General features: G+C 43.4%; 1 protein-coding gene and 1 pseudogene across 8 annotated transcripts; one reads left to right on the forward strand and one right to left on the reverse strand.

The window, feature by feature from the left end:
* Positions 1 to 22,373: 22,373 nt before the first annotated feature.
* On the forward strand, positions 22,374 to 22,906 carry LOC119065173 (cofilin-1-like; annotated as a pseudogene).
* Positions 22,907 to 30,623: 7,717 nt separating this feature from the next.
* Positions 30,624 to 90,961, reverse strand: TSC22D3 (TSC22 domain family member 3). Of its 8 annotated transcripts, none has more exons than XM_037167130.2 (4): positions 90,858 to 90,961; positions 89,743 to 90,171; positions 33,325 to 33,376; positions 30,624 to 32,169 (listed from the first exon to the last, which is right to left on the reverse strand). In XM_037167130.2, the coding sequence occupies exons 1-4, from the start codon at positions 90,869 to 90,871 to the stop codon at positions 31,939 to 31,941; spliced, it is 726 nt and encodes a 241-aa protein (XP_037023025.2). In that variant the 5' UTR covers positions 90,872 to 90,961; the 3' UTR covers positions 30,624 to 31,938. The 8 variants fall into 8 exon arrangements, with proteins under 8 accessions (XP_037023025.2, XP_037023027.2, XP_037023026.2 ...); XM_037167132.2 differs by having other exon boundaries at positions 90,843 to 90,942; XM_037167131.2 differs by having other exon boundaries at positions 90,811 to 90,905.
* Between the last annotated feature and the right edge of the window lie 18,620 nt (positions 90,962 to 109,581).

Genomic DNA, 109,581 nt, shown 5'->3' on the forward strand with positions numbered 1-109,581 from the left:
ATTGGCTTCTCTTGGACACACCACTTCTGTGGAATGCCAATCACAAGAGCCACAGCATCCTTGCTCCACTGCCTAATTCTGCACTTGTCCTTGTGAAAACCACAGAACTTCCCACCACAAAGTGAGCTGGGGAGAGAAGTTCTTTCCTTACCCAGCCCCACACCCAGCCCAAAAAGCCTTTGGGAGTGACGCCTGGCTCACAACCCAAGGAGGATGAATGTTCTGCTTCTTAAAGTGAAACACTTGCTCTTTGGGAGTAGCTTAGTTGACAACCAATTAAAGAGAAGTGATACCAAGTGGGTGGTCAACCAAGGCTCTGCTGAAATAGCCTTGGGTGTAGATTATCATGAAAATAATCCTAGACAGGAAAATTCTCACAGGCTTAATTTGGTAGCTGGCATTGCTGCCTATTTACACTGTACTCACCAAAGTGGCACTTGTTATCTCCCCAATCTAGGTTAAGGCAGATTGGGCCTCACCTCACTCTCTACACATCTGCTTTGGGAGTGTCATTCTTTGGGCAAGAGTGGCACCATAGTGGACTGAAAAGTTTTAGGGAAAGTTTTGTAATCCTGGTTCTTTCATTAACAGGTTGCAAAACCTTCCTCTGTGTCCATTTCCTTATCTATAAAATGAGGGGTCCCAGTAAATGCTCTCCAAGGTCATTTCTAGTTGTGACATGCTAGGAGCCTCATAGCTGCTATGAACCAGAGGCCAGAGTAAGTGTTTTTACATTCTTTATCTCATTTAATTCCCACAGTAACTCCTGTGAGGAAGATACTATTATGTTCCTCTCCCTCCACTTTAAAGATGAGGGGAATGAAGCTCAGAGATGTTGTTGCCTACCCCAGATCATACAGGAAAGGGCTGGAAAAAGCAGAGACAGGATTTGAATTCAGGTCTGTCTGATTCCATACCTCAACACTGATAATTGCTTTTCTAAGCAAAGACTTTATAGGCTCTACCAGGGCTGTCAAACTTCTTTTTACTGGGGTTCACATCAGCCTGGGGGTTGCCTTCAAAGGGCCGAAATAATTTAAGACTGTGTAAATGTAACTACTTCTTAACTGTTAAGGAGTTGAAATTACGTTTGGCCTTTGAAGGCAACTGTGAGGCTGATGTGGCCCCTGGTGAAAATGAGTTAGACACCCCTGCTTTACACTATTCAAATTTCACTTGAAGCCCTGACAAGCTTGGAATGCCCAAGAGAGCAAATGACCATGCCTCTCCATTTTGTACTTGGAGGGACAGCCTGATGTGTGAGTAGAAGCAGGAGGGCACTATGCTGTTGTGAGCTAAGGGGTCAAGAGAAGGCCTTTTTCAATTAGCTTGTGATAATGGTGTCATGGTGAGGTGAGGGGGTCCTGGGCACCCAGGGAGAAGCCGAAGGGTATGCACAGAAGGGTCTCATGAGGGCATTATCTGCTTTATAGCCTCAGATTCCCCCTCTGTGTTCTGGGATGTCTGACAAATACTGGACAGGTTCTGAGCTCTACTCTAATGATGTTAATGAGGGCAGGGGAGCCCAGTGAAAATTTAACAGACAAGTATAAAACATTTCACAGACTGTCTGCAGAAGTTCTTTTGAAGGTCTGCACAAAGCTGCAAGGGCTTCTTGGAACTCTCTGTCCAAGAAAATGATTAACCTTCCTTGTTTCTGGAGAACAATGCAATCTGTTTATTAAATGCCTAAATTAAAGGGAGAGGATACAGTGCAGTTGGGGGTTTTCCACCATAATTCATCTGAGGCTCTTGCTCAGGGAAATTTGAGCCTGGGGCAGACTTGGCTTCCTGACCACTTCCTGTTCCCAGTCTTCCTCCAACCCTGTGCCTGTAATAAATTCAGGTTTTTCAGAGTTCAGCTCTCATTAACCCTTTGAAGTCTGGGTGGATAAATCAGAGTTAAAGTCCATGAACTACTTAATGTACATTAAAAATTGGCCAAGGAAGCAACTGATCCAGGATGGATGCTTCTATTGTAAGGATCAAATAAGTCAGTGTCTGTGTGTGAAAGCACTTTGTGATCCTTGAAGCACAGTAAATTACTTTTTATCATTATTTTTCTCAATAGGATGGTTTATTTATTTACAAAATAGATGCCTGTCCTCATTATGGGCCTTTGAACAAACCAAATTGGTACTTGGTGACCCTGGAAAAGTATTAAACTTTTCTTGTACTTTCTCCTGTGTTCCTCAAGCTAATTGACCCTTGATTAAGAACCTTCTGATAGGCCTGTCGCTTGTACACTTGGAGCCAGTATAATTTGCTTATTGTTTTTTCTCAACAACAAAAAGAAATCTGAAAGGTGCAAGATGCTGGGGCTTTGCCAGCAATGTAGGACTTTGTTTTGTCTGTGTTTCTTCTGGAATGGGGATTCAGATGGGATTGTTTGCTGAGTGGCTGAGGGGCCTTTGTGCACAATGGGATGGATCAGTCACGGACAAAGACAGGTCAGCCAGGAAATGTTGCTAGTTAATGTCCTGAGAAAACTCTCTTTCAAAAATGCCTGAGGTGACTCTCATACATTACTGGTGGAAAAGGAAATTGATACAACCCTTTTTAGGGGCATTTGACAATATCTCACAAAATTATATATGTATTTACCTTTTGACTCACCAATCCTATTTCTAGAGATTTACCCTGGTGATGTGTCTCCAATAATATGGAAATGCATATGTACAAGGTTATTCATATACCATTGTTTATAATTGCAAAATATTTGAAACTACCTAAATGTTCATACATAGGGGAGTGATTGAATAGAATTTGTTGCAGCCACAAAATGAAGCACTATGCTGCAGTAAAAAAGAATGAAGGTGATCCCTATGAACTTAGAGGGAATAATTTCCTGGATATGTTAATAAGTAAAAAAAAGTATAAAAAGTATCTTTACTATGCTACTTTTTGTGTAAGAAGGAAGGGTAGTGATGAAATATAAATGCATCCACTCATTTGTACAAAAAGAAACACAAAAGAATAAACCACAAACCAATGGAATTGGTTACTGACAAGAGTGAGTGGTAACAATGCACAATAGGTATTTCCTAGCAATGACTTACAGATACTATAGATGACCATAAAGGGAGTGGTAGAGTCAGCTTGGGAATATCAATACGTTTCTATTACTGTCTTGAAAGATGAGTATGTGATCACCAGGTTGGCTGGTCATAACAGGGAGATTATTCTAGCAAAGGGAATAGTAACCAGCAAAGATCCAGAAACCAGAATGTGGACTTCTTTTTCTGCAGTGGTAGGGAGTTTGAATTTTATTCTAAGTGAGGTGAGAAGCCATTTTGAGCAGAGGATGATATGGGCCTTTTTATATTACAGCAGTCCCTCTGGTTTTAATGTGGGGTGTGGACTGAAGGGGAACTAAATGGAAGCAGGGAGATGAGTTAGGAGGCTGTTAAAGCCATCCAGGTGAGAAGATGGTGGCTTGGACCAGGAAAGTAGTAGTAGAGGTGATAAAAAGTGGTCATGTTTTGGATATATTTTGAAGGTACAGCTAGTGGAACAAATTGATGGACTGGATATGGAGGAGGGTGATGGAGAAAGAGGAATCTGGTATAATTTCCATAGTTCTGGTTTAATTGATTAGGTGTCTGAGAGAGCCTTTCTGCAAGATGGGGAACACAGTAGAAAGAGAAAAATTTACAGGGAAAGTTGATGAATTATCTTGGATGTGTCAAGTGTGAGATGACAGTGAGTCACCAGCAGTTGGATATATAGGTCTAGGTCTCAGAGGAGAGGTCTGGGCTGAGGCCACATATGTGGGACTATAGAGATGGAGGTTGGCAAGTTGAGGCCAGAATATGAAAGTGTTTTATAATCCTGAGAAGAGAAGAGATCTGGGGATGGAGTCCTGAGGAACTCTAACATGAAAGAGGGGCAGAATATGAAGACTGTCAAGGTAGATAAAAGACAATTATAGTAGAAGTAGGAAGAGGACAAGGAGAGAAGTCATGGAGGCCCAGGGGGGAAGAGTTCCAAGGGAAGCAAACTTAGCAGTGCCAGGGCTGCAGAGAAGTCCCCAAGCTAGACACTGCAAAGTGTCCATTGGGTCTGGCTTTACTTTTGATCTTTGAGAAAATGATTTGGGGGAGGAAAGATGAAGGCAAAATGCAAGTATGACTGAGTGTGCAAGAAGTGAGCAAGTACAGACATTGAGGGGGCCTCTTCTTTAGAGACCTTTGACTGTGAAGGGAAGGAGTGAGATGGGATCGAAGCTGGGAGAGGGGAGGGTGTAGGGTTGGAGAGTCACTATTATAAGGATGAGACAAATAGTCCCATTTTAGCCATAGAGAACATCAGTAGACATGCAAGTTTAAAAAACCAGAAACGAAGGTATTAATCAGCAAAGTCACATGGAGATGGAAGTGGGGGCCTAGAGGCATGGAAGGTCAGGGAGAAGGGGTAGCACTGAATAGGAAAAGGTAGACCTCTTTCTGAAAGGTTACTTCTCATGAAATTATTTTCAATGCAAAGGGAATAGTAAAGATCAAATTATCCACGCATGCACTGGGGCTCTTTGCAAACTTGGAGAGTGTGGGTATAATCGTGTGTTAATTCAAATAGAACCTTGGGCCTGGGTCACAGGCATCTGGAGAGGACAGTGCTGACAGAGGAGCTGGTTCCTCACTGCCAGATGCAAACAATGCACACTTCAGATGTATTTGTACAGACCAAAACACAGTTTAATGGGCATATGGGAGCCTATGGTATAAATCAAGGATTTTTTTAAAAAGTCTCCTTTAAAACAAATTATGAGACTTTACAATGAATAAATAGTAACTAAACAATGGGTTTGCCCGTTGTTCTTTCCTGTTCTGAAATTTGGCTAGGAGCTGGAGGGCTGAGAACAGGGCAGGGCAAAATTCCCCAGGCTCCTTACTTGGTTCTCACCTTTGAGTCTACACCTAGCTCTGAAGGTTCAGCAGAACTTGGGACAGAAGTGAGGCCTGGGTTTGACAGCAGGCTAATCTTTTAAGAATCAGGGAGGCCTGCTGGTCATGGAGTTTGTGTTTCAAGGGCAAAAGGACTTAGGGTTGAGACATTCTGTCCCTTTGCAGACAATGTAGCTTGTAAACTGTTTCAGAAGAGCTCATGCAAGTCATTGACTGAAATGTGCTAATCCTTGCTACATGGCATGATATATATTGGAAAGAGGAGACGGAAAACATTTGGTTTGGGCCCAGACTTGGCTAAAGGCTTGCTGTGTGACTTTAGTCAAGTACCTTCTCCTCTCTGGGCCTCAGCTGTTCCATCTGCCAAATAAGTAGACTGCACCCATGATCTCTAAGTACCTGCCCAACCCCACCATTTTATGTCTTTTTTAGTTAGTAGAATGTATTTTTAGACCAGTTTCAGGTTCACAGCAAATCTGAACAGAAAGTACAGAGCATTCCCATGTGCTCCTGTACCTCCATATACACAACCTTCTCCAGTGTGGACATCCTGCACCAGAATGGTACATTTGTTATAATCGATGAACCTGCATTGACACATTATCACCCAATGTCTGTAATGATGTTGTAGTTTTGTGGGTTTGGACAAATGCATAATGACATGTATCCATCATTAAAGCATCATACAAAATAGTTTTATTGCCCTAAAAATCCTCTGCCCTCCTCTGATTCATCCTTCTCTCCCCTCTATTCCTAGAAACTTTTTACTGTCTTCATAGTTTTGCCTTTTCCAGAGTATGATATTATAATTGGATTCATTCAGAGTGTAGGCTTTTCAGATTGACTTCTTTCAATTAGTAACATGCATTTAAGGTTCCTCCATGTCTTTTCATAGCTCAATAGTTCATTTCTTTTTAGTGCTGAAAAACATTGCATTGTCTGGAGTAAAGCAGTTTATTTATCCATTCACCTACTAAAGGACATCTTAGTTGCTTCCAAGTTTTGGCAATTATGAACAAAGCTGCTATAAACATCCATATGCAGATTTTTGTGTTGAACATAAGTTTTTAACACATTTGGGCAAATAGGAGCATGACTGCTCGCTTGTATGGTATGGTTAAGTATAGATTTAGTTATATAAGAAACCACTAAACTGTCTTTCAAAGTGGCTGAAAGACCATTTTGCATTCCTCTCCATCCTCAAGCAATGAATGAGAGTTCCTGTTCCTCCATATCTTCTCCAGCAGTTGGTGGTGTTAGTTTGGGATTTTGGCTATTGTAATAAGTGTGTAGTGGTATCTCATTATTTTAATATGCATTCCCATAATCATGTATGACATTGAACATTTTTTATATCCTTATTTGCCATCTGTGTGGTGTTTATTCAGGTGAAATTTCTCTTCGGATCTTTCGGCTAATTTTTAAAGTGAGTCATTTATTTTCTTATTGTTAAATTTTAAGAGTTCTTTGTATATTTTGGATAAGTCCTTTATCAGATGTGTCTTTTGCAAATGTTTTCTCCCAGTTTGCAGTTTGTCTTCTCATTCCCTTGACAATGTCTTTTGCAGAACAGAAGTTTTTAATTGAATGAAGTCTAACTTATTGATTATTTTTCATGGATTGTGCCTTTCATATTGTATCTAAAAGTCATTGCTATACCCCAGGTCATCTAGGTTTTCTCCTACCTTCTAGAACTCAATATTATCATAGTTTTACATTTTCTATTTAGGTATATGATCCATTTTGAGTCGATTTTTGCAAAGAGTGTGTGTTCTATGTCTAGATTCATTTTCTTTTGTAAATGGGTGCCTAATTCTACCATCACCATATGTCAAAATAAACTCTGTGTTTGACTGTATAGCCTTTGTTTCTTTGTCAAAGATCCATAAGTATATTTATTTGGATCTATTTATAGGCTGTCTGTTTTGCTCCATTGATTTCTTTGTGTATTCTTTAACAAATATCATACTGTCTTGATTGCCGTAGCTTTGTAGTAAGTCTTGTAGTCAATTAGTATCAGTGCTCTGACTTTGTTCCCTTTCAATACGGACTATTTTGGGTCATTTGCCTTCCCATATAAATTTTATTTTATTTTTATTAAATATTTTACTTATTTGTTTTTTAGAGAGAGGGGAAGGAAGGGAGAAAGAAAGGGAGAGAAACATCAATGTGTGTTTGCCTCTCATGTGGCCCCCACTGGGGACCTGGCTGGCAACTCAGGCATGTGCCCTGACTGGGAATTGAACTGGCAACCCTTTGGTTCACAGCCCATGCTCAATCCACTAAGCTACAGCAGCCAGAGCTGTTTTATTTTTTAAATATATTTTATTGAGTATGCTATTACAGTCATCTCATATTCCCCCCTTTATTCCCCTCCATCCTGCATACCCGCTCCCATATGCATCCCCCACCCTTAGTTCTTGTCCATGGGTCATATATATACGTTCTTTGGCATCTACATTTCCTATATTATTCTTAAGCTCCCCTATTTTCTACCTATCATTTATGCTTCTTATTCCCTGTACCTTTTTCTCCATTCCCCACCTCCTCTTCCCCACTGATAACCCTCCATGTGATCTCCATTTCTATGATTCTATTCCTTTTCTAGGTGTTTTCTAGTTTGTTTTTGAATTTGTTTATGTTTTTAGGTTCAGTTGTTGATGGTTGTGAGTTTGTTGTCATTTTACTGTTCATATTTTATTTACTTATTTAAAAATATTTTATTGATTATGCTATTGCAGTTTTCCCAATATTTTCTTTCTTTATCCCATCTCCAGCCTGCCCCCCCAACCCTCCAGCATTGCCCCTCCTTAGTTCATGTCCATGGGTTGTACATATAAGCTCTTTGAGTCCTCTGTTTCCTATACCATTTTTATCTCTCCCCGTCTATTTTATACCTACTAATTATGCTTCTTCCTCCCTGTACATTTATCCAGCTATTCCTCCCTTCCCACTCTCTACTGAAATCCATCTACGTGATGTCCATTTCTCTGATTCCATCCCTGTTTTAGTTGTTTGCTTAGTTTTTGCTTTTGTTGTTTTTCTTTTCTTCTAGTTTCATTTGTCGATAGCTCTGAATTTGTTGTTATTTTATTGTTCATATTTTTTATTTTCTTTTTCTTAGATAAGTCCCTTTAATATTTCATATAATAAGGGTTTGGTGATGATGAACTCCTTTAACTTGAGCCTATCTAGGGAGCACTTTATCTGCTCTTCCATTCTAAATGAAAGCTTTGCTGGATAGAGTAATCTTGGATGTAGGTCCTTGCCTTTCATTACTTTGAATACTTCTTTCCAGGCCCTTTTTGCCTGTAAGGTTTCTTTTGAGAAATCAGCTGATAGCCTAATGGACACTATTTTGTAGTAACTCTCTCCTTTCTTCTAGCTTCTTTTAGGATTTTCTCTTTATCTTTAATCTGGGTAATTTAAGGATGATGTGCTTGGTGTGTTCCTCTTTGGGTCCAACTTCTTTGGGACTCTCTGGGCTTCCGGGACTTAGAAGTCTATTTCCTTTGCCAGATTGGAGAAGTTCTCCTTCAGTATTCTTTTCAAATAAGTTTTCAATTTCTTTCTTTTTCTCTTCTCCTTCTGACACACCTATGATTTGGATGTTGAAATATTTGAAGCTGTCCTGGAGGGTCCTAAGCCTTTTCTCATTTTTTTTGAATTCTTGTTTCTTCATTCTGTTCTGGTTGAATGTTTCTTTCTTACCTCTGTTCCAAACCATTGATCTTAGTCCCCATTTCCTTCCTGTCACTGTTTGTTCCCTGTACATTTTCCTTTATTTCACTTTTCATGGGCTTCACTTTTTTCTCTATTTTGTTACCATAGTCAACCATTTCTGTGAACATCTTGATTATAAGTGTTTTGAACTATGCATCTGATAGGTTGGCTATCTCTTCATCACTTAGTTGTATTTTTTCTGGAGCTTTGATCTGTTCTCTCATTTGGGCCATATTTTTTGTTTTGGCCCACGTGTTATGTAGTAAGGGGCAGAGCCTTAGGTATTTGATAGGCTAGGGCAACCCACATCACTGAGTTGTGGCACTGTTTGTTGGGGAGGAGTACAAGAGGGAACAACGCTGCTTGTTCAGTTTTCTGCTGGCTTTCAGTCACTTCCCTCATTACCCACAAGCACATTTGGTTCTTCTGGTGCTGATTCCTGGGTGGGTGGTCTTGTGTATGCTCTAGGAACCTGTGGGTCTCTCTGATGAACTCTCCTGTGAGGCTTGGCATTTCTCCCACCACCTCAACCCCCACAGGTTTTCGCAGTCAGGTTTTGAGGTTTTATTTCCCTGCACTGGAACCTTCGGTTGCTCAATCTGTCTCACTCCCCAGTTGTTCCTTCTGGTTCATCTGGACATAAATGTGGCGCTGCGCATGCTGCCATCTGCCACCTCACCCTGTCCACCAGCCTCTGCCTTGCCTGACCTGGTCCTCCAGCTACTGCCTTGCTGTGAGCCCTTTGTGCCCAGCTGCCCATCTCTGCACCTGCTACCAGTCTAGATGAATGTTTTCTCTTTAGCTCCTTGGCTGTCAGACTTCCATACAGTTTGATTTTCCATCACTTCTTGATGTTTTATGTTTTTAAATTTGTTGTTGTCCTTCTTTTAGTTGTGTAAGGAGGCACAGTATATCTACCTATGCCTCTGTCTTGACCAGAAGTCCCTATATAAACTTTAGAATCAGTTTGTTAATATCCACAAAATAACTTGTTGGGATTTTGTTTGAAACTGTTGCATCTATAGATCAATTTGGGAAGAACTGATATATTGACAATATTGAGTCTTCCTAACCATGAACATGGGATATTTCACACTTTTAGTTCTTCTTTGATTACCTTTAACAGAGTTTCATAGTTTTCCTCCTACAGATCTTGAACATATTTTGTTAGATATATACCTAAGTATTTCATATTTATTGATGCTAATGTAAATGATAGTATGTTTTAAATTTCAAATATCACTTGTTCATTGCTGGTATATTGGAAATCAATTGATTTTTATATATTAACTGTGTATCCTGCAATCTTGCTATAATTGCTTATTAGTTTCAAGAATTTCTGTCAATTATTTTTAATTTTCTACATAGACTATTATGTCATCTGTGAATAAAGACAGCTTTATTTTTTCTCTTCTAATCTGTATACCTTTTCCTGTCTTGTCTTATTACATTAGCCAGGATCTTCAGTATGAGGGGTTTTTTGTTTGTGTTTTCTTTATTTTTATTGATGTTCAATTACAGTTGTCCCCATTTTCCCACTAGTACTTTCCCTTGCCTCCACCTCCCACATTTGATTGTTGGAGGTGGGTAGGACCCATCTCTACCTCCCACATTTAATTGTTCCATCATTGTCTTTGTTCATGGGTACTTTATACATGTTCCTTGAAGACCCGTCTCCTCCTTTCCCCCATCATCTCTCTCCCCCTACCCCTCTGGTTACTGTCAGTTTGTTCTTTATTTCCATGTCTCTGAGAAATATCAATGTGTGGTTGCCTCTCAAGCACCCCCAACTGGGAACCTGGCCCACCACCCAGGCATGTGCCCTGACTGAGAATCAAACCAGCCGCCCTTTGATTCGCAGGCCAGTACTCAATCCATTGAGCCACACTAGCCAGGGTTGGCCTTGGTAATTTAATGGCAGGGATTTCTGTAAACTTTCCCGTTCTCATAACCTGATGGGGTGCCTATTTAAGCTAGTTTTATGTACTCCTAAGAGAGCTTAATACCTCTATAGGAGAGAAATGCAAATAGGTCATATGGATCAGAAGTGTATAGAAAAACAACTTGCCAAACTTTGGAATTCATCAGCTTCTTTTTAGTCAACCAGAACACAGGCTGTGGTCCAAGTTTGTTAGACAGTTGGATGCTTTACATTGAGCCCTTCAAAACCACATAGGTCTAGGTCATGTGACACAATTCCTTGGTTTTGCCAAGAAGGGCGTGTACAATTGGGAGAGAATTCAGTTATTTACCAGCTTCTTGCTAAGGGCAAAAAAATAGAATATTCAGCATTTGTGGAAGAGGCAGGAGTTCTTTTCTGCCTGAGGAATTTTTGCCTACTGGATGGGCAAGGTCAGGTGACAAACTTTCAGAGGCAGGGAACTGGGTGTTATTGGGTAATTGCCCCCTGCAAAATCTTTTAACTCTGTAAAAGGTACATTCCCATAGAAAATAATCCCCTCAGATTAATATCTCAATGCAATCTGTCTGTGTTTAGTGTGAGGCTGAAGATGCTAGTGATTGGTGGGATTAGACTGGACTGGATGACTTGCAAGACCTCTTGCAAACCCAAGATTTGAAACTTGCGTGTTGATGTTTCTTTTACAGCCACCAAAAACTAAGAGGGAATTTTAGCTTTGGAAATTGGAGCCCCAGATTTTGACCTAGGGCTGTCTATTTTAGGGATTAATTTCCCTTTTGCTTCCATAAAAACATTTAAAAGGATAGTCTTGGCTCCCAGTTTCTGTAATATTACTGATTAAAGGCCTCTTGGGTTACCTCCTAAGGCCCCCTTGGCTGGGCAATTCTTGGAAAGCAGTTCTGCAGCAGAGACACCCCTTCCCTACAAGAGTCTACACTGACCACTCTGTCTCCCAAGCATACTGCCATACCTGCTAGCCAGCTTTGGCCCACTGGAATAGGCAGTGATCATAGACCCTTTCTGGTGGACTTTTCCATGGTCTCTTCTTCTTTTCTTCTCCATCATTTTCATCTTTCAATATATCCAAACACACAGAGAAGAAACTGCTTGTTGCTGACTCTAACACCCATTCTTTTCTTCCTTAAAAAGAGAAACTTGAGTTTGTTTGGGGATGGCAATATACCCAGTTAAAGAAAGACTCCCTTAGGAGGAGTGGCTAGACTAAGTTCTCGCCAATGAGATGTAAGCAGAAGTGTTGTGCAGTATTTCTGGGAAGCTTTCTCAGAAGCAAGGAGTTATTTTTCTTTCCCTTCCTCATTTCTGCTGTGTGGATTTTAGATACAATGGCTGGAGCTTAAACAACCATAATGGCATTGAGGCAACATGCTAAATATGGTGCTGCATCAACTTAGAAGAGGTTTGGGGGTCTAGTGACTTTATAAACTCAACCTGTCAAACCTGTATGGCCTACATTCTTACTTCTCTTATGGAAGAGATAAATAAAACTTTTATCTTTTTAAATTAATCTTTTGTTATTTCCACCAGAGCTAATCCTAATTAATTCCTAAAATGAGACTGTAGGTTGACAAGTAACTCCAGATAATGAAGTGAAGTTTTATGGATTAAAATACGGATATAGAGGAAAATGGTCATTTTGAATATTTTAAGGGATAATACTGGGGATTTCCCTAGGCAAGATGCATGGTAACACCACTAGGCTATCTGCTGTTTCCCTTCAAAGTAAACTCCATAAGAACCCATATCACATGTTTCAGGTTTGCCACAGAATTCTCAATGCCTAGCCCAGTGCTTGACACAGAGGCTCAATTAAAAATTGCTGAAAAAACAGTTTGTTGCTTTCTTTTTTTTAAAGATTTTATTTATCTATCTTTTAGAGGGGAAGGGAAGGAGAGAGGGAGAGAAATATCAATGTATGGTTGCCTCTCATGCGTCCCCTGCTGGGAACTGGCCTGCAACCCAGGCATGTGCCCTGACTGGGAATTGAACTGCGATACTCTGTTTCACAGGCCCGCGCTCAATCCACTGAGCTACGCCAGCCAGGGATGCTTTCATTACTGATATATAGGGAAGTTTATTTAGGATAGCTGAGAGACAGTAAACAAAAATATGTGAACAAGTCATTAAAATGTGGGATAGGTGCAAACAGAGAAATACTAATTGGGGAAATTTCTTTAGACAGAGGTATGGGTAAAAACCTCTCAGAGGAAGGGAGTGAGCTGAAGGATAGGAACAAACAGTGATGCAGATAGTGGGGTGGCGTTCCTGGTGGGAGCATTCTGGACCGAGAGAACCACATGAACTTTGAGGTGTGTTTAAGGAAAGAAAGGAGCTCAGTGAGGCTAGAGCTGGGAAAGACCAGGGGAATGACATACTAAAAGCCTGGGGAGGTCATCAGAGGCCAGATCATGTAGGCATCTATAGGCTATGGGAAGGAGTTTGGACTTTACTCTAAGTGCAGTGATAAGCCTCAGATAAGCTTAAAATACAGGAACACCAGAATCTAGTTTTGCCTTAAGAAAGTCACTCTGGCTGCTGTGTGAAATTGGATACGATCCAGTGTGCAAGCTGGGAGACCAAGATGAGGGGCTTTGATTCCTTTGGAGAGAGGAAAGTGTCTTAGACCAGGTAGTGGCAACAGGGCTGAAAGAAATAGAGAAACTTGCAGTGTGTTTTGAAGGTCAAGTGGACCAACCTGAGCAATACAGTAGCTATGGGAGCTCAGGGGGAGGGGGATATCAAAGGTCACTGGGGCAGGATGCATTCATGGAGGTGTGAGTCAAGACTGCTTTTGATCACACAGATGTTGATGTACTTGTAAAACATACAAATGGAACAATTGAGGAGACCATTAAATATTTGAGTTTAGAATTCAGGGGAATGCTTAGGACTTGAAATATAAATTTGGGAGTTGTTAGTATGGTGATATTACTTAAGATATTAAGAACAGATGAAACTGGAGGTCCAAGAGGGCTACACTAACCTTCACCCAGGACTAATCTGGAATTACAACTAAATTGAAGAGAAATTGTCCTGAATAATCAATTGAACACCAGCTGGAGAGAAGCCTTATAACCATGGACAGACAGAAGAAACCACTTCACCATGATGAAACTGGTAGGGAGTGTGGAGGAGGTGAAAGAGGCCTGGCTAGGCTCCCACATGCAGCAGCTGAAGTTCCAGAGGGATATTTCAGTGGCCAAGGAGTTCTTGAAAAAGTGTGGGGTCTAAAACCTAGGCTGGACTCCCCAGCTACAGCACCAGAGCTGGGGAAGGAATACTTATAACATTCAGCTGTGAAAAGCAGCAGTGTTTCTATCTGCCAGGAGATGCAGAAAGCCTCTTAAAGGGCCAATGCAAAAAAATTCATTTGTGGCCACTTACCCTGGGCTCTGGTAGAGGGTGGGGAGAGTAGACCAGAGATGCTTGAGAAGAGTCTTTGGTTGGTGGCTTTGGGGAGAAAAATGAAGAAACAACCACCAGGATACCTGTGCTAAGTCATTCGCTATCCTGGAGAAGCCATCTTTCCCAGGCAGAACAGTCCTACCCAAGTGGATTCAACCTGAGAGGAAACAATAGCCCTGCCACAGGAATTACTCTGCCCTACCACATGGAGCTTAAGTGGGCTGATGATTACAGATTGAGGCTATATCACTGATTATTTTAACCAGTAAGGCAGATCTCTGGAGCTCTATGAGACTTCAACTGATCCTCTCCAGGGTCTTGTGCTGATAAAAGCCAGCCTTCATGCACAGCCTACTTCTTTCTGCACACAAACAGACCCAGCAGATGGAAACGTACACTGTGGATCATAGATAGCTTCAAGCAGGTTGAGCAGGAACAATCACAAGTAGCATTTGACAAAGGCCTACACCAGAGTCTTTGCAGATCTACCTAATACATATAAACACAAAGAAGCACCCAAAATGGGAAGACAAAGAAACAGACCCCGAATGAAAGAACAGGAGAATTCTCCAGAATAAGAAATAGATGAAATGGAGGCAAGAATTTATCGGATAGAGACTTTAGAATAATGATTATAAGAATACTCAACAGCATGAAAAAAAGACATAGAACTATAAAAAAGATGAGTTAGCAGTAAAAAATGCAGTATCTGGAATAAATAATACACTGGTTAAATGTATTAAAACAGTAGGTTACATGAAGCAGAGTATCAAATCAGTGATCTGGAAGACAAAATGGAAAAAAAACACTCAGGCAGAGCAATAAAAACAAAAAAGAATTTAAAAAAATGAGGAGAGCTTAAGAAACATTTTGTTCTTTTTTTGTTTTTTTGTTTTTTTTAATTTTATTTAGTTACTTTTCAAGTACATTTTTTTTTCTCTTCCCCCCCCCCCGCCTGGTCTCCCCCCTCCCTCCCATTCCTCCCCCCCCCCAGTCCTCATCTCTGTGTCTTTCATACTTGTTCCTCAAAATCCCTCCCTCTTTTTCCCCTTAAGTTCCCTTCCCTCTCCCCTCTGGTCGCTGCCCACTTGTTTTCTATTTCAGCGTCTTTGTTTTTATTCTGTTTGCTTGTTTGTTTTATTCTTTAGCTTCCTGTCAAAGATGAGATCATATGGTATTTGTCCTTCAATGCCTGGCCTATTTCACTCAGCATAATGCTTTCCAGTTCCATCCATGTTGTTGCAAAAGGTTAAAGGAAAGAATAAACAAATGGGATCTCATCAAAATAAAAAGCTTCTGCATGGCTAAAGAAAACAGTATTAAATTAAAAAGACAACCAACTGTATGGGAAAACATATTTGCCAATGATACCTCAGACAAAGGTTTAATCTCCAAAATATACAAAGAACTTACATGACTCCACTCTAGGAAGACATCGAACCCAATTAAAAAATGGGAAAAGGACTTGAACAGACACTTCTCTAAAGAGGACATACAGAATATCCAGAGACACATGAAGAGATGCTCAATATCGTTAGCTATCAGAGAGATGCAAATTAAAACCACAATGAGATACCACTTTACACCAGTCAGGATGGCTATAATAGACAAAGCAACAAACAACAAATGTTGGAGAGGGTGTGGGGAAAAGGGGACCTTAGTTCACTGTTGGTGGGATTGTAGACTGGTACAACCATTATGGAAAACAGTATGGAATTTTCTCAGAAAAATAAAAATCGACCTGCCTTTTGACCCAGCAATTGCACTGCTAGGATTATACCCCAAGAATCCTAAAACATCAATTTCAAAGAACCTATGCACCACAATGTTCATAGCAGCACAATTTACAATAGCCAAGAGTTGGAAGCAACCTAGGTGCCCATCAGTAAATGAATGGATCCAAAAATTGTGGTACATATACACCATGGAATTTTATGCAGCAGAGAGAAAGAAGGAACCACATCATGGGAATACCAGAAGAAGAGAGTGAGCAAGAAATCAAGAACCTATTTGAAGAAATAATGACAGAAAACTTCCCTAATCTGGAGCAGGAAAAATATAAAAAAATCCAGGAAGAACAGAGAGTCCCAAACAAGTTGGACCCAAACAGGTCTACAATGAGACACATAATAATTAAAATGACAAGGCTTAATGACAAGGAGAGAATCCTAAAAGATGCAAGAGAAAAGCAGGTAGTTACATACAAGGGAGCACCAATTAGACTGTCATCTGATTTCTCAACAGAAACATTTCAGGCTAGAAGAGAGTGGTGTAAAATGTTTAAGGTGATGAACAGCAAAGAACTACAACCAAGGCTACTTTACCCAGCAAGGCTAACATTTAAAATCAAAGGAGAAATAAGAAGCTTCCCAGACAAGAAAGAAGTTTGTTAATACCAAGCCAGTGCTGCAACAAATGTTAAAGGGCTTGCGTTAAAAGGAAGAAGAGAGGACTTCCACCAAGATAGAGGCATAGGTGGAGACGCCGTGCTTTCTCACACAACCAAGTTTATAGACAACAAAATATTAGCAACAGAAAACATAGTCAGAACACAGAAAATTGAACTTTTCGGAAGTCCGATAACAACGAATTCTTCAGCCTGACCAGTAAGAGGGTCGAAACCAGCAGCTGGCGGAGAGGGGTTGCACAGGAAAACTCGGTCAGACGGACTCAGGCGCGCAGATCCCAGGCGTGGGTTTGCAAAGGGCTGACCCAGTGAGGAACCTAGTGAGCACAACTCAGTGAGCGACTGGCAGATCCGGCGAGGGTGAAGGGCAGTGGGTTGACTGTGCTGGCGCATTCCTGAGCAGATAGACGGCGAGGCCCCACATACAGCATCACAACCCAGCAACCTGAGCGACCCTGCCCTGGTGAACACCTAAGGCTTCACTCCTCACCCAGAAGCAGGAAGCAGGAGAGAGGGACGCCATTTCCCCACTCTGGCCCCGCCACCACATACAGCATCACAACCCAGCGACCCTGCCCTGGAGGCCCCGCCCCGCCCCTAAGGCTCTGTTCCTCATACTTAATGGGCGCAGACAGACCAAAAATTGTTCAAGAAGATCTCAAAGCCCCAGACCCCATAAATCTAAGTGATGAAGAAATAGCCAAACTTTCAGATGCACAGTTCAAAACACTGGTGATCAGGATGCTCACAGAACTGGTTGATTTTAGCCACAAATTAGAGGAACAAATAAAGGCTAAACTAATTGCAATGAATGGCAATGCACAGGAAACCAATAGTAATGGAAAGGAAACTGGGACTCAAATCAAAGGAGTGGACCAGAAGGAGGATAAAAATGACCAACCAGAAAAGAATGAAGAAACAAGAATTCAAAAAAATGAGGATAGACTTAGGAACCTCCAGGACATCTTTAAACATTCCAACATCCAAATTATAGGGGTACCAGAAGGGGGAAAGGCACAGCCACCAGTGGAAAACTTATTTGAATAAATAATAAAGGAGAATTTCCCCAATCTGGCAAAGGAATTAGACTTCCAGGAAATCCAGGAAGCTCAGAGAGTCCCAAAGAAGTTAGCCCAAAGAAGAAACACACCAAGGCACATCATAATTACATTAGCCAAGATTAAAATGAAGGAGAGAATCCTAGAAGCAGCAAGAGCTAAGGGGACAGTCACCTACAAAGGAGTGCCCATCAGACTGTCAGCTGATTTCTCAAAAGAGACCTTCCAGGCAAGAAGGGGCTAGAAAGAGGTATTCCAAGTCATGAAATCCAAAGACCTACAACCAAGATTGCTCTATCCAGCAAAACTTTCATTTAGAATGGAAGGGCAGATAAAGTGCTTCTCAAATAAGGTCAAGTTCAAGGAGTTCATCATCACCAAGCTCTTATTATATGAAATGTTAAAGGGACTTATCTAAGAAAAAGAATATAAAAGAGATGAACGGTGAAAGCACAGCAAACTCACAGTTATTAACAACCACATCTAAAACAAAAGCAAGCTAAAAGGACAGCTAGATCAGGAGCAGAACCATAGAAATGAAGATCTCATGGAGGATTAGCAACAAGGGAGTGGGAGAAGAAGGGGAGAGAAGGTACAGAAAATAAGTAGCATAGATGGTAGGTAGAAAATAGATAGGGGGAGGGCAACAATAGTATGGAAAATATAGAATCCAAAGAAGTTGAGACACATGGTCATAAACTAAAGGGGGGGAATGGTAGGGATGGGGGGTGCAGGGTGGAATGAAGGGGGGAATAGAACAATTGTAATGGCACAATCAATAAAAAAACCAAAAAAAGAAGAAAAAGAGCAAGAACAACAACTATTATATAATAACAACAATAACAACAAAACAGAGGAAAACAGTCTATCAATAAAATGTCACTACATACATATCAATAATCAGCTTAATTGTAAGTAGCTTCAGTGCTCTGACCAAAAGACATAAAGTAGCTGGATGGATAAGCAAATAAGACCCATATATATGCTGCCTCCAATAAATCCATCTCAGATCAAAAGATACATACAGACTAAAAGCAAAGGAATGGAAAAAGATATTTCATGCAAATGAAAAAGAAAAAAGAACTGGGGTAGTATTACTCATATCTGACAAATTAGACTTTAAAACGAAGACTATAATGAGAGATGAAGAAAGACATCACATGGTGATAAAGGGAACAATCCAACAAGAGTATGTAACCCTAGTAAAATTCTTTGTATGTATGTATGTATTTATTTATTTATAATTATATTTTATTGATTATGCTATATAATTTTCCTGATTTTCTTCTCTTTGCTCCTCCTCCACCCACCACCCTTCAATCCCTCAGCAATCCCCCCACCATTGTTCATGTCCAGGTGTCATGTGTATAAGTTCTTTGGTTACTCCATTTATACTGTACTTCACATCCCAATGGCTATTCTCTAATGACCTATTTGTACTTCTTAATCCTCTCATCTCTTCACGTATTCCTGTACTCCCCTTTCCCATCTGGCAACCATCAAAATGCTGTCTCTATTCTTGTTTGCTTATTTTGTTTTTTAGATTCAATTATTGGTAGATTTGTATTTATGAGCATTTTATTGTTCGTAGTTATTATCTTCTTTTTCTTAAATAAGTCCCTTTAATATTTCAAATAATAATAGTTTGGTTATGACAAACTGCTTTAGTTTTTTCTTGCCTGGGAATCTCTTCATCTGCTCTTTGAGTCTAAATGATAGCTTTGTTGGGTAGAGCAATCTTGGTTGTAGGCCCCTGATTTCTTGACTTTGAATATTTCTTTCTAATCCCTTCTAGATTATAGAGTTTCTTTTGAGAAATCACCTGACAGTATTATGGGAACTCCCCTGAAGTTAACTAACTTCTTTTCTCTTGCTGCTTTTAAGGTTCTCTCTGTAATTTTAGCCTTGGCATTTTAATTATGATGTGTCTTGGAGTGGACCTCTTTGCAACCATCTTGTTTGGACTCTCTGTGCTTCCTGGACTTGCATGTCTATTTTTCTCACCAAATTAGGGAAGTTTTCTTGCATTATTTTTTGAGATAGATTTCCAATTTCTTGCTTTTTTAATTCTCCTTCTCGAAGTCCTATGATGTGAATATTGGACCTCTTGAAGTTGTCCTAGAGGCTGCATATACTATCCTCATTTTTTTGGATTCTTTTTTCTTCTTCTTGTTCTCTGGGTTGTTTTTTGGTTCCTTATGTTCCAAATCCTTGATTTGATTCTCAGCTGCATCCACTCTATTGTTATTTCCCTGTAAATTGTTCTTTATTTCAATTAGTAATCTTTTTTATGCTATTGAGGTCCTGACTAAATTCTTTGTGTACTCTTATAACCAGTGTTTTGAACTCTGCATCTGATAGATTGTTTATCTCTATTTCTTTTAGTTCTTTTTCTGGAGTGTTGATTTGCTTTTCCATTTGGGCCATATTTCTTTGTTCCCTCATTTTGGCAGCCTCCCTGTGTTTATTTCTATGTATTAGGTAGAGCTGGGAAGAGGAGGCAAGGCTCCCAAACTCATTTCATGAGGTCAGCATGATCCTAATTCCAAACCAGATAAAGACACTACAAAGAAAGAAAATTACAGGTCAATATCCCTGATCAACATAGTCGCTAAAATCCTCAACAAAATATTAGCAAATTAAATACAACAGTGCATCAATAGGACCATATGCCATGATCAAGGGGGATTTATTTCTGGAATGCAAGGTGGTTACACATTTGCAAATCAATAAATGTGATTCACCACATAAAGTAAATGAAAGATAAAAGCCACATGATCATATTAATAGATGCAGAAAAAGCATTTGATAAAATCCAGCACCCATTTATGATGAAAACTCTGAGCAAAGTGGGAGTAGAGACAAGATATCTAAACTTAATAAAGGACATATATGACAAACCCACTACCAGCATCATACTCAATGGGCAAGAACTACAAGTGTTCTAGTTAAGATCAGGAACAAGACAGGGATGTCTGCTTTCCCTTCTCTTATTGAACAAAGTACTGGATTCCTAGCCATAGCAATAAGGCAAGAAGAAGAAATAAAATGCATCCAATTTGGAATGGAAGAAGTAAAACTATCATTATTTTCAGTTGACATGATACTGTATATAGAGAACCCCAAAGATTCCAGCAAGAAACTACTAGAACTGATAAATGAATTCAGCAAAATAGCAGGATACAAAAGTAATATCCAGAATTTGGTTACATTTTTATATTCCAATAACAAACTAACAGAAACGGAAATTAAGAAAATGATCTCAACCCTGGCTGGTGTAGTTCAGTGGATTGATTGTGGGCCCATGAACCAAAGGATCGCAGTTCGATTCCTAGTCAGGGCACATGCCTGGGTTACAGGCCAGTTCCCAGCAGGGGATGCACGAGAGGCAATCATACATTGATATTTCTCTCCTTCTCTCCTTCCCTTCCTTTCTAAAGATAAATAAATAAAATTTAAAAAAGAAAATGATCTCACTCACAATCACTTAAAAAAGAATAAAATACCTGGGAATAAATTAAAGTAAGGATGTAAAAGAAAATCACACCAGAAAATTATAAGACACTGAAGAGAGAAATTGAAGAAGATACAAATAAGTGGAAGCACATACTGTGTTCATGGATAGGAAGAATTAACATCATTAAAATGTCCAGACTACTTAAAGCAATCTATAGACTCAATGCAAATCCTATCAAGATTCCAATGACATATTCTACGAACTAGAACAAATATTTCAAAAATTCATAGGGAACCACAAAGGGCCCTGTATAGCAACAGTGATCCTGAGAAGAACAAAGTTGGAGGAATCACTCTACCTAATATCAAAATATACTATAATGCTATAGTAATCAAAACAGCATGGTACTGGCATAAAAGCAGATGCATAGATCACTGTAATAGAACAGAGAGCTCAGCAATAAACCTGCATCTTTATAGTCAATTAATATTTGACAAAGCAAGCAAGCACGTACAATGGGTTAAAGATAGTTTATTCAATAAATGGTGTTGGGAAAATTGGATGGATATGTGCAGAAAAATGAAACTAGTCCACCTTCTTATACCATACACAAGAATAAATTGAAAATGAATAAAAAACTCAATTTTAGATCCAAAACAAAAAAAATACTAGAGGAAAACATAGGCAGCAAAATCTCAGACATTGCTCATAGCAATATTTTATGGGATATATCTCCCCAGGCAAGGGAACAGAAGAAAAAATAAACAAATTGAACTACATGAAACTAAAAATGTTTTTGCAGAGCAAAGGAAATTATTGAAAAATAAAAAGACAACTCATAAAATGGGAGAACATATTTGCTGATACATCTGATAAGGAGTTAATATCCAAAATATATAAAGGCCTCACAAAAATCAACACCAAAACCAAACAATTCAATTAAAAAATGGACAAAGGACCTGAATATACACTTCTCCAAAGAGTATATACAGATGTTCCATAGGCATATAAAAAGATGCTCAACATCGCTAATCATCAGAGAAATGCAAATTAAAATCACAAATGGCAATTATCAGTAAATCAACAAAGTAGAAGTGCTGATGAGGATGTGGAGAAAGGGGAACCCTTTTGAACTATTGGTGGGATTGTAGACTGGTGCAGCCACTGTGGAAAGCAGTATGGAAATACTGTATTTTCCCATGTATAAGGCAAAGTTTTTGCCCAAATTTTTTAGGGAAAAATAAGGATGTGCATTATATATGGGTAGTACTAACTCTGTATCTATATAAATGTTTTTAATTCTTTTATTTATACTTATGCATTAAAAGTGCAGATTCCGAAAGCAATGATGATATCCATATGCAAAATAATACTCTGGAATATGATAATCTGCTTTGTTTCTAAACAGATCCTGGCAGCAGCTACAGTGGCTCTCATCTTCTTAGACTGTTTTCCCTATTTCCTTTTCTTTTCCAGAAACATGCCCTCTGGTGTGGCTTTCTCTGATGGAGTCATCAAAGTGTTCAGTGATATGGAGGTATGTAAGTACTCGACTCTGGAGGAGGTGAAGAAGTGTAAGAAGTCAGTGCTTTTCTTCCTGAGTAAAGACAAGAAGATCATCCTGGAGGAGGGCAAGGATATTCTGGTAGGTAAGGTGGACGACACTATAGAGGACCCCTATGCAACCTTTGTCAAGATGCTGCTGGGAAAGACTGCCACTATGCCCTCTATGATGCAACCTATGAGACCAAGGAGAGCAAGGAGGACCTGGTGTTTATGTTCTGGGCCCCTGACTCTGCACCCCTTAAGAGCCAAATGATCTATGCCAACTCCAAGGATGTCATCAAGAAGATGCTGACAAGGAAAAAGCATGAATTAGAAGCAAACTTCTATGAGAAGGTCAAGGACTGATGCACTGTGACAGAAAAGCTGGCAGACAGTGCTGTCATCTCCCTGGAGGGCAAGCCTTGTGAGCCCCCTCCAGCCCCCTGCCTGGAGAATCTGGCAGCCTGAGACCTGCCTGTAGGAGTAGCTGGCTGCCCTCTTCCTGCTGGTCCAGAGGAGCTGAGGGGATCACAGCAGGGGGAGGGCAGTCCCTTCACTCAGTTGCCAAACAGCCCCCCAACCCCTGGACCTTCCTCCTCCCTTCACCCCTGATGGTTCCGGCCTTCCCAAACCACTTTTGATTTTCTGATTCCTCTTGGAAGCAGACCAAGTCCTCCCCAGGCACCCCAGTTTGGGAGGGGCCTGTATTTTTTAATGACACCCCAACTCCCACCTGTTCCTCTCCTTTCCCATGCTGCCAACTTCTAACTGAAATAGTGACTCTGTGCTTGTCTGTTTAATCCTGTGTAAAAATGAAATGTTGTGGAGATGACCCTTCCCCATGCCACGTGGTTCTCCCTTTTTCTACCTGGTCATGGCCATTCATGGAAGCAGTACCAGTAAGGAACCTTCAATTAAAAAATAAAACAAGGCGGGGGAGGCTGGGATGGGAGAAATAGACAAAAAACTGTACTTGAAAAATAATTAAATAAAATTAATTATAAAAAATAATAAAATAAAACATAAAAAGTTTTACTTAAAAATTGAATTAAAAAAATTAAAACAAAAGATTTTTTTCACCTGAACATTTGGCCCCAAAACATGGATGCACACTATAAATGGGAGTGCATTATACATGACAAAATATGGTACCTCAGATAATTAAAAATGGATCTGCCTTTCAACCCAGCTATCCCACTTCTGAGAATATATGCGAAGGAACCCACAACACTAATTCAAAAGGACATAAGAACCCTTATGTTCATTAAAAAATTATTTACAATCCCCAAGATATGAAAGCAGCCCAAGTTTCCATCTGTAGATGAGTGGATAAAACAACTATAGGACATTTACACAATGGAATACTACTCAGCTATAAAAAGGAGAAAAGTTTACCCTTTGTGATAGCATGGATGGACCTGGAGAACATTATGCAAAGTGAAATAAGCCAGTGAGAGAAAGACAAATACCATATGATTTCACTCATATGTGGAATCTAGTGAACAAAGTGAACTAACAAACAGAATAAAGACAGAGTCACAGATGGAGAACAGATGAAAACTAGTGTGGGGAGGTGCTGAGGGGATGGAGGGACTGAGCAAAAAGGAAAATGGATTCATGAACATGGACAACAGTGTGGCGACAGCTGGAGGGAGGTTGCATAAAGGGACTAAATAATAATACAAAAATAAAAAGATTAAATAAAACAAGAGTAGATGGAACCAACCAAAGAAAAAGAGTATAGAGAGCATAGAGTTTACCCCAGAGGTGCTCCAGCAGATAGAGAAGGAAAAGCCTGCAAAGGTAAATGAAAAATAAAAGATTATTTGTATACTGCCCGTCATCTGTAACAAAATGTTTTAGCATTTGAGGATTGCTGATTAGTAGCATCTCTTGTCTTTTGCCTGAAATTGGAATCAATAAAGATAGATACACATGTGAGTCAGGCAGGAGATAAGAATATTACCTTTATTAATCATAAAGCTGCTTGGAGAAAGAAGAAAAGAGTTGCCTCTAAACAGGTCCACTAATATGAGCAGTCTGTCTCATATGCTCTCCATTTATGTAAATATGAAATGGGCTTCAGGAGCACAAAGCTTATGTCTGACATGATCTGTGCCTAGCAGAGTGCCTGGAACACACTAAGTGCCAATATTTGCATAATGAGTGGATGTAAATGTTAAGATGGAGATAATCTTCACAGATAATCCAGGAATCACCTGGGGAGCTTAAAAATGCCTATGCCCATGTCACAATTCCATATCAATTTTAGCAACATTTCTGAGGATGGGGTTCATACATTAGTATTGCATTAAACTCTCGCCAGGTGATACCAATGCACAGCCAAGGTTAAGAACTATTGCACTGATCCAATCCCTTATTTTACAGATGTGGACACTGAGGCCTAGAAAAAGAGGGTCCTTTGTAATAACACAGGGCTCATCCTAGCCCTGCTGCTGACTGCATGAGGGGCTGGGGCAAGCCCATTTTTCTCTCTGAGGTTTCACTGTCCTCCCTTTGGAAGTGAGGAGGTTGGGGCAGTTAATTTCTAGAGCCCCATTCAACCCTAATAAAGTATCACTGTATTCTCTTATCCCAGGTATGACTTAACTTTACTGGAACATCACTTGCATCTCAAAACGCTTCTGCATGATGGTTGGATTCGTTTTTCACTTAAGTGACTGAGTTCTGTATTACAATGGACTTCAAAGAAGAGATGTTTGGGACAGTTCAGGACCCATATAACTGGTCTGTGGTAGAGAATATGTCCTGTTTTCTTTTAGGTGTTGGCAGCAGGAAGTTTACCAGTGAAACAGCAGCAAAACAGCAGAGGAACCAGGTGAGAAAAGTCCAGTAGGCTGGGGCCATCCTTTTTTGCTCGCATTCCACTTCTAGTTCTTGTCTATCTCTGAGCACCCTCTTGGAGTCAACCCTTTTTCATTCGTTTCCTGTCTTCTCCATTTATCTGCATCACTCACAATTCTTTCAAAGGCAAGCCAGTTCTCTCTGCCTACCCAAGACAGCTTCAATGCAACCCATTCACCTCCCTCCCATTTGATTTGGGTGACCCAGAGCTTGTAAGTGTGTTATCACAATATAATCAACCAGAAGTGGTTCATGAAATGAGCAAGGCTGGGAAATGAGACTGTAGGTGATTCCTTCCTCTATAAAATGAAATAGAGTATTGTGGTGTACAGCCATGCATTGGTCTTTTAAAGTGGCTATTTCTTCAGCAACTTGATAGAAATCAATATGAGGATGGGAGCTGGAAGGGAAAATGAGGGCTTGAGCAAAGAAGTAATGCATATAAATCTCAGAGCTGCGGGGTTCTGTTGGCCCAGTTACACTGGGCACCTGGCTTATAAATGATCCTGGGTAACCACTTTGTTTTACAAATTGGAAAACTAAGTCTGGAGACACCAAAGACTTGTCCAAGGTTATATATCTTATTAGCCAAAGAATAGGACTGCACCCCAGGACTCCTGATTCCTCTTTCTAGAATACCTCGGCTGCCTCAGTCTTCCCTGAAGTAACTTTTAGGGACTAGTTTAATTTCATATGATGGTGGGGCTTATGCTAATGACTGTGAAGAGGAAATGTCAAAAAGAAGAGACAGAAAAATAGAGAGATCACAAACCTCAGTGTTCCCTTGTTTGTTTGTTTTTTTTCTGTCTCTGTCTTTCACACCTCTCAAGCTGACCCTTCTTATTCTTTTGCATGGACTCACTGTGGGTGGCCTCCAAAGGGCATGCAAGGCTCTGGGCCTACAGCATGGCCTCCTTTGCACCCACTTCCTGGGGCATGTATCTTCTCACATCACTTCAGCTCCTGTGACACATAGACAAACCTGCATCTGGTGCTCTAGCTCTGGTTTTCACATTTGTTTCCACGGGTGGTTCTGAGATATTCCTTATGTAAATATGCTTAGCTCAACTGGAAATCAAAATTGGGATTCATTTTCTTTCTGAAAATCTGAATTTTTTCTACACTTGTTTCCTTCGGTACTTCTGTAGTCTCCTCTTCCTTCAGACTCAAACTTTCATGTCACCAGAGGCTGGGGGAGGTGTGAATGGGGAGTTATTTTATGGGTATAGAGTTTCGGTTTGGGAAGATGAAAAAGTTCTAGAGATGGATGAGGGTGATGGTCACACAATAATGTGAATGTACTTAATGTCATTGGACTGTACACTTAAAAATGGTTAAAATAGTCCTGGCTGGTATAGCTCAGTGGATTGAGGGCGGGCCTGCGAACCAGAGTATCGCGGTTCGATTCCCAGTCAGGGCACATGCCTGGGTTGCAGGCCAGTTCCCGGCAGGGGACACAGGAGAGGCAACCATACATTGATACTTCTCTCTCTCTCTCCTTCCCTTACCCTCTAAAGATAAATAAATAAAATCGTTTAAAAAATTATTAAAATAGTAAATTGTATGTTATATATATTTTACCACAACTTTACAAATACAAAAAAAACCCTCCAAGTCATTCTCAGCTCATGACTACTTTGCTCTCTCCTTCCCAGCTCATTTTGTTACCAGGTCATGCTGATTTTTCACTTATTGGAGGCTCCTCAAATTTTCACATCCTCCAGTATCACCAGTGGAACTTGTTAGTTATCAGTTCCCAAGCATCACTCTACTCTTTAGTCTGGGAGTAGGGCCTGGAATTTGCAGTTAAACAAGCTTGATGCACACACACGTTGACCACACCTGGAGAAATATTGCCTTTTGGTATCTTTTGGCTTTGACCCTTTGTCTCCTTTCCACAACTTCTCCCCCATCCCAGCTGCCTCTCATCACCTCACACCTGTATTACAACAACAGCTGGCATGCCTTCAGCTATCCTTTCTCAGCTACAGTCCCTTCAGCTGTCAGGAACCATCTTCTGCAAATATTTTTGGCATCATATCACTTCTCTGTTCAAAAGCCTACCACGGCTCCCTGAGACCTATTAGATCCTACTTCTACTCATTTGGCTGGGATCCAGCCAAGTTGGCCCCCCCATTCTCCCTCTTTTCTCCTTCCTTATTCACTCTCATCTCTCCAGACTTATTGGCCATTTTGTACCTTATGTTAGCCTTTCTGCTAGTTCGTGGTGGTCCCTTTTCTGCCCTCTTCTCCCTGGCCCCAGAACACTTACCTAGTCTATGAAAAATTATGGAAACTGTTGAAACTCTCCATCCTTTTTTTCTCAATGCACTGTCTTCCCTACCCCCAGTCCCAGATAATCCATTCTCTAGGTGCATGATGTGGGGCAAATTGTTTTACTTCTCTGTGCCTTGGTGTTCCATTTTTTCATCTGTAAAATGGGGATCTTAATGGCATATCTTCATAGAATTGGATAGATTAAAATAAGCAATAGATGTAAAGGGGTTTAGAATACTGTCCGACACCAAGTAAGTGCCACATAAATGTTAGCTACTGTTATAATTATTGTTATTATGACCCTTTCCTGCCAGCTCCTCCCTGGAAACCACTTCTGTTTGGAATAGAAGTGGTTCCAAACAGAACCACTGCTTCTTTTTCTAAGTGATGGAGTTTTCTATCAACCCTTGCCTGATCCAGGAGAGGTGGTTACATATTAAGTATTGGGGTTTCAACAAGTTTCTCTGCATGAGACAACTGAGGGACTGAGCTACCTGCTCTAATTATGTCCATTAATTTCTAACCAAATAGCAGGAGACAAGGAGAGATTTGAAAACAAAATTTTCCAGGATAAGTAGGATAATGTTCGGGTTACTTCAAAACACCCTAAGCAACAGTGGGTTGTGTACCTTCTTTTCTGTGGTCTTTCTAGAGTCCTTCTCCCCACACCCAAGGTTCTAACAGCCATGCTTCCTCATCTGCTCACACCTTGGGTTTCTTCTCAGACCCCAACAGGGATCGTCTTCCTTGGTGGTACTTCCTAGCCTGAGAGCCTTGCACCTTGCACCCCAGTAGTCCTTGTATGTAAGTCATCTACCACTCACATTTGTTTTACTTTTCATATTCACCTCTGTGCTTTTCTAGCAAATACAATACACTCCTTTAAAAGCCCTCACTGGATTCACATTCACGGTTTGTTATTGTGTTCTTTCTCTCTCTCTCTCAATGGATACCAAAAGTTCAATTACTATTGGGTTGGACGGGTAGTTCTGAGGTTATTCTTGATATTAAAGATGGGCCCTTGTGGTCACAGTCTGGGAACCACTGCCCCATGGGATATGTGGGCACTGTGGGAGTAGCACTGAACTCTCTGGCTCTTAGTTTTCTTGTCTGTCAAATGGAAGTAAATCTTAACTGCTTCTTTTTCTAAGGCAGGAAACAAAATGTTCTGTGTTCATGAGAAGAGGTGTGGAGGGGTGCTCTTGTGATTCTTGTTGACATTCAAAGAGGGCTGCTGTGAGGATCAGATAATAGATAGGAGGGGCCAGGGAAAGGGAGCATGTTCAGGCAGGGGAACATTATTATTGCTGTTTCTCTTGTTCTTTTCCTTGTTCTGGGTCCAGCTGGACCAGCTGAGCTCAGAAACCATGAAGTTCTTTCCAGGAGCAATGTGTTCTTTCGTCTTTCCCCACCTCTAGTTGTTTTTCTGCAGGATAAAAAAAAAGAGATGATCCTATATGTGACTAACATCCACAAAGTTCCTCTTATCTAGACTAGGAACTGCTGTGGCCTCCTAAGTGTAGTGTTTGTCTCCGTGTAGTTGGTGTTGCCTAGGAAACAAAGTTGTTCTCTCTTTCCCAATGTGTGACTGCGGTCAAGTTTTTTCCCCTTTTCTTGTAGGGAAGGGCTTGATCATCAGAGATGGCTGTGTGTTTGCTGGGACATCTTTTGAGGGTTTTTAAAAAAATCTTTTGGCTTGTTTGGTTGGAAATAGCATTTGGAAACTCTACAGAAGAGCTAAAGAGTCAAAAAGTTCCTCAGCTCATCTTGAAAGGAGGGGTTGGAGTAAGTGGGGACTGGGGAGAGTCAGTCTACTTTGGGGGTGGTTGACTGGTCCAAAGTGTGTATACATTCCAGCAGCTGGGACTGGGCATCAAGAACAGATTATGCACAGGGGAAAATGGGATTTAAGAGGCCACCAAGAAGATGTTTGAAACTTTCTGAAGAGGAATTTGACTGGAAAAGAACAGGCTAACATGTAAGAGCTTTACAGTGAAGGAAACATGACATTTGAATATAGGCCATGATTAGTACAAAGGAAGAGCCAAGACCCCTTGGTATTTGAGGTTTGTGGTATAGGAAAATCAAGGAGTCTATTCAACTTCAAGTGACAAAAGAATAGGTATATATAGTATAGGAGGCTGAAATTGAATGGATCACTCAAATAGGGATGATAGCATCTGCTGGAAACACAGTGGGTCTAGAACACAGCTCAGGGTCCTGGTTAGAGTATGGTAGACTCCAAATGCTCATTGATGGCCAGAGAAATGGTAGGATTCTGGATGCCAGAGACGTGGAGCTAGGGAAAGAGTGATGGATAAGGATGAACTACAAAGAGAGACAGAGGAGGAAAGTCAGGATCCTTAGACTTGGTCTTGCCCATGTGACTCATATGAGTTTTTGTGAGAAAACTTCCAGCATTGACAAGTGCAGCAGCAGAGGCTGAGAGAATCTTTCCTCAGGGGAGAGGGTTGGAATTTTGACCACATGTATTCTGTGTTCTTTTCTAAGGTCCTCTTAGCTCCTTTTCCAAGGTCAAGTGTCTATGCGGATTGGTATTAAGGTGAATGCACTAAGTGATCCTTATGTTTTAAGAAGGAAGAGGCTCGCTCATGTTTTTTTAGTTCCTCTCTTCTTGCTCACTCACATGTATAACCTTCCTTTTTCATTTGGGTCTTTTTTAGAGTATCCTCCCTCCTGAGTAACTCCCTCGAGCTGAGGTTACATATTAGTAGTCACCTTGCCACTCATTCTGAAAATGTCATCTGAAAGCAGCAGTAGGACAGAGAGGGTTGGATGTGGGGTTGAGTACCAATTTGCTGTAATAGCTGTATGACTTTGGGCAAGTCACTTAAACTGGGTGAGTATCAGCTCCTCACCAATACAATGTGGGTATTGTGACAGTTATGCAGGATCATGGAGGTAGGATAAGCCTGCCACTTAGGGGAGGTTCATGAATGGTCAGTGAATCAGAAAAACAGTGCTCCCAACCACATGAGGAGCCCTTAACAACCACTCCATTTATACTCAGTCAGATACCAGGTTTATTTATAGAAAAAGAGCAAAGTTTATTGAAATTTTAAGCTACATTTGAGAAATCCAAATCCAAATCCAGGAGACATACATCAGGATAAGATGTCAGAAAGTGGAAAGTGTTCACTGCCACAGAACCTCCTAGAAACAAGTTCCCTGAGCAAATCACCCAGGCACCATCAGGTCAAAGCCATTGCCTTGTTCATAACCTTGTCCACAAAAACAAACAAACAAACAAACAAACCCCCCAGCAAGCCAATATTCACTTGAAAGTTTTCCACAAACATGAAAATAAGTTTTTGAATAACAATGTGAAGTCCCAGCTAATCTTCTTTCAACCCCATTCTATGTAGTCAGCACCAGTGAATGGTGGGTTTGGCATTCAAAATAGGACCTCACATGTCTTCAGTGGATAGATGGGGCAAGGGCTGCAGCAGCAAGGTATCGATGGCCACATTCAGAGGCTGGCCCTCTCCCTGCCTATACTTTTTAGTCTTACTTAACCTAAAGGACAAACTGGATCAATCTGGTAAATGAACACAGTCAAAGAATTAGCCTTAAGGGATAAGGGACTGGTCAATACTCCCAAAGCTGGTTAGGCCCTTCAAAATGTAGGTGTATGTGTATATGTATACATCACTACAGTAAGATATAGATCTAGCCCTATGGGTATATATATATATATGCACGTATGGCTATTTAGAAAAACTACACCATTACTAACCAATCAGAACTTTGTAGGTGGTCATCCCAAAGCTGTAATCCCACACTGGACTGTGTGCAAAGCCATGCATTATACCATATTAACCGACAGAAGGCTGACTTGGCTCAATCTCTCCCATCTGTGGCCCTGCCTTGGTGAGGCAGGGGATAAGAGAGAGGGTTATCTCTGCTTAAAACACAAATGGCTTCCTCATAGGGACAGTTGTCAGGTGAAGCTGTTAAAGATGTCCACGGAAATGAAAAGCAGACCCGCTTATACTTTCTGAACCAAACTGGCATCACATCTCAAACTACCTTTCTCCTCTGCCAGTCACAGAAAAGTTGCCTGGGCCCTGGGAGTCCCCAGGGCATGGTGGCATTAGAGGCTCACTGGCTTGGGATGACGAGGCCCCATGCAACTCAGCCTCCAAAGACCTGATCTTTGTGAGGGGTCTGTCACTGGAGTGGACCCAGGTAGCCATGTCCTTGGGACATCTCTTGGCACCAGCTATGCTAGGTGTAAAGTTCTCCACATGAGATGATGCTTGGGGAGCCAAAAACAAACTGTAAAGAACTAGGTAGAACAACTTTAGTGGCTCTGCCCACCCTGAGGACAGAGCCACTTACACTGCAGAACCATCAGGGGCCTCAGGTGATTGTGGGGTTTCAGGAGCTGGCTCTTCAGGGCTCAGACGGGACTGGAACTTCTCCAGCTGCTCTGGGCTGGCCAGGGTCTTCAAGAGGGTGTTCTCACGCTCAAGCTGGGAGTTCTTCTCCACCAGCTCTCGAATCTGCTCCTTCAGGACCTCCACCTCCTCTCTCACAGCATACATCAGATGATTCTTCACCAGATCCTGTCACAGAGGAAATCACAACAAAGCCATTCATCAGCCATCAGTGGCTCCTGCTCAGCACTTTCACCTTGCCATCAAGGTGTCTGTGATGTTGTCCCTCATGCCACTGACCTCCAGCCTTCCCTCAGCAACCCCTAGGCACACTGGCTCTGCAGTCCTATTCCTCCTGCACCCTTCTTTGAAGCACTTCTTTGAAGTAAATGCTTGCTCAGGAGAGCTGCATGATCAGGGCAACACCTGTATTGGGAGCCCAGCTTTGAGCTACACAGGATCCACCCTGCTAATTTCTAATGACTTTCAAAGCTGGCTGTTTAGGAGCATTTTGGGTGAGACTTTTACTAATTGATGGTGGATGGCTCTATCCCCATTTCCACATAGGTTCCTGCTGCTGGCCCAGATCCCAGAGAAGACCTGCAATGCCCCCCACACTGTCTGCTTCACCCATCTTCACCAAGACAATACAATTAGCAATTTGGAGTCTTCTCTCCACATGGCCCATCACACTGAGTTGCAGCTGTCCTGAAGCCTGGCTTGACAAGGCGCTTGCCCTAGGGGAAAGTTACCTGATTGCTGCATCTTCTCTGATTTTGATGACTGCACTAGGGTCAGGGAACTGTGTCATTAGGCTCCAGGGCACAAATAAGTGTCCCTAACTGCTAGAGGACTTAAACCCCTGCAGCTATTATGGCTGCTCTGTGGAGTACAACCTCTATCTGGTGAAGGGAGAGGGAAGGGGTGGAATGCTTTGTTTCCTGTTTCCTCCCAACTCCTGACCCCAGCCCAGGCTCTGCAGAGGCACTGCAGTGCTGCTGCATCCAATGAGCTCTGGCCCCTGCCAAATGCGGGCTGCAGACAAATGAAAGTATCTGAGCTTACAGCTCTGTAACAGGCCTAGGAAGAAGCCAGAGGCTGCCGCAAAGCTCCAGGATGGGTGAGGGAGAAAGAAAGAGGAAGGTCCATCAAGGGTAGCCTGGAAATGCCCTCAAAGGTGGCACACTAATGGGACTCTATTTAAGGCATACAAGGGGATAAAAAGCAGGCTTTCAGCTTCCCGAGGCTCTTGACTAATGGCTTTGCACCCACCCCCTAAGTCATGCAGAATAACATAGCAGCAGCTACAATGGGGGATGGGAATGATGCAGTGATGCCACTTACCATGGCCTGCTCAATCTTGTTGTCTATGGCCACCACGCTGGCTCCGGAGGCACTGCCAAGACAAAAAAGCAAAGCAACCGTGTTATCCACTCCATTCCATTCTGAGTACCCAGCAGTTGTGGCCAAAGTCCTCCTCCATCTGCCCCAGCTCTTTTTCTATCTGGCCTTCCATTTCCAGGCACTTTGGCCCTAGGCCCCTTCCTGGCCCCTGCAGGAAGCTAGCTGTACCTCACTACCCAGGCTGGCTCCCCGCTGCCACCACCCAGAGCTCAGTGTGCAGCAGCGCGTGGGTCCCGTGGCGCATGGGCCAGTTCGCTAGACCGGGCAACAGGCAAACAATGGGGCGCGTCGATCAGGGAATCTCCCACCGCCAACCCTTTGCGGATTTGGCTCAGAAGGTCCAGGGTAAACCTACCGAACTAAGAACAGAGCTAGGAATTCCTTCTGGGCCCGGAAGCTTCCGGTCTACTCCCCTGCAGCGGGAAGCACAGCCAGTTCCCTGCCCGCTCCTGCCCGCTGCCCCTCCGCCTCTCGCTGCCTCTGCCCGGGGCTGCGGCAGCTACTTCTCACAGTGCAGAGGCTGCAGGGACGCTGGGACGGCGGATTCCAGTACGGCGGTGACCCCCCTTCTCCTCCTACCCGTACCCTACTCCCGCCCCTTCCCAGGATGCTGCACCACCGGGAACCTGGACGAGCTAGTTCCACTCTCTCAGAGATCCCGCTCGCAGCTCAGCCCCGGCCCGCACCTCTCCGGAGCTTCGGTCAATAGTTTACCTGTTGTCCAGCTTAACGGAAACCACATCCCCTCCAAGCAGGGAAGAGAAGAAGGAGATGTTGAAATTGTGTAGCTGATAGACCGCCACCTCCATGGGGGTCTGATACATTTTGGTGTTCATGGCTGGGCTGCCGTGAGCTCTGGCGCGCTTCGGGCCGTGCTGGGCGGGCTGAGCAGGCTGGGCAGGCTGGGTGGGCTGGGAAGCCTAGGCAAGTGGCCGGGGCTGCTGGCGCACTGCAGGGGGCTGAGATCTGTTCCTCCGACTCAGAGCTAGGAGGGGCAAAGGCTGCCCAGAGGTCCCAAAGGCAAGCAAGTGCTCCGGACTTGAAGGAAAGTGACTCGAGGGGTGTCACCTAAGTGTGTCACAAACTCAACAGCCGCCAGTCCAACCCAGACTCGGAGATATTTCGGCTCCTGCTTCTTTATATAGGAGGAGCGAGCTGCGTCACATGGCGTCAGGGGTCATGCAAATGAGTCCTGTACAGGGCTCTGTGGCCGAGTGAAACCACATCCGCTCCCTGAACCTGAGGCTGGGACTGTAAACAGTTCAGCACTTTGTTGTGCCAACTGGCATCTCAAAAGAGGGCTTTGGAGATTGGTGAAAACCAAACTGGAACTGATTTCTTAAAGAAATTAATACAAATGCTATAACAAGAGATAGAGAGGATGCAGTAGAGGGCGGTGCTGGTTTTAAAAAATCTTCTTCTGGGGTCAGCCAGCATACTCCCATGGTTTTGCCATGCTGTCACACACCACATTGGCTGGACTCACCACGAGGAGCCTCACTTTCTTCCCACCGCTTGCCTTCTCAGTCTCTGTCCTGCACACATACTTTTTCACCTGCATGTCCCCTCACCCAGCTAGTGGGCTCACTGACCTGCCCCAACTCCAGCACCCGTACACTCAGCTCCTCCTTTGGATGCACCTGTGTACTGACACATGCACATGTCTGTGACATGCATGAGAAGCATTCACAGTTCTGAGCTAATCTATGTATGCCAACGTGTCTGTGCAGAGGAGAGAGCGTCTAGCAGCCCAGATGAGTAGAGGAACATGTACAGGGAGCAGCTAGGGGCTAGGAGGATGACAGAAGATGGGTGAGGAAAAGGCAGGGGAGTGGGCATTGGAATCATCACAAGATGCCAAACCTTTTTCTCTGGTTGCTATACACTACTCTTCAAAGAAAATACACACAACATTATCCAGGATTTCATGACCCTATTTTATTTATTTATTTATTTTTATTTAGTTATTTTTCAAGTACAGTTTTCTGTTTGTTTCTCCCATCCCAGCCCACCCCGCCCTATGCACCCCACCTCCCTCTTTTAAAAACAAGATTCTGTTACTTTCCTGTAAACAGCAAAAGGCAACAAAACTACAAACCAAGACTATATATAGATAGATATAGTCTTTCCTGGGATGAGATATATATATATATCTCATCCCAGGAAAACACCCACCCTATGATGGATCCAATCATGATGATGGATCCAATCATGCATAGGATTAGAGGGTACTTCTGGCACAAAAAAACCTCCAGGTTACAAGGAAATGAGGTTATTGTTGTCTATTAAGAGTTATATATGTTCCCATCAGACTATATTTTCATCTTTTCAGCCCTAAGCTTAAAACAAACAAACGAGCAAGCAAGCAAACAAACAAAAGACATCAGAAGCTTGAGGGTCTTTTCTCCAGCTCTTTCCTATGTGAAGCCACCTTGTGGACAGAGACAGAATATGCAGCCAAAAGGAGAAACTAGGACAGAACAGTGGAGAGGTGATGCAACTGAGAGTATTGTTTACACCAACTCGGGCCATCAGGAGAACATTGGGTTCCACCATATATACAATAGTTTGGCTGAGGTTAGGGCCAGTACTCGTGAATCAGTTTGTGATTCAGGCTGTGGCCCAAAGAAATACCTTAATGCAATCTTGCTTTTGGAAAAGTACTTGAAATTCTCTTATCAGCAAAGAAGGTAATTATTATTTGCTTCAGGATATTTCTTCTAACTAGGTGCCTGGCACCAAAACCCTGGACAAGGCCCCAGTGGAGCCCAGTCTGAAGGCCTTGATTTTTTCCCAGGCTTCCAGGGTAGTTATGACAGGGAACAGCCAATATTTTTTCATTATGACATGGGACTCCCATGGTACCCCATTGGTAGTAATATATACACAAGGGCTATTCTGTTTGCAAACAGAATTATCCATGAAAACCTACTACACTAGCCAAGGATGGTGTTTTTCTTCATCTCAGTTGAGGTAGGAGACAATCCCAATCTCAGGACATTATGTTACATTTAGGTTACAAGCAGTCTGAACATAAATGTTTACACTAATACCCCTGTGTAGTAAACAGAACAAAGTCCAGACTATATTTATAGGTCATCAAGAACATTAGCTGAGAAAAAAAACTTCTTATATCAGGAGCTTAATTGATATTGAAATTCCCTGATATATTACCTTGCCTTCTGTACTACATAGAGCTTTCTTAATTCAGGAAGAATCTCTGAGTTGACATTTCATCAGCTTGTAAATCGTTTTTAAACTAACTGTTACTACCCACCCCAAGATTCCAAAGGAAATGATGAAAAGAAAAAGGGAGAGATAAATAAGCTGGGTTGGCAGGAAAAAAATACCACCAGGAAAAGAAGGCATAGCACAGAAGAAAAAACAGCTTCTTTAGTGGGCACCTCCTTATATGGAGATGGAGGTAGAGAAATCCAGGTAGTTTGGGGAAGGAAAACAAAAGAGGGTAAGTTTGCTAGCTAACCTATGTTTAAATTTTATGTTAATTATACTCCAATTAAAATAAGCTGAGTTTGAGACCCACTCACAATAATAGCTACCATTAATATCATTGGCTATAGGCCAGATACTGTGCTGGCCATGCTACAACCCTGCAGAGTTGGCACTGTCACCATCATTTTACAGATGAAGAAACTTAGGGTCTGAGAATTTACCTTGCCCAAGGTGTCACAGCCAATAAATTGTAGAGCTGGGAGTCCAGCCCAGGTCTTCCTGACCTAGAGACCAAGTTTGTTCTTACTACACCTGTCCTGTGGTGAAGGGATAGATTTGTTGAGTGAGTGATTCTAAATAATTGGGGAAGGGGTTGGAGGTGCCAGGAAAGTGGTGAAATGAAAGAAAGGGTGAGGGGGCAGGAGGAGTGCCCCTAGGACTCCAGCAGAACTATTAGAGAGTTGTCCAGAGGCTGACTTTGAGCTCTGTGAGTACAGCCAACTTTTCCGAGACTCATAGCAGGAGAGAGCAGCATCAGGGGACACAGAGACTATCTAAAGTATCCAATATTTTTATAAGAGGGCTGTGCTCACCCATGTCATTTTGAAAGGCAGACACACAGCCCTCAAAGCTCTCACTGTCTAGGAAATTGAAGACACTAATACAGCCAGGTAGCTCTCAGAATGGAATATGCAGTTCTGGGGTATACAATATCCCAAATAAGGTTATAGAGTCTTAGAGTACTCACAGTCCAGTCTGACCTCCAGTTCCCAGGGCCCCACAAACTGGAGCCCTTAATCAACTCCCTTTTTTCTTATTCCTGCTGTGCTCAGCTTTTAAGAGAATGAAGCTGATAACAACAACAAAAACCAAGCTCATGTCTGGGATTTAGTTTAAAAAACCAACGTTTGAAAGGATGTCCCAGGTTCAGCCCACACTCAGTCAATCTTACATCCCCTCTACACCTCTGGTTTGCCAGCTGCCAGCTGGGTGACATCAGTCCTTGTAATCCTCCCTTATCAAACAGTGGCTGGATCCCGGGATCCCAAGATCCTAGAGCTTGCTAAGGGAAGACAATGGACATAAATGTCCCTGTAGAAAGATTTTCAAACAAGAGCAGGTGTGGAGAAGTAGGAAGAACTTAAAAGTTTTTCTGCTGAATCCTCAGCATACCAGAAAGTTCCTCTGCCCAGAATAGCTGTGTCAGACCTTGCAGTGAGTGAAAGCTTGCCCTATACAAGATATCTATGATCTGATGTAACTTTTCTGAATCAAATGCTAATCCATTAGGCTTTCAGAATCCTTGTGTCCAACATGGGCTTTGAAAGTAGATCCCAGGCAGGAAACAGTGGACTAGGAATATAATATCCCAGCAACCTTATATAAAAGTTTTCAACCCCCCTTTCTCCCATCCTATATTTACAAGGTAGGGTGAACCCAGAACTAGCACAGCAAGACCACCCAGCTATTAAGCCAGGTCCTCTGATGGCTCTCAGTTCTAGTCCTACAGCCATGGGGTTCCGCAATGAAACAGACATGGCTGACCCTCTCTCGGGGATAACCTTCTAGATGGAAGGTGGCATAATGAGGATGGGGACAAATTCCTCATGTCAGCAGGCCCTGCAAGCCAACTTGTCCCCTTTGAGCTGGAAGAATTATCTCAGCATTCCCACTAGTCTGTTCCACTTCAAAAGCCAGATTCTCTAGGACAAGAGCCCTCCTACTTTGGGTTCCCACAGGACAGTGGGATGGAGACTACACAGTGTAGGCTGCAGAACCATGGACAGGATCAGAGCAAGCCACCAAGGGGTGGGGAGCAGACTCAGGATGGGGACAGTAGGTTGGGGTGGTGATAAGGGGGAACATCTCACTTCCCTTTTTGTCACACTTGAAAAACTGTATACCACACAGCCCAAAGGAAACTATAGGAAAGTCTTCCTTATTTTCTACAGGGAATGTTCCACCCAAAGATTCAGTGAAGTTGCCAGCAAAACAGAGGATCTAGTGTCAGGAGAAGCAGAAAAAGACATGATGCAAGAGGTGCAGGACAAGCCACAAAGCAAATACTGGGTTACAGCTGGAAAATGAAATAAAAAAGAATATCGATCATGGGAGCATTAGCACTGGTAATAAGACATGGAATGTTTGCAAAACAGCCCTCCCCACTTACTCCTCCATTGAGGCCTCCTTCAGGCTGAAGCTCTGTCTACTTCTAATTACTTACTTGTCCCTTTTTCTGAAGAGGTTGGGGGAATAAGGAGACTGAAATATCATTCTTAAATTTGTCCTTGCTTCTCTCTTATCTTCTCTCTTCCCTTCTGGTTCCACTCCAGGGTGGAAGACTATAGACAGCAAGGCTGCTGCCACTTACATTGTTACTGTTACTTTGGCTTCATGTGAAACCCCCAAACTCTAGAAGGAGGGAAGTAAGAAGAAAAGACAGTGACAGAGAAAGTGCCTTGTCCTCTGTGGGTCATGTGAATGTCCCTTCATGGCCAAGGCCCAGCACCTCAACTTTGGGGGTTAGGAAAATGGGGAGAAGGATGAGACACATACAGAATGTGATGGTAGAAGACCAAAAAGAGTTTGGAAAGAAATGGACACACTCTTTTGGAAAAGCAGCTCTAGCACCTGATTTGTGCCACACCTCGGCATTGAATGATGGTAGGAGCAATGAATTGTGCCTTTCAGCTCCCTCTAGGACAAGGTCCCATGTAAGCTTCACAAACAATCTTTGAGTGACACTAGCTATGACAGGCAAAACCAACCCAAATATTGACAAGGGTTCTATCCTACTCACACTCATTCAGAGAAGTCAAAAAGTGCTCTTGTCAAATCACCTTCATCAGCCCAACTTTTATGGCTAACTATGGGTGGAAGTGGTTTGGCCTCGTATCTCAGCAAGACTGGAAGTACTGGCAATGTTTTCCAGAAATGCAATTTATCTCAGTGGATCTTAAATATCATGAACCTTGTGTCAATATTTATGCCTGTCTTTTTTCCCCTTATGTCTTATAGCTGGGAAAATTTACCTCCACAATTTTTCCAAGCCCTCTTCTTTCTCATTTTTCATTCTCCTCACTACCTATCTACAAGTATGAAATAGATATTCCTGAAAAAGCAATTGTAAAATTAACCACAGTAAGTGGAATCTTTTTCTCCTCCTGACTCCCCACACTAGTTGCCATTTTCATTCAATTCAATTCAATTCAATTCAATTCAATTCAATTGCTGGAAAGCCTATTCAAAGTGCAAAGCACATATCAGGGGAAATTTTTTAAAAACTGGTAGTACAAGTCAAAAATTGTGCTTCCTTTCAGAACACCCTGGACCTGTGGCAACTTCAGAAATCTCCCTACTATTATATCTCAGTGAAATATTTGCTTCAGTAAAAATCCCAGGACATGGGGGTGCTTGGGAAGGTAGCTTGGGGTTTGGGAGGGCTAATACCACTGCCACCCTTGGGCATCACTTCATTCTCAGAATTGGGCTTGCTTTTTTCCCTCTCCAGCCTGCCCTTTGGCCCACGTCCATCTAAATAGGGTTAACACACAGCCATGAAGTTTGGAGTTGCTCTGGGACGTAAGGCTCCTTTGATATTGTCAGCAACAGTGCCTCTTTGATTCCTTTAACCCCTGGGATTTGTAAACCAAGGGAGAAAGGTCTTTGTTCTCTGAGTTGCCAGTTCCTTTCTTCTGAGAAGGAGGTCTATGTTTAGTGGGGGAGTCATCTCTACCTGCTAACCTCTTGGCCTTCCTTCTTTGGCTAGCTCCTCTCTACATTACCCTTGTTCCATCTTGCCGTCCCCGACCAGCAAGCAGCTTCAGACAGGTAAACAGTCCTCATCCTCACAGCCCACCTTCTGGGCATCCTGGCCTACTGCATCCTCCCCATGGCCTTGGAAAAAAAGCAGCAAAAAAAAAAAAATGGCCACTCCATGCTTGTCTGCACCAGCCTTCCGGGTGTCAGAAGCTTGTCAGGCCCAGCTTATCTGGGCCTCTCCCCATGTTTTCTGCTTTCTGGAGCAGTTCCAAGAGCCAAAATTCTAAGCTATTTTTTTCCTAGCAGTTGCCAAGGTTACTCTAAGTGGTATGTGAAGTACTTGGGGCTATTGGCAGTGCTTGGAAGACAAGAACCAGGAGGATCTTGTTGGGGATGTGAGGCCAGCAGACAAGGAGCCTGTGAAGAATCCAGGGACTCTGAGGTGGTGTACCTGGCTCCACTGTGGACCCCACTATAGGATGAGTGACCTTTGAAGTGGTACAGGTTCCCTGAGGAACAAAACCACAGTAATAATGCCAGTTTTCTCAGGCACTCAGCTCCTAGGTCATGATACATAAGCAGTAATAGCCTCCCAGGGATCTCACATTGAATGACTGAGGCTCCTGCTTACCTCACAGAAGAGCTATTCACCATGGGCTCATTTAAGGTAGCTCCTCGATCCTCTGTTGTGGGACTCTGTGCCTTGGGAAGAAGGGCTCTACAATTGCTAAGGGTTCCTGACTCTTCAGCTGCACATCTTCGTCTTGGGCTTCCTGGATGGACAGAAGGCAGCCTAGCTGAGGGCAGTGGCAGGAGGGTGTAGGGGACATACTACTCAAACATAAATAAAGGAGAGAAACAAGTCAACTCCTCCTTGCACAGGGCCCCCATCCATGGGAACAGAGCCAGGGAACTCAAAGGAGTACTGGGAGGGGTTAAGAAAGGCCTCCCAGCTGGTTTGAGAATTGCTGACAAGGAGTACACACACTTTATCAGGAAGAAAGAGAAGGATGGAAGCACACACACATTTATGCAAACACCCTGTCAGCTTTTCACAAAATCTAATTCACAGAAATATCAAGCTAAAGGGCATAATTTTCTCTCTCTCCCTCTCTCTCTTATTGCCAGCTTCTGCATAATCCAAAAGGGGTAGTAAGGTGACAGGACTTGGCAAGATGGCAAGGCAGGACACTCTAGATAAGCCCATGAGTATCAAAAGCCATGGTTTCTGCTCTCTCTGCCATTCAGGGCTGGCTGCATACTATGCAGGGGTCATAGGTGATAGGGTCTTAGGGAAATCTTGGAGTGGCAGTTAGGTGGATACAAGGGGAACCACCTTGCAGCCTTACACTATATGTCAGGAACAGGAAGCCCTGGTGCTGTTAGGTCCATAGTTTTCAAAAATGCCAATTACACATTAAAATGAAAGAGAAATAAAAACAAATACCACTTGTGCACAATCAATCAGGTGAATACCTAACAAATGATTCCCACAGGCTCCTTGTGAGGACTTGTAACTTGAGTCAGTCCTGGCATGGATGCCATATGTTACTGGCTACCTGAGAAGTGTGATTTGAAGGTCACTGAGATAAATTCCTCTTAGTCCAAGCTGTTTGCTTGACCAGACTATAACAGCAGTCACCATCTGAGGTTCTAATGGAGTTATTTACACTTTGATAAATTAGAATTTTTTTTTACTAATGCAAAAAGCCCTGGGAAAGTGCGAAATTCTGCCACTATCATTTACAAATACTTAAGTATGAACTAAATTTTCATATTACTTTCAAGAGCAGTCAGTTCCTAATTAGCATTAGAAGACTATTGAACTCACAGGTAAACCTTGATGGTGGACTATGGCAGAGCAAGAAATGAGATTCTTAACATCAAGGTTAACTACAGGAGTGTGTGAAAAATACAGATATCCTGGGCTCCAGATCTAGAAATACTAGTGGAATAGGTCTGTGGCTAGGGAAAGGCATTTTCAGGTGATATGGATACAGCTCTTTTGGCCTCAGTCCATGGAATTCCTTTAGGGAAACACTGGTCTATAGGTGAAAGCCAAGACAGTGTCCACCTGGAGAACCCCAGTAGTGCCAGAGTCACCAAGACCCACCTGGGGTGCCAACTCATGATAGGGTTTAGCATATTCTGGGCCTAATGTCTTATGTGTTCAGCTATCTCTTTTCTTATCACTTCTGAAAACTTGATCAGAACATGAATAAGATCTGCTTTTAGAATATCTGAACCTGCTTTGACTTATAAATCAATCTTAGGCATTTCCCCCTCTCTATTATGAGGAACAGATTGCTTCTAAGATGTTTCACAACATCTGTTCCCACTGTTGGTGGGAACTCTTGGCCTAAGAAGTTGGGTCATGGGGGTGGGCATCACAGGGTAGGTAGGAAGAAGAACTCAGGCATGGGGAGACTACCAGGTTGGGGTTGATTTTTCTCTAATAGCACAGTTTGGTCAGTTAACCAGCCCTTCCTATCTTCTACAAATGCTAGCTTGATTCTAGCCCTTGGCAGTCACTGCCCATCAAACATCGGTCCATTCAGAGGTTGCCTGGTAGGGTGTGATTCATTCTCCCTTAGGAGCCTACTGGAGCTGACTACAGAGACTTGCCAACATGCCCATCCCCACCCTCATCCAATCCTTGCTGTCTTCCCCCCTACAATATTCATCCCATCCCATGGCTTGTGATGTTTCTCTGGCCAGGAAGCCCCACCACTTGCAGACTCCCCTCTCCCAGGGGGAAAGCAGGAGAATTCACTGTTCTCTGTGGTACACGTCCGGCCTGTGTTTTGTTATTTTATTTTATTTTTATGTTTAATTTATATTGCCTGCTAGGTTTGGGTCTTAAATAAACAAAGGCTATGGTTTCCCCAAGGCCTGGACTTCCTGGTTGCCTGTCAGCAACAGAGTGGCCTTTCCAACCTCTTCTCTTGCTCCTTGAAACAGGCAGTGTTAGGGGTGAGGTTTGGAAGAGGAAGATATTTTGGGTCAAAAGCCTGGAAATTCTTAGTGCCAGTTTAATATAGCCCCCCTTCTTAACAAAATCAATGTTAATTTCTGAAGCCACCCTACCAAGTACAGACTTCTTTTAAAAGCCACAGCAAGACTGTAAGGGTAAAGCACAAAAATAGAAAATTCAAAGTATCTGCATTAATTTTTTGAAAAAATCTACTTATAAACATCTTTGTGCCATAGAACAAAGACAGAAGGGTTCAGGTCTTCATAGGTAGAGCTGTTGTGCACAACAGCCTTAAAGGTCTATAGAGTGAGTAGAGCATGTTGGGCCTGTCCAACAAAGGCTTCCTTCCAAAGCTCATACACCTTAAAAATATGAGGAACAATGGCCCCTATGTCCTGGGATAGAGCTGTAATAGCAAAGTAATAAATCCTGGTCAACAGTTCTGACATCCTGTTATTTGCTAAAACTAATACTGTGGAATTTGTTGATGGAATTGCAGAAGAGCTAAAGTAAATATGGAAACTGAGGAATGGCCAAGTACAGGCAGTTACTAGCTCAACAGTTAAGAAGAAGGGAGTTTCACAGATACTGCTTGGATATCTTGGACCAAGGAGTCTGAGCAGAATTTGGAGATAATTCAGAGGCATCCATTTTATCACTAGGCAAACTGTCTCCAACAATGCACTGCTGCAATAATGGGCTTGGTAAATGGAACTGGTCCTGAGTCCTCAGATAGAAAGTACAGGACTGCCTTGTTTTACTGCATTTCACAGACACTGCATTTTTTTTACAAATTGAAAGACAGTGGCAACTGTGCATTGAGCAAGTCTATAGCACCCTTTACCAATAGGCTAAGATGATCATTAGTATTTTTTAGCAATGAAATATTTTTAAGTAAGGTATATATATTGTTTTTAGGCATAATGCTCTTGCACACTGACTACAATGCAGTATAAACACAACTTTTATTATATACACTGAGAAACCAAAAAGTTTGACTTGCTTTATTGTAAAGTAATACTTGTTTTATTGCAGTGGTCTGGAACTGAAGTCACAATATCTCTGAGGGATGCCTGTAATGATAAGAATTGAGATGGCTCTCTTAGTGCGTATTACAGAGTTAAGTACTCCCTGAGAAACGCAGCTCTCCCACCCATACTAAATGAACTTGGTCAAGTGGGAAGAAAATATGTTCTTTTTCCACCTTGGCCAGCTGCAGGAGCTCTTTAGAAGGTCTGTAAACCCTCTATGATGTCAGCTCCTCATTCATGAAGTGGGACTAATGCTTCCATCTCCAACATCATACAAGGTGTATATGTTTACGGACACCAAAAAGTCTGGAAATAGAGATGTTATTGTATTTTTCTGCAGACATAACATCTTTGACAATGATATCTATCTACATATATGTGTGTGTGTATATATATGTATATATGTGTGCACGTGCACGCACGTGTGTCTCTGTGTATATATGTATTTGCCTATGTATCCAGATTTATCGGACATCCTATAAGCAGCATAGCTGAGTTATTTGGAGAGTAAGAATGGACGTGTGAACGTTCTGTGCTCCATGATGAATAAGGGCCTTGGTCCACAAACACTGCTGGCAAAATGGCTCACCAAATGAACAACCCTGTCAATGCTGTTTCAAAGTCTAGCATTACTAATTTTCTGTCCAGTTCCAATTGTCATTTCCATGGTTTCGCAACTTATCAATACTGCTTATGGGAAGGGGGTGGTTTGAGGGATTGATGTTAAAAAGAAATGACCATTTAAATTTAGTCTTTTTAAGGTCTTAGCAATTCTTCCCTGAACTTAAGACCTGTAATATGCATAAGGTTTTGGTCTTGAGAGCCTCTCCAATGGCACAAGCAGTTAGTAATCAGTGGGACCTCTAATCTTTTGAATAGTACTGAAGGCACAGCCAGATAAGACCATTACCAAAAGTGGGCAGCACACAAGTTCTTAGTGAGCATTGATGGGCTTCCTAGACAAACTCTGCAGGGGCTTGTCTTATTCACCACTGTACTCTCAGGGTTTGGTCCAGTTCCTGGCATACAGTCTCAATGTGGTAAATATGTGCTTAATAAATAACTAACGGGTTTGGATGTGTTAGAACTTTTGTAATAGTCCCTGTAAGGGAGAACTATAGGCAAATTTATGGATTCACCTTGTGTTAACACTTTAATTTGGGAATGATTATTATTGTCTGAGAGAAACTCTACAGTTAAAAACATGAAAGACTTTCCATGGCCAGTATTGCCCAAGTGGTTGGAGCATCATCCTGTAACTGAAGGGCTGCAGGTTTGATTCCTGGTCAGAGTGCATACAGAAGGCAAGTGACCCATGTTTCTCTCTTGCATCAATGCCCCCTGTCTCTGTCTCTCTATCTCTCTCTTGCTCTTTCTCTAAAAGTAATAAAAAATGTTCTCAGGTGAGGATTAAAAAAACATGAAAGACTGGTGAAAATCAAACATACTTGGGGAATCTAACACAAACATAAATTAATTAAATAAGAGGCCACTAATGACCTGGAACCATGGCCCAGCTTCTTCAATAAAAGGGTTCACGTGTGTGTGTGTGTGTGTGTGTGCGTGCGCGCGCATGCGTGTGTGCTCCTGGTTCTCCACTAACACTAAGACTTTGGTCAGTTTCCATCTTTAGCTGGAGGCAGTTGAAAACAGGGCACCCATGGGGAGCAGTGGAGGCTGATGAAACCCAGGAGCAGGGCAGCCAAGTCTCAGTTGGCAGCACATCAAAGAGGGATTTCAGGCCAGCAGGGCTGATTCTGAGCAACTGACAGCCATATAACTGGAATGATGGGGGAGGTGGGGACAAAAAAAAACTTTCCTGACTAAAAATATCCTGATGCCCACCAAGATAAAGGGCATCCTCACCATTAATGTCACCCTTGGGCTTGAAGTCTTGAGGATCCTTTTTAAAATGAAGTCATTCTCAAAATGGGAACTGTTTAGTTTTTTTTCTCAAGGAAGAAACATGATGATCTGTTTGGTATGGTCCAAATAGTGGGGGCTTCTGGGAGAAGTGACCCAGGCTGAATAAACGGAGACTGGTTAGGTGCTGCCTGAGACAGAGCTTCACAATGGATCTTAGCTAACTGGTAGCCTTGCACTTTCAGGGGGACAAATGTGCCCAAATATTTCTGGATTTCTGTCAAGAAACCAAACTGCCTGAGTGTCCAGGGGGTCTCATTCACTTGTTTATCAAATGGATGACTCCTCCTCAAGTTCTACTTACTCATTTATAAGTTGGCACAGGTGAGAACTTGACCCCCAGAAAGACCCTGTGACTGATAAGGGGTTGTTGGGTTCTCCTTTCCCAGGGTAATTTCTTTTTAACCAAGAGCCTCTTCTTAACTCATAGGAGGTTCTTGGTTAAAAGTGTGTCTGAGTGGGGAAAATGCCAACAAAAGGGGTGGTTTCTTTGGTCATTTTCTGCCACTCTCTGTTAGCAGTTGCTTTCTCTACCTGTGCACCAGGCAGCCCGGATGGTAGACACAATAGTCACACCAGAGCTGGCTGGGACAGCCCTGGCCCCTTTGCACCTCTCCTTCTTGCCCTTGTAAAACTTTGGTGCCTTAGAGCCCCATTTTAGCTTGACCGGGTAGGTGATAACCAACTGTCTCGAAGACTGGAAAGTAGGGCTGTACAGCCCCCACTGTCCCGGTGGCCATGTTGTCAGTTGGTGACAGCTGGGAGAGGACTTGAAACCAGTTAGCCTGGGGCTCCCAGCCAGCAGTGTATTTTCATCTTCTTTTGACTGGGACTGCCTTCCCCTCTGTAAACACATCCATGTCAGGGAGAAGAAAATGTATAACAGCTTTAAATAGGTGGGTGGCATGCACCCCTCCCATGAATCACCAGTACAGGAAATGCCCTGCAGATGGGCGTTGCTTTAAGTAAACCTGACATATTGAAAACCTCGATTCAACAAGAGAGCTGGGATGGACTGCTGTTTGGTCTTGACTTATGGCTGGGAGATCTCAAAGCTACATCTGGTTGCAATAATAATATCAATAGCTCCCATGTACCAATTACTGAGCAGGCACTGTGATAAGAGGATTATATACATTAGTATATTTTTAAAATATTTTATTTATTTATTTTCAGAGAGAGGGGAAGGGAAGGAGAGAGGGATAGAAATATCAATGTGTGGTTGCCTGTCATGTGTCCCCCACTGGGAACTGGCCTGCAACCTAAGCATGTGCCTTGACTGGGAATCGAAGCACGATCCTTTGCTTCACAGGCCCACACTCAATCCACTGAGCTACACCAGCCAGGGTTACATTAGTATTTTGAATCTCATCAACAGTTGGACAGCTGATGGCAGGAGTTTGTATCATATTATCATTCGGCCCATTTTTAAGATGAAGAAACTGAGGCTCAGAGAGGTTAAGTGAATTGTCTGGGGTCACCCAGCTAGTAAGTGGCAGATGCCAGATGTGAACGTCTGGTGTTTGATTCTAAAGCTCCAGGTTTTTTTAGCTGGGCATTTCACTTAGTTTTGAGGAGATTTCCAGGTAGAGCTACATTCTAGACACAAATGTTCCTTCTCACTGAACTCCCTTCCTCATGCCTTCAGGGGAATTGGAAACAGACCCTTAACAGGGTCTGGGTGGGAAAGCTCTCTAGTGGAGGCCAGTTCTTCCCATTGACTAAAGGATTCCCACTGCAATTTCCTGGAAAGGATCACTCTCTCTAGCTTTCCAGGATGGGACAGAGCTGCATTTCAATTCAGGGGCTGGCAAACTGTTTAAGGGCAACTGCTTGACCATACTTAGGGAAGGGCCCTTAGAAATCTAATTACATACTACTTAGTCACCAGGCTGTGGAAGAGACAAAAGACTCAGTATAATCCAGTGTAAGGAAAGACCAAATGTAAACATGTATTTTGAAACAAGATGTCACTGATCACTGTATAGGTGCAGGGTTGGCCACAAGGCTAAACTGTGAAATAGGACTCTGTCTTCAGAACCTTCCTGCTTCCTCTTCAGGCACCTTCCTCCTGCCTGTCCCCTCAGGCAACCTGTGTCCTCCTGATGCTTGGAGTTCCATGGGCCTCTCCCTGCCATTTGAAGGCACCCTACCCTTCCCAGCCATGCCTCCTTTAAGGGGACTCCCAGTCTCCCTCCTGAAAATCAACCATACCTGGCCTTAGGGCCAATCCTTAAGGACAAATCAGAGAAATGTGTTTGTCTAAATGGGGGGGGGTAATGGCTTAATAGGTTTTGCTCAGTTAAATCACAGGTGCTTTAACCCAAAGAGTTCAGTCAGTGGTATAATTTTAGGTATGGGGGTGGGAAAGAACAAGCTGAGGTGGGGGCAATAGTGGAAGAGGGGAGATTATTTATCAGTGATCTTCCAATCTTGCCAAATAGGCCAGGTGCTACTCTGACTGCACCTAAGTCTGGCTTTACATAGAGGATAAATACTATGCTCTTATACTCATGCTGCATTCTTTCCAGAACATGGTGGAAAACATAGTGGAATAGTAATCAGGAGGCCTGGGTTCTAGTCTGGTTTTGCCCGTGGCTACCAGAACAACCTTGGAAAAGTATTGTATCCATTATGGGCCTCAGTTTCTCCTAAATGTAAAATGACATGATAAGGACTGCAAATTTATATTTATTTAAGTGCTTATATGATGACCGATACCCCTATTTATACTAGGAGCTCTGTGAAGTCATACACCAAGGGCCTACAATAGTATCTGATACATAGTGTTCAACAGATGTAATAATTGAATGAATGAATGGCAAAAGTGACTTCTAAGTTTACTGCTAGTCCTAACAGTCCCAGACTTCATCTTCTCAGATGCAGCTATTTACAGCTGTGCCTCCGAGTGGAGAGGCCCAGGCCAAGGGCACTCAGTGAGGCCCTCAGGCCCTTGCCCTCAGGACCATCCTAGAGGGATAGCCTCTGGGACCAAATACAGCAGGCAAGAATTTTCATTGAGGACCAGGAGGCTTGAGGATACTGTGTGGAGGTGGTAAGGGCTGTAGGAGGGCAGAATAGTCAGGAAGATTCCAGAGAATAATTTTCATACGGTTTTCTGCAAAATAAGACCTGATGGGTGTCTGGGCTGAGGTAGCAAAAGTGCTGAGTTGCATGGTGGCTCAAGGTCAGGGGCTGGAATGGGGCCCAGAGTTTTCAAGCCTCAGCTCACCCCCTTGGGACTGGGCCCTGGCTCCAGGCCCGACCTCTGAATAGCTTCCACACCCCCGCCCATCCTTGTACAATTCCAGTTTCTTAGGCCAACCTGCTTCCTCAATCTACCAGCCACAGCTGCCCTCCCCTGCCCCTCCCCCACACTACATGGACATCCTCCCCCAGTCTTCCTCCAGGGACTCCCAGTGCACTTACCCATTAGGTCCGCCTCTGGACATACTTGCCCACCCCCTTCTCAGTGCTGCCAGCATTTACATACACCCTGACACAACTTCCCTTCTTACACAAAAAAGGAAGGTTTGTCAGTGCTGCTTCCCCTTCCCTCCAACACACCCCCTGATCTCCCCTCTCCACCTCCACTCCAGCCAGGGCCCTCTCCTAGGGACACTCTAAGGTGCTGAGATATTCTCCTGTGTCCCGATTCTTTCCTCCACATTTTAACATGGGTCATAGTTTCAATTCAAAAGAATGAATCCGTAAGAGTGGAATTTCAAGTATTAGTGACCTGAGAGGAGAGAGATGTATATATGGGAAAGGGATTTTTCCCAGAATTCCTGAGATAACACTATGAAGATTATTACCTCCATTCTTTGGATGCTCATTAGGACAGTTCTGTCCTCATTGTCCTGAGAGTAGAGAGACATAAGTTCTGGTCCCATCTCTGCCATTAAAATCCTCTGTGTGACCCTAGGCAAGTCACTTAATCTTTCTGAGTCTCAGCTTCTTCATCTGTCAAATAGGAGTATTTACCCCATGCCCTATCCACCTTGACAGGGCTGTTATGAAAATGAAGAGACCATATGTAGGTGTGTGTGTATATAAGAGAAGGGAGAGAAAGAGAGAGAGAGAGAATGAGCGTGCCCAAGCATGAGCACATTTTTTAAATGGGTACGTCCTGGAAAAATATCAGGGATTATTATGTCTCTCCCCTGCTATGCTTGAAGGACTCATTCAGGTTACATGGTAGAGTCCTCTTTACGAAACAATATCACTGTGCCTTTGGCCTGCCCCTTTCCTTTCTCCCATCCTCTCTCTCTCCTCCAGTTCTTGTCCTTAGTCAGATTTGGTCTCCGGTGTACCTCCACCCTGCTTTCAGAACATCTCCTGCCCTGTCTTTGTCATCCATCCTATCACCCTAAGGCCTTCATTCACCATCCAAGGATCTTTGGCCACGCGCTTTCTCTGGGGCCACTGGCATGCCAAATGACCCCAATTTCCTGGCCCTGACCTTAGCCAGTCCCCATGGAAGCTGTTAAGAGGAAGGACTCTGGAGAGTGGAAGGGGGGTAGTGACTGAACTTGACACTTTGCTACAGAGGCTGAATACAATGTAGAACACCCAGCATGTGCTCAAGAAACACACCACTGTTTGATTACATGTGCTTGGGGGAAATTTAGGGGTGGAGTCTGCTTTGGGGTCCATGAAATCGTGCCAGATAAGCAATTGCCTGCTCTATGTCTACATTGGCCAGGCCCCAACCATTTGCTTTTCCCACCCATCTTTTTCTTTTCCTCACAACCCAGAGAAAAGGCTAGGCTCTTTCATCTCCAGGACATGCGTACTACAACGTGATTTCAGGCCTCCCTGGCCAAGTGCCACAGAGTTTCTCTGGTATCCCCACATTTCCCCCTGGAATAAGAGGCTGGGAGAAGTTTGGGGCACCCTCTGAATTTCCCAGCATAAGTAATCAGCTCTGTCTAAAGGTCTACAACCAAGAATATTTTCACTGAGGAAATGTCAGTTTCCTTCAGCAGAATTAGGGGCCCCTGAGCTTTTCCTAGGGGGTAGAGAATAATGCCCATCATGGGTCAGCACAGTTCTAACAGCTGTACTCCTATACTAGGTGATCACAGTCCTCTTGGTTGTAATGAGTTTTGGTCTGGCAAATACTCTAGAGAAGCTTTCTCCCAATTTGTGGGGGCAAAGCCCTGATACATTTCAGTGCTCCCTCGAGGCTTCAGTTCAACCCTCCTCTCCCCAAAGGAATAGATTAGAGGCAAAAGGTGACCTTGCTAGGCCTTGCCAGAGAACTGGTCACACACAGGGCAACAGTGCATGGCTTCCACCACCTTTCTCCCTCCCTCTGTCCCTCTCTGGGGTCCCATGTCAGCAGGCAGGTTGAGAGGAAGTGGGACTCTGTGGAGAAGCCACCTGAGAAAGTTGGTCCCATAATGGAGGTGACAAAGGTGGTTTCAGAGACCCAAGGCTTAGCAGCTTAAGTAGTGGTAGAATTCTGAAGTGAGTAAAGGAAGAGAGAAGTTGATAGTGCAGAGTGTAGGTCTGTGGTGGGTGTGGGAGGTTGGTAAGAAAGATCACAACGTCTCACAATTGTTAAACCAGTAAAGGTAGAAATAATGATGATAGCTGCTATTTATTGAAAGTTATGCTCCAGGCACTGGGCCAAGGACTTTTTCACACATTATTTTAATTATTCCTCACAACCCTATGTAATTATTTTGGTTTGTTTTACAAATGACAAATGAAAAAATAGGAGCTCAGGGAGTTGGTGACTAACCCAATGTCACACAGATGGAGTTGAGATTTGAGAATGAGTTGATTTCAGAACCCACACTCTTCACACCTACCCAGCCCTCACTCCCCCTGCCCCAAAGCACAGGCCCTGGGCCAAATGGTCCACAGTCTTGAGAGGCTGAACCTTCTAGCAAAGTTCAGCTTCCCAAGGCCCTGAGAGCCTCAGCTACCTGGAATTGGTTTCTCTTCACTCCATTTTTTTTCCCTTAAGAGGCCAACAATTCCAACCAGGGATTTGTTTATGAGCATGCAACAGAAAAGGCAGGAGTCACCTAGTCACAAAAGAACTAGGCTCTGAATCAGGAGAGAGACCAACTTTTGCTCCTGGTCCTGCCATAAGATTGTTATGTGACTCCAGGCAGGTTGACTCCCCTCTCAGGGTCTTAGTTTCTACACCTGCCCAAAATCAATCTCTGGGTTTGGGCAGGGATCAGTGATGTCTAAAATCCAAGAGTATCAAATACTTAAGGATGGGCTCCTGATCACTGTCTCCTCTGTGTAAGAAGGCCTGCCAATTTAAAAGTGCCCCAGCTCTCCACCTTCCACTCTGGACTTAGCTTTTGGTGAGGCTGCTGTAGCACTCAGCACCACACTCAGCATCTGATCTGAGATCCACCATGGTGCCAGAAGGTGGATCCTATTGGCAGGACCTCTAACCAAGCCCTCTCTCATTGAACATGCTTCAGTGTTCCTTCCAATCACTCCTCTGAGATGACCTTGCCTTGCCTTTTCCTTCCCCTTCTCCTTCCTCTACTTTACTCCCATCCAGTCCACTATTGCTCTGGGAACACCACACTTCTTTTCTCCTGGCAAATATGTCTGACCCATACCAGCTGGCTTCCTCCTTGAATGCAAAATTCTTCCCTTTGGTCTATTGGCATCTTCTGGCCTCTTTTTTGCTGTGTTTTGTTTTCCCACATAATCAGAGAGATGGTAGCAACCTTGAAGGTCCATTAGTTCAATTTTTTGGTGGGTAAGGAAATTAATTTGTATAGAGCAAATGACGTGCCCATAGGTATACAGGCAGGGCCAGAGCTAAATTCCATACAGGCCTGTCTGATTCTTGGGCTGCTGCTTCTTTACTCTCCTCCCTTGCCTTTTAGGTAAGGTATTAACCTATCAGCCACCATCATAACCTGCCCCTTCTCCAAATGCACCTAATGATGGTGTCACATCACTGAGCACTGATTCTGTGTGTACCTATGTTTCCCAACAAGAAAGTAGTCTGGGGGGCGGGAGTTAGGGAGCTAACTCATTCCTCCCACTTGAATGAGGTACAAAGAGGGGAAGTAACCTGCCTAAGGTCAGACAGCTCATTAATGGTAAAATTGGGAACAGGATCTAGGGCTCTGAGTCTGCAGTCTGGGCCACTTCCACTCCACCATGATGCAGCACACCTTTTTCTCTCATTTTCTACTTCTATACTGTACTGGAATGTTATATTTTTGCCCCTTCTTCTATTCTTTATATTCTTCTCCTCCCTTCTAACTTCTGTATTTTTTACAAATCTACTGGAAGGGACCTTAGGGATCATTTATTTCTACATATCACTAAACAGATGAAGTCAGACAGCTAATTAGTGGTCCAGCTGTAATACAAACCCAAGTCACCAACTCATAGTTGAGTGCTCTTTCAACCACCTTCCTCCTGTCTGAGCTTGATGTCTAGAGTCCTTCTAATTTGGAAAGCTGCCCCCTCCCCTGCCATCCAGGTCCAGCAGGAACTGAGAGTGCTTGGGCCCAGGGTCATACAGTATCCCTAGGGAAAGGTGGAAGGAACAGAGACCTGTAACCACCCGCATCCTCTCATGTTCCACTCCAGGAGGCCCCTGCCTGGTCTTGCTGAGAGTGGTGACTATCAAGTATATATGGAGATAAATCCATAGCTTCTTGGATTCTCAGTTCATGGCCTAGACAGTGGTGTCAAAGCCTGAGCCAGACGTAAAACAAGGTCAGCTCAATGTCCTCCCAATGGAAAAATCTGGTAAAATCAATAGTGCTTACAACATCGAAAGACCCAAAGACCTTTCTTCTGTTTGTTCCCTACCCCACCCCCTGGGCCACTCTTTCTCACTCACTCTGCTGTGAAGGCACAGACAACACAGGAATCTGGCAAGCAAAGCTACAAAGGTTGGACCATGGCTCCCCAGAGCCCTTGAACTAAAGGGAGAGAGGAGGCTTGTTGAGGTGTGATTGACTTAGGAAGACCCCAGTCAAAGCCCTCCTGGGTCCTTCAGGCAATGCTAATAACATTCAAGGCACTCACTCTCATCTGGAACCTGGTTGGAAATAATGAGAAACCCCCCAAGTTCCAGTAGAAATTCTAGAAGCTCAGTCCTGCCCTAGCTTTGCCACAGGGCTTTCACTAAGAAAGAGAACAGCTAAAAAAACAAATTAGACACCACCATGGGGCCTTCCTATACTGGGAAGTGTCTGAGGCCCTCAGACTAAAGTGTATGTTGGCCTTTTTCCCAGACATCCTTCTCCTACCCTTCAGTGGGTGTGTCCTACCTTCCCTCTATGCACATAGAGGGTGAATGTCCCATGTTGTTTTTTGCAGGGTCACATACAAGATTCTTCCTTCTGTCCCTGAACTGCTCATACAGCAGAAGCTAACATTTCTGCCATTAAATGAGATCTTTTATGTGGAAGTATGGTGAATTTATGCTAGCCTGGATTTATTTAAACAAATATCTATTGAGCACCTACTCTGTGTCAGACACTGGTAGCTTCTATCAACTGTGTTTTGTGTTATTGAAGACTGTTGTACCTTATAAGTTTTCATTGAGCCTGTAGGGAAATAAACAGCTGAATTCTTTTTACCAAGGAAAAGATGCTCAGGGATGAGATATGAAGCCAGGCCCTGAGGGCAAACGTGGGCCTTGGTGTGGGTCTTTGGACACCAAGAGATCATGAGGTATGTGTGTCTATAGTGGTGAGCTTGGAAATGCCTCTTCCATACAAGCTGTTAGGAACAGGGACAAACATCACACTCCAGAGAAGTTGTCCTGGGAGATCATAAGAGGCAGAAGTGAGGACAAACACAGGGCTTTTCCCAGTTAAGGGGCAACTGTGACCTCCACCCTCAGTCCTCAAAGCAGGGATCCCTGCCTGTTAGCTTACCAAGCAAGGCAAAGGACAGAACATTTGGAAGAAGTGGTTCTCTTTTTTCTAATATGTTCCCTGGGTATCGTTGCCGGTCAAGATATATCCCAGGCATTTAAAGGCAACTAGGTATCTTTTCAGTAGAAAGTGTTTATGGTTAAACACTCCACCTCACCTCCCAAGGGCATGAACTAGATTTTGTAGCTCTTCTTTTCCTAGACAAGGTCTTGGCATTGTGCCTGTTCCCCCAATCCTGCCTTCTGGGTGATCTTGCTCAAGGACGCCAAGGGAGTTGGTGGTGGGGGCTGGGAGTGGAGAGTTTCCTGGATCCTGGCCTGGCACTCTTGCCACCAAACCCCACCAATTTTCCCTTTCCCTTCTTGCCCTTGAGCTATGTCTATACCTTGTGGAGGCACATGCCCTGCACCCCATTAGCTTTCACTGGGCAAAAGGGTGTTTCTGTCCAACACCATTTGGTAGTTCAGCCATTAGGGGCCTAGGAAATCTGGATGTCTTTCCCGAGTGGGGGAGGTGGAGGCCAGGCCACTTTGCTGGTCTGAGACCTGCAGAGATGGGCCCCTAAGGCATTTTTTTTTGCTGGAGGCCCTAACTATAACCCCTAAGCTTGGCATCTGACAGCTAAGGCAGGTCACTGTGGGTCCTCTACTACTAAGCTTGTTGCTGACATATGGTTCTACAAGTGCTGAGATGCACTGTTGTGGCCGGATGCAAACGGCACGAAGCAGGGTCCAGCTGTGAGCCAATTGGGTAGCTGACATTTCAGGAACCAAAGAGCTTGTGTGTACTGGACAAGCTGTTTATTGTGGTCTTGGCACTGCCTGGCCCTTCAGACAGCAACAACTACTCCCAAACTGGGAAAGGAGAGGGAATTAGGAATCAACCATAGCCAAAGACCTGGAATCTCTTCCCTGACACCATTTGCTCCCTGCAGCTAACATGCTGCTGGTTCCAACCACTGGAAATGCCCCCATCAGGGAACTGGAGGGGGCAAGCCCCACAAACCTCCATTTGTGAAGTCCCAGATCATAAATTATCTACATGCCCATGTCACCACCCTTCTAACTGCCCAGCTGTCAGAGATGGCTGCTGGTGAGCGATGGTCAAGCAGTTGGTATTTGGACGAAGAGTGAGAGATCTTGATGTCACAAGCCTTAAGCATGCAGAGGGACTGGTACTCCAAAGCTGCAGGCTGTAGACATACACAGACACACACAGAGGAAGATGGTCATCAACGGACCATGATAAAAATGGTCCTTTTTTTTAAAGTCCTCGCCTGGTCCCTTCAGATATAATTAGGGTTGACAACATGCTGGGGAAAATGTGGCATGGACATGTGTGTTAGGGTGGGGTAGACAGGGTAGACAAAAGGATCCCAAATGAAGGAAGCCAGGAGGCCAAAGTTCAGAGAAGTTGTGGGGAAGGTAGAGCTTCTCAGAAGACATTTGGCCTCATCTGTGCCCAGGGGCAGGTATTATCAGTCTTATGGCTTGAGAAGAAGTGTTACTTACTAGCAAGTGAATCATAAATAAAGGGTTGAACTCTGCCTCAGGCTCTTGACTTCCACGCCTTGTCCTACCCAAGATTGTAGCTGCCAAGGCTGGGCAAATAAAATGATTGAAATGTCTTCTGAGTGTCCTGGTCAGCACCTCTGGTTTGTCTGTGGTTTAGCATGCAGTCAGTCCTATCAACCCTGCTGTGCGTGATAGCCATCTTCAACACACACACAAGTACATACACATGCATATACACTGCAGCAATACTGAACACCAGTTTACATTAATTGAGTGCATACTTTACATCAAGTATATATAGTTCAAAGCACTTCATATATAGTTTATATATTATCTCAATTAACTTTTCCCAATGTGCTCATTATCCTACAGGGCTCCTGTGACTAAGTATATGAACATGTCTATCTGTACAAAAAGCCTCAGGGAAGGAAGAAAGAGGGGGTAAGATGGAAGATACAAGAGCTTGGCCTTGGAAGAACCATGATGGTGGGAGAGGTTTTGCAAGAGGGATTATGGGTAGCAGAATGCCCACCAGGTGCCAGAAACTAAGATTACCTCACTTTGTGGCCTCACTCCTGTTGGTAGCCCTACAACCACACCCCTCAGCATGGTGCCTGCTCACTGGTAAAGAACGAATAAGCCCAACATGGCATCCTTAGGGAATACACAGACCAAGTTGCTGCCTCCCACTTGATAAGACCCAAGCTTTAAAGTGACTTCCCCAGAGGTCAGGTCACTAGATATTACTTAAGCTCCCAGCACATGGCAGGCATTGGCAGTATAGAGATGAACCCAGTAGGAATCCTGCCCTTGAGATGTGGCTAGGTTGGCAAAGGAAATGTTAGATTTACCTTGAGCCATTCCCAGGTGTCCACTGAAGTGAGAAGTGCAGGCTGTGTTACAGGAAGGGAACAAAACAAAGCCCCTGGGCCTCCCCAAGGATATGGTTGCTGCCTTCTGTTCTACTTACAGAACTAGGCAGTCCCATTGGCACCATTCTTCATTGGGTTGCTTCTACAAACACAGCTTGAAGCTCCCTTTCAGGGCTGTGTTTGCCACTTTGGCTGGCAAGCTGAGAGCCTGAAATGAGTAAGGGCTTGGGAGAAGGGGTGAAGCCACAGGAGGTTACATCGATTCTCTCTCTCCTTAGCATCTGCCATGGGCCCCACAACCACCAGGAAAGGGAGAACCCCCTTCTTCAGAGCTCTTCCCCACCTGCACATCCTCTCCTTCCTCCCTGGGAAGCCCAAGGCTTAAAGCATTGATTCTAAGTAATTAACTAATTAATGAATCTGGATGGCAAAGTTGCTGAGGTTGCTGGAAAAACCTCTGTTGTCACCAACCCACAGAACCCAGCCAGGCACTACCTCCCACTGTGGGCAAAAAAAGAAGGCAACAAAGGGACTACTTGACTATCTCCCCAAAGCTCCATATGCATCAGAAGTGTCCACCACCCAGCAGTCCCTTGCCCAATGCCAGGAGACCTATGTCTGGACTGCACACCCCCTCACAAAGACAGCCTCTCCCACTCCAGCTGGAGCTGTGATTTGCTTAGTTCCCCAGTGTCGAGCATATTCTCTGTGGTCCAAGGAAGTCCGTCTGTGGGCTCTCCCAATGCAAAGTGCAAGACTACAGGAGATGGATGGATAGTGATGGGAGAAGGGAGGGGAGAGAGAAGAAGGAGACTGAGAGGCACACACAGCTGGCAGAAACCCATCTCCAGCTGTTGGGCGGGCTGTTTCCTTTGATAAAGCACTTGGCAGTACTCCCAGTTCTGTAGTTTCTGGCCTGCAAAAAGCACACCCAAAGCACGAAGCACAAACCTGCCTGTGGGAGGACTTTAGCCTTCCTTTATTTTCTTTCTTTCTTTAATTTTTTTAGGCTTTAGAAAATGCACCCCCCTCCCAAGGAAACTTGTCCCTCCCCTACACTTGGGCCAAGTGAAGTTGTACCAACAGGCGATGGGCTGGGCCACTGGGGTTTCATCACAGAAATTCAGTGGCACAGGGCCACACTTGAGGGTCCAGGATGGGTGTGCAGTGAGGCCTCAGCACATGTGTTTGTGAGTATGCGTGTGTGTGTGTGAATGAGAGGGAGAGAGACAGAGAATGTGTGTTTGTGTTTGTCTGAGAAGCTGTGCTTGTGGCCGATACTGCCTTCTGTGTGGCACATCATTCTTCTCCCCATTTAGGCTCCTTCCAGCTCACTAATATTTCCCAGGAAAGGACTAGGTAATAGAGGTAGTACCAGGATCACATGATCACACAGAACAACAAGCCTTCCTCCAACTCCTGGTCCTGTGGCTTCACGGAAGACTGCTTCCTCTCTCCCTGGTGAAACAAGAAGCCTGGCTTGAAGTTCTCCAAGGTGCCTTCAAGGAACCAGAGCATGATGTGTCACAGAGCCCCTTCACCCTCATTTCCTCCAGGCTCATTTACAGCCTAATGGCAAATGGCCCCAGGTGCACAGTTTGACCAACCCCTAGAGGGCCTCTGTTACTCCCAGCTTCCCAGATTCCAGAGGGGAACTTGATCTGACCCAGGAGCTTGCATAGGCTCTTCACATCATTCCCAGAAGTCCCCACTCAGGAGCCCCAAGCACAGTGCGCACTTCCACCCCAACCAGCCCAAGGTGCCCAGTGTCTGTTGTCTCAGAGGGGCCCTCTCAGGGTCAGTTCACCAGGCTGCCACCAAGGGGAAGGACCCTGCCCAGTCAGGCAGGAGACAGTGGCTCCAGCAGAAGTGAGAGAACTTCCTCTGAAACCCGAGGGAGAGGCAGCTGTCCTGTCTGGAACAGCTCAGGATGGCCATGAACCACTGACCCTCCACCTTACAATGCTCACAGCTCAAACTAGAGTGGCTGCTGGCCTTTAGTGATGGGAGAGAGCAGTTGGGAAGAAGCAAACATAACACAAAAACAAACACAGCCTGGGAACTTTGGACCAGCTTCCAAACTGAAAGTCCTCAAATGTCCCTTGCTTCTCCCTCCCAAAATTGTTTACTTAGGGAAAAAGGGAGGACACTAGACTCCAGGATGGCAAAGCCAGAAGACATTTAGTCCAACCATTTCATATTACATTTGGAGAAACTGAGGTCCAGAGTAAGGCAGAGACTTCTGCTGGTTAGCAGAAAAGCTGGCCTTAAAAGTCAGGGTGCTATCCCAAAGATTTCTGGGTCCTGACCATGGTGGAAAGAAGATACACAAACCTGAGGTCCAAGCAGAAATTTTGGGACCCAGAAGCTGCAAGGTGAAATAGGCAGTGCGGTCTGTTGAGCTGACAGTGGATTAAGGGTGCTGTGGGCTGTGAGCACTTTAGACTAGTTACACCTAAAGAAAGATATGCCTGTTGACACTACTGTGCCAGGTAGGCATCACACGTGGGGCTCAGTGGCAAGCCTGAGTTGCACTGGAGACCCTTGTTCTTCCCTATATTTACTTTTTCTACAGTATTTACAGTATTCTACATACTGAGGGCTCAAGCTCTGAAAGAGGGTATAAGCTTAGCCATAGTTTCTCCACTGGTTGGGGAGGCAGTCTGGAGAACTAACCCCGGTGGGTAGCCTTTGCATTCCTTCTGATTTAGAATCCATTTTGTCCCTTTCCAGCCCAGATATAATGCTCCAGTTGCAAACAGGAAAAGGAAATGAGTATGTGAGATTGCCTACTGGCTTCAAAAAGGTGATGAGCCATGAATAGCCTTCTTAACCTTGAGCAGGCTCTAGGGCCAGATTGTGGACAGATGGCTAACCCTGGCATGCTCAGGCCAAAATTAAATCAACTGGGTCTGTGATCAAGCCATGATCTGGAGATAAAGCTGAGTTGATCTTGCCATCTCTGATATAGCCAACCCTACACTACTAGAAGCCACCAATCCTTCACTATGGCCAGTGTGGAAATAGTACAGTTTTTTGAGAGAGGGTGCTCTGGATACCTGGAAGAAGGTCTATTAAAATAAAGAGCTCAGCATGAAAGACAATCATGCCCACTACTTTCAATACTTAAAGACATGTTTTGGAACCTGCTCTAAACCCTTCTATTCCCCTTGTTCTTGCTGAGGGTTATGGTATACAGTGACAGAATAAGGTCCTTCTTGATCTTCTATGCATGCTCTACACCTAAATTCTAGACAGTCACAATTGTCACTTCATTCCACCTATCATTTTATAAAGCCCATCATTTTATAGGATGTTTTGGTACATGTTACTTTGAATCCGTGTACATGTATCTTTATAATTGTTCTTGAGTAATTTCTCTGCATGTATTCAATCTTCCCAACTTGACCCAAAGCTCTTGAAAGGTGGAAAGCAGGCCTTTGGTGTTTTTTCCCTCCCTTCCTCCCTTCTCCTGTGGTACTCAGGACAGAGGTGTCACCAAGGAGATGGTCTCAATAGTGCTTGTTCAACTCAGTAACAACCATTAGGGAGGCCAGATAATTTCTGAATTCATCTGCAAGTGTATCCAGTGATGACTGAAATCTGCAGCTGAATGTGTCTGTTGCAGCAAAGAAAGAAGTATTATTAAACGGAGGGTCACCCAACGCCAGCATGTCAGTTGACTTAACCACTCCCTCCCTGTCACATATTAATGAAATAACAAATTAGCAGCTGGGACAAGGATGGGGTGCCTCCCATCAAGTGTCCATTACACCCAGGAGCTGGACATTCCAGTTCCCTGCATCCTCTCCTCTGTTTCACCCATCTCTTTGGCAACAAGGTGTTAAGCTACTTTCTAGGTTCATTTCCAGAAGTGCCAGTCTCCCTGGATCTAGCTGCATGACAACATTGGATCCAGAGTGAGTTATTGATAGGGCATTATTTGAAAGTAGAGCTCATGTTTGTTCATAAATGTGTATTCAAATATACCTTGTTTATGGGTTTACCTAGTAGAACATATAAGGGGACTGGTTTTGATGCTGGACACACATATTTGGATTACAGCCCCAAGTATTTAGGCATACTTTTCATAAACACTCATTTCAATCAGAACTGTCTTTAGGTTGTCCTCTTCTACTGTTTTACAATAGGTCTCACAGACTGAGTAGTTAGAAATCTTTCATTTACTAACACAGAGAATACAAAGGTAGCCTGGAGACCTATGTTATGACTAAGACTGATAATTTAGCTAATATGTCTACAGAGTGAACTACTTACTATTAACTAAGTCATTAGTTAAGGTCATATTTGCATTTCAATTGTCAACCCCAAACATCTGTTTGTTTAGAAGAGGTTACTTTAGTTTATTACGGTTATAGCCACTGGTGAGATAATCTGCTTAGATTTCACAAGCATGTATGAATTGCCTACCTCAGCCCTTATTTTCACAGAATAAGAGTTCTATTGAAGGCAAAAGGTCAGACTAAAGATAATAAATGATTTCTCTTCTCAACAGAAGTAAAAACAGGCTTTAATTGATTCACCACAATTCTAGGATTCAATATCTATATTTCTTTTTTCTTTTTAACATATTTTATTGATTATGACAATACAGTTGTCCCATTTCCCCCTTTCATTCCCCTCCACCCTGCACATCCCTCCCCCACCATTCCTCCCTCTTTAGTTTATGTCCATGTGTCACAAGTTCTTTAGATTCTGTATTTCCTATACTATTCTTGCCCTCCCCCTGTCTATTTTCTACCTACCATCTATGCTACTTATTCTCTGTACCTTCTTCCCCCTTCTCCTCCTCCCAATCCCCTGTTGCTAACCTTCCTTGTGATCTCCATTTCTAGGTTATATTTCTTAATGATGTTAATCTGTCCAAGGGTGACCCACATGATTCCCATTGCTCCAAGAATAATCTTTAGGCAGACATTTCATTGGCTCAGAGATTGTTTTCCAAGCACTGAGTGTTGCTCTTCTTAATGGTGGAGTCACTCTCACTGTGCTGGCAGAGATTGCAGGTGGCCTGGGAGAGGGGGTAGAGGGATGAGGGATGATAGAGATCATGAACAGAGAAAGGGCAGACAAATGTTAGAAAATATCTCCTTAAGGAGGAAGAAACAAAGGCAGAAGATTTAAAGAAGTCTGGAAGTGGAGGAAAAAGAATGGAGCCAGTCAAACAGAAGATTTGAGAATAACCCATACATATACATCAAACCAACCCTTACCAGATATACACATATACAGTACCTCTTTCATATATACCTTCCTCACCCTAACTCTCAAGCTCCATGTATAGGAATAGACTCAAATGGAGTCACAACCATATGTTTCTCACACACAAGAGCACCAACCCTCCCAGATGCTGTCCTTCCAGCTATCCCTTCAAAAACACAGGTATCTCTTCCTCCCACCCCCAACACACAAATATATTTACCAAACATTTAGCTATACCCTTTTGGCACGTGATTTCAACATTTTTATGTATATCCATATTATAACCCAAACTCCTTTCATACATTCAAGTCCTTACATATGTACACAGCTATACATACACACACATTCATATACATCCTTCTTCCCAACAAAGACAGGAGTCTGTGCTCAATAAATGCTAGTGCTTTCTGTCTTGGTGGACAGGATTTAAAGGAGTGACTGTAAGCTAGGTGAATAAGCAAAGTACTTTTTCTAGTGGTTCTTAGCATAGTGGAAAAGTCCATGAAGGACATTTGAAATTCCTCACAGAGTTCACACCCCTGGCCTATAGACAAGATGCTAGTGGTAACCTTTAGTAACTGCCAAAAGCTGCTAAGACTCTCTTAGTCCTGCTATGCTAGCTGACCTTTGCAAGGAATCCTGGGTATTTTGAACTAAGACCATTTAGTATAAGAAACAAAACAACAAAACAGAAACAAAACATTTTCCCTGATATTTAATAATAATACTAAAGTGTCCAAATTTACCAGGCATGCCTGGCCTGTGGCAAGATGGTGAAGCAGGACAAGTTGATTTTAAAGTCTGCCACAACTGGATGTCCTCGGAGTCTGCTCCCTTCCCCCATCACCACACATGTCTTGGAACCTCATCTTGTCCCCTGCCAGTGGGCTGACTCTGTGCTGGCCAGAGAAGACTAAAATTGGGGGAAGGACTTGTATTTGACTAGAAGAAAGTCATGGGCAAGCTTAGAGGGAGCAGTGAGTCCATTAAATCTAAGATCTAAGTGTTAGACACTGATCTCTGCAATGCCATCTGCACAGGAAGTCTTTGGTCCAGTGAGTTTTTCTCCAAGTCCCACTAGCCTACACATTAAGAAATTCCAATGTGGCTTGGTGAAAAGCAATCAGATATGTTATTGACACTGTTTCATTCTGAATAGCATGGGGGACTACAGCTTTCTTTACTTAGCTCACTAGTTAGCTAACAAGCATTTTTCCAAGCACCTACTGTGCACAGTGCACTGTCTCAGACACTGGGTTCTTGCCCTCATTGCTGATGCTATTGAATTTCTGAATACAGGCTGTTGCCAGACATCCAATTTTCTGAGTGCCTGCTCTGACAGGGAACAATGACTAATGAACCAAACATCAGGGAGGGCCCTCTGATCTCTAGCACAGAACATGCCTATAAAGGCAGAGTCTAATTTGTTCAGCAAGCAGTTGCCAATTCTTCTGGGATCTTAATTACCTGGAGCAGTTTATATGGGTGAATCCCCCTGGGAGAGAAACCCTGAACCCTGTCTTTCTCATACCCTAGGTCCCATAAATGGCTTTAAGCCTCCGCCATTGAACACGGGTACAAAGTCCGGGCCACAGCAGTTCGTCGGACACTGCAAACAGCCCTTTTTCACACCACTATACATATCCTTCCTACACACACATGGTGGGGTGGGGGAAGACTGGCAGCAGTGGGTTTTAGCAGAAAGTACTCTGGACTGAAAATTGGGAGATATGGGTATCAACCTAGTTCTACTTCAACTTCTCTGTGTGACTTTAGCCAAGACTTTTTCTGTTTCTGAGCATCTGTATCCTCTTATAAAATGGTCATGCAGCTCTTTATGGACCTTTCCAGTTCTAGGACTTAAATTCTGCTTCCTGGGCCTGAATAGAACTATGTGACCAGGTCAGATTTATAAAATGGAGGTGAGACAAGTTGGGGGCAGTGGCTGACTCAGGAGCCCAAGCAATCACCATCACGAAGAATGGGAAATATATCTATCTCCTCTGGTTAGCCAGCCCCTCTACTTCCAAAGAGTTTCACAAACAAGACTGGTGGATCCGGTGGCACTGTAGGTCCATTATTTCTTTCTGCCTCATGTCCTTCCCCTGTCACTGCTTTTATAACCTTGGTCCATCCAGCTCTTGTTCTTTTTAACCATCCCTTTAGCTCAAACTGACTAGTTACATATAGCAAACTCTACAGATAAGCCAATGAGTAAATGGTTTCAAGAGCCTCCTGAGTCTGTAAAATGTAAATAACAGCTTCTGTCCTGGTGGCCTTCATGGGCTTTCCAAAGGATCAAATAAGATAAAGTCTGTGAAGGTGCTTTGGGAATTGTCAAGTGCTATGCAAATTCAAGGGATTATTATAATGATGGATGAGAGGCAGCCACGTGATCTGAGGAACAGAGAGCAACTTGCTTGCTCTACTCCTAATCTTCCCTGAGTGAAAGCATTCGCATTTCCAGCCAGTCTGCAGCCAACTAACATATCAGTTGGGATAGTTATTTAATTAGTTTTACCCTCATTGTCCCTTGGCAGAATTCATAGGAAATAGGACAAGAAAGGAGTAGGTCAATTGGGGTATGAAGGAAGTCCTAGAGTAGTGATTTTAAAAAAGTGGATCCTTTCTTTCAATCTGTCTCACATGGTGAATTCAATTTATGAAACAGATTAAGCAGAGCTACTGTTAAGGTTGGTGCAAGGGGCACAGAGCCCCAGTGTCTGGGCTCTCCACTTGCCCTTGAGGTCAGTTTGGTGGGTTCCTAAGATTCCAAAGGAGCACTCTGAAAAAAAAAGCATGTAGAGCAGGAGCTCTTGCTTGATACCTGGTACTCAAAGGCATTTAAGAGGTAGCCACAGGCTGGGCACTGGAGGGTGGGTGTTGTAGGACACAGAGAAGGGGGGAGAGAATGTTATAGAAAGACAGACAGGGTTGAGCAGAACACTTCTATCTAGCAGCTTTATCTAGGGTTCCAGGCCTATATTATTGGGTTATGCTAGAATGGGGTTACAACTTTGTGAATCTGCCCTGTGATACCTATGAAAACTGTGGATCTAGAAACAGGTAAAACAAAGGTCCAGATCAAATAAACATGAGCAGTACTCCTACTTTCTCAGCTTTCAGGAGGAATGAGTTGTTCCCTAGGATGAGTCTGCTGAAGCAACCCCTTCCAATTTGTGGCCCCATTGTGAACAGCCATCCCTGCCATAGACATAAGGAAAAGGCCAAAAGGAATTGGCCAGAGAGCTTTAGGTGGGCTCAGTGGCCAGGCATATAGAAACCTACAACCAGCCCAGGGGCTGGGCAGAGGAAAAGTGATGGAACTGTTAGCTGAGCACAATAGCAAACCCTGCATTCCAAGCAGGGGGTACTGAGCATGATCATGATTATATCCTGGAGTCAAAGACCTAGAACAAGGAGAGAGAGCTAGGCAGTTGATGGGTGGGAAAACAGAGAACAGCTCTTTCATGGAGCACTTGCTCCATTTTCCTACCATCTCCACCCAAACAGTCTCAGCAATGGAGTACAACTGACTGACTAGGCAGAAACTGATCAGATACTGCAGGTATAAGCTTAATGTTCCAGGCTGGATAAAGGTATGTGTGTCCAAGGCTTTCACAGGCAGGACATTGGTGGTTGCTGACTCTCTAAGGCAGATGGAACAGTGTCAGGGATTTTGTTATAGCTGCTGCAATAGGAAGGATATAATTAGTAATAATAATAACAACAACCACCAAGGAGTACATGATGCTGGCATCCTAGAAACATCCTGTCCTGATATTTCTATATATTTCAGGCCCTTTGCATAAAGCCCAGGATCGTTCTCTAAGATATTCTTATTCCACATGTGTCTTCCCCTGATTCCTTTTCCACATGTGGTGGCCCAAAGTTCCTTCTCAAATTACCCTGAGGTAGCTGCTACAGAGACAGGTTTGCTGTGCCAGGACTGAGCAGGAAATGGGTAACCCAGAGCAGAAGATCAGCAGCAAAAGCCACTTTATGCTTGAAGGAAAAAAGAGCATTTGGAATTATGGTGTACTTGGGCAGAGGGGAAAAGGTTGTTACATCAGTTCAGACAGTCTTTGTCCCTGCTTTTCTGGAAGGGAGCAGTGGGACCATCTCGGAAAATGTGTTGGATGAGAGAATCACTTGGCTAAGGGTTACTTCCCCTGCATAAGATTATGTGAGCACAGACACAGGGAAGGAGGTGGAGAGAGGGGCTCCTAAGGGGCCTGGAAAGGAACAGAACTCAACGAGGCAAGAAGAGCAACTGAGCCAAAAATAGCTTTGCAACAGATCCTTCTGAAGGACTTGTTCTGTAAGTGGTTAGAGCTCCTCCCTTTAAGGGAGAATGGTTTTGCTATTACAAGTAATTGCCTCCCTCTTGCTTTCTCAGATATTTTTAAAAAGTCAAATGAGTCAGGTATACATGAAGGGGGATTCCCAGTTTTCCCCTACAGCTTCCAAAGTGCCATTCTGGCTATTGTGGGGAAGGCTCAGAGGCCTAAGCTGACTTCAACTACCTGATTTGCATGCTAAGCTGGAGCCTTCATCCTGACACTCACTGTCCTTGTGTATGGGGCATCTAGGATGCCACCTATTAAAGTCATCGATATCTTTAGAGATGGCCTTACAACATATATGGAGAGGGTGGCCACCTGCTGCCTGCTTGGTATGATTTGGGGGGCTAAAGGTCAGAGGAACCTTGCCCAAAAAGGTCAGCTGCACTAGCCCACAGATGAGTCTTCAGTTCTCACTTTGCTTACCCCTTCTGATAGAATTGTGACTTGGGATGGAGTAGGATATTCATTTACTACCACCTGCTTACACCTTAGCTGGATTCATTCTATCACATTAGCAGTGGCAGAAAGCAAGTCTACTTCTGGGGGGTGGTTAAGACACGGGGAGATCAGGAAAATTCTGGAACATGTGCTATCACTTTGTAGTTGAGACCCCTGAGCAGCTGGAGATAGTTTGAGGGAGCTTGTACTAGAAGGTAGAATGGGAGAGAAAAGAGTGTCAAAAACAAATCTTCCCCAGTTCACCAGTTTCTGAGGGATCACCATGCTTCCTCTACCCCAGCTGATAATGCTTCAGATTTGGCAATCAGGTTTACAACAAGGGATATTCCATCTCCTCTCTAGACTGAGGCATTTCCTCAGAATTCATACTCATCTCCTCCTACTTAGTGCAGAGACCACGAGGGTCCCTGTAGTACAGGTTGAGGAGGAATGAGGTCTGGAGTGAGGGTGCCACTCACCTTCCCTACAGGGCTTCAAAACCTACCATGGCTTACCCCTTGCTTCATAAGAAGAGGAGCATGAAAACAGTCCTTAGTTCTTTGTCATGGGAGGTGAGGGTGGAATTTGCTCCCTTGGCCAAGCCCCTGCCTGGAAACAAACAATAGAAAAGGAGTGTACAAAGAGCTGCACCCGGAGGTCAGGAGTGTGTCTCCACTGATGCCAGGCACAGACCTGAGTGGAGTGGGTGCTCCCAAAGACAGCTAGGTTGAACCTTGCAGCTGGGTCCCTTTGCACTAGAAGAGGTTTGAAGCCAGCCATCTGGACAACTACAGCCCTAAGTATGGAGCACTGCTACCCAGTTTAGAGTTACCAGAGATACCACAACCATGAAAGACTCATGAAGATGCCAAGGGAGTGGGTCTGGAAACCTTACAGTAGGGAAAGGGATGTGGAACAAATACAGTCCTAGGCCCAGCAGAGGGCCCATAGCCAAAATATGCCTGGCAGGCAAAAAATATAAAAATCAATTCACAAAGATAGCAAGAATTAAGTATAGGTAGAGTCTGACTGAGTGAATTCCCTGGACTTTGTGAGCTGTCTGGACTGGAGGAATCCCATACACCCAGGCTACCATAGTACCACAATGGAGACATGGCATCAGCTGCAAGCTGCTGCAGCTAGCTCAACAGTCTGGGGCCTGTCCCCTTGGCCTCTAACTGCCAGGCAAAAAGCAAGCCTCTTCTTTCCTTCTTCCACCTACAGCTTGGCTCCTGGCAGGGTGCACCTGGCCAGCTCTGCTCTGTTTTCTTAAGTGTTCACTGAGCCAGAAAGGAGCCAGTAAGGAAAGAAGTGAGTGAGGAGAGAGAATGGACTCAAGGAAGGGAAGAAGGGCTTAGTTGCCAGCCTCCTGAGGTAGCAGATTCCAAATGAATACACTACTGACTGTGAAAGGTAGCAGGGCTGTCTCTTCCAATTCTTGCATTTCTGGGAGTTACTTGTCAGCTCACACTTCCCTCTCATGACAGATACATAAGTCCTTGGCTGAAGATGCTGCTGTGCCCCTTCCTGTCTCAGATGTGATTTTCCTCAGACAAACTGCACCACCTCCTTCAGACTTGCATAGATCAGATGTCCAGACCAGGCACAGTGATACTGCCATCAAGCTATGATGATGAGGGAGAAGGGAACTATGACTTACTGTTAATTCCTTGACCTTGTGTCTCTGCAGTCAAGCTAGGTACCAGTGGAAAGGCCCCTTAGACCTTCCCGGACAAATCCATGGCATAAACAAGCATATGACACATTTCAAAAGACACACAGGAAAGACTTGTATATGTCTGAAAACCAAATCTCAGGTATTTCTGCTTGGCTTTTCCACTTGTGAAGTGTCTCTGGAAATGCTTGGTCTCATCTTAGCTTCTCTGTGCATCTTGTTTTTCCTCCTAGTTTCTGTGTACACAACAGATGCAAGCTCATTTTCATATGAGCCCAAAGTAGAAAGGCAAAACTACTAAAAAAATTAGAACCATAGTGCAGTTTCAAAGAGTTACATGCAATTTTTCATATTATCTTCTATTTGGAATTACCCATGAAATATGTCCAATGTTACCTCAGCATCTGAAATTCAACTATGATTGTATTTGGAATCAGTGTGTGAGTGAACAATTTATTTTTTCAAGAATATTCTTTCTTTTATGCTCAACTTGGATTGGTGTCAAGGTGGCTTTGCATGCCTGACACTACCCAGAGACTAGATAGAATGGTGGGGGGAACCTGTGATTTAGTGACTGCTATGAAAACTCCACAAAGTGAATAATGAATATAATAATAATCAAAATGTACTTCCACCTAGATACAATAATGGAGTTATGTGGGTGGGTAGGCCAGCTAAAGACAGAGGCTACAGTGAAATGTTAGCACACAATTTAGTATCAAAGAACGAGCATGATCCTAGGTGCTCTAAATAGGAAAAAAGGCATGTAGGAACTATGAGATCATTTTCCTTCTCTATTCCATGGCCACCAGCCACTAATGAAACCCTACACTACCCCACTTTCCTATGGGACAGCTAGCTCAGGGTGTTAGGGCAGGCAATTGGGTTTTCTGAGGTTCAGTTAATTTTGCTCCTTTCCTAACCTGCCATCTTGCAAATGTGTGTCACTGGTCCGAGGAGAGATTGGGGTGGTTGGCTAAAGGCAAAGATGTGTCTGCTACACTCTCAGCTGCTACAGAGGACAGTATGAAATCTCTGGTGGAGAATTTGCAAACTGTCTAAAGGGTGGAGAAAAATACAAGCTTGTTCAATGCCTTTTTATTTTTTAAATAGATTTAGCCAATTTGGAAAATAAGGCTGACAAGAGACAACATAACTACCATTTAAGCATATTAAGTGGTGTAGAGGAAGACTGGAGGACAGAATTTACAAGGAACATTCTCAGACAGCAAAGGTTGTTAAACACTAAACTCTACAACCAAAGACATTGTGGTATTTCCTTTCTTAGAGGTGTTTGAAGCCTAGCTGTCTCTCTGGATTATTTTGCTAAAGATAATTGCAGGGACAAGACAACATGGGAAAGTCACGTAAGGCTCCTGAGGTACAAGCCAGCCAAAAGACAGAAGACCATACCTTTCTCACCTCTCTACTTCCCTTCAGGGCTCACCATCACAATCCACAAAGTGAGCTCTGGAAGGAAGCAGGACTAAAAATCATGTTCCTTATCTCAGAGCAATGGAAGGGGGAAGTAGAGCAAAGAGCCAATCACAAACTCCCATCAGAAGTGGGAACCCTTTTGTCCAGTTTGATTTTATACAAATTTCCTACCAAATCTTGTCTGAGTCTGTCTGGAAATCAACCCAAGTTCATGTGAAATTGCTGAAATGACACATATCCTGTCCTACTGTGGCTTTGTGCATTCAGAAAAAGATTGTAACCTCTTTGACATACTTCTGGAAATACTTCCTTACATTTGAGTCGAATATGCCCATGAACAATGCTGAGAAGACATCCATGAAAGCTGATGAGAACAACTTCAACGACCTTCTAGTGGCCGCTTCCCCGTATGTGCCGGTGTGTGACAGAGACAGTAATCTGGAGTAAGGGAAAAGCCTGCTGCTAATCTGGAGTGTTGAGTGTCACGGGGCAGAGCAGGACACAGCAGATATAAAAATAGCAGGGTGTTTTTATACTTGGAATAGGGTTGTCAGAGAAGGTCTTCAAGCTAGGTATACATGGACATGATAATCTCAAACCATATTGTATGGCTTCTATGTCCCTCTGGTTTCTCTTTCCCACCTCCTTTGACAGTGCGGTATATGACCCCAAATACAGCAATTTGTCTACCACTGTCAAGATTTTGGCCATATTTGAGCACCACTGCTATTGTTATTTATTTCATATTTTCTCTAAAATTACCTTAAGCAGATTCAATTTTTAAAAATGCTTCCACCTTGGAAATATTTTTGAAATCATAGGGTGTATATATTAGATATATTCTCCCCTGAATACATGTTAAATAAATAAATAACTATAAAAATAGAAAAAGAAAGTTGGTCCACCTACCACATAAAATTATCATGCACACCACCAGCATATGTTTGCTGGGCTAGGGAAACAGTGGTCTCTCTATAGTGCATACAGATGGTCACCACTGCCAACAAGCACAGTTTTATTTCTTCTCCAATGTAAAGTGGGCAGGGTTTTAGACCGCCTGAATGGCCAGGACGCCATCATGAGCTTGCCTCCCTCACCTTCCTCTCAGGGCTAGGGCCCTTGCCCTTATTATTTTCCTCTTTTCAGGTGCCAGCCACAGCCAAGGCTAGTGTTTATAATAGAACACAGGCCCTTTATTTTAGGTCAAGTGCTCCTTCCCTTGAGCTATTTCCCCTGCTGAGAATTCCACACTAGACCTCACTTAACTTGGACAGTGCCCTCTGTGGAGTGGACTTCCTCTGCCTTGGCCTCAAGGGTTGCTTAGGCTGAAGTAGCCCAAGCCCACATCAGTAGTCTAGAGCTCACACAGGCCCCAGTGAGCAACCTGCAACTAGGGGAGCCAGGAGCATGTGGGTCCTCTAGCTGGAACACCATGTTCCCTGGGAAGCCAGTGAATCCCTGATCCTGCTTCCTAGGTGGTCAGGAGACAAAGGAGGTTCACAGCAAGAACATGAGGGTGGAGACAAAGCACTCTGCCAGGCTGAAAGGTGTGTGTGTATATGTGTGTGTGTGTGTGTGTGTGTGTGTGAGAGAGAGAGAGAGAGAGAGAGAGAGAGAGAGAAATGCTAAACCCAAGCACCGACTATCTATCAAGGTTGACAAATAAGGGAGTCAGCTTCTGCACAGATGCCTTCAAGCCAAGTGGGCATGTCCACCCCTGGGGATGTTTTCCAAGAGATTCCTATTTCAGTTGGAGAGTGAAGGTTTTCAGTAGATTACAGATTTTTATTGTTATTAAACAGATAACCATCCCTCATTGCTCCCCCTCCTTTCCAATCCAAGCTGGATACTCTCAGGGTCTCTGGATATGAAGTCCTTAGAGGAGAAGTTCTCTGAGGGATGCAGGAATGAGGCTAGGAGCTCTGTTAACTCAGTTTCCAGGGTTCCCAGAGCCCCTTAATTTTCACCATCTGTGGGTAGATGCCTTCTGGTTCAGGGTGCCCAGATTGAAAACCCTCTGATGATGAAAAAAACATGCCATGTGCAGACACAGACCTTGTAAACATCAGTATATGTGTTGCTTAAGCAAGCAGAACACTGTATATTCTTATTTGTGATCTTGTTTGTTTGGAGGTGTAAACCTCCATTCGATGAGAGCAGTGGAACAATCTATCTCCTTCCTTCCTTCCTTCCTTCCTTCCTTCCTTCCTTCCTTCCTTCCTTCCTTCCTTCCTTCCTTCCTTCCTTCCTCCCTCCCTCCCTCCCTCCCTCCCTCCCTCCCTCCCTTCCGTCTTCCTCTAAACTTTCTCCTCTCTTCTCCCCTGCAGCAGTCTCTAAAGAGCCAAGGAGGATCACAAGGGCTCTACATTGTGCAGCCCTATTCCCTGCAGGTACTTTAAGATCCTTTTCAATCTGAGGGATCTGTAATTGATTAACTTACGGGTAAGAAATGATTATAGAACAAACTGAGACAAGAAGGAGGGCTAGCAGGGAGAAAGCAAAGTGTGTGATACTGAAGGTAAGGGTGCTAGGCCAGTAAGTGTACAGGTGCCTCAACAGGTGGGGGTGGTTCCTGTTCTATTCACTATCCCCAACACAGAGTCCACAGCAGCAGAGATATTGGTGGGTACATGGCTGGCAGAGGACATTGGAAATGGCTGGCCATTTAGGGAGCCCTGAGCTCTTATGCTTGGGCCAGCAAGGAACTTTCTGCTTACTACAGTGCCACTTACTATGGTTTACAGACTCTGACCATATAAACGAGAGAGGGATGACCAACTTTGAAGAAATCAGAATACAGTGAAACACTAACAGTACTAAACACCAACACTCGCCAAACAGACTGGTTTTTGGTAGCTCCTCTGTGCATTAATGGAAGAGAGTAGCTATATATAGCAGCCATTGAACTCTGATGAAAGTAGGGGTTTACCAAGGTGCCAGTCTCACCTCTCTTCTTAGGCTCTGTTTTAGATCTGAATGTGAACATCCAAGACCTGAAAATATTCCTAATTCAACTGAGAATTTATGCAAAGACACACGAAGAACTCAAGAAGTGATTCTGGGTTGCATACTTGAGTTTTGGGGCTGAAAGGGCCACTGGGAGATATTTGGTTGAGAGTATCATTAGCAACTACACATTGACCACACCCCTGGTTATCATTACTAACTCATTTCAATCCCATCATTATTGACTTCTGAAAATCATCTCTAATGTTCTATTCAGCCTGGACTCCCCCTTGAGGTAATAACTCTTAACATTTACCACCTTCTTCTTTTCTTGTTCATGTGAACCTCATCTATCCCATCCCATCATTCTAACATTCAGAGGTTCAATGAATTATTCAAGTGTCCATACATCCTGTACACACATATCAAGATTTTAGAGCCATGGTGTTCCAGAATATCTAGTTGGAAGAAACCCTAAAGACCATCTTGTCTCTCGCCTCCCCCATCTTGTTAGTAGGGATAGCAGTCCATAGAAGTACAGGGGGTTACTTACTTAAGCTCAAGCATGAGTGTTGGCAAAGTCAGGACTAGAACCCAGATCTTCTGGATCCAAATCTGACCCACTTTCCACCACCTCAAGCTGTAGCTCCTCCAGGGACTGTGCTTCCTCTATGAGTTCAAAGTCCTCCCCAAGCTGGAGCTCCTCCACAAGCTAGGACTCCTTTAGCCTTTCCCCCTTCATCTCACTGCTGCCCAGGGAAGCCTTGATTGTCTGACTGGGGTCAGTTCCCTTCTCTTTCTCTCTGTCTCTGTCTCTCTAGTTCTATCTCTGTAGCTGCCAGGCTAGGATGGGAACAACTGAAAACTCTTTCCCAGGCTAGGAAGAAAAAGTGCTCCGATAGCCTTGTGGCCAGCCTTGGTTGTGAAGGAGGGAGGAAGTTCCCGACTCTGAGTGCCCTGGGGGCTCTCAGACTCTGAGAGAAGGCTGGAGCTCCTGGGGCAAGTGCTACCCTCCAGATCTTCTGCTAAGGCTGGGCCAGCTTCCTAAACTAACTCCCAGACTGATGGGGAGGGCTGGATCCTCTGGGGGAGCTTAGACAGTAGCTCTGCCAGCCTGCCCCTGTCGTTGGAGCTTACAAAAAGACCAATGTTTCAGCAACTGATTTCTTTTCCAACCCGAACAGCAGGCCTTTCTGTCCCCCTTTCATGACTGTGACTGGCATGCAGCTCCAACCTGAGCAGAAGCAAGATTCCAGGGCTGAGGCTTTATAACACCCAAACCAATGGTCAATTCCATTAAATAAAACCAAATAAAAAACCCACAGTTTTTGGCATCAGATGGATCTAAAGCTGGTCTCCTGGCATGGAGAGCTTGTGTACCTACTGGGATGGGATGTGCACAGCCATCTAGGGACAAGAAGTCAGAAGACCATTGGATCAGAGAATCAGGAGATATGGTTTCTCTTTTCTGCTGGTCACTAATTGGCTGTTTGGTTTGGGGCAGTTACCTACCCCACTCTGGGCTTCAGTTTCCTCATCTGTAGCTGGAGGAGGTCAGACCAAATGCCCATGAAAACCCTATGAGTTCTGAGCTTCTGTGTCTCTAAGATGCATGTGCAGGCAGAAGGTGCCAACAGGCAACCCTGGGAAGGGGGAAAGTTCAGTCTTGAAGAGGCAGTCCTTACTATCATCACTAGGCTCTGGAATCCTTCTCCATTTGGTAGCTATGCCAGTATGGTGACAGTGTGCTTCTGTAAGTTTTGAACTCTGGTAAAAATGTCAAAGCTCCTGGCAGCTCTCCCTTCCCCATGCCAGAGAAAAACCTCAGTCATTTATGCCTGATTGTGAATGAAGAAAGTTCAGAGAGCAAGCCTTGACAGGGAGAGAGCTTGTGAGACTGGGTTGCAAGTGTTAGCTGGCTCTGAGTAGGAAAGGGTGTGTTATTGACAGTGCAATGGGAGGGGTTGGTGAGGGAGACTGGTGACAAAGGGAGGCAAGGCAAGTCAGGGAAGGTTTGTTCTTGTTAGCATATGACTTGCCTAATGATAAGAAAGCTTCACTTGATCCAGTGCTTCCTGGGAGCATTCTCTCATTTAACCTTCTCAACTACACTTCTATTTTCTAGAAGAAGCAGGTGAGGTCCAGAGAAGTTGTCACTAGCCAAGTTAGAGTCTGTTGATGGCAGTCTATCAGATACAAAGCCCCTGTGCTTTATGAGCACACAGTGGCTAATCTCTGTTTCTCAGAGGCCCCTTTCAAGTGCACAGAAGCCCATCCCAGCTCCCTCAAAGGGGCTAGTACTGCCCCTCCTGCTCTAGGATCCTAGTTTCCCAAGAGTCAACAGCCCTGGGCTCACCTTGCAGCTAATATTAGAATATTCAAGTGATGTCTCCTTTGAATAGGAGACTGAAGACATAGATTTTGGAGACATGGTCATTTCTAGGAGCCAGTTTCAAGTATAATTTTCAGCACATCAGTTCTTTTTTTATAATTGTCTTATTGACTTTTTACAAAGATTTTATTTATTTATCTTTAGAGGGGAAGGGAAGGAGAGAGGGAGAGAAATATCAATGTATGGTTGCCTCTCGTGTGTCCCCTGCTGGCAACTGGCCTGCAACCCAGGCATGTGCCCAGACTGGGAATTGAACCGCAATCCTGTGGTTCACAGGCCCACGTTCAATCCATTGAGCTACACCAGCCAGGGCTCAGCACATCAGTTCTTTATTCTCTTCACTAACCTTCATCCTGTTCACGTAGCAAGTGATGAGCTCTTCAAAATCTTCCTGATTTTGATTTTCAGCTGATAGGTTATTATGGCCCTTAGAGAATCACACTGCCTTAATAAAACTGCTTGATCTTGGCAATAAGAAAATTTCCTTGGTGGCTTGTTCCTAAGCGAGGGGCTCAGTGAACTGGAAGAGCTTCAAAATTCGTATCTTTGTGCATTAGCAGTGATTGGCTTTGTTTTGCCTTAACTTGCTACTGATTTGGGGTAAGAATTCCTCAGAGACGGTCATATGCAGTGCCCAAAGTTTTAGCAAGATGAATTTGTAGATTCATGTTTTAGCAAGATGAATTTGTAGTCAAGTTTTAACAAGATGTTTTTGTAGATTTTTCCAACCCTCAGAGAAGCTCCCTTAGCTTCTAGTGTGCTGAACTTTTTCCTTCACTATGATTAATTGCAATGATATGGTTATTTGTGTAATTCTTATATGATGTCTGCCTCCACCACTATATTTTACATTTCCTGCTGCAGGATCCTGCCTAGTTTTTTGGTTGCCACTGTAGCCCCTGTGTCTAATCTTTGTTGTGCTCATGTAAGAAGAAATCATCTTCTTCCACAAATAGCTGGGGTGGGCAGTCTTACTCCAGTGCCCCACTATGGGTGTTCTCTAAAATTGTTAGATTATGAAGGATGGGTGCTCCACTGAGACTAATTTAGCTAGAAAATTAGAAGGCTGAAGATGCGAGAATCGACTCTAACAGCTCTTTGGTCTAGTCCCCCATACTATTTTAATCTCAGGAGAGTATGTTCATTTTAATGAGTGATCTCCAATGGAAATTTTATAGATATTTTTATTTTAAAACTATTTTCATGAAAATACTTTCATCTATCACACATTCATTTTCCTTTTCCTTATAAGCACCTGCTTCTGACTCCTTTGCTTTCCCCACCTGTCTGTTCCCTTCTGTCCATGGTCCTTATAACCAGACTTCACGCTTTCATCCAGTTCTTTATTGTTACTGTCACCACCATCCACATATTTTTTAATTAATATAACATCCCATGGTAATTTCATCTAACTTTTCTGAATGCTTGTAGTCAGGAAGTGCTTTCTGCTATCTAATCTCAATTCTTCATGTTACAGTAGAAGCTTGTTTCCTCTTGTTCTGTCCCTAGTCAGTGGTTTGGAAACAGCTAGTCACCGTCTCTGAGTTGTGACTTTTCTTATATTTTTAGATCAACCTCTTTTCTCTCTCTACCACCCTCCACTCCACCCTTAAACTCCTTTTAGATCAATCATCTTAATTCCTATAGTCTACTGAAGTCCCAGGTTTACCTTCTACTGGCTTATGAAGTCTCATAAGCCTTATCTGGACCCTTTATAATCAGACTCCCTTGGATCACACTGAGCTCTCAGCTGTTACTTGCCTTGTCATTGTGGTGGGGCCATCTCTCTCAAAGGAAAGCTCTTCAGAGACCCTCGATCAATTTCTTTGCCCTTCTTAAGAGGTGTAGACTCTCCTCTTCCGCATTCAGGCTGTTTTTCAGACAAATATCTGACATTTTCAGGCCAGAAAATTTATACCTCGGGCACCAGAAAGTAGTGCAGCTTGAAGCTCTGTGCCCCACTGCCTTGGTACAATGAGAAGCATTCATAACTCAGAAGGAGGCCTACAAAGGGAAAAAAATCCAGACGACCCTCCCCTTTTTTTCTTTACAGTAAATAATTTAGAAAAACAAATTCTCCTCCACACAGGCAATACCCACTTTATCACCAATCCCCAGGGACAGCCTTTAAACATTTCTATATTGTCATGGACTATTTTTAGCAAAGGATGATATTAAGTACTAGTTGCTCCATGGGCTTCAAACTCATTTCTTCCTCTGGTCAGAATATTGTCAGTCCTCTCCTTTTGGACCTGCTGGCCATAAATCTATTTCTAGGAGTGCAAGCAGTTACCTACATGGTAGGACTTCAGGGGTTTCTTTGAAAGTCCCCATTCTAAAAATGTCTCCTTTGGCGTTGATCTGATTATTAGAATTTCAGCATTAGAGATTCACTTCTTTAGCTCCAGCATCACTTCTTCAGGAAGGCTTGTCTGATACTTTGTTATATTCTCTGACAGAAGCTTATTCCTTTTCTCTCTTGGCACTTAATTTGAAATTATCATTCATTAGTGTGACTGACTATGTGGTTAATGTCCATCTCCCTCACTACACTGGCTATTCCATAATGGCTGTTCCCCATTCTATTCCCAGTGCCTAACACTGAGCCTGGTGCATAGAAGGTATGCAAGAAATATTTGTTGCTGACTGAACATGTTCATGAATTTAAAGTGTGAATTCTCCAGAACACTGGTGTAAAAGGGTGTTGGCACAGATGCCCAGGACACTACTTGGGGGACAGGGCCCCAGAAAGCCAGGGTGAAGTGCTGACCATAAGCAGCACCCTTCTTCCTGAAGGTGACCTGAAGCTGATTCCTTTTGCTACACCAGCTTCCTCTCCTTTCCTGTCTTCTTGAGGTTTCCCTCTTTGTTCAGCCCTACCCTAGGGCCTTCATTTATGGTTATCTGGGAAAGAAGGGTTTGACCAATGTGCAAACAGGGCTAAAAGGATACCCTGTGTGTCCACCAGCAACTTTTTCCAGAGAGACTTGGGTGAGTGGTATATATGTTCTCATGGGAGCACCCTGACACCCCTTTGGGTCTGTTACCCACTTCAGAAGAGTCCTGGTGGAGAATGAGGCCAGAAGTGCACAGATATAAAGCCACAGTCCCCAGACTCCTCTGGTGCCCACCCTTGACTGCACTAGCAAGTTCAACCCTCCTGGTTCCACTAGGCTTTCTCCAGGCAATAAAGAGAAGTACCTCCCTTCTCCCAAGCCCCAAAGGCCTCAACTCACCAAAGGCTAGCTCAGGTCTCTGAGAGACTGCTAGAGGCCTGCTCTCCCTGAGTCAGAGTGGGGCAATGAGAAGTGGGCCAATGCGGGCCTTTTTCTCATCCCTGAAGCTTGGTGATTCTGGGTTCTAGCCCAGGAAAAATGAAAAGTTCTCTTCACTTTCCCCACCCCAGGCTAGCCCCTTCCTACCTATTAGCTCAGCTAGACTAGCAAGGTTCTTTTTCCCTCTCCCAACTAGAAAGCATGTAGCTTCTTCCCATAGTGCCAAAGCCAGCCTATTCAATAAGGTCCTGTTGGAATCTGCCCCCATAAAGAGACTCTCCCTTCCTAGTTTGCTTGGTGTTGTCCAAACTCTAGATCTGTAGACCCAGGGTGCCATAAGCAGCCTTTCTCTCAGGGAACATGAGTTTCAGTGGGACTGCTTTGTTCCCTACCTGTGTTGGGTACAGCTGCTCCACTCCCCCAGCTACACTCTCAGCTTCCCACACCCCAATCTTAGCATCTGCCACCTCCAACATCCTCTACTGTGGTTAGCACAGAGGGATTCAGTAAATCTGTGGTAGGAACTCAATAAATAGCAGGGCCTTGGTTAATAAATGATAGACTGATTCATTGAAGTGCTTGGTTGTTTAGTACAAAGCTGAATGAGGAGATGATGCCATCATTAGTTTGTTGTGTACCTAGGTAGAAGAATATGTTGCTTTAAAACTGAGCAGGGTTTTTGTTTCTTACTCTTTTTTCTTTGTTTCTTCTCTCTCTCTCTCTCTCTCTCTCTCTCTCTCTCTCTCTCTTTACTGCCACTGACTGTGAACTGAAGGGGCAGGGAGGATGGGGAGAAGCAAGAGGCTTGAAGCCTGAGAGGGGTCTCAAGAAAGGGAAATTCTGCACCTCCACCTCAGGCCAGCCAATCTTAACTGGATTCTGGCTGTGATCTAGGGAACTTGGGGTGCCCAGCTCTCCTGAGCCCTGAGAGGGTAGTCTTGAACTTTTTTGAGGGTTTGTATGTCTGAACTTTTTGGATGCAACCACACCTGCTAGTTGCTTCCACACCACCTTTTTTATTTCCTTGTTTCTTTCTCAAAATTTCTCTAACTGGATAGAAGTGTCCCCAACTACCTTCAGCTGGTGAGCCATTTACTCACTGGTGACGCAATGGGAAGAGCTAGTTAAAGACAAGGGAAGAGAAGAAGAGGACCTAAACTTTGAGCCAATGGAATAGTAGATTGATGAATCTATTCTGTGTTGCAGAGATTCAAATGAGCTAACTAGAAAAAGATGTCATAGAATCCAGCCAGCCGACTTCAAGGGGGTCTCAGTTGTACCATGTCAGTAATGTAATTTACTGAATAGGCCAGGAAGAGAGCTGAGAATCACTGTGAATTCAGGCCAGCGTGGAGACTTAAAGACTTGATGGAGAATGGATTGGGAATTGCCTCTTTTAGGGCCTTCCTTTAAATACAGCTAGATCAGGAGTGAACCATAGAAATGAAGATCATATGAAGGGTTAGCAACAGGGGAGTGGGAGAAAGAGAAGGGGGAGAAGGTACAGAAAATAAGTAGCATAGACAGTAGATAGAAAATAGATAGGGGAGAGGGTAAGAATAGTAGGGGAAATATAGAATGTAAAGAACTTGAGACACATGGTCATGAACTAAAGGGGGGGATGGTGGGGGAGGAGTGTGCAGGGTGGAAGGGAATGAAGGGGGAAATAGAACAAATGTAATGGCATAATCAATAAAATTTAAAAAATATTTTAAAAATTAAAAAAAAATAAATAGTTCCTCCAGCTTTTGGTAACCCTTCTACTTGGAGTCCCCAGAACAATCCTTGAACCAACAAGCAGATACAAAAAAAAGAGGGATTGCTGAGATTTGTTCTGGGGCCCCTCCAGAACAAATGCACCAGGCTATCCTTTCAGCAGTTCACTATCAGGTAACAGCAGGATACTACATGTTTCCCTCTTTCCCCCACCACACCCTAAACCACACTAAGCTTGCTTGCTAAAATTTGCTGCTGAGTATGGGAGTTCTGGAGGATCACCTTTGCAGCCTGGTACCTGCCTCTGAGCAGACTATTGGCCTGGCCTAGGGGAAGCAGGCTTTTCTTTTGGGAGTATGATGAGCTCGACTTAGATCCCCAGTAGGCTTCTGAATGCCTGGCCTCAGGGAGGCCTGCCACTGAGCAAGCATAAGTTTGGTTCCTCAGTAACTTATCTCTGTTACATAAGGCAAAATATAAGATATGCGTCAGGGCCCTTTGACTGGCCCAGGACCATCCTAGTCTGTGAGTGAGACTAAATGGGAGGTGTGGGGGGGGGACAGAAGGGTGTAAGCCAGGAAGGAGACACTAGAACCAGTTCCCTTCCTCTCCATTCTCATCCCCTTTTTCCTCAGGGAGAGCTGTAGCCAATCACTGGCCTAGAGAGGTCAGTGGGAATCTGAACCAGAACCCTAAACTGTGAGCAGCTTCTCTCCATCTCTCTAGAAGAGTAGACAAGAGGAAGCCAGTTGAATACCCAAAGCTATTTCGTGAGTAAATTTTTCCTTCAAGGAAGGATGGGGAAGGTTCCTGTGAGGTTCCGTCCACAGGCAGGGGCCTGATTTCAGGCTGGGCCTATTTGAGGAAATAAGCTCCCAGGGGAGGAAGGCTGACAGAGTGCCTGGGATATCACTGACCAAACAAGCTTCCACCTCTTGTTTCCTTCCCTTGGGCTAGTGCGGCACAAATAGGAAGCTTCCCATTCAGTCTCCTGTGCAATTTCACACTTCTTACACTGTTACCAAAAGAGCAATAGCTACTTAGGGGTAGGGATTCACATCCAGAAGATAGAAGTGAATCTTCCCTGCCAGTTGATAAGATTTCTCTCTTGCATGGAGTAGCATTGGGAAAGCTTGCTTTCCACTCTCATATACCCCCATTTCATCCCCACTCTGACTCTTTATTTAGCTATGCTAGGTTGACAATGGCCTCCATAAGCTATTTCCCCTGCCCTACTCCTTATCTAACCTGCTTTGAGGCTGGAATCTAGCCTTCTGACCTTCATGAGATTCCCATTACATGAAGGGTTCTAAGGAGGGCCTGCTGTGCCAACGCTGTCCTAACCTTTGTCCCATTATTGCAAATACTGAGACAGCACAACATGTCCTGGGACATTATTGCTCTCTTCATCTAAAAGGGAAAATTTGTCCTTCTGACCCCTGTAGTCAGGGAAGCTCTCCCTTTAGTGCACTAAGGCACACAGGGTACCCTACCAAATGTGCCCATGCTTCAGTCCCACTCAGCATATTGGTTTTGCTTGGGCTCAAGAAGTGATACTGCATGACACTAACCACTTTGTTATGTAAACCCAGCAAGCCATGGCAGATTATGGCTTAGTAGTTATCTTGAGGGACATCTTACATAAGAGGAGAAAGTTCAGGTAGGGACAGAATTGCGATGAACAAATACAGTGCAACGGCCACCACCAGGTGCAGACACAACCAACTTCATTCCTCTTAAAAAGCCCACAAGGTGGAGTCAAGTGTTGTACTGGACTCCATCACTCAGGGGACCCAGAAGCCCTGGCAGCTTTGGTCAGATACACCTATCTCCATTTATCCAGACTATCTTGCCTTCAGGGCCTTCTGGAAAGGAGCAAACACTCTACCTGGAATTGAGAACTTGTTTATCTGGAAGTGCAAAGATAGGCAGGAGTGCTAACCTTCTCTTCAGGCAGGGAGTGAAAATAAGGTCACCATGGAAAGACTTATTTTCTGAGGTGTGGATTTACATGGGTCCACTCCTGGAAAACTGGAGAAATAGGTAAAATTCATGCTCTATTCTTGCCAACTTTCTTTACCAACATGAACCTTCCATCCAGACCTCTTGAGTTCTCATGCCATCCAGAGACCCATACTATAGCAGGCCTTTCATGGGTTCTGGCCTCATCTTTCTACCTTTTTTCTCCAAACCTGTCTTTCCTACAGCTTATTTCCAGAGAACCCTACTCCCTGTGAGTTGTCACCTGGAACAAAGTTCTGATAAACAAAGCCATACAAAGTATTTACAAGAAAATATGTCACATGGTAGTTTTTTAAAAAGTAAAACCTGGGAAGTAAACCAGGGTAGACTCTGGCCATTCATGAGAGAAACTAAAACTTTTGCCAGTCCCTTGTTCATGAGCATCCAGAAAGCATATCATTTCCCCTGTAAAACTTGTATTTCCATCACTTTATTAAACTTCTTAGCTTTCTTTTCATCATCATCATCACCAGCATTAGCAGCTAAGTAAGGAGCATTCTCCCAAAGAAAGAAATGTTTTGTCATTTCATGAGAGTTGCTACATTTGTATGAACTGAACTCTGAGTAGAAGACCACAAAATTGGGTTGAAGAGAAGGTGCTGAGCAAACTCCACTAGTGCAGAAACCCCAGAGATTTGAAAGAAGAGACTCAGAAAGATAACAGTACACCAATAGCAGCATTCTTCAAAAAAGCCAATAGATGGAAATAACCTAAGTGTCCACAGATAGATGAATGGATAAACAAAATGTGATACACACACACATACACACTCTCTCTCTCTCTCTCTGAAATATTATCCAGCCATCCCTAGCTGGTGTGGCTCAGTGGACTGAGTGCAGGCCTGTGAAGTAAAACATCACCAGTTCAATTCCCAGTCAGGGCACATGCCTGGGTTGCAGGCCAGGTCCCTAGATGGTTGCATGCAAGAGACAACTGATCAATATATCTCTCACACATCAATGTTTCTCTCCCTCTCTTTCTCCCTCCCTTCCCCTCTCTCTAAAAATAAATGAATAAAATCTTTAAAGAAAAAGAAATATAATGTAATACATCACATAAACAAAACAAAAATCACATGATCATATCAATAGATGAGGAAAAAGCATTTGATAAGGTACAGCACCCATTTATGATAAAAACACTCGGCAAAGTGGGAATAGAGGGAGCACTAGTCAACATACTAAAGACCAAATAGGAGAGACCTACAGCCAACATCATACTCACTGGCAAAAACTAAAACCTTTTCCACTAAGATCAGGAATAAGACAAGGTTGTCCATTTTTACCACTTCTATTCAACATAGTATTGAAAGTTTTAGCCACAGCAATCAGACAAGAAAAGGAAATGAAATGCATCCAAATTGGAAAGGAGGAAACAAACCTGACACTGTTTGCAGATGACATGATAATGTACATGGAAAATCCTATAGACTCTACCCCAAAACTGCTCTACCTAATAAGTGAATTTGGCAAAACAGCAGGATACAAAGTCAATATCCAGAAATCAAAGGCATTTTTGTATAGCAACAACGAAACATCAGAAGCAGAAATTAAGAAAAAAATCCCATTTGATATAGCAACAAGAAAAATAAAATACCTAAGAATAAACTTAACCAAGGAGGTAAAAGACCTGTACTCACAAAACTACACAACACTGAAGAAAGAAATCAAGAAAGACAGAAACAAATGGAAGCATACTGTGTTCGTGGATTGGAAGAATTAACATAATCAAAATGTCCATACTACCCAAACCAATGTACAGATTCAATGCAATGCCTATTAAAGTACCAATGGCATATTTCACAGACAGGACAAACACTTCAAAAATGTATATGGAGCTATAAATGACGCAGAATATCTGTTGCAATTTTGAGAAAGAAGAGCGAAGTAGGATGGGTCACAATACCTGATACCAAACTGAATTACAAGGCCACTGTAATAAAAAAAGCCTGGTACTGGCATAAAAACAGGCATATAGACCAATGGAACAGAACAGAGAACCAAGAAATAAACCCAAGTATCTATGGTCAATTAATATTCAACAAAGGGGGCAGCAACATAAAATGGAGTAAAAATTGCCTCTTCAACAAATGGTGTGGGAGAGCTGCACAGCTACATGCAAAAAATGAAATTTGAGCACCAACTTACACCATACACAAAAATAAATTCAAGGTGGATAAAAGATTTAAATATAAGTCATGACACCAGTAAAGTCCTAGAGGAGAACATGGGCAGGAAAATGTCAGATTCCATGCAGCAATATTTTCACTGATGTGACCCCTAGAACAAGGGACATAAAGGAAAGAATAAACAAATTGGAGCTCATCAAAATGAAAAGTTTCTGCACGGCTAAAGAAAACAGTATTAAAATAAAAAGAGAACCAATTCTATGGGAAAACATATTAGCCAATGATACTTCAGACCAATGTTTAATCTCTAAAATATACAAAGAATTTACTCAACTCCACTCTAAGAAGACAAGCAACCCAATTAAAAAGTGGATAAAGGACTTGAACAGACACTTCTCCAAGGACACACAGAGGGTCCAGAGACACATGAAAAGATACTCAGTATTGCTAGCTATCAGAGAGTTGCAAATTAAAACCACAATGACATACCATTTTACACCGGTCAGAATGGCCATCATAAACAAAGCAATAAACAAAAATGTTGGATAAGTTGTGGAGAAAAGGAGACCCTAGTTCACTGTTGGTGGGGTTGTTGACTGGTACAACCACTATGGAAAACAGTATGGAATTTTCTCAGAAAATTAAAATGGATCTGCCTTTTGACCCAGAAATTCCTCTGCTAGGATTATATCCTAAGAACCCTGAAACACCAATCCAAAAGAACTTATGCACCCCAATATTCATAACAGCACAATTTACAATAGTCAAGTGCTGGAAGCAACCTAGGTGCCCATCAGTAAATGAATGGATCCAAAACGTATGGAACATTTACACAACAGAATTCTATGCAGCAGAGAGAAAGAAGGAGCTCCTACCATTTGCAATAGCATGGGTGGAACTGGAAAGCATTATGCTGAGTGAAATAAGCCAGGTGGTGAAAGACAAATACCATATGATCCCACCTTTAACAGGGACCTAAACAACAAAACAAACGAGCAAGCAAAATATAACCAAAGATACTGAAATAGAGAACAGGCTGACAGGGACCAGAGGGAAGAAGGGAGGGAATTTCAGAAGAAAAGGGGAAGAAAGGTTTACAGGAACAAGTATATAGGACACATGGATAAAAACTAAGGGGGGCGGAAATGGGAAGGAGGTGGGAAGCACTGGGGGGTGTGCTGGGATGGGAGTAAAAGACAGAAAACTGTACTTGAACAATTAAAATAAGTAAAATTTTTAAAAAAGAAAAAAATTAATTCTTTAGTGTCATAAAGACAATTCTTTAGTGTCTGACTGATATTAGGTGGAGTTTCGTTCTGCTCTTCTGAGGCATCAAGCAAGTTACTTAATTTTCCCAAGCTTCAAATTCCTTCGTTATAAAATGAAAGAAGAGCATAACAGTAACCATTTCATGGGTTGTATATACAGTAAATAAGATTATGCAGATATAGTTAGCTATCAGTCTACCACAGTTATTAGTTACCTAACACAAGGTTGAAGGGCTGGTGTTTAAAACACACCTCCCAATAGTTTAGAGACAACATTTACATACCAGCAAGCCACATGCCCATTACCACTGCCTTGTGTGTATACGTACAGCACTGTCCATCAGGACTTCTCCCAGGCTATTAGAGTTACACATATGGTTCAAAACAAAAAAAATCACATATAAACCTTAATAAGGATTTTCCAAGACTACATTGAAGTTGTAAAATTTTTACATTTTACAAGTGTTACACTAAAAATTAAGCAGTCGTCTAACCAAAAAAACCTTTATTGCATACTGGCTGTTTAACTAGAAACCCCAGGAAAAACCGAGTGTAAAATACAACCATACCCTCAAATTACTTACTCTCTTGTGTTCCAAGGACACCAACAGCTATTCTGGGAGTAAGGGACAGGTCAAAGCAGAAGAACCAGACAGAAATCAAGGCTGTCTCACCCTTACCTCCCAAGAATATAATAATCCTTCCAGTAGGGAAATGGGCTGTAGGAGGAGGGGCAGGGAGCTTCTCCAGAAGTAGTAGTCTTGAAAGTAGACAAATAAAGGGGAAAAAAGACATTCCAACAGGAGTTTGAAATAGAAAATTATTAAATGTAATAGAAGTAGAACTGATGGCTGAAGTATAAAGATAGAAACCCAGGGAATAAATGAAGAAAGAGGAAATTTTCATTCAGGAGAAGACTGTCCAACTCAGATATTGGAAAAGCTCCATGACGAGCAATAACAGTCTCCTACTTTTGCTAATGAGCATGTGATTCTAGGTAAAACCTAAGCCAAATTCAGAATCCCCAATCTCTAAGGTCCTAGTAATCAAGGAAAATGTGAGAATACTTTGTCCTGCTTGAAATGTAAAGTTGTTACCACAGGACCCTGTCATGCTTCCCAGCCTTACAGAATGGCTTAGATATTTAGGACACTGAGTTGTTCTGATCCCAAGAGGCAGGGTATTCAGGTCCATGTTCTCAATACTTTGCCCCATTCCTTCCACCAATGCCCTCAAGGCCCCACATCCTTACCCTGTATCATTTTAATGCTTTGCCAAGAACGAAACACCAAAATACAGGTGCCAATGAACTAGGTGACAAAGTAGGTCTTTCCATTCAAGAAACCCAGATAACCAGAAAGCCTCCCAAGGTGTGGCACAAGTAGACACTTTGATCTCGGGCATTCAGCCTCACATCTCACTCACCTAGATCCAACCCTTGTAGGCCCCAAGCCTAGTATCAAGCTGAGGACAACTCCCTTCTTACACATCATCAAGGCCATTTTGGGGTAGTTTCTTTATCAGTTGAAAATGCTAATGTGACAGGAGCTTCTTTCCAGATGTCTCCTCCATTGCCACTCTCCTACCTAGCTGAGCTGGATTATTAGGAGCCTGTTATGGCTTTTGCTCAGCAGATTTGCAGCATCTGTGATCTGAATACACTTATAGTAATCTTTTACCAGGAATGAAGATCCCCTAGAAACCTGTTGGAATGTGGCTTAGTTTATTTGAGACAATGAAATAAATTGATGCCTAAACTGAAATAATAGACGAGGAAGGTCTTTGATGACGTGGAAAATGCTAACGAAGTTGGCAGCCCTGCTTGTCCCCTCTTAGAACTACTGGTGTGACAGAGGTAAACCTGGTCTGAAACTAAGAGGGGAAGTTCCTGCCTATGCCAACTGCTTTTAAAATTTCCTCTTTGTGCCTCACTGAAAAGCCATCCAATTATTCAAATATTCTGTGGTGCTCACAATTTCTTATTACTGTGTCTGAGCACACCACCTGCCCTTGCCCTGAAGTCTCAGAACTAGAAGGAACCTTAGAGACCAGAGAGGCCAGGTGACTTGCTTAGGCTCACACAGTGAGCCTGATGCAATCCAGGTCTCCCACTGGGGGGTTCTTTCATGTACATAAACTGCGTCATTGATAAAAAATAAAACCCATACCACACATACATATCTGTGCTCTGTTATGATATCTTCAAAAACACCAAACCCACTGTGGCTGGGTGTCCTGGAATTGCCTTCCCTGCTTTGAGATTGCCTCAGTTGCCCCCCAAAACTGGCTCTTATCAGTGTCTCAAACTAGAGGACTACAGACACCTTGGGACTTCCCACTGTGTTTCTTCCCTCCTCTCTCCCTTCCCTGCCCTTCAGCAAGATTTCTAAAAAGTCTGACCCTCACTCTCCACACTCCGATAAATACCTCTGATGACAGGGATTCGTCTACCCTTTCATCCTGGGATGCTCTCTGGGGCTGCTTTCAGCTATCATTGGAAATGGAAGGCTGTGATCTATGGCTCTCCATCCAGAGTCTCAAGAAATTCTCAAGGGTCTCTAATTTTTCTTATTCCCCACCTGCCCCCCATATCACCAGCCTCTTAATTTGTCTTGACATTTTCCTTGCACTCACTGTCCTTCGGGGCCACTCAGTAATTTCAAAGCCCCTGCAGTTTCAATTAAAGTTCGAATATTTAAATATGGGCTATTTGGAAGGGTGGAATTTAGATCCCAAGAGCATCGCACAGCAGAAACTCTAAAGTAGCAATGGAAATTATGCATTGGAGGAGGGGTGCCACCAGCTACCCCCAAACCATCTAGGGTTCTGGCTACATTCTAGGCTCCATCACCTCCATATGAAAGCCTCTGCAGGCACACTTCAAAATAAAGTTAGTACCTGCCAATAGTCTCCTCAACCCAGGTAGCCTCGGGTTTGGTAACAGCAGCCTGAGAGCTGGACCTCCTCAGTTCCCCTTGTGAACTTTCTGGTAGCTCCTTTTATCAAAAGTGAGAGTCTGGGCAGAGGCTAGTGTGAGCCAGGACTCATGCTCACCTGTCTTCCCAGCCACTCACCTGTGGAAGAAGAGCAGGATGGAGAGCATGGTCTGGTCGATCTTGCGGTTGCATATGCCCTCGTTGAGCAGGTAGCAGGGGTCCCGCAGCACAGGCTCTAGCGAATCCTGACGCATTATGCTGTTGAGCTTGTCGGTGTTGAGGTTCTCGAAGACCAGCTTCTCCTGCAGCTGCCGAAAGTTACTCACGGTGGGGCTGCCTGGGTGGTGGTTCTCCCCGCCACTGTCTCCCTGGAGCCCACTCCGGTGGGCGAGGTCCAGGCAGCAATTGCAGCAGTCGAGACCGACAGGTGAGCGGCAGTCGGTCTTGGGCTGGGCCATCTTCTTATGCTTGGGGGCCGCCTGGCCTGCCAGGTCCTTGGCAGCTGGCAGGTGCGCGTCTGGTGGGGGGTTGGCGGGAGGAGACTCCAGGGTGTCTAGAAAAGGCAAGCTGCAAAGAAAGAGTTGGAAATTAGCGCCTCAAGCTAACCACTTTCTTGGATCGGCCCCCTTCTGGTTGTGTTGTTCAGGGTGCGAATAGAAACAGCTGGACAAACAACTCGGAACGGATCCGCGGGGCTCACTTCCTTTTCTTCCTCCACCTCCTCCTCCGCTAGAGGCCCGGGCCGCTCCCCGCCACCCCCCCCCCGCCACCCCCCCGCCACCCAGCCTGCCCCGAGGTGCCACACGCAGTCCCAGCGCCATACCAAGTTTCTAAAGTGTGAGTGGGACTCAGGGTGGACCTGTGGCAGCAGGATGGGCGGACAGCAGGGAAGAGGGAGAGTCTGGGCGCGCCCTTCTCGTTCTCTTCTCTTTTACTCCCTCCCTCCTCGGCTCACCCGCTTTCAGGCTCCCCAGAGTGGTGCCGGCTGAACTGTGGCAGGAGCCCAGAGACTGAGTGAACAGGACTGCACAACTGGGAGCCCGCAAGGGGTCGTGACAGCATATAAATTACATCCAGGCGGCCGGCGGAGACCTCTCCAGCTTCCCCGGCAGGAGCCGGCCCTAAACCGGTTAGGTCCTGTCCCCAATCCCCCTGCTCCTCAGCACCCACGCGCCCACGCCCTCGCAAGCACAGGGAGGATCGCACCCTTCAGGACACAGTCGGGTCCGGAGCCACACCTCAGGCTCTCTCACCCCTCAGGGCGCATCCTCCGCCAGAAATCTAAGAACCGCTGGGCCCGACGCCTTGCCACTCTGCTCAGGAGTTCCGCTTGGGGGCAGATTATTCCTGATCCCACCGCGGACTGGTCCCCCTACAGGGGAGACGCCGCCCTCGAGAGTCTTTCTTGTTACAGCTTTACAGCGCCGCCCTCCCCCACAAGCCTCTTTTTTTTGGGGGGGGTGGGGGTGAGGGAAGAGAAAGCCTGGTTTCAGGGGAGAGAGTGTGCAAAGAGAAAGTTGCCGCAACAGAGTCTGAGCATGGGCACACTTTAGGATAACCAATAAATGCTGAAACAAAACTCAAAGAAGCACAGTCAAACTCCCCTCGGTTTTTGTTCCTTCTCACTTCACTTGTCTTTCCCTCTTTCCCCCCACTTACATGCTCTCCCTTCTCTTCCCTGAATCCTACCGGAGGCGATTTCTGTACTGGCTTCCGGGGATGCAAGCTACCCAGCCAGCTCTCTGACGCCTGGCCTTTCTCTCTTCCCAGTTTGCCTCCTCCCCCGACCCCCTTCCGTCTCTCTGAGCTTTTTCTCTCATTTTTTCTTTTTTCTTTCCCCATTCCCCCTATTTTTGTGCTCCCAGTCTTTACTTATTTCTTTTTCTCCTTTTCTGTATGTCCTCATGTGCCCCCTTTTGCCCCGTTCTCCTTTTTCTATCCTTGACTTCTTTCTTTCCCCTTCATTTCCCTCGTTGTATTTTCCCTTCCCTTTTTTCACTTCAACACATCCCATCTTTCACCTCAACTTTGCCTCCTTCTCTTCGCTTCACTTATCTTACCCTATTTTTCAAACTTTTTCTCCCCTCATCTTTTCTGTCATCTCGGCCCTTACCCTTTCAAGACATGTGATTGGCTATTCATGAACACAGGAGGGTCCTGAAACTGCCAGCTGAGGTGTTCTTGGCTCTGAAAAGAAGGTTACTCTGGAGCGTCAGGCATAAGGTTAAAGGTTACATTTATGGAGAGCAAGGCAGGTTGGTGCCGGGGATAATACCCCAGCTTAGTGGTAGTAATGTGTGCTGTGGTAGACTTCCAGGATCTGAAAACTTTGAGTACTTTGAATATATAGGATTCAATAATTATTTGTTCCTCAGAAAACTCCACGTATTTATGATGTTCAGTTTTCACATAAAATTCAAATGGATTTCAGTTTCAGTCTACACTCCCCACCCCCCTCCAGCTTGCTTCATTCACAGGTCCACAGCCCTTCCAATACAGCAAGGTATAGTGCCATCTTGTGTTTAAGACATCAAACATTTCCTACAGGGAAAACATCTTTGAGAGGAGCCAGAGGCACTTCCTAAGTGGAATATGCACTGCATTTGGTTCTGAGTAACAGAAAAGGGAAGGCAGAGCCTTTATACTAAGAGGTCCCAAGGCCAAGTTGTTCACCTGGACGCCAACCAGGGAAGAGCCATCCTCTTTCTAGTGGAGCTACATTTGCCTCAGTCCCTGTAGATTGGACTGCCATAGATTTGAAATTCCCTTCGTATGCCACAAACAGCAGCCCTGTTATTAGGAGCAAAGGGCAATAAGCAAACTCTTGTTCCCAACTGGTCTTATATGGGATCTATAAGGCTCTGTGGGTCTTATATGGGGAGATTCAAGTCTCCATAGTTTCTCGAAATGGAGGGAGGGCAGTGCTCCCTCTGCTATAAGGACCAGAAAACCAGAAACAAGCTGTACACCTGGCTCTTGACAAAATCCCAAGATCAGAGATGAAAGAAACATTTGGAATTCATTGTCCAGACCAGCAGAGCTAAGGGTCTAATCCCTGTGTACTCACAAATTGCTGAGGATTCTTCAGTTTTATCTCTCAAAGGCCAATCCTTTAGATGCATTAATTTTCCCTTTTCTTCTTCATTATCTTTTTAAAATGTGTTCTTGGGTAAAATCCAGAGAGGTAGTAGAATATGAAATTTCATATGCATCATGTAGACTTATACCCCACTGAATTGCTTTTAATTACAGTTTTTATTATTTCTCCTCTTGTTTATAGTTATTTTATGTTAAATGTTAAGACAAAATACATTAGCTCCATAAATGTTTATTTAAGCTATATTTTGAGAACTCCTGGGGCCTTTTGCTTTTATATGTGTCTTGGTCATATTATCTTTATGCAAAACCTTGAGACAAAGCCCTGGTAGAATTATTTTCTTCTTGGCATTTGGCACCATTAAACACAAGATTTTGTCCCCTTGACATTTCTCTTGTTGCTGTCCTTGCTCTCAAATAGTGTTGTTGATAGTTCAGTGCAGCTTTGCATACTATATCCAGGCTGATCAAGAACAAATATAACTTAGATATAGAAAAATCCAGATAGTTGAGAGACAGAGTTCAGAAAGCTGCCATGTGTTTATATACATGTCTAGCTTGTATTGAAATACAGCCTACCTCCACCGAAAGGCTGACTGGACAGGGATTTCTTGGCTCCTGTCTGTGAAGCCTTGCTTTGCTCCCATATGTTGTGTTGGATAGGGAGATTCCAACCAGCAAAGAGGTTTTTGCTTAAACCCAGTGGGCAGAGGGGGAGCCCACTTTCAGAGAGTGCTGGTGGCGTTCTAGGTGGAGCAGAAAGAAGATAATAAGGGATGTCTCCTTTCCTGATGGAATCATTTGAAAGTCATTTACTCTGTGTTTGCCCTGTGCCTGGTATGGTGTTAGTGGAGATTCAAGCCCCTAAAAAAACTCTTGGTCTAGCTGTCAAAACAGACGCACTAACAGACAAAAACAGTGAAAGTGGAATGTGATGATGAAGGCTTGGTGTGTGTGTGTGAGGGGGGAACACATTCTGTGGGAGTGTGGAAAAAGAGTTAGCCCTGGAAGATGGGAAGGGCAATCCAGGTGGAGAGAGTGGAGAACAGAGGCATGGAGGTGAGAACAGTGTGTATGTTGGGGGCCAGATGTGGATTACAAAACAGATCAGTGTTACTGGAGAAATAGATGTGAGAAACAGAACAGTGAGAATGGAGGCTGAGAAGGGATTTGGGGATCAGGTGTTAGGGAACCTCATGTGAAACATTAAGAACATCCTCTCCCTTTAAAACTTTGTTATGCATTTAGCAATTACTTTTTTTAAAAAAGAATGGATATCATTTATTGAGTCCGGGTTATATGCCAGGAACTTTAAATATATCATCTCATTTAATCTTCATAACAATTCCATGGAGTAGTTATTATGATTCCAGTGATGAAATGAGCTTGGGAAAAGTTAAAGAAGCTCTCAGGCATATAAGTAATACGTAGTGGTGTTTGGATTTGAATTCACAGCTTTATGACTTTGTGCCTTTAACTATTGGGCAACTTTTAAATGATGGGTTTACCAAACATTTTCAAAAGCATAATATTTGTTTTAAGAGGATTTCATAGTCAATAATGGATTTACTGACAAATATATTTAAAGATTTTTTATCTGTGCTGTGAAGCGCCAAGAAGAAAATTTACAAATCCCCACTTAAGAGATGAGGAGACTGAGTCATAGAGAGGTTATACACTTCATCTAGAGAATAGGCAGCTGCCCTCTGTGTACTTACAGTCTAGTAAAAAAAATCACAACAGTAATTTTTAGGCAAGCCTATTTCCCTACCATCAATATTCAATTTTATTAACCTTTCTTAACTAGGAAAAGAAGATTATCCTTCCTGAAACTTTTCACAATTGTTTATCACAGATTTGTATACTATAGCCAAACCTCTGATCTAGAGGTTTAAAAACTTCTAGATCAGAGGTTCTTAACCTTTGTTTTGTGCTTAAGGCCACTTTGATAGTATAGGGAAGCTTATGGCCTCCTTCTTGGTAGCAATGGTATTAGATACATAAAATGCATAGGATTACAAAGGAAATAAATTATATTGTTATACAGTTATCAAAATATTAAAAATAGAACATTTTGATATAGTTATATAAATATTTATTAATGTGGTGACTAACAAGATCTAGATGTAGGTCTGATAACCATGGTAACATCAAAGTAAGGATGAATGTAAATATATTTAAAGTCAGCTGTAATGACAGAAATGTGACATAAAGCTTTTTTTTATTTCTAATGGTGACAAAAATCACAGATACTGCTTATATCATTGTTATCTGTTCTCTGCATTTGTAATTGAAAGAAATCTAAATGTCAGTTAGAGGTTGGTGAAAATAAAGATTTCATGTTTTTCTATTAAATCTTACTATCCTCTGAATTTTCAAGAATATTTATTCTAGACCAACCAGTTATAGTGTTGATAACAATAGCTAACATGAATGAGCCTTTGCTATATGCCAGGCACTGTGCTAAAAGGTTTTATAAATGTTTTCTATTTATTCCTCATAGTAAGCCTATGAGGTGAATTTGTTTTATAGCTTTCAGAGAGGTCTAATGATTTTTTCAAGGTTATACAGTTGGCAAGTGGAAGAGAATGACAGAAATATTTTTTTTCACATTTCTGGAGGCTGGAAGTCTGAGATAAAGATGTTGACTGGACTGGTTTCTACTGAGGCCACTTTCCTTGACTTATACATGGATGTCTTCTCCCTGTGCCTTTACATGGTCTTTCCTTGTATGTGTTTGTATCCACATCTTCTTTTCTTTTTTATTTTTATCTTATTTTTTAAATATATTTTATTAATTATGCCATTACAGTTGTTCTATTTCCCCCCTTCATTCACCTCCACCTGTACACCCCTCACCCACCATTCCCCCTTTAGTTTATGATCACGTGTCTCAAGTTCTTTAGATTCTATATTTCCCATACTATCCTTGCCCTCCTCCTTATTTATTTTCTACCTACCATCTATACTACTTATTTTCTATACCTTCACCTCCCTTCTCCTTCTCCCACTCCCCTGTTGCTAACCCTCCATGTGATCTTCACTTCTATGGTTCTGCTCCTGATCTAGCTGTCCTTTTAGTTTGCTTTTGTTTTAGGTGAGGTTGTTAATAACTGTGAGTTTGTTGTCCTTTCACTGTTCATGTTTCTTTAACTTCTTTTTCTTAGATAAGTCCATTTAACATTTCATATAATAAGGGCTTGGTGATGATGAACTCCTTGAATTTGATCTTATCCGAGAAGCACTTTATCTGTCCTTCCATTCTAAATGAAAGTTTTTGCTGGATAGAGCAATCTTGGTTGTAGGTCTTTGGATTTCATGACTTGGAATACCTCTTTCTAGCCCCTTCTTGCCTGTAAGGTCTCTTTTGAGAAATCTGCTGACAGTCTGATGGGAACTCCTTTGTAGGTGAGTGTCCCCTTCTCTCTTGCTGCTTCTAGGATCCTCTCCTTCATTTTAATCTTGGCTAATATAATTATGATGTGCCTTGGTGTGTTCCTTCCTGGGTCCAATTTCTTTGGGACTCTCTGTGCTTCCTGGATTTCCTGAAAGTCTATTTTCTTCTACAGATTGGGGAAGTTCTTTATTATTTGTTCCAATAAGCTTTCCACTTGTTGCTCTTCCTCTTCCCCTTCTGGTACCCCTATAATTCAGATGTTGGAACGTTTAAAGATGAAGGTTCCTAAGACTCTCCTGATTTTATTGAATTCTTGTTTCTGCATCCTTTTCTGTTTGGTCATTTTTTTCCCTCCTTCTCGTCCACTCCTTTGATTTGAGTCCCATTTTTCTTTCCATCACTATTGCTTTCCTGTGCTTTTTCCCTTCATTTCAATTACTTTAGCCTTCATATGTTCCTCTAATTTGTGACCAAAATCGACCAGTTCTGTGAGCATCCTGATCACCAGTGTTTTGAACTGTGCATCTGAAAGTTTGGCTATTTCTTGTTTGCTTAGATTTATCGGCTCTGGGGCTCTGAGTTCTTCTTGAGTCATGTTTTGATCTCTTCATGCCTGTTATGTATGAGGAGCAGAGCCTTAGGTGTTCACCAGAGTGGGGCCACCCAGTTCGCTGGTTTGTGATGCTTTATGTGGGGGCGGGTCAGAGAGGGGCCACCCAGGTCACTGGTTTGTGAGGCTGTATGTGAAGGCGGGGCCAGAGAGGGACAATGGTGGTTCCCTCTGCTGCTTCCTGCTGCTGGGGCCTGCACGGTCCATCTCACTCCTCGCTCCTTCACCAGTTTATCTGCGCATGAATGTGTGACTGCAATCAGCCCTCAGTAGGTCCACTGCCTTGTGCCCTCAGTGGATCCGTCTGCTTCTCCACACCTGGGATCCGCCCACGGCTGCAGGCACACCTGGGTCACACCCCCAGGTCGGTCTGGTGGATCTTTCCTGCCTGACCCCGCTCTGCTGCTGCTCTGCCCCTCTTACCGGTTTGGCTGAAGGGTTCGTTGTTGTCAGACTTCCGTGTAGTTCAATTTTCTGTGATTTGGCTGCGTTTTTGTTGCTAAAACTTTGTTGTTTTTAAACTTGGTTGTTCAAGAAGGCCAGTGCTTCCACCTATACCTCCATCTTGGTGGAAGTCTCCACATTTTCTTTTCTTATAGGGACAGCAGTCATATTGGATTAAGGTTCACCTTAATGACTTTATTTTTTCATTATATTTTATTATTTGTGCTATTATAGTTGTCCCAATTTTCTCCAATTGTCCCCCTCTACCCAGCCCCACATTCCCTCAGGCAATCCCAACACTGTTGTTCATGTCCATGGGTCATGCATGTCTTTTTTGGTTACTCTATTTCCTATTCGGTACTGTACATACCAATGACTATTATGTAACTACCAGTTTGTACTTCTTAATCCCTTCACCCTATTCACTAATTTCCCCAATGCTGCTCCCCTCTGTCATAAAAACTTTCTCTGTATCTATGACTCTGTTTCTGTTCTACTTGTTTGTTTATTTTGATTTTTAGATTCATTTGTTAATAGGTATGTATTTATTGCTATTTTATTGTTCATATATATTTTAAAATATTTTATTTATTTATTTTTAGAGAGGGGAAGGGAGGGAGAAAGAGAGGGAGACAAACATCAATGTGTGGTCCCCCACTCCCCCCCACTGGGGACTTGGCCTGTAACCCAGACATGTGCCCTGCCTGGGAATAGAACCAGCAACCATTTGGTTCACAGGCCAGCATTCAGTCCACTGAGCCACACTAGCTAGGGCTATTTTTCATAGTTCTGATCTTCTTAAAGGAGACCCTTTAACATTTTGTGTCATACTGCTTTGGTGGTGACAAACACCTTTAGCTTTTTCTTGTCTGGGAAACTTTGTCCTTCAATTCTAAATGATAGCTTTGCTGGGTAGGGTAATCTTGGTTGTACCTCCTTGCTTTTCATCACTTTCAGTATTTCTTGCCAATTCCTTCTAGCCTGCAAAATTCTTTTTGACAAATTAGCTGTCTTATGGGAGCTCTCTTGTAGGCAACTATCTGCTTTTCTCTTGCTGCTTTTAAGATTCTCTGTATTTAACCTTTGGCATTTTAATTATGATATGTCATGGTGTGGGATCTTTGAGTTCATTTTATTTGGGACTCTCTGCTCTTCCTGGGCTTGTATGTCTATTTCTTTCACCAAGTTAGAGAAGTTTTCTGTCATCTTTTCAAATAGGTTTCCAATTTTTTGCTCTTACTCTTCTCCTTCTGGCACTCCCATTGTGCAAATGTTGGTACACTTGATATGTTGTCCCAGATGCTCCTTACACAATCCTCATTTATTTAGATTCTTTTTTCTTGCTGTTCTTTTTAAAAAATTTTTTTCTTCTTGATTGGAAGAAATCTTGCTATTTTGATTGGTTGTTTTTTGCTTCCTTATGTTCCAAATTGCTTGTTTGATTCTCGGCTACATTCACTCTACTCTTGATTCTCTGTAAATTGTTCTTTATCTCAATTAGTGTATCCTTCATTTTTGACTGGATCTTTGTTATTCTCTTGAGGTCCTCACTAAGTTCCTTGAGCATCCTCATAAGCAGTGTTTTGAACTCTGCATCTAGTACATTGCTTGTCTCCATTTTGTTTAGTTCTTTTTCTGGAGTTTAATTCTGTTCTTTCATTTGGAACATATTTCTTTGTCTCGCCATTTTGGCAGCCTTCCTGGGTTGGTTTCTATGTGTAATGTAGAGCTGCTACATCTCCCAGGCTTGATAGAGTGGCCTTATGTAGTAGGTGTCCTGTTGGGTCCAACGGCACAGCCTCCCTTGTTACCCAAGCTGGGTACTCAAAGTGTGCCCACTCTTCTATTGTAGTTGAGCCTTGATTGCTGTTTGCATGTCCAAGGTCAGCTATCAAACATGTTTTGTCCAGGTTCACACAAAATAAGCTACAAAGCAATCTTCAGGTGACTGCTACTTGTGCTAGACTTGGAAGTGCCAGAAGAGGCCAAGCTGTGAACCATGGCCAGCTGTTGCTAGTGCCATGCCTGGGGCAACTTAGCAAGAGATACAAAGCTTGCTCAAGCCAGATGCTGCTTGTTTGAGAGAATTTAGGAAAATCTGAAACATGAGCCAAAACAAATCATTTGTATGGAAAAATCACTGGAAACAAATTGGGTGGCCAGAAAGTTGGGTGGGGCAGGACTTTAGGGAATCACCAGGGTGGGAAAAATAGTGTGGGCTAGGTTGATAGGGTCTCAGATAAGGCACCTGCCTGCTGGCTATGTGGCTGTGTGTGGGGGGGGGATGGCTCAGAAAAGGGACAGTGGTTTCCACCATCACTTCTGTCTGGGAGAAAGCTGCCCTCCAACTCATGCCCTGGTGCTGGACAATTCAATTCCTCCTTGTATGTCTCCAAGACCTTTTTAATCTGCTGCACTGGCCCTAGAGCTCAGAGGGAGTGAGTCCAATTAAATCTGTGTGTGGGCTCTTTAAGAGGAACTGCCTGGTATTCCAGCAGTTTCTGTCTTCCAAAGACTCAATGCCTGATGGTTTTTGCAGCCAGAAGTTATAGGGACTTATCCTCCTGGCACTGGAACCCTGGGCTGAGGATCATGGTTTGGGTCTGAGACTCTTGCTTCTGAGATATCCCTCTCGATTTTTATCTGCCACATATGGGTATGGGACAAGCCCATTCCACACCTCTGCCCCTCCTACCAGTCTTGATGTGGTTTCTTTTTTTAATTCTGTAGTTGTAGGACTTCTATTCAGTGAAATTTCTGACTGTACTGAACCATGGTTGTTATAGTTTAATTGCAATATTGATGTGGTTATGTGAGGAGGCAAGCTGTGTTTATCTGTGCTGACATCTTGACCAGAAGTCCAATGACCTGATTCTAACTTACCTCTTTAAAGCACCAAACTCAAAATATAGCCACATTCCGAGGAACTGAGGATAGAACTTCAACATATGGGTTTTAAAAAAATTTTTTATTGATTATGCTGTTACAGTTGTTCTATTCCCCCTTCATTCCCCTCCACCCTACCCCCATCCCCACCATTACCCCCCTTTAGTTTATGACCATGTGTCTCAAGTTCTTTAGATTCTATATTTCCCATGCTATTCTTGCCCCCCATCTATTTTCTATCTACTGTCTATGCTACTTATTTTCTGTACCTTCTCCCCCCTTCTCCTCCTCCCACTCCCCTATTGCTAACCCTCCTTGAGATCTTCATTTCTATGTTTCCACTCCTGATCTAGCTGTCCCTATAGTTTGCTTTCGTTTTAGGTGTGGTTGTTAATAACTGTGAGTTTGCTGTCTTTTCACTGTTCATGTTTCTTTAACTTCTTTTTCTTAGATAAGTCCCTTTAACATTTCATATAATAAGGGCTTGGTGATGATGAACTCCTTGAATTTGATCTTATCTGAGAAGCACTTTACCTGTCCTTCCATTCTAAATGAAAGTTTTGCTGGATAGAGCAATCTTGGTTGTAGGTCTTTGGATTTCATGACTTGGAATACCTCTTTCCAGCCCCTTCTTGCCTGTAAGGTCTCTTTTGAGAAATCTGCTGACAGTCTGATGGGAACTCCTTTGTAGGTGAGTGTCCCCTTCTCTCTTGCTGCTTCTAGGATCCTCTCCTTCATTTTAATCTTGGCTAATGTAATTATGATGTGCCTTGGTGTGTTCCTTCTTGGGTCCAACTTCTTTGGTACTCTCTGAGCTTCCTGGATTTCCTGGAAGTCTATTGCCTTTGCCAAATTGGAGAAATTCTCCTTTATTATTTGTTCAAATAAGTGTTCCACTGGTGGCTGTGCCTTTCCCCCTTCTGGTACCCCTATAATTCAGATGTTGGAGCATTTAAAGATGTCCTGGAAGTTCCTAAGATTCTCCTCATTTCTTTGAATTCTTGCTTCTTGACTCTTTTCTGTTTGGTCATTTTTTTCTTCATTCTGGTCCACTCCATTGATTTGAGTCCCAGTTTCCTTTTCATTGCTATTGGTGTCCTGTGCAATTCCATTCATTTCAATTAGTTTTGCCTTCATATATGTGTCTAATTTGTGGCTATAATCAACCAGATCTCTGAGGATCCTGATCACCAGTGTATTAAACTGTGCATCTGAGAGTTTTGCTATTTCTTCATCGCTTAGATCTATAGGCTCTGGGGCTTTGAGATCTTCTTGAGCCATTTTTGGTCTGTTCGCGCCCTTTAAGTGTGAGAAGGGGCGCCTTGGACTCCCAGGTCGCTGGGTTGTGATGCTGTATGTGGGGGCGTGGTCAGAGCGGGGAAATGGCGACCCCCTCTGCTGTTTTTCCAGCTGGGTGAGGAGCAGCACCTTAGGTGGTTCACCTGGGCCGGGCCACTCTGAGTCGCTGGGTTATGACGCTATATGTGGAGGTGGGGTCAGAGCAGGGAGATGGTGGCGCCCTCCCTGCCGCTTGCTGTGGGGACCCGCTGGGTTCTGGTCCAATCGCCCACTCCCTCGCTTGTCCACCCGCGCTTAAATGCACGACCACAGTCAACATGAAGCCCTGCTCCCCTGCTGTGTCCCCCGCGGTTGCTTGCTTGGTCGCTTGCTCGGTCGCTCACTAGGTCCAACCCTGCGCCTGGACTCCGCGCGCCTGGATTCTGCGTGCCTGAGTCTGTCTGACCGAGCCCTCCTGTGCAACCCCGCTTCACCAGCCGCTGGTTTCGCCCCTTACCAGTCAGGCTGAAGAATTTGTTGTTAACAGACTTCCGAAAAGTTCTATTTTCCGTGTTCTGGCTGTGTTTTCTGTTGCTAATATTTAGTTGTCTCTAAACTTGGTTGTGTGAGAAGGCACGGCACATCTACCTATGCCTCCATCTTGGCGGAAGTCAACATATGGGTTTTTTGAGGGGAGAACAATATGGTCCATGACAGATTCCTGGTCAGCAGGGTCTGTTTGTTGTGGCCACAATGAACAAATTCACATGGATTATAGAAGTCCTGTAGAAAAAAGGGACAGCATGACCACTCTCTAAGTGAGAGAGAGGGCCACGACCCTTGCCTGGACAGGCTTTTATTGCTTTTCTGGGCACATTAAATCGAGGATGGTCCTCATTTACTATGCACAGGTTTGCTTTAGGTGGTTATCTTTTACAGAAAACAAAGGAGAGGATGTTGCTAATTACATTACAGAAAAAGGATATTTGCAAATGCAAAGGGAAAAGTCGTCGAACTGGTTACATTCATCCTTGGAAGGTTTAGCATACATTTTAGGAAGTTACTTTAAAGATATGCAGTAAACATTTTCTGCCTCAATTCAGGGTGAGGGAGTTTTAGCAAAAGCAAACTACATAGCAGTTTAGGTACAATGCAGGCCTGATTACCCACGGGAGAACTTACCTGTGAGCGTGGGTCCTGTGTTCCGGGTCTTGCTCCACACTGGCTTTTCTGAATGGGAGCTGGACTACATTTCCCACGCCATGCAGAATGGTTCCCTATAGATCCCAACCATAAGAATTCAGATTTAGTAGGTCTTGGAAAGAGACAAGGGATCTATAATTATTTTTAAATTTTATTTTAAAGAAGATTTTATTTATTTTTAGAGAGGGGAAGAGAGGGAAAGAAACATCAGTGTGTGATTGCCTCTCATGCTCCCCCTACTGGGAACCTGGTCTGTAACCCAGGCATGTGCCCTAGGACTGGGAATCGAGCTGGCAACCCTTTGGTTCTCAGGCCAACACTCAATCCATTGGGCTATACCAGCCAGAGCAGTATCTATAATTTTTAGTGGTTCCCAGGTGATTCTTATAGACAGCTGAGTTTAGGGGCTATTATATTCCCAACCACAAACTTTTTAGCACAGAGCTTAGGCATGGTAGATTCTCAAAAAGCATTTGTTGACTGATTGACCAAAGGAAAATAAAATATGGAGGTGAGCAACTGGGAGAAATTTTAAAGTGCCTTTAGTGATCATTGGTGGAAATTAGTCTGAGGTCTCAAATAGTATAGACACCTCTGTTTGCAGATAGGGAGGTGGACCAGATAATGTACGTATCCATCCCTTCCTATTTTCCATTTTTCTATGCAAATAACAAGGTGCAATTTTATATGCAGGTGTCAAATGAACATTAACCAAGAACTGATGTAGAATTAATAAGAAAACAAAAGTAAGATCCTACATATGTAGAATATTTCACCTTTGTGATTATGAGTATATTTCTACATGGAACTTTGCCTCTATGTGAGGATATTGTGTGTATATAATGTGTGTAAGTACGATGTATTTGTACAGAAAGGTGTGTGGAATGGCACTTTTATCAGGTTTCCTAATCTCATATGAGGACCACTTTACTCTTCCCCTATAGACACCAATAAATGATTATCATTATAATATTTAAAAAATAGTAGTAGTAATCATATAAGGCCTTGGTACTCAAGAATTTCTAGTTTTTAGATCTTTAAATACTATTTACCTTACTTTTGTTTGGTTTTCCATCCTCCTATTACAAGTTGGATTTACTGTATTCAGAACTGACATATTTTTGTCTTGCTTAAATTCAAATACATACACCTGTGGAAGGATTCTGACTGAAATTGTTGGCAGTGGTTACTTCTAAGGACGGGGTTAGATTAGGTATGGGGAAAAGAGTGAAGGAGAGGGACTTTTTAGTTTTATCATTTGCCACAAAATTAGTATGCTCTGATTTTCTAAATTAAAGATTTTTTTAAATTCTAAAAGTAACACAATTCCTGGCTGGGTGACTCGGTTGAAGAATCATCCTGTATACCAAAAGGTTGCAGGTTCCATTCCAAGTCAGGGCACATTACTAGGTTGAAGGTTTGATTACTAGTTTCAGTGGGTACAGGAGGCAATCAATGTTTTCACACCTCCCTCTCTCCCTCCCTTTCTCTATTTCAAAAATCAAAGACCTCGTAGGAAACCTATGAGGTGATCTTATTTTATAGCTTGTTTTACAGGTATTGAAGAAGTCTCAAAATTCACCCACAGTTCTGCCACTCAAGATCAATGTTTTCTAGTCAAGATGGAGGCATAGGTAAACATGCTTCCAACTAGAGCAAAAATTACAATTAGACTACAAAACAAACATTACCCAGAATCATCAGAATCTAGCTGTATGGAAGCCCAACAACAAGGCATTAATGAAGCCCAACAATCAAGGCATTCTCATTTGTGCAGACGGGTAGGAGGGACAGACACTCAGAGAGGTGCAAAGAGGTGTGGAGAGGTGGTGAGGCACCAGGAGGTATGGAGAAGCAGAATGGCCAGTCCCACATTCACATGTAGTAGATAAAAATCACTAGAGATACCTCAGGAGCAAGAGATCCCAACCCCAGACCAGACCACCTAGCCCAGGTTCAGAACAAGGAAGATAAGTCCCCTTAACTTCTGGATATAAAAACCAGTGGGGGTTGCAGCAGTGGAAGAAGCTGCAGGATTCTTAGCTGATTTTTTTTAAAGGGTCTGCAGTGGACTTACACAGACTGATCCCATCTGGGATTCAGCACCAGGGCAACAGCTGAAAGGGCACCAGAGGCATACAGGGAGAAAGTGAAGTAACTGGTAACAGGGCAAGTACCTGGAGAGCTTCCTCTTGGGCAAACTTCCAGAGGCCAGGCAGTGGCATTGTCCCCTCTTTGAGCCCCTTCCCACACAGATCCCAGGGTGGTGACATGGGTTACCTTCCCCAGTGATTACCTAAGGTTCCACCCCATACAACTTACAGGTGCACTTTTCTAAGATAGGCCACACTACTAAGACAGGAAGTCAAAGACGCTCTACTTAATACACAGAAACAAAGACAGAGAGGCTGTCAAATTGAGGAGACAAAGAAATATGACCCAAATGAAAGAAAAAAACAAAACTCCAGAAAAAGAACTAAATGAAATAGAGATAAGCAACCTATCAGATGCAGAGTTCAAAACACTGGTTTTCAAGATGCTTCAAAGAAATCATTGGGTACTGCAACAGCATAAAAAAGACCCAGGCAACTTAAGATGGCAGCAAGGTAGGCAGGAACTGAATGTACTTGTTTGAACATTCAACTGGGACACTTAGCTGTCCTTTGGAAGAAAAAGTGAACAGCCAACAGAATCTGATTAGATATGAAGTTTGGAAGCCAAAGGCGAACAATGCACAGACCCGCACCTGGAGAGGCTTGAACGTGCAAAGTCACTGGGGCAGAAACAAAAGGTGCGCAAGCACATAAGCAGCTGGCCAGGGTGGCAGTCACTGCTGTCTGGGACAGTGCCAGAGAGTTGTGGAGACCCTAGCTGTACCTGCAGCTTGGAGAAGAGGACTGTGACTGGCCATATCTGAGATAGACTCTGGTCTTGCCACAGAGTTGGAGGGAGTGGAAAGCTAGGCAGTAGCCTGGAGCAGCAATGGTGCCCGAAGAGACTTTTAAAAATGGGGACTGAGGCACACTGGACAGGGATATCATGCACGTAGCTTCCTAGCCCACGAGGAGGAAGGATTGTGGGTGTGAGTAGCTCCCACTGGGTGCACCTCAGAGATTGATTGAAAGAGTGCAAAGTGAGGTTGTTTATCCACATGCAAATGCACAACGTGGAGAGTGTGGTTGTACAGCACACTAAGGGTATGGGGCGGAAACTGGGCACCTGTGGTTATTGCAGCCCAGAGTGAGCCCACTTACCAGTGGAACCACAGCAAAGTAAAAATGGAGCCCAACCCCCACTGTCTGCAGCAGCCAGGAGGATTTGCAAAAACCAGTCAGGCATGCTTAGCAACCACAAGCAGGGGCCCTTTTTTTTTCTTTTTCTTTCTTTTTTCCCATTTCTTCCCTTTTTGTTTTTCCTTCAAGAATAACACAGTATCAGGTATTGTGATCCCTCATACTTTGTTCTTCTTTCTTAGCCCACCAGTAAATGAGTGGATCAAAAAACTGTGATACACTTACACAACGCAATGCTACACAGCAGAAGGAAAGAAGGAGCTCCTACAATTCATGACAGCATGGATGGAACTGGAGAGCATTATGCTAAATGAAGTAAGCCAGTCAGTGAAAGATAAATACCATATGATCTCACCTATAAGTGGAACCTAATCAATAAAACAAACAAGTGAGCAAAATAGAACCAGAGACATTGAAATAAAGAACAAACTGACAGTGACCAGAAGGGAGGGGTATAATGGGGAAAAGAAGGGGAAGGGTCATCAAGGAACATGTATAAAGCACCTATGGACAAAGGGAATGGGGGAAAATTGAATGTGGAAAGTGGGGGTGTTTAGGGCAGAGGAGAGTAATGGAAAATGGGGACAAGTGTATGAACAACAATAATAAAGAAAGTAATACAATAAGTCTTGGAGCTGAGAGAAAAACAGAGACAGATCTAGAAAGAAATCAGAAGGTGAAAAGCAACACCTGAGACAAAGTTCACCTTGCCCTTCATCAGAACTTGCTCTTTTTAAAAATTTGATTTCTCTTTCTTCTTTTCATTTATATAGGTTATTGTTCTTTGTTTTTTTTTTCTGTTTGTTTTGTTGTGTCTTGTCACCAACCTATCTGGTCATTTGCAGCCACTTACCCTGGGCTCTGACAAAGGTGGGGGAAGAGTGGGCTGGTGACACCTGAGGAGAGAATTAGGACTGAAACTTTGGGGAGAGAACTGAGAGAGTGGACACTGGGATGCTGGTTCTCAGTCATCTCCCATACTTTAGCAGTCATCCTGCTCAAGCAGACCACACCCTCCCAGAAGCAGCAGACTGAGGGGAAACAATAGCCCATACTCCAAAAGCGTCTCTGCCCTGGCAGTGTGGTGCTTAAGCCTCACTGCTGAGTACTGATTCCCTATATTAACAACAGCAGGATATAACCACAAACAGTAGATCCTTGGCAAAGGGTGGGGGCAAAGTGAACTAGAGAGACTTGAGGAAAGACCAGGGACAGAGGTCTTAGGGAGAGAAGTGAAAGAGTAGACACTGGGATCCCGGTGCTGAGTCAACTCCCATACAGCAGCAACCATCCTGCTCAGGCAGAACACTTCCCTCCAAGTGGTAGTAGCCTGAGGGGATATAATAGCCCCTACCCCAGGAAGGATTTGGCCCTGCTCTAAATTGCTTAAACCCTGACTGCTGAGTGCATAATGACTAGATTAACAACTGAAAGAGATAGCCAGGGTCGTCAGATCCCTGGAAGAATCAAACAGGCTGCCTAAGGTCAGATAGGGTCAACATCTGACATCACCAGAGGCAGATCCAGAAAGAAAAAAAAAAGAGTGGTAAATATAAGAGGCTACTGAGATGAAATCCACTGTGGTCTTCTCCATGATTTGTGATATTTTCTTCCCTGCATAGTTTTTTAATATTCATTTCTTGCCCAGCATGTTTGTACATACTAAGTCACTAGATTTTATACTATACTGTATTTCAATTCATATATTTGCCCCTCCCTTTTCTTAGCCCATTTTATTTTCCTCTTTTCTAGAATTACTTTCATTTCAAATTTTGTTTTGTCTCTTGCTACAACTTGTTTCTATTCTTCATTCTCACTATTTCTCCCCCATCCAGACACACAAAACCAATTTTCTCGCCACATTTTCCCTTGCTCTTAAAATACCCACATTCTCTCTCCACCTTTAACAAATTTGCTAGTTGGTTGTGGATTTGGTAGTTGTTGTTGCATTGTTTTTTCTATTTTATCTCTAGAGCTTCACTAATTCTGTATTTCAAATGTCAAATTTTACTGGCCCCCTCTCCTATTCTTTTATATATTTTTTGCCTCAAAAAATTAAAAAAAATTCATTTAGCTTTTTTCAAGTACAGTTTTTTGTCTATTTCTCCCATCCCAGCCCTCCCTGCCCCATGCTCCCAACCTCCCTCCCATTTCCACCCCCCTTAGTTCTAGTCCCTGTACCCTTCCTATTTGTTCCTCCAAATTCCTCCCTCTTATTCCCCTTAAATTCCCTTCCCTCTCCCCTCTGGTCACTGTCCCCTTGTTCTCTATTTCAGTGTCTTTGTTTTTATTTTGCTTGCTTGTTTGTTTTGTTGTTTAGCTTCCTGTTAAAGGTGAGATCATATGGTATTTGTCTTTCAACACCTGGCCTATTTCACTCAGCATAATGCTTTCCAGTTCCATCCATGTTGTTGCAAAGGGTAGTAACTCCTTCTTTCTCTCTGCTGCATAGAATTCCATTGTGTATATATACCACAATTTTTTGATCCACTCATTTACTGATGGGCACCTAGGTTGCTTCCATCTCTTGGCTATTGTAAATTGTGCTGCTATGAACATTGTGGTACATAGTTCTTTGATATTGATGTTTTAGGATTCTTAGGATATAATCCTAGCAGTGGAATTGCTGGATCAAAAGGCAGGTTGATTTTTATTTTTCTGAGAAAATTCCATACTGTTTTCCATAATGGTTGTACCAGTCTGCAATCCCACCAACAGGGACCTAAGGAACCCTTTTCCCCACAGCCTCTCCAACATTTGTTGGTCGTTGCTTTGTTTATGATAGCCATCCTGACTGCTGTAAAGTGGTATCTCATTGTGGTTTTAATTTGCATCTCTCTGATAGCTAACAATATTGAGCCTCTCTTCATGTGTCTCTGAATGTTCTGTATGTCCTCCTTGGAGAAGTGTCTGTTCAAGTCCTTTTCCCATTTTTTAATTGGGTTGGGTGTCTTCTTAGAGTGGAGTCGTGTAAGTTCTTTGTATATTTTGGAGATTAAACCTTTGTCTGAGGTATCATTGGCAAATATGTTTTCCTATACAGTTGGTTGTCTTTTTAATTTAATACTTTTTTCTTTAGCCATGCAAAAGCTTTTTATTTTGATGAGATCCCATTTGTTTATTCTTTCCTTTATATTCCTTGTTCTAGGGGACATATCAGTAAAAATGTTGCTGCGTGAAATATCTGAGATTTTCTTGCCAGTGTTCTCCTCTAGGACTTTAATGGTGTCACAGCTTATATTTAAGTCTTTTATCCATCTTGAATTAATTTTGGTGTACGGTGTAAATTGGTGCTCAAGTTTCTTTTTTTTGCACGTAGCTGTCCAGTTCTCCCAACACCATTTGTTGAAGAGGCTATGTTTACTCCATTTTATGTTACTTCCCCCTTTGTCAAATATTAATTGACTGTAGAGATTTGAGTTTATTTCTGGGCTCTTCATTCTGTTCCATTGGTCTATGTGCCTGTTTTTATGCCAGTACCAGGTTGTTTTGATTACAGTGGCCTTGTAATACAGTTTGATATCAGGTTGCTTCAAATTTTAATTTTACCATCTTAGCCTGTTGTTTCTTGTTTGCCCTTCCTCTATTTTTCTTTCATCCTGCTTTTTTATTTTTCTTTATTCTCCTTTTTCCTTTTTTCTTTTTCCTTACATGCCACATTTTAATATTTCCTTGTCTTCGACTGGTTTTTATTCTTCTTAGTATTCTCTCTCCCTCTATCATTTCAAAATTACTTTCTATTCTTCTAAACATCTCTTAGACTATTCCTT

The sequence above is a fragment of the Artibeus jamaicensis genome, unplaced genomic scaffold (genome assembly GCF_021234435.1).
Source record: "Artibeus jamaicensis isolate MK-2021 breed Jamaican fruit bat unplaced genomic scaffold, CSHL_Jam_final scaffold_461, whole genome shotgun sequence".
In the NCBI taxonomy this organism is placed as follows: domain Eukaryota; kingdom Metazoa; phylum Chordata; class Mammalia; order Chiroptera; family Phyllostomidae; genus Artibeus; species Artibeus jamaicensis.

What these genes read in the sequence shown, in the direction of transcription:
- TSC22D3 (XM_037167129.2), bottom strand. Translation starts at nt 90,666, where the DNA reads ATGCTGTCACGACCCCTTGCGGGCTCCCAGTTGTGCAGTCCTGTTCAC. An exon ending in TCTGGGGAGCCTGAAAGCGG is followed by an intron (nt 90,172 to 90,559) that starts GTGAGCCGAGGA and finishes CTTTCTTTGCAG; the next exon opens with CTTGCCTTTTCTAGACACCC. An exon ending in ATCCTGCTCTTCTTCCACAG is followed by an intron (nt 33,377 to 89,742) that starts GTGAGTGGCTGG and finishes TTGTCTTGGCAG; the next exon opens with TGCCTCCGGAGCCAGCGTGG.